Source organism: Sesamum indicum, linkage group LG9 (genome assembly GCF_026168435.1).
Source record: "Sesamum indicum cultivar Baizhima isolate 11 linkage group LG9, ASM2616843v1, whole genome shotgun sequence".
NCBI lineage: Eukaryota > Viridiplantae > Streptophyta > Magnoliopsida > Lamiales > Pedaliaceae > Sesamum > Sesamum indicum.
This window is the reverse complement of record NC_142665.1, coordinates 5,155,690-5,280,025: the sequence shown is the minus strand read 5'-3', so window position 1 is coordinate 5,280,025 and position 124,336 is coordinate 5,155,690. Positions and strand designations below refer to the sequence as shown.

The 124,336-nt window shown below is 34.0% G+C and overlaps 8 protein-coding genes and 3 pseudogenes across 25 annotated transcripts; 4 read left to right on the top strand and 7 right to left on the bottom strand.

The window, feature by feature from the left end:
- Positions 1–4,635: 4,635 nt before the first annotated feature.
- Positions 4,636–7,195, bottom strand: LOC105170685 (dof zinc finger protein DOF3.2). The gene is made up of 2 exons (XM_011091558.3): positions 6,838–7,195; positions 4,636–5,727 (listed from the first exon to the last, which is right to left on the bottom strand). The coding sequence occupies exons 1-2, from the start codon at positions 6,877–6,879 to the stop codon at positions 4,894–4,896; spliced, it is 876 nt and encodes a 291-aa protein (XP_011089860.1). The 5' UTR covers positions 6,880–7,195; the 3' UTR covers positions 4,636–4,893.
- Positions 7,196–9,884: 2,689 nt separating this feature from the next.
- On the bottom strand, positions 9,885–15,763 carry LOC105170869 (O-fucosyltransferase family protein). The gene is made up of 8 exons (XM_011091791.3): positions 15,144–15,763; positions 14,784–14,952; positions 14,601–14,690; positions 14,213–14,496; positions 13,884–14,142; positions 13,558–13,766; positions 10,485–10,564; positions 9,885–10,051 (listed from the first exon to the last, which is right to left on the bottom strand). The coding sequence occupies exons 1-8, from the start codon at positions 15,761–15,763 to the stop codon at positions 9,885–9,887; spliced, it is 1,878 nt and encodes a 625-aa protein (XP_011090093.2).
- A 4,278-nt stretch (positions 15,764–20,041) lies between these two features.
- Positions 20,042–33,927, top strand: VHA-A1 (vacuolar proton ATPase A1). 3 transcript variants are annotated; one of them, XM_011091556.3, is made up of 18 exons: positions 20,044–20,482; positions 21,315–21,359; positions 23,075–23,197; positions 23,379–23,486; positions 24,494–24,601; positions 24,693–24,866; positions 25,162–25,299; positions 25,773–25,880; positions 25,977–26,084; positions 26,187–26,335; positions 28,254–28,407; positions 29,739–29,899; positions 30,779–30,985; positions 31,057–31,240; positions 31,342–31,425; positions 32,191–32,396; positions 32,482–32,541; positions 33,303–33,927. In XM_011091556.3, exons 1-18 carry the CDS (start codon positions 20,342–20,344, stop codon positions 33,505–33,507), a joined length of 2,463 nt encoding a protein of 820 aa, XP_011089858.1. In that variant the 5' UTR covers positions 20,044–20,341; the 3' UTR covers positions 33,508–33,927. The 3 variants fall into 3 exon arrangements, with proteins under 3 accessions (XP_011089859.1, XP_020552381.1, XP_011089858.1); XM_020696722.2 differs by lacking the exon at positions 31,342–31,425 and having other exon boundaries at positions 20,043–20,482; positions 31,057–31,101; positions 32,193–32,396; XM_011091557.3 differs by lacking the exons at positions 32,482–32,541; positions 33,303–33,927 and having other exon boundaries at positions 20,042–20,482; positions 32,193–32,383.
- A 1,167-nt stretch (positions 33,928–35,094) lies between these two features.
- On the bottom strand, positions 35,095–37,896 carry LOC148786837 (G-type lectin S-receptor-like serine/threonine-protein kinase LECRK3; annotated as a pseudogene).
- A 1,652-nt stretch (positions 37,897–39,548) lies between these two features.
- On the top strand, positions 39,549–49,124 carry LOC105170683 (uncharacterized). Its single transcript, XM_088884337.1, is given in 13 exon segments — positions 39,549–39,837; positions 40,781–40,984; positions 41,082–41,326; positions 41,412–41,496; positions 41,586–41,747; positions 42,004–42,119; positions 42,286–42,558; positions 42,654–42,896; positions 42,984–44,878; positions 44,986–45,094; positions 46,838–46,918; positions 48,561–48,632; positions 48,635–49,124. Coding segments are annotated over 13 exon segments (3,621 nt in total). The 5' UTR covers positions 39,549–39,776; the 3' UTR covers positions 48,710–49,124.
- Positions 49,125–58,139: 9,015 nt separating this feature from the next.
- LOC105170866 (protein NRT1/ PTR FAMILY 2.7-like) lies at positions 58,140–61,496 on the bottom strand (annotated as a pseudogene). The gene is made up of 4 exons (XR_016067452.1): positions 61,325–61,496; positions 61,011–61,227; positions 60,523–60,922; positions 58,140–59,169 (listed from the first exon to the last, which is right to left on the bottom strand). The product of XR_016067452.1 is annotated as a protein NRT1/ PTR FAMILY 2.7-like (transcript).
- A 3,424-nt stretch (positions 61,497–64,920) lies between these two features.
- LOC105170865 (protein NRT1/ PTR FAMILY 2.7-like) lies at positions 64,921–68,151 on the top strand (annotated as a pseudogene). The gene is made up of 4 exons (XR_016067315.1): positions 64,921–65,251; positions 65,356–65,571; positions 65,662–66,202; positions 67,137–68,151. The product of XR_016067315.1 is annotated as a protein NRT1/ PTR FAMILY 2.7-like (transcript).
- Positions 68,152–69,636: 1,485 nt separating this feature from the next.
- On the bottom strand, positions 69,637–72,876 carry LOC105170682 (L-ascorbate peroxidase 1, cytosolic). Its single transcript, XM_011091553.3, has 10 exons — positions 72,719–72,876; positions 72,340–72,470; positions 71,362–71,536; positions 71,205–71,270; positions 70,712–70,760; positions 70,481–70,566; positions 70,309–70,388; positions 70,096–70,198; positions 69,948–70,006; positions 69,637–69,839 (listed from the first exon to the last, which is right to left on the bottom strand). Exons 2-10 carry the CDS (start codon positions 72,456–72,458, stop codon positions 69,824–69,826), a joined length of 753 nt encoding a protein of 250 aa, XP_011089855.1. The 5' UTR covers positions 72,459–72,470; positions 72,719–72,876; the 3' UTR covers positions 69,637–69,823.
- An 8,723-nt stretch (positions 72,877–81,599) lies between these two features.
- LOC105170680 (uncharacterized) lies at positions 81,600–92,734 on the top strand. Of its 4 annotated transcripts, none has more exons than XM_020696619.2 (14): positions 81,600–81,757; positions 82,388–82,486; positions 83,489–83,616; positions 83,700–83,853; positions 83,945–84,054; positions 85,340–85,423; positions 85,498–85,546; positions 85,658–85,749; positions 86,619–86,757; positions 87,115–87,194; positions 87,269–88,632; positions 90,954–91,064; positions 91,158–91,998; positions 92,255–92,734. In XM_020696619.2, exons 2-13 carry the CDS (start codon positions 82,394–82,396, stop codon positions 91,724–91,726), a joined length of 2,973 nt encoding a protein of 990 aa, XP_020552278.1. In that variant the 5' UTR covers positions 81,600–81,757; positions 82,388–82,393; the 3' UTR covers positions 91,727–91,998; positions 92,255–92,734. The 4 variants fall into 4 exon arrangements, with proteins under 4 accessions (XP_020552278.1, XP_011089853.1, XP_020552277.1 ...); XM_011091551.3 differs by having other exon boundaries at positions 86,613–86,757; XM_020696618.2 differs by lacking the exon at positions 81,600–81,757 and having other exon boundaries at positions 82,369–82,486; positions 86,613–86,757.
- A 1,815-nt stretch (positions 92,735–94,549) lies between these two features.
- Positions 94,550–99,342, bottom strand: LOC105170679 (APETALA2-like protein 3). 3 transcript variants are annotated; one of them, XM_088885246.1, is made up of 10 exons: positions 98,400–99,342; positions 98,246–98,303; positions 98,134–98,164; positions 97,962–98,047; positions 97,094–97,239; positions 96,835–96,879; positions 96,645–96,748; positions 96,219–96,340; positions 96,021–96,128; positions 94,550–95,205 (listed from the first exon to the last, which is right to left on the bottom strand). In XM_088885246.1, the coding sequence occupies exons 1-10, from the start codon at positions 98,930–98,932 to the stop codon at positions 94,936–94,938; spliced, it is 1,503 nt and encodes a 500-aa protein (XP_088741372.1). In that variant the 5' UTR covers positions 98,933–99,342; the 3' UTR covers positions 94,550–94,935. The 3 variants fall into 3 exon arrangements, with proteins under 3 accessions (XP_088741372.1, XP_011089852.1, XP_020552605.1); XM_011091550.3 differs by having other exon boundaries at positions 97,962–98,049; positions 98,278–98,303; XM_020696946.2 differs by lacking the exon at positions 96,835–96,879 and having other exon boundaries at positions 97,962–98,049; positions 98,278–98,303.
- A 14,447-nt stretch (positions 99,343–113,789) lies between these two features.
- RAD51B (DNA repair (Rad51) family protein) lies at positions 113,790–123,705 on the bottom strand. 9 transcript variants are annotated; one of them, XM_088885148.1, is made up of 13 exons: positions 123,372–123,704; positions 122,899–123,012; positions 122,647–122,799; positions 120,410–120,513; positions 120,272–120,335; positions 120,062–120,117; positions 118,960–119,040; positions 117,437–117,496; positions 117,267–117,358; positions 116,711–116,830; positions 115,647–115,790; positions 114,405–114,454; positions 113,790–114,281 (listed from the first exon to the last, which is right to left on the bottom strand). In XM_088885148.1, the coding sequence occupies exons 1-12, from the start codon at positions 123,453–123,455 to the stop codon at positions 114,426–114,428; spliced, it is 1,101 nt and encodes a 366-aa protein (XP_088741274.1). In that variant the 5' UTR covers positions 123,456–123,704; the 3' UTR covers positions 113,790–114,281; positions 114,405–114,425. The 9 variants fall into 9 exon arrangements, 6 of the variants coding, with proteins under 6 accessions (XP_088741274.1, XP_020552213.1, XP_011089849.1 ...); XM_020696554.2 differs by having other exon boundaries at positions 113,790–114,227; XM_011091547.3 differs by having other exon boundaries at positions 113,790–114,230; positions 123,372–123,703.
- Positions 123,706–124,336: the final 631 nt, after the last annotated feature.

Below are 124,336 nucleotides of genomic sequence, written 5' to 3'. Positions count from 1 at the left end.
CTATTAAAAAGATATGGATTGGGTTTTGATTGAGTCTTCTACCAATGAATACCCATGGGTCTATGTACCCTATTTTACCCAATATATATATATATATATATATATATTTTCAATTCAATTGGATAATTATTTATAAAATCGATCTACATTCAAAATGAACAAATTTAAAAAACTTAAGACTCCATAACCTTATTTATCATGTAACTCTTTAACCGTATATATTTTTTAAATATTAAATAATTAATTATATAGATATATTATCATATTGGGTATATTTTTCAATATTTTGATAGGCGATAATTGCTTGTTTGAAAACTTGAAGTGATAAAATTAAATTTTAAAGTTTTATAATATTAAATTTGATTGCTATTAAATATATAGATTTAATATTTTCATTAGATTATTTTTTAAATGGTATAATAAATAATATAATATTTAAAAAATTCTATCGAAAAAGAGTTATTTATGAATTAGTCTCAATAATTTGAATTTATTGATAAATTATGGGTGAAAATGAAAATAAAGAGAAAGAAATTTAATTTAATTAGTATGATTTGCAGAAAAATTGAATAAAAAAAAAAAAAAAACCAAGCCTCTGCCTAACCCTATACAAAAATCAGGTCTTGATTTGGTCTAGAGACCTATGAATTTTGAGTTGAATTAAATGAATTGGATAGAATCTATATATAAATTAATTTATTTGAACCTTATTTGGGCCTGAACCAAAGCCTGGGTAGGATTACCCATTGATAGGCCGATCACTATTAAAAGGTACAAGAAAGCAACAACATATAGTTCAAACACATGCACTACTCATGTTAATGATCTTGCAAAGGATCTTGGTCAGGGATAAAAGATATTGGGCTTTATAAGCACATTAGCTCCGCAATTAATATGGAGCGTGTATTTATATCATCAGCCTCCCAAGACGAGGGATTTGAAGAGAATACATGTCCTTGCAACGCTGTCAATGTCTCTATTGTGTGAGGTTTTGTTCATTATAATTTTATATGAGCTTCATAATTGTATATGAAAATACAGACTTATGTGAGCGAAGTAGCTAATTCTTTGTTGACATAAATTGAAGATAATTGACCCTCAAAAATCAAGCAGTATTGAGCTGAATAATGAGCAGTATTTAGATATGGAAAATGCTAATAAAGAAATGAATTAGAATAGAGTTTATCTTCACTGAATCCTATGCACACAGCACCAAATGAATATATACTTCCCCAACTAAAAATCTCACCTATGCTCACTATGTCTGATGAGCCAAAATTTTAGATTATTCATTGACTTGTTTTTCTATTTTTTTTTTTATGAATTTTCTAAGTTATTCGTGTAAGTATGAAATCTCCCATGCCTTGGCCCTTGCCACTAACTAATTTTATGTCGAAGTAAAATTATAAAATTAGTTCTCTATATATGGAGTTGGTAAAACTAATCTCGATTTGTAATTTTGATCTTTTATGTTTTAAATTTATAACAATTTTAGTCCTTTCAATCAAGAGTGATCGAAAATTGAAAAATCAAATTAGGATTTAGGGGTTCGTCCAAATGAATCTCATTTATGCAACAGCATGCTATGTGCGTGGATGTTGATGCGGCGTAGTCAAATTAAAATATTTTTATTTATTAAGTATTTAAGAAAATATAATTTAGTAATAAATGTTAATTTATTATTTTAAATAATACTTAATTTATATTATTAATTAAAATAAAAAATCATAAAAGTTTTAAAAAAGAAAAAGAAAACCAGAAAAATAAACCTCATCCCTTTCAGCCCTGTAGCTGCACCACCATCGCCGCCGCTTAGTTCCCTCCCTCTCCTGCCTCCCATCGCCATTAGCCCTTAACCTCGCCTCCACCAGCCCAGCCCCCTCCTTTGCCCATGGCTAACCCCTTGCCTTCTCTGCCTCCCACCGTCGTCAACCTTTAACCTAGAACTCTTTCCTTCCTCTTCCTGATTCGACGCCGTCCGATCTATCCATCATTTGCGACCACAACACATCGGCTCCAGTCTTCCGCGAGTCGATTGCACCGAAGCCCATCCATTTTTATCCACTATCCGACCAATTCTCTTCATTTTTATTTCCTTCACTTTTTCTTCGCCGCCCACTGTATTTTCGTCGTATCTCCGCCCCCAACAATCATCTCTTTGTTGGACCACCACCCTTTGTTCTTTGGCGGACCACCACCCGTTTGCCTCCCTACGATGCACATTTCCCTCCGAGCATATTCCATCAGCGGCACCATCCACATGATGGCATTCTTATCAGTCAACTTCCCCCATTTCTTCTTTGCATGTAATCCACATGTGGCTCATTTTGTGCCTATTAGGCCAACTTAGCATTCAAGTAGGATGCCACGTAATTAATTCAAGTCCAATTAGCAATCAAAACTCTAAACTCTAATTTGGTTCAGCTAAAATCTGATAATTTTTTATCGAAAGGACTAAAATTATTGTTGAATTGAATTTTACAGGAATAAAATTATCAATTCAATACTTACATGAATAATTTTGTCACCCATATACATACAGGACTGATTTTGTAATTTTATCTTTACGTATATATCTAACAAGCTAGATTAAAACATAGAGATGACAAATAAGTAAGTAATAATTTAACTTTAACTTATTAAAGATGGAATTTTAGACCTATTTAAAAAAAAAAATTGAAATGCATTCGATCTCTGTTCCATTACATAATTTCAGCTTCTGAAACCAAAAATTGCCGTTCTAAGATTTTATATTTAGTTTCAAAAAACAGAAACGGGTGAGATAAGATGTCAGAGAAGCAGAGGCGAAATCTTTAGATCCTAATGTTATTTTTGCAGAAATATTCATCCGTTGCTAAATTTGTCTATGGTTTAAAAACTTATTAATAATTTAAATAAAAATTGGTTTCCATCTCCAAAAAACAAGACATGCTTCAATCACGCCCAAATCTCCTGTAGGATTGGGTCTGAATCACAATTAGCGTCAGGCAAATCTATCCCGAAGTTGCTGCTCATGCTCACTGAGATTCCAAGTTTGAAGTAGTGAACACGCGACTCATTATTATTTAATTATTTGCTCAAAGATTCCATCACCTTTTCATAATCACAATTTAAGATCTGCCTCAATAAAGAAACTATATACCTATATCATCATATAATCAAGATTTAATGATTTGAAATTAAGATCTATTACCACTTCATTCCGAATTTAAGTTGGAAGCTCTTAGTGTAAAAGAATTTGTTTTCTACAATTAATTAGTTTCCTGCGGAACTACAAAAATTATGAAAATTAAAAACATACAAGACCGATATTACTATTCGAGTAAGTTACAGGACTAAAATATCAAATTATTATAATCGCAGAACTAAAAATGCAATTAAACTATTACTGGAGAAAGAAATATAAAGGGGATCTTTGAAAACGTTATATTAAGTGTTTATAAATATCTCAAGTTAGTTGAATAAAGCCGAAAGCTAGACATTGAGTTGGAGATGCTTTTTGCCATCTTGATATTTTGTCAAACCCGAGTTTACTTAATAAGAGTACTTATCATGTGATTGGTCAGTTTTACTTGACGATATATCCATTAGTAGTCACATGTGAGAAAAAAATTACTTTTTTTCTGTAATAGACTTTCATTTCCAATCATCTATTAATTTTCCTATTGAAATTAATGAAAAAATAGAAAAATATTCAAAATGTCTTTTTTGCTTTCGTTCGTGGGAGGGTATGCTCTGGAATTTCCGATTTATCTAAATTAAAGTAAAAGGAGATGGATACTCAAAGAGAATGAAAAAAAAAACTAATAAAAGTATGTATATCGAATTGAAATATTAGTATATATAAAAATTACAACAGTCTAGAAATATCTTTGTTTTTCTCAGTCTCATGAATAAGATCTAAGAATAACATTAGTTAATAAAAAGGCGGGAGGGGGGGCTTTAATCCAAAGATCAGTTCAGCCTATATACAATCACAAAAAATAGTTTAATATTTTTTTAAATTTAATGATAAGTACAACTATGTCCTTTAAATTTGATATAATTTTGAATACCCCTCATTTTGAAAATTACAAATACTCCCCTCAAATGAAAAATAATTATATAGTCTCTAGATAGTAAGGTAAAGACTTGTTGATTTTTTTTTTATTTAAAATATAAGTCTGAAAAAAATGTAAAAAACTTTTGAGGGTGACCAAAGTAAATAATACATAAGTCATATTAGTTTATAAAAATATTTTAGAAAATTTTGAAAATATATAAGAATATAATTCATAATTTAAAAAAGCAATTTGGTTGTTCACCAACAAAACTTGAATGAGAATCGGACAGAAACTACGAAATGAACTTCTCATTAAATGGATATTAAAATAAGAGTGTGATTTATAATTTTTTGAAAAACGAAAAAGTATTAATTTATAATTTGGCAAAGGTAGGGGATTTCTTTTGGTCGATGGCTTCTTTGAATAGGCAAACAAGATCCCAAAGCACACTCTGCACTTCTTAGTCAAAATATATATAGTTGGAAACTTGAGGAAGAGAACAAACATGGGCTTATAGTTTCTCATGAACAAATTAATCATAAAGTGAAAAACAAACAAAGACACCAAAAGAAGAGGTAATGTTTCAAGTGGATCAAAGCAATAAATTGGAGTAAGTTTCTTAGTTATATATGACATGAGAACCAAAATTCTCAAGTATCAACGCCGGCCCCTCTCTTCTAGTGGAAAATTCACATATTACATTTACTCTGCACCAAATATCAAAGGATACGAGTCACTCCACGTCAACGTGACATGACTTAATTCTAAGTACTTTGAAACTCCCAAATACCAACATGTAAGAATTTTTGTAGACAAAGATGCTTTAATTATAAGTGAAACACATTGTCTTTTACATGAGAGGGCTATTGAGAAGTCCATGCAAATTAGATGAGCCAATTCCACTCCAGCTGCTAAGTCTGTTGGAATCAAGTTCCCCATGCATGTTTCCATCCCCACCAACACTCTGCCATGGGAATCCCCAAAACCCTATGCTGCTACTTTCACCTTCCCTACCGCTACTGCACATTTCTTGCTTCACTGCTGTGGATGTGTTCGTTAAATCCTCGAGTCCCAGTAATCCCATTCCTCCGTTTTCCAACCCGAGGTTGATCCCATCCCCAACTCCGTAGTTGTACATATTGTGAAGCCCTCTTGGGGTTTGATCAAGAAATCCTACCCTCAATGCATCAAAATTCCCAAGAACATCGGTCCTAGGCATTGGAAAATCATGCTCATCGAATCCCAATTGCCCGGCTGTTTGTTTTTGAAGCCTGGCTATTGCAAGGCTGAGGTCGTTGGCCGAATCGTAAGAGAAAGGAGCGAAAGGCGGCGGAACGTTGGGGCTGGGAATTGTTAACGGCATTGGTTGATGATCATGGTTTCTCTTTGAAGAAGAGGAAGAAGATGTGGATGACGATGAGGAGGAGGAGGACCTCTTGTTGTTCTTCCTGCAGCCTCCTCCAACCGGGACATTCCTCAAGGTTCCACCTTTGGTCCAGTACCTTCTGCATGATTTGCAGAAGTACCTCGGCTGAGAGAGGCTGTAGTTGTTGTAGTAGCAGAATTTGGTGTTGGTGGAGTCACATCTTGGGCATTTGAGGGCTTGTTCAGCTGGCCTTGGCTTCTTCTCTTGCTGTGGCTTTGTGCACACGAACATGCTTTCTAGTGTTTGGGAGCCCATTTCCTGAACAAATTTGAGAAGATAATCTCATGAGCTTGAGAAAGGCGTAAGTAACGTATCAGTATTGAACGACCAACTCATCTAAAAACTTAAATTGTTATAAAGGTGAATGTTGAGGTTGAATGACGGCCTCGTCTAAAAGCTTAATATGTTTAAAGAAAAATCATTTAATATTTGATATGCTCCCCAAGCGCTAGCAGTATTCTTTTCTTGTCAAGCCTTGCACATGAAACTCCTTTTTTCGTAAACGGGTTGTGGCAAGAATACTAAACGGTAAGGATTTTGATGTTTCAGAAATGTTCTGGATTTTGCTGATGCACTCAAAGACTATGTGAATTAAACTTTGGATGTACTTTTGGCACAAAATTAATCTAATTAATTAACCTAAGTTCCTCATGAATAACAAATTAAAATTACAAGATCAGGTGTAGATGATGACATGAATTACAAATATTGAACAAGAAAGGCCTGTGTTAATACAAATTGTATATTGGACACCATTAATTCATCCAGTAATTAAGTCAAGAATTAATAAGTAGACCTTTCTCTACATCAGCCTCAAAATTCCAACACCTTTTCTCTATCTTGCAAGGCTAGATATATTAACTACTCAATTGAACTTTGATTTACAGAATTTGCATCCAATATAATTAATAAAGTCGCATTCTTGAAAAAACAATCTTAATGCAGAGAACTCATGTAACACAAGTAAACCCCAAATTAAAGACTACAAATCTGAACTCTAAAATTAGTACTACATATATTAGTAAAATAATGATCAACTGAAACTCAAGCAATCCCTTATTTTTCTTTAATTATGATATCTTGGACCATAAAATTAAGTATTACTCAAGCTGAAAAAAGAAAACCCACTTGATCTAGCTACCTTCTTTCAATTTTTTCTTTAATAAAGCCGTCTGTATCTAAGGGGAGGCTTGAATTTATTTACCTTCATGAAACCCATAAATCCATCTCTACAAACTCAAAATCATTCCGAAAAGGTGAAAGAGAAAACCAAAAGAAACAAGAACAATCATTTTCCCTAACCCTTTAAACTCAAATAGATAGAGATCGTATATAGAATACCAAGATGTTATGAATATTCATTCCCACCTGGAAATTATGGGGTTGTGCAGGTGAAGTATCCATAGGCATGCAATGCTAATTGATCTCTTGTGATCACCTCAGCCTCAAAGATTTTTCAACTCAACTCAGCTCCTACTACTGCAAGTTAAGAGCTAGAGAGAAGTGAAGATGAAGAGAAGTACTAATAAATGTACTGTTCTCCTGGTGGAAATTAGTATGTGACAATCATGCAAAGTTTCTCTGTGTATATATATATACACACACACATACTGCAAGGACAGCAACCAGCCTATACATACATATACATATAAAGAGAGAAGCCAAGGTGGGCTTGTCGATATGGGGAGAGAGAGAGAGAGTAATGATTTACAAGGTGGTAATGGGGATGTGTGTCAGTATGTCTATGTGGGGCCTTAGATGAAAGCAATCTCATTCAATTCAGGTGATGAGGGGGGGAGAGAGGGAGAGAGAGAAGACAAGGTGGATCTTCCTTCGTTTCAGATTCCGATGAGTTCCTTCGGTGGGTCCCACTAGCGTGGGAAAGCATTACGTGGACCCCCCACAAGACGCTGCCCTCCTAACGCCTTTAGGTGGGGCCCTCTGCGCGTTTTTGCTTTAATTCCTCGCGGGCGCAATTTCCAAATACTCGTCACCTGCTTTGCCAAATATTCAAGCAGCGCGTGAATGAATGACGTGGATTTAATGTTTATTATTTAAAATTTTATTACATATTTTTCTAAAAAAATTAGTTTTATATCATTATGGGTATTAATTTCAAGTACAACTAAATGTACGCGGCCTCCCTAAATCTCATAACTACACTAAAAGATAAGAACATAGACATATAAACAATTTATTTTTCAATTCTCATCTAAATAATACTCTTATCCTGTGGCAGAGAAAGTCATGATTAGAAATGATAATGGGTCTTAGACTAAATTTGAGATCTGATCTATTAAGAACTTAAATTGAGACATGTTACTCTCGAGTTTGGATCTGACGGATTGAACCTAGTGAACCTATTTAAAAATTCAAAAATATTAAAAATATAACACTATCATAAAATTATAAATATGAAAAATAATATTATTGAAAGGGATTTTCTTTTTAAAATTTATATGTGCATATTTAAATCATTATTTTAATTTTAAAAAAAATATTAATTTTATGCATAGTGTGTAACTACAAATCAAATATACAATATGTAAAACAAATAAAATTAAAGGACCGTTAGAGTTAGGTTGGAGTGTATAACAGCAAGACTAGGACAGGCCTGTGTGCCGAACCCCTTAGTCATGACATAATAATAAAAAGAGGAACGTCTAATGTTAATTATTGATCAAATATAAAAATCAATATTATCATCATATATTAATTATTGAACGATTTTTAATGAACAGAAAGTCATATTTTACTATCTATTTATATATGTCTATTTCATAATTATTTGATTTCGTGACGTTTTCAATCATTCTACTTCTAACTCGAGTTTTTCAAGGAAAGTTGCTGGAGAGTGTAAAACCATGAGTTTCATTCTTATTCATAAAAGGCAGTAATTAATGTCCTAGCAAGATTGATCCTTTTTACTTATTTATTTGGATTCTGCACAACCATAATTACCACACTAATTATGAGGGAATCATGTGTGTATGAATTATTCATATTTTTCAGAGAATTACACGTACATCCATCATAAACATCAACGTTATTTATACAAATCATCCCTATTTTTTGAAAAATTACATATATACTTTTTAAAAATATCAATATCATTTTATAAAAACTATCCATATTTTTTTACTGTCATAGATGATTTCTGTTTTTAAATAAAAAATAATTTATTATCAATAGAACATAAATTAAGGGTGAAAATAAAATCATCCCTTATCAAAAGGAAAAACACACACTACTTATAGCCAAAAAAAAAAAAAAAAAGAAAAGGTAGATACCTAGTTGAAAATAAAAGAAGGCTAATATGTAGGTAGCCAGTTGGAGGAGAGACATTAATCCTTTCATCACTTTATTTTTGTCCCCTTCTTTCTTCTCATTCCAAAATCCAACTCATTGTACTAATCAATCATTACTTCAATTTTCCTTATCCATTTACGGAAAATTTTATTCTTTGTCTTATAATTCATATTTTGTACTATTTTAGTCCCATTACATATTAATTATTGAAAATAATTTTATAATTTTAAAAACTTCTCACTTTTTATTTTTTCTGTTAGAAAATTGATGAAAAAAACCATGCAAAGTTACGTGTTTTTCTATAATTCGAGAAAATAACGATCATATACCTTCATATAGTTTTATCTATTTCATATCTAATGAAAATTGAGAGAATGACTGAAAATAAACCTTTTTTTTTTTTTACAAATTATGGGATTATGTTAAAAATTTTGTAAGCAATAATATTGAAAGTGATTATAAATTATGAAATAAAAATTATAATTTCTCAATATATATATATATATAATAAAGGAGTAATTACACTCTCTTGTTATGAATTTGGTGTAATTCATGGTGTTTGTCTCTATATAATACATAAGTTTCTCTATTAGTAAAAAAAAAAAAATTCAGAAAAAGGTTATATTAACACTCAATTGGCTTATGACTGATTTATTATAGGTCAAATAAATTTTTATAACCAAAATACTCTCATACGTCTTTACGTGTTAATGTATATGAAGAGTATATCTTCATTGTTATAAGAGTAGAATTTAGTCCAAAAAATTATTCGAACTGCAATAAATCAGTAATCAGTCAATAGAGGGTAAATATTAATTCTCAATCAATTTTTTTTTTATCAATGTTAGCAAATTCAGTAAATCTTGACTAACGTAGGAATTTATTTGTTAAACGAAAGTAATTTCAAGAGTATTATATGTAATTTTTCAATATATAAAATTTATGTATAGTTATATCAAACTTAAAATATATATATATAATTTTCCGTCTAATAAATCTAGAAACACATGCAAGCCATAAGAATCTCACACCCAACACACACTAAGAAAGAAAAAGAATTGTTGGGAAACAATTATTAATGGTTGTGTTTTTGCAACTCCTACGATTTAGGGAGCAAGATTCGATATGTTGTACGGTGCGAAAATCAATGTTGCCCCCAACAAATATTCTAACCTGTCATCGTCTGTCAACTTGTCACATTTCACCACCAAATAATCATTCTTCTCACCACATCCCACCCCATCGCTCAATCCCTTTCTCCATCTTCCAAATTCTTTTAAATACATTATCCAAATGAATTACAATTAGAAAATACAAATTATATATATGTTTTAGTGACAATTTTATATGTAATTTTTATTAATAATAATTATATAATTATAAGATAAAAGTTGTTATCACTTAATATATACTTTTAGTGATAATTTTAAAATTGACACTTAATATTTTGTGACTGATATCATATTTTCTTGTAGTGATTTTTTAAGGATATACATAAATTTTTTAAAAAATAAAGATAATTATATAATACGTTTATGATAAATGTAAGCGTGGTTTTTTTCTTAAATATAAATAATTTATATAAATAAATAATAGATTATGAAATGTATGGTGTAATGATCCCTTACAATAATGAATAAATTGGGGGTGAAAGGTTGGCAGAGATAATTTGGTGGGCCCATAAATGTAAAACAGTGGGACCATACTATCATAGTGCAAATCAGGACCAGTCAACAAATATTGTTGACTGGTCAATAAAAATGAAATATGATGAGACAAAGTGGAAATAGAGATGGGAAACTGTGCCAAACTACAGTGCCATGTTTGGTTGCATCTCTGAAGCAATTGTGCCCCAAACCTTTTCTCACCCGATCATAATTCCAAATTCTTAAGTTCTTTTTAGAAAAAATGCATCAATAATTCTTGAAATTGAATTAATTACACAAATATTTTTATTTTATTTTTGATAAATTTACAATTACGTCCTTTGAGATAGTGCCGATATAAATTACCTCAAAAATTATCTATGTAAATTCTTGCCCCTAGTGAGATACCATTAAATTGATGTAGTTATTTTAATATTTATTTTTCTGAATAACTAGTAGTTTTATTAATATTTTTTATTTTTGTTTAGTTATAAGAAGTAACATTATTGGAGTACATAATATTTCTAATGAATAATTACACTCCTCTTCTCTAAAATTTTGTATAATTACACGTAAATTCTATATGATTTGGAAAATTACATCTAGCATCCCCGGAGTTTGTTTTTGTCTAAAAAATAAATACATCCATTAATCAAAATACACTGGATTTGTTGATATTAATAAAGTATTGAATTAGAATTGATATTTACCTGTAATTGACTTAAAACTGACTTATTATAGGTTAAACAATTCTTTTCAGACAAAACTATTTTTATAACGGTGAAGATATACCCCCTCACATGCATTAACGTGTGAAGATGTATAAGGGTAATTTAATTATAAAATAATTTATTTGACTTGTTATAAGTTAGTAATAAGTGAATCGAGTGTAAATATAATTATTTTTATCCAAATTTTTTTATTAATATCAGCAAATTCGATGGATTTTGACTAATAAGAGACTAATTTGTTAGACGGAAGCAAACCTTATAAGTGCTAGATATAATTTTTCAAACTACATGAGATCTCTGTGTAATTACGTCAAACTTCAGAGGAGGAGAGTGTACTTATCCCTGTTTCTAATAGTTGGTAAGTTATTCAAATAGATGAGGGTTTTTTTTTGTCCAATTTTATATCTGATTATTAGAATATTTATCCATTTTAATTAAATTTCGTAAAAAACTTAACAATTTGGACCGTAGTGAGATCTATTTAAAAGATGAGGGGTGATTACAATACATTTAAAATTTGAGTGACTAAAGTTGGATGAGAAGTTGAAATGGTCTAATTAAGAGATATTATTGTCCATATTACGTAATATATAATTACTGATAATATATTAATATTGTCAGATGATTATTTTTTTGGGTTAATATATTCGTATTTAATTTAAGTTTGATAGCGTGATCAGTGAGCAATGAGCTTTATTGTTTTTTGGCTTAAAATACAATTGGCTAAATAATAAAAAATATTTACTTTAAGCATAGTTTAGTGTTATGGTATGTATTGTCAAAGGAATATGCAAAACTTCATCACAGATCAAACTACTTTAGAATGTTACCCATTTCCTTCACATGTGATTGACTTATGATAGTGGGAGTTGTGTAAGTTCACACACAGAGGATCCATTTCCAGTGCTTTATAGTCACGTTAGAAAAAGAATTGAGTTTTCGTTATAATATAAATATTCACGATTTTAATATTGTGATAAATTATTATTATTAACTATGGTCGAACAAAATTTAAATTTTAAACATCCCAAAATAATTTTATATTTTTCATCGGACTTATCATTCATTCTTAATATCCACTTTCAAAGAAATTATTGTATATCATTATTTTTTGTTTTTACCAAATCTAGATTTATATAATTTAAATTAAATGTAATGTTTGTTTGCATGTACAATAGAGTGTTCTGGAAAGTAGAGAATAATACCTCGAGAATTCGTTTGAGAATCGGGGCGAGGAGAAGGTGGAGGGATAAGGCGAGTAATTGGGTAGGCAAGATGGGACCCAGGGTAAGCAAGTGGTCGGCGTAGTGGACCCAGAGGATGAAACCCAATCAGGAAAAGTTTACGTGGCACGCGGAATACGGCTGGCTGACGAATATTTCAGTTTTACGAGGAAAGAACACTGTCCAAATCAATCCCTTAGTGGGTGGGCCCCCCTGTTTGTTTATACACTTATCTCCCTTGTGAAGGAAAGTATCTAAAATTCGTTTTTCTTTATATTTCTTTTTTAATTTTGAAATATTTGTTTGCAAGAATATGAAAATGATACATATTATTTACGTATGGAAATAAAATTGTGATTAAGTACTTGTAAACCAATAATGCCTTAACAGATTGAGATCATATGAACAAATTTAAAGTGGATTCGAGTTGTATGAAATATGTGTGTATCTATCTTACTTTTATATGACTATTTGTATCATCTTATATGAATTAGTCTAATTTATTTATCATTGTTAGTCATATTAACATATGTATTACTCATAGTATCGAAAAAAAATAATTTTAATTTTTTTATTATTATTAGTAAAAAAAAAAAAAATTTTCTTTAAGTTTTAAAATTTATTTTGATTAATTCCATGAAAAGTTGATTAGGTACATGGTGGGAATAAAATTGCCTTCTGTTTACGTAGAAGAAAGATGACAATATGTTTGGATGGGCGGATCAAAATTTAAGAATTTAATATTTAATAAAATGAATATTAATAAAAATAAGGATTGAATATTAGTAATTGGCATGTTACATGAGTGATGCCAACTCCCACTCCCATATTTCATTTTCTTTAAACAAATTCTAATCTAAAGTCCAATCACAAGCCACCCATTAGAATAACGGCCCAAATTGGCCGGGCCGTTTCAAGTGTACAAGAAATCAAACTATCAACTTCAACACAAAGGGGAATACGACTACTTATGCATAAGACAATGAGTTTTCTTTTCTAAATCAGTTGTTGTATAAATAAGTTCCTTTTAATTTCATGTATTTTAGTTATATATGGATTCCTTTTTCTGCAGGTAAAAAAGAATTTACTCTTTAATGTTCTGAGGATTATGTGTACAACCAAAAGGGTATTCGGCTAATGAACTGATTCCTGAAATATTCACAACAAAAATCTCAGTGTTTGCACATACACTCAGGCACTGGATAGGCTAACACATCTCTGTCTAACTTCTTCTTCCTCCACTCCGGTTGCCCCTTTGAATACTTATGCAGCTTCTGGATCGTGCGTCTGAATTTCTCGTCTGATACCGATGTGTTTTCTAGCAACGGAACTATCATCCGTTTGTTTGGCTTTATGTACTTCCTATGTCCTACGTATGCACGATGACCCTGCAAAACCACACTATAAAGTCGGTCTTTTTCTTTATAAGTCTGCACATACATTGAATATGCTTCAATTGCTAGTATAATATGCTTCGTCGTGGTGTATAGCCTAGAGACGTATACCTGCATAGCTCGGCCCATGTTGCCTCCATGGGAAGGCAGAAAAACATCACTGCTTAGAGACACGATGTAGTCGATGGCCGCTAGGACGGAAGGTCTGTTCAAGTAAGGCGTCAGCTCCCCTTGTCGTGCTAACGTCTTTTTCGTTGCTATGTTTGGGAACTCATGCACAAGTGGTTGTATTGCGCAGCTGCCCCCAAATGGTTCTCCTCCGGCTACATATATACGAGCATTGCTAGGTGCTCCTAAACCCCTCAGGAGTCTGCACATCAAAACTATTGCTCATTTCTTCAGCAAAAACACACAAAAGTGAAGTAAAGTATACAGCTCACCTTGCCACTTCTCTTGCACTGAGAGGACAGAATCCTGCAAGTCTTCGTGCAGATTTCGTCATGTTAAGTTTAGCAGTTAAGAAATCGGGATTAGACTCCCGATCCTTGTCTATGATTTCGTCGTATTCAGGTCCTAAACCTGTGGTACATCCTGTTCTGATCCACACATCCTTCTCTATCCTTAGATGGAGAGCAATGTAAGGACCTTCAATCCACATTCTCCTTGCAATCTGATTGCCAAGGTTCTGGATTGGAGAGGTGAATCTCAAAGCATGAAATGCCACCTACAAGAAGAGACAAAGGTCGTGAGGGCAGTGAGTTCTGTCTTAATAATGATATCTCAGACCACTGTACAATAGATCGTGAAGTTTGTTATCTGCTACATTACCTTACACCGTAGCTTCTGAAGATCGGGAGGAAGATTCTTGGAGAGCCTAGAATCAAGCCCTTTTAGTATAAGAAAACCTTCTTCGTTTAGCTGCATTGGTAAGTGTAATCCCAGCATAAATCATACACAGCGACTACGAATGAAGACATACAAAGGGTTTGACTGCTGGAATCATTTTCTTACTTGGTGAAAGTATCTAGCACGAATCCAAACCGGTGATACATGAAATGGGATTTGATTTTCAATTGACTGCATTGAAACCAAATGAGTAGAGGGGAGGGACGATACGACTCGAACATCAGCTTGTAAAGTCTTCTTGAAATGTTCCAAATCGAATATATCTGAGAATTCACTGCAAAAGTAAAGCATTCACAGTTTTATACATTACAAAAGTGGAAGACTTAAAGAACCATAAAATCTGTATATCATTGTGCAATACACTTGCACATAGTCAACGATGATTCAGACAAATGAAAGGAAATCCATTGTATAGATCAAACAAGAGAAACCAAAAAACAGCAAAGAAACTAAAATCATTTCTACCTTTCATCTCCCCATATGCGATTAACCTGTAAAACAGGAACAACCAGAGCAGCTTCAAGAATTCTTGCTATGACAACAGCATCAACAATCTGATTCCTCTGCTGATTCAGTCCTCCAGAAACCACCATAACCAAGAACCTCCGTTTCTCCTTGGAAATTCTAGCCGATGCTTTTCGATAAGCAAGGCTGAAATCCAAGCACGGCCGGTACCCTTCACCATCCGGCTGCTGCCAGAACTCCTTCTCCTCTGCAGAAAGATTGAGATTTGCACCCACCCCATGAGCAGGCAATGGCACCATCACACTGCTCGACAAAGTGGGCTCATCGTTTCTCGGGTAACCTTTCGAGATTGAGGAAAGAGAGGCCAGCAGGATGGGAGATAACGGCGATGAAGGTGAGATTGGAGGGCATGGCATCGAGTTGTGAGGAATGCCATAGAAAGTGAGGACGCAAATTCCCAAGAAAGAGGAGAGTGTTAAGAGGGAGAGAAGGAAGAGGAGAGTGGGATTAGGAGACTGGTTTCTTGAGCTCTTCATTGGAGAAACCGCTAGAAAATGAAGGAAAAATGATGGGTGCGGAGTGATGCACGAGTTCTTGAAGTATCTTGCTGATTTCGCCATGGAAACTGCTTCGAATTTCAGTGGTTCCTGCTGATGTGAATGGGGTTCTCTGAGGGTCTCTCTGATTCTTGAGCTTCGGTGAATTTTCAGACCATTCTTGTGGATTAATGGCTGGGTTGAGTTAAAGGGTGAAATTTCAGTTTGTAAATGAGAGGGGAAAGGGCAGAAGGGAGATAACAGAATCTGTTGAATTCGACAAAATTCTACGTTTACCCTTGTTTTTTGCTAGTATTTACATCATCATAAGCGCACAGAGAGAGTACTGAGAGGGTAATATTGTCATCATAGTTAGTTCGTAATTCTGTTGTTTGCGCGGCAAGAGAGGACCTGTCATTGGCCCAGAACTTTATGACTGCAAAAATGCCATTTTAATGTTGATCACTTTATTATTTTATTTCGTCTTAGTAAATTATATAGTTAGAATGGAAATAAATTATGGGGAATAACAATAATCACACTTCATTTTTTTTAAAGAACACTTAGAATTTTCAATTTTACCCCTCTCTCTCAAAAAACCTTATGAATACAAAATATAAAAAAAAAAAAAAAAGAAAAAAGATTACCAAGGTCGTCATGTGTAGTGGCTTTCTTGTTTTTTTTTTTCTTTTTATTATTGCATTTCATGGTTTTTAAGTCATTGATTGGAGATCTTAATGATCTGAATGGTGGTGGACTCTTCACTATTCTTTTTTCTTGTGAAATTTCTTTTTTTTTTTTTTTTTTGGAAAAACTGAGGAGGAAGACGATATGTCTGTTGCTGGGGATTTCAATTAAGGGAAAAGCAGTGTAGTTGTTGGGCATTTTAGAATTTTAGTATTGACTATCTATATAATCGATTTTCACAAATCACAAGGGTAATTTTGGAAATTGATGTATAACTTCCATCCATTATCCTACAATGTAAAAATACTCCTCTTGTATGATTTACAAATCAGCCTAGTAAATCATCTTTTACTTCATTTGATAAATCTTGTTTATTTCTCCTATCTTGCATTTTTACCCAAAAATGGGCCCAATTTACCACTTTTTCCATCTGTAAAACTAAACGACCTCTAATTATACATTATGTCCAATAATGCAATTAAAGTTATATTTATGGATTACTACAATTGTGTAATTACTGTTGTTAGTGATGTTATGTATTGTTATTGCTTTGTAATTATTATTATTGTGATTGTATATGGATCGATACTATTATGTTATTGTTTAGCAATTATGTAATGATTTCTTTTACTATTTAATATGCAAAAAAATGACGTTGGGTGAGTATGTTGATTTTGATGTTTGGTAAGGGGTGGGATTGTGTGGGTACCTAAAGTTAGGTATGTAGGAGGGACAAGAATGTGGTTCCCTAATATTGATACGGAGAGGTTATTATACTAATTTAATATATATATATACTAAGACTGGTGAGAAAGGGTTCAACATTCAAATGTAGTATTGTCCTCTTGGACAAAACTTTAGATAATGGGATTAAAAAATTTGCATGGGAATGATGACATCAGGGAGTTGTATAGGGGATACAAGAGATTGGGCGTAGTCCCTATTTGCGTTGAAGAACAACAATAGTGTCCTCTGTTAGTTGTTGAAACTCAAGGCAATAAAATATCCATTCACTACTCTTCATGGATAGTATTTCTAACTTGAATACTGGAATTCCAAAAAATGATATAGATTTAGCTAACTTAAACGTCCTATAATCCAAACTTGAATAAATTCTGCCGATATCAACACCCAAAATCCTAATATTGACATAAACTCTCATAATATTGCGTTCAACTTTAGACTTTCACCACATCATAATATAGATTCGCCATATTAATCTTCTTAACCCTGAAAGTTCACTAGACGATCAAAACAATCTTGAGGGTAGTGAATGTAGTGAGGAAGTTGGTGCTGAAGTGAATGCGAAGAGGCTAATTAGGATGAAAAGACTCACACGTTTGATGGTGGTGAGGATGAGGTGGGCCAGAGGGGTGATGGTTTGAAGGGCGAGCAAAGATGGTTTGAAGGGCCAGAGGGTTTGTATACGGATGCATATGCCTCCATAGTACATGTCACAAGATATTTCAAGTCACTCATTCTCAAATCAGCAACCTGATGTAGAATTTCTAAACCATGCTGATGTTTGAAAAGTCATCGAGAAAATTTTAGTTTAGTATTATTTTTGTGGATGTTCCATCTACTTGCTACACAAGTTGAACCAATTCTAACTCAATTGATGCAACATGTAGAGATTGTTAATCATATGTTGTATATAATAACAATATATATCATATTCAAGTATTCATTCTTAATCATAGTAATTATCTAATGTCTATTTTCTATATACAACATACATATTCCTACGGAACAGGATACAGAACCTACAACAACTATTGAACCAAGAAGGTCTTCATAGATGCTCCCACATCCTCTGTCAAACAAAACCCAAAAGGACTAAAAGATTAATAAAAGAAAGTTAAAGTCCAATGCAGAGATCATGATCTCAAGTTTGAATACACATGATTCAATGGGATGGAGATCTGGCGAGGAGTTTCCAATAATAGACCCTCGCCAAGGAAATAAATGATTATTTGAAAAAAAAAGAAAGTTTGTAAAGTATCCATGAAGTCAGTATATATTACATGTCACAACTAAAAACCCAATGAAGGAGAGAACAATACATAAAATTCAAGATAATGATAGTTGGAATGGTTTAGGTGCAAGACTTAGGGCTCTTTTACTTTGTATGATGGAATTAAAACGAGATAGATAATTTTATCATTTTGATTATGCCTTTATTACAATTAATGACTTGCCAACCACATTAATATCGAACTTGGATAAATCTAAACAAAAAATAAACCTTAATTGGATATCAAAGTAAATCCTTTTAAGTAAAGGAGGCTTTAGGAAAAGAATCAAACAAAGCACCTGAAAATGCCTAATCGGCATAGAAAAAGCTGAAATTGATAGAAATGATAGTGGATATTATGTAATACCCCTTTAAGTTAGAAGGCTACACAAAAGGTTCCTATGCGCTTTGGACACAATAAACGTATATCAATTAGATTCACTTTGCATTCTATATGGCAAATCTAACGCATTACGAGTTGATTGCAATAAATTAAGAAAATGAACTAAGTCAGATGAGTCTAACGCCTTATTTATCTGGGTGGATTGAGCGTTATATCCGACTATTTACTTTTAATTTTTCAAGCTCATAATAAAATAATTTGATTCGATACTAAATTTACCATTTTAGAATTGGAACGAATAACAGTTCTTTGTTGGCCCACTGCCTAGGAAATAATTGCATTTTTTAACCAAAATTTGTGATGGTTTTGGTCCAAATTGTTTCAGAAGTAGAGAAATGTCATAAATGCTTGACCAATAATAAATTCATATTTGACAATGATGTTGACTATGCCATCACTTCCACTTCCCTTTTTATCTCTTTCTTCCAAGCTAGGGGTCTCACTTGTGCAATAAGGTAAAGAAAAATCTGATCTTCATGCGATTTTGTCCTATTTGTGGGCAGTGGGCACTTTAGTGAAAATAAACTTTGTCCCAATTTATTTCATGCTAAGTAAACATCTGATTATATTACCAAACATTTTAACATTTATTTTATCATCCAATGTAAGTGTAATATAATGTTATCATATCCATAAATTTCATAGAATTTATCACATATTAATCCCATCAAATAATATAAACGGGGTTTAATAAATATTCCCGACTAAAGTTTATGTTAAGCCACTCTATTAAGGCCAAGAAAATAGTAGTTGGCCCCAAAAATTATAAACAACTCGTTTGAAGCCGAAAAGGTACCACTTTACTAGGAAAGAATCATAAACAATTTCGGTAAGATAAAAAAAAAAAATTATTGTTGGTTCTGAAGTTTTATTAAATTTAGACTTAAATTTGGACAAAAAATACAGGATCTTTCACTAAAACATGTTGCAAATCAATTCTAAGAAATAGATCAATTTAAAGATAAATTCAAAAAATAGAACTAATTCGAACTTTTAAAATTAATTCTTAAGCCACGTCAAATATAATTGATAAAAATATAAAAAAGAAGTTACTATAATAATAAGAGATTACAAGAACTTGTCTCACGATACTTTTACAAAGCATAGAAAAACGTGTTTATGAAAAATATTCATTTTTCTTCAACTTGCATTTAAAAAGTAAATAAAAATAAAAATATCAGAAGAATTGTACGCCTGTTAGCTGTCCCATAGTATGAAAATTCCCGTAGAATCCCATTCCACGTTTTCTTTAACGGAAAAAAGGGCCGTCAGCGTAGCGTGAACAGTATTTCAGTGTTCCTTCCATTGTACCCTTTCTCCACTCCCAAATAAAACCGAAAAGAAAACGACTCCAAAAATTTCCCCATGGCAGTTGCCACCACCACTGCCATACGTACATACATATCCATATACGTATAACTGAAAGCCTACCGGCTACTCTCTCGCTCTTCCTGTGTTGCGTCACTGTGATCGACTTCAGATCTGAAGAGGAGGTGAGAGCTATTGATTTTGATCCGAATAGTATCGAATAAGGGCGCGTTTTGGGGGTGGATGGAAAATGAAGTACATAGACAATTTGCCGAGCATGGATCTGATGCGGTCAGAGAAGATGATGTTCGCGCAGCTCATTATCCCAGTCGAGTCGGCTCACCGCGCCATATCTTATCTCGGCGAACTCGGTCTCCTCCAATTCCGAGACGTATGCTCAGATCTCTCTTTTGCGACTCCTTTTCGTTTTTGTCAAATTTTCACTTGCAATGTTGATCATTATATATCCTCCTCTTTATTATGGGTCGAATTTAGTTTTCGTAAGGGAGTGAAGACCTAAAAAAGAGTATTTGAATGCTGGGGAAATGCTGTAATATGGTGATCGAGTGGAAATATGAATCTAGCTTGACACTGATGTTGCCTCACTGATTGGGATCGGGTTCTTCATTAATTGAGTTTTGCCTTTGACAGTTTGCTGTGAATTCCGTCTGTTTATCAGTAATTAAGGTATTAAGTGCATAAAATTAGTTGCACAGGAATTAATGATCCTTTTTGTAGACTTCAAGTGTATTCATTTGTTTTCTCCATTGATTGTGAGAATGTGTTTGTAGCTGATTCAGAGAGATACGTTCTGAAATCACATAATTAATTTTTTTTTCTTGTTCCAACTATCTTTTAGTTTGGTTAACAGTTTCATTAATAATATAGAATATGGATAACTGGTGTTCTTGGGGGTATTTTATTGGGACATGTGTGAAAGAGAAAACTGTAATGCCTAGAACAAAGGATAAGTCATTTAGTGTTCTATTCTGGCCAGCATTTAAGAGGCTTTGCACTAAAGTTGTGAATGATGATGTTGTTATTTGCGTTAAGATCTTTATTGTTTAGGAGATGCTATTGGGGAACCCCTAGGGACATGCTTCTGCAAGTTTTACTTCTAAATTATTTGATAGAAGTCCTCTCCGTGCTTATGTTTGATTTTGTTTATCCTGTATTCTGCTTGTTCTCACGGATGCACTCAACTATCTTATTGTTACTGGCAGCTGAATGATGATAAAAGCCCTTTCCAGAGGACATTTGTTAATCAGGTATTTTTCATGAACTGCTATTGGATGTTGAGATTTAAAAGATATCTTTGCTTATTCTATTCCCTAGATTTTGAGTGTTACACATAAGCTAAGTTGTTTAAGCAATGGCAATCTATCTCCCTAAATCGGTTACTTAATTTCTTTCTCCATGTCACAGCACATGAGATGATTGGACTTTATGGTCAATTGGACCATTTACCAAGACTGATTGCTTAATGAAAATAATGTTAAAATATGCCAAAAATATTGGTGATGTATATTGTTTTTAGAACTAGAAAATCAAATATGCCTCTGAAATATATTGCTACAATTTTAAGAATAGTTGTTTAATCACAAGATCAAGCATAATGTTAATAATTTCAAGTATTATTGCTTGGCGTTGGCAGGAGATTATTTTGTAATTCAATTGCAATATTTATTCATGTGGAATGCTGAATGAGATGCATGTTTGTTTACCCTTTATGCTATTCTAATGCCTGTAGTTATGGAAACTTTTCTGGTAATGTTTTCATCATTGTTGGTTATCCTGGAACTATTAAGATCTGCCTATTCTCCCCCACCAATTATGGCATAAATTCCTGTCTCTGTCTTTCTCTTTTCTTAAGTTTACTTATGTACCATCTAAAGGTATTTGGAGATAACAAAAACTTACATAGTCAAAGACTAGTTCCTCATCACTGTCATAATCTGGAGCAGCTTCTGCTCCCTGCAAGGTTATCTTAGGCAGCTCCTATCGTCTAGTCTGGTTGGCTAATTTTGTTGGCTCCTATCTTTTGGCAGCCTTTGAGTTAGAGCCAGCAAGTCTTTTCTATATGGAATTGAATTTATTCCTGACTGTTCAGAAGTTGATAGTTTACTCCGAAATACTGGCTTCAGTATCGACGAATAGGCAAGAGAGCACCATCTCATGAAGCAAAGGAAGTAAGCGGATTACACCTAAGTGATATATATGAGGAGCCATCTAGGAATAACACTTAACTTTACAGATAGAGCTATGTTGCTGTGTTCATTTTTTGGACGGTGGGGATTGTGGTCTATTAAATTGAATGTACTGTTCTGGAAGTTTTACTATGTTCTTTTTACGGACAGTGGGGATCATGGCCTATTAAAGTGCATGTACTGCCTGGAAGTTGTTTGCAGGATAGTACATAAACTGTTAAGAGGTTAGACATGCTGATGCATATTAGTTCAAAATAATGTGTAAGTAGTGATCTTGTTGAAAGCCATTTGCAGTAAGGTTTCAGATGAATTCAATATTGTATTTTAAACTTTCTGGTTTACATTTCCTATATGGAATAGGAAAAACATGTTTCTGGTTTATTCACTTTCAGTCACATGGATTGTGTGGATTTTTTATAAATGTATTGTCTTTGTTACTAGTGAGGGTTAATAGGTGACATTTCTCCTGTAAGACGTCAGTGCTTGTATTATCCTTGTTTTACAAGCATGCTGCAGATTCCTCTACATTTATTCCTTTTCCAAACAAGAAAATTGAATCAAACAAAATTAACAGAAACTGTTCCCAAGGCCCCATTATTTCTTTATCTACTGGAAGCAGAACTGCAGAACTGAACTGCTCGTGTACGGTGTATGCACAAATCTTCACTAGGCCACTTGTCTGTCACTTTTCCTCTTATTTGGTTGTAGGAAGTGACTGTCTTCTGCTACTCTTCTCCTTGGTTGTTATAATTCTGTTTTTGGTAAAATGTGGTCAGGTTAAAAGATGTGCTGAGATGTCGAGAAAACTACGATTTTTCAAAGATCAGATACATAAAGCTGGCCTTATGCCATCTCCTCATCCAGTTTCACAACCGGATATTGAATTAGAAGAACTGGAGGTCCGTTTCTTTCTTTCTTCGTTTTCTCCTTCTCATTCATAATACTACTATTACTACCCCTACTATTATAATCATTATGCTTGATGTGCTTGCAATTAATACATCTCTGTAAGAAAAGATACCTTTTCTCTATCCTTCCATGCAATTAATTCAGACTAATTTGCTCTCTTTTTGATTTTAGATTCGACTTGCAGAGCATGAGCACGAACTTATTGAAATGAATGGTAACAGTGAGAAACTGCAGCAAACATATAATGAGCTGCTTGAGTTCAAGATGGTTCTGCAGAAGGTACACTATCAAACTATTGATCATCTTCTTCTTTCTCAAAATAGAGCATTTTCAAAATAAAAGCTGTCAACCTTTTAACTGTAAAGGTATAAGAATACATAAATGTATCAAATGTCAATTGATTATTATCAAGTTGTTATCTTTTGAGTAAATGATCATTGACAGACTTTTGAAACAGTTGTGATATTTAGCTATTACATGTATTCTGTTTTTTTTTTCTTTTTAAAATCTAGAAATTCCTGACCAATAATAAATAGGTTCCATAATTTGGAAGATCTAATAAGGGGCATCACAAGTTTTTCTCACTTAATGCTTACTCATGGTACAGTTTGTTGAACAACAAAAGTAAAAAATGAGCATTGTATAGAATACAAGAAAGCAGTCATTCACACAGCTTAAAAAAAGATTTTTTTCTTCTTCATTCATGCATCTAATAAGACAATTAGTCTTCTTGTGCATATACACAGACAACAAGTAAATAATTGCACAAAAATCGGAGACAAAAGAATAGTCATTCACAGGCAACAAAGAAATGAGCAAAAATGGAAGAGAAGACGTACATGGTTCAATTGATTGGCCTGGGTCAAATGGCAAGATCAAATAGGAAAAGAATAAAGCATTAGTCTTGATGTCGGAGCAGCAGTAAATAGTGACATCAGATTATTCAACTAATCCTATTAATTTTTTTGGGAGGGTTGGGGTCGGGTGGGGGCACAGCACTTTTTTCTTTTATTAATTTAACCGACTTTTGAGTATGTAGATTCATGTTGAAAATGATGTAATATTGGGTATGCCTGATCTGCAAGGTGAATATATGACAGTCTTATTTTGGGAACTAAAACTGTGATGAATGCAGTGTGCTGGTTGCATTAATTTGACGCCCAAGAAAACATCAACTTGGACTCTTAGGAATACATGAAGTGGAATTACTGCAATAGTCTCATTATCAAATCTACACTATCATAAGTGATATAATGACATGTGAGCATTTTAATGGGCGATTTCAGGCAGGTGACTTCCTTGTGCCGGGTGAGAGTCATTCAGAAGAGACGGAATTAGATGAAAATGTCTATACAAACAATGATTATTCAGATACAGTATCACTGCTTGAACAGGTAATGTGCATATGATCCTTTTAGGTGTATTACTTTAATGCTTTGGGGATTATTGCCCGATGCTGTATTTATGTAGATTGTCTAACTGCAGGAGATGCAACCTGGGCCCTCAAACCAATCTGGTGTAAAATTTATAAGTGGCATCATTTGTAAATCCAAAGTTCTGAGATTTGAGAGAATGTTATTTCGAGCTACAAGGGGCAATATGCTGTTTAATCAGGCACCAGCTGGTGATCGGATCTTGGATCGTGCATCAAATGAAATGGTCATTGTTTCCCCCAATTCTCTATCCAGAGAAAATTCACTTTCCTATTTGAGTGCCAAAGCTCAACCATTTAAAATTTCTAAAGAAACTATGATACCAATTCAGAAATGAAAAGAATTGATCTCTGTTTTCCATCTTAAAAACGTCTGTTTCTTTTTTAAACTGGTTTTGGTTTATTTCTTTTCGCATGACTTTTACTTTTAAATTACAGGATATTGCCTGGTTTTGGATCGTCCTTACTGATGACCAGCCGCAAAATATTTTGAATAATTGATGTCAACCTTTGCACCTGCAGGTTCAGAAAACAGTTTTTGTGGTATTCTTCTCAGGCGAGCAGGCAAGAAAAAAGATCCTGAAAATTTGTGAAGCATTTGGTGCAAACTGCTATCCAATTCCTGAAGACACAACCAAACGGAGGCAAATAACTAGAGAAGTATGTTGCTGAATAGATTACTCTTGTATGTTGTGACATCTTGAAAGTTCCAGGATCATGGGTGCTCTCAGTTGCACACACTGTTGTTGTGATAAGAAATGCAAAAATTTGGTTAATCTTTATTTTCCATTTAATGAACATGTTGATTTATGATGATATACATGAGAGTTGTGGGTTGGTTAAGAATGCGTAAATATCTGCAACATGGTTTGATCCTTGTGAGTCAACATACAACATGATCTCAAGATTAATAATAGTTCTGCAAGTAACCCCTTATGAACTTACTACTTGATAACCATTGTATCTTATTTAGTACTCTGAATCCATATATTTCTATGGGATCTACCAGTTCAATCTATTAAAGCCTATTGTGAAGTTGTGCATGCCCTCAAATTCTCACCAGTTTGCTGCTTGTATACAGGTTTATTTTGGTAAATAAAAGTAGATATGTGCTTATTACTCTCTATTTTCAGGTTTTGTCACGCTTGTCTGAGTTGGAAACAACGTTAGACGCTGGCCTACATCATCGGGATGCAGCTCTGACATCTATCGGATTTCAGCTTACAAAGTGGATGAATATGGTAGGGCCAAATTGTTGGATTTTTCTTCTTATGAAACTCCAGGTGACTTTAGCAAGTCTAGAAACTCAAGTCCATTCCCATAACTGCTCTTTCTAGGTGAGAAGGGAAAAGGCCATCTATGACACGCTAAATATGCTGAATTTTGATGTCACCAAGAAGTGTCTGGTTGGTGAGGGTTGGTGTCCAGTATTTGCTAAAACTAAGGTATTTTTCTACTGAATTTTGTTAAATATTTTTTGGGAAAAACCTAATGTAACTGCCATTTTATATAATTAAGCTGAAAGGATAAATTCCCTAATACTGCAGATTCAAGAAGCTCTGCAACGTGCAACTTTTGATAGTAATTCACAAATGGGTATAATATTTCATGTGATGGATTCAGTCGAACCGCCTCCAACATACTTCAGAACAAACCATTTTACAAATGCATATCAAGAAATTGTTGATGCATATGGGTGAGTCAATGCACAATCATACTTCTTTGGACATGATTCCTTTTACTGTTATTCTCTTCAATATAGCAAGTATAATGTATTTATCCACAAGAAAAATTGTCGATAGGTCATCCATCAAATCCTGCTGCTGTGTCATCCTCATGCGCTTGCATTTAAGGCACAAAAAACAGTCAAACATACTGTTAGCTTTGCTTGAGTTTATGCTGAAAGCAAATGATTTTTATTAATATGTGCATTTGTTGTTATTACTTATGTATTTCTTCCCCTACTTTCTAGATCCTTTGTCTAAATGACATACATGCAGAAACTTATTTTCCATGAACAAAGTTTTCTTGATTTTCCTTTGGAATTAGTGGATATCAGGAAACTTGTCAGGATTTGTCATGCTCCTAGATCTGAAATTACTTCGTCCAGTTACCATATTCAATTTATGTTGTCTTGCCACTTGCTGTCATTTGCTTGATCGCTGGCTGTATAACACTTGTTTGTTTTATGTTCACTCAATAAAAAAGCTGAAAGGAATGAAGGAGAATCAAAAGTGCATTCTTAAAAATCTGTATCGTGCCATGATGTTCTATTAACCTATGCCCCTTTGTTCTCAAAGAACCCTATAAAAGAGTTTCTAAATTTCACAGAAATAATTTATGAAAGAAAATGCATTGGTTAGTTCTTGATATTAAATATTGCAGATCGGGGACTATATTCTGTCAAACAAGGTGGAATGTGGGATTATTTAACCTGGAATATGTTGATAGAATGGGTAAGAGGTGCAACTAAAGAACTATTTGTGGGAGCCTCCAGATTCCTCAATATTGTTATACAGCCAAAATACATTTCCTTTCAGTAGCTTCCTTAGTTATGTCTGAGGAATCTTCTACTAAGTTTATGAGGTGTTTCTATTATGGCTTGGAAGTTACTTCAAGTGAAACTTGAAAATGGAAAGAAGCATCAACTTTGGTTTGATCACGGGCATCCAGTTGGTTTGTTTTATGTGATTTCCTTCTTAGTAAGAAGACAGTTGGCTTCACCTGGAGGTGGTTAGCTGGTTTCTATATCAGCTGAAGGATCCTTGTTTCCCTTGGTGCAAAATGGAATCAAGTAGTGAACAGGCTTATTTGGCTTCTTCCTAGCATGGATTTTGAAAGTATGTGCTATGAAATTATTGCTGTTTCTTAATGCCTGTTGTAGAAAAAGACCACATGGTTTTCTGAATACAGAGATACATTCTGGAGCACTTCAGGGACAGATCCCAGCAGGGACATATGCATAGTATTGGGCAGTGTTTCCGGGAACTCAACAAAAGTAGCCTTAATATTTTAAACTTCTCTAAAGATTTCTTGTCTGCTAGGTGTTGAGACCCGTGTATAGTTGGCACAGTGGAACTGAAACGTGCATTGCTTAGTGGAGGTCTGGAATGATTGGAGAAATTGTTCTCTTTAATGGTTGGGATACCCACATATTCTTGTTTGCCATAAGGCTTGTTTGGTATTTGGTTTTCATTTTCTGAAGAAAACAAAACTATTAAGCATGATATGTTCAAGATAATTAATTAGACAAGTTACTATTTATTTAACATTTGAAATGGACATATCCTATACATGCCTTGATGGTGCCCCCAACTTTAGACAATAGACTACTGACAAGACATGCTTGGCAAACTTGCAATTGAGGTTACACAAGCTCTTAAGAGAATTGAATATTGATAAAGTTCAAGCATTAATGGTGTGATATTGATGTTATTTTGAGTTGATATATGCTATTTCGCTGATGTCAAATACATTCACTTTCAAGCAATTTTTCTTTTTTTTGAAGAAGTCAACAGTTTGCAAATGATGATTTGTGCTGTGCATCTCTGTCTGCATGCAAATGCTTAGCTGAGACATGCGAGGTACTGACTTCTTTCTTTTTTTCTGGTCAGTGTCGCTAAATACCAGGAGGCAAATCCTGCAGTTTATACCATTGTTACATTTCCATTTCTTTTTGCTGTGATGTTTGGGGATTGGGGTCATGGCATATGCTTGCTGTTGGGAGCTTTAATCCTCATAGCCCGTGAGAAAAGGCTTGGTTCACAGGTATGTCATGGCATTGTTCATGTATCTTCAAAGGATTTGGTTTCCGTTTAAACACAACTATACAATAATTTGTCGGTCCAATTTTATTACCCCTAGTTACCCTTTTGATGGATCTCAAATTTTGTTCTTCTGCTGTGTGCAGTCTCTGCCTTGATTCATTGATCTGTTGATGATTGATGTTGTTTTAGACAGATTGTTATTCTTTATTTGGATTGTGAAGTAGCTGAGGTGGGTACATTATTCAAGCAAGACCATTTCCTTTGGGCTCCTATTCTTGAGCATGTCATGTAGTCAATTAATTGTTTTAGAACATGCATAGGCAGTGGCTGGACCTAAAAAGTGATAAATGGTTCACTATGCTTATGATTCATTGTAGCTTTTGTTGTTGACAATAGTGTGGAGGAAACTTAGAATTCATTTGCTGGATTATTTCCTGGATAACAAACTTTCTTGCATGACAAAAGTGATGAACATATATGAGGGCACGTAGCCTGGAATACAATTCAACAGGCTGCTATAGCTTTACATATTTTCATGAAGTAGATGTAAAGAGTGCCTGTATCTGTCGAAGAGTTGGAAACATAGATCAACTTTCAACCATATTTCATTTACAATCAGTGGTGAGGAACCTACAAAAATATACATCGGCTGTTTGGTGACACCTTAATGACTGAATTTTGTACAGAGTTGTGCATGTAAATAAAGCTTATGAAGTTTCCTATCTAGCAAGGAACACAAAAAAAATGCAATTTTCTTGTTAACAAGAGCTAAATTGTCATGTGGTAGAAACAAATAGATTTATCAACCCCATGAAACAGCACAAAATGCACTCAAAACTAGATTCTGTTCCAATCTCTGTGGAGTGTGAAAATTCCATGGAAGGTATACAACATTTCGTAGTTCTGTTGCAGTGTAAAGGCACATGCTTAGGTGCCTCAAAAGTAAGTTGTTGGAGTAGCTGAGTGAAAAAAGAAAAGTACTGAAAAAGCCAAATACACTTATGAAGGATAAGCAATATAACAAGTCACTTCATTATGATTGGGATTTGATCACTGTTAATTAACTTGATATTGCCTAGGTGAGAGTTGATATATATTAACTCTAATAGAGAAGGGAAAGGTCTTCCTTGCGAAAATTTGAAAGAGTAGGTGAAGTAATTAGGAAAACTAACCTATTTCATGTTTTATCAATAAACTTTATGATGGTGATGCGTCAATTTCATGGACGTAAGTTTATATGTATTTGTATAAATATATATTTATATAATATGTGCTGCTTGGTTATGTTTATGTTAGTTATTTTACCTCCATTTAAATGTTTGTTCTGATCAGAAACTTGGCAGCTTCATGGAGATGCTATTCGGTGGCCGATATGTCCTCCTTATGATGTCTCTCTTTTCAATTTACTGTGGCTTGATATACAATGAATTCTTTTCCGTTCCTTTTCACATATTTGGTACCTCTGCCTACAAATGCCGAGATGCTACCTGCAGGTATGGAGTACCCATCTTTTTGTCATTGAGATACGTCTGTTCTTTGTTATATTTCCAGTTAAATTTGCAGTCTTATCTATTCTTCCTCTTCATGTTCTGCCTCCAAGGTCAGAGAAAAAATGACAATGAAAAAGAAAACTGGGGGGAAATAGTTGCATCAGGAAAGAATCAAGACTTAGAGATTTTAAAAGAAGGGTAGGGCCCTAAAAAGAAAACTAAAATACGGTTCCTAGGTCATAAAACAGAAGGCTAAGTGTGAAGTAGTTGTGATTGAATTTGGCTTCATGGACCAACAAATAGGGTCCATTAAGATGCCTTAAGTTACACTTAATAGTTTTTGAATTAGGATATGACCACCACAGCATGTGTGTATACTATTATCATTATTTTTTCCAAAATTTATTATCTATCGAGCATTTAGCTTACGTGTGACTGAAGTTGTTCATGTTCTATGAGATTGTGAAGTTTGTACCAAAATAAAGCATTGAATGATCATAGGCCATGTACGAGAAATTTGATGTGCATGCATTATTATATTCTTGGGATCTAAGTAACCAGGAGTGGATGAAATTAGCAACTGAAGCTTGTTAAACCCTGAGAATTCAACCGCCTGACTTCTTTGTTTGCCAGATCTCAATTTTTTTTTTTTTGGTGGAGTAAAAATTTATGATAGATCTCATTTGACCATGTTAATCAATGCTGATCTCCCATTAGCTTTCTATATTTCTGTGGTTCCCATTTGGTTTTTCCACATTTGAATATCACTATATCTCTGATTTGTGCATCTTTTCTTCTTTCTGATATATTATAATAATCATGTTTCTTCTTTTACTTGCATAAAAATTATGGATGTTGCTCTCTCTCTCTCTGTTTTAACAGTGATGCTCGTTCAGTTGGTTTAGTCAAATATAGAGATACATACCCATTTGGTGTAGATCCAAGTTGGCGTGGAAGTCGTTCCGAGCTGCCTTTCTTGAATTCTCTGAAGATGAAAATGTCGATTTTATTTGGTGTGGCTCAGATGAATCTTGGAATTGTACTAAGTTATTTCAATGCACGCTACTTCAGCAGCTCACTTGATATTAAGTATGTTCTCTGTCTTCTTTGCTCAACTCTCTAAGTTTTTATAGAGGCTTATTGTTTTGCTTTCTTACCAGGTATCAGTTTGTGCCACAGATGATCTTCCTTAACAGCCTTTTTGGGTATCTTTCTCTTCTCATTATTATTAAATGGTGTACTGGTTCTCAAGCAGACCTCTATCATGTGATGATTTACATGTTCCTAAGTCCATTTGAAGGTTTGGGTGAAAATAAGCTGTTCTGGGGTCAGAGTGTACTTCAGGCATGATTACCGTTGAATCTTGTGTAATTCTTCTATTATGCAAGTGCATAACTAAAATAGCGCACATTTAAACCAAAGTTGATTAGTAATAAATTTTACAGGTTATATTGTTGCTCTTAGCTGTTATTGCTGTCCCATGGATGCTCTTTCCCAAACCTTTTATTTTAAAGAGACTTCATACTGAGGTATTGTATGTACCATATATTTCTGTTCTTTTCCTTCAAACTGCTTTTCTTTTCTTTCATCTTATCCATCATCATAGGAAAGGATGGAAAATCTTTCTGCTTGAATCTGCCACATTCTTTCCCTTTGTGCTTCAAAAATATGTTTTCTCTTCTTTTATTCAGAACATTTACTGTTGAGGAATTTCCTCCCCATCTTTTTCACTGATATGGTTGTACATAATGCTTTTTGCAATAAAACCGGAGTGCCTTCTACTTTATCTCAAGAAAGCTATCAACTTGAAGTGCTTAGTTGGCCTTGTTTTCCTCGTGATTGTTAGCTGAAACAAGATCAGAAATAGGTATATCTGTGTATGCTGTTTTAATTTGGCTTATATGATTGGGTTCTTTAGAAACATTAGGAACAAAATTTGAAGTGAGTAATGTCCAATCTATTTGCCATTTTTATATAACTTTTTCTCCTCCTCGAAATATGCAGCCCATAGTTTGTTTTGGCACTAAATATATGATGACAGACACTGTACGATATGCATGTTCATTGATAGATTATGATGTTTTAGCATCACTATCCAACCATATGATGTTACAATTTTCCTGAAAGTAGCAACTTGATATTGAGTAAAGATTTCAATCTTGTAGTATTAGAGCTGTGTTTGGTAGTGTAGAGTCTATATTCATGAATGGCCACTTAAAAGAGTTAGATTAGTTTTTGCAATCTTGCAAACCTTGGATCAGGATTAACTTTGCATTTTCTTGTGCATATCTAAGAGATTTCAAGGCCGGGCATATGGAATTCTTGGGACCTCTGACATATATAATGATGAGGAGCCTGATTCTGCACGACATCCTCACGAATCGCACAATGAGGAGTTTAACTTCAGTGAGGTCTTTGTGCATCAAATGATACATTCTATTGAGTTTGTATTGGGTGCAGTTTCTAATACTGCATCATATCTCCGGCTGTGGGCTTTGAGGTATAGCAGTTTCAACATGCTGTTCTACAAATTTTTTATTCTTGGATTAGCTTCATCTTGTAACTGTTTTCGTTTCTTATCACAGTTTGGCCCACTCAGAGCTATCAACTGTTTTCTATGAAAAAGTTCTCCTTCTTGCCTGGGGGTAAGTTTTTGCAAAGCATGCACTCTATGCAATCGATGCCCTTTGAATTTTACAGGCTTTAATTTGAATATTCTTTTAGATGCACAAGGACTACTAGAGAAAAATAAAATTGGTTTTCAGAAAACTCCTATTGCAGTTTTTCCGGTCATAATTTCGAGCATAGAGTTCTCCTAAGTTCATGTATTTGTGGTGATTTTTAATAATTTTCTCCTTTTCTCCCGCCTTGTTTGCTGAATGATGATTTAGTGTGAAATTGAACAAAAAGCTATTTTTAACCTTGGATTTGGGTGGGAGAAACTTTACAAACTTAATGTATGTGAGCAGTTAGTCAATATCTGATGAATGTACAACCAGAGGTATTAGACATAGCCTGACAGATGACTTAACATGTTAACTTGATGGGCACTGTGACAGGATGAAACTACAGTTTCATATCTCTTGGAGGAAAATTGGGGGCAATTAGATGGTGGGTTTGAGTGAAAGATGCTGTTTAGGATGCCTGACAGAATCACATTCGTGATAAACTCTCTTCTGTTTGCTAGTATATAAAGGGTGTTCACATTTAGTCCGAAAAGAAAATTATTAATTGACAAGGCATTCTAATAAATGGTCAGTCCAAGAAGGGTGAGAATTTGACGATGAAAATGAGATGCGCATTCTTGCTGAGTGCGAACATGCTTCAGGCTCCAGTACAATGCTCAATATCAAGGTTGCCTTTTAATTGGTTGAATATTTTACTCTGCTTCATGCCAATAATGCAGGTATGACAATTTTATCATTCGTTTAGTGGGTCTGGCAGTTTTCTCTTTTGCAACAGCATTTATACTACTCATGATGGAGACTCTTAGTGCTTTCCTCCATGCCTTGCGGCTTCACTGGGTGGAGTTTCAGAACAAGTTCTACAGTGGCGATGGATATAAGTTCAGACCATTTTCATTTGCCTCATTAACTGATGATGACGACTAGCAATCTTTTCACGTCCATTTCTCTTTTGAGGTATTTGGAGGAAGTAGCAGGAAGAAGAAAAATTTTGCAGAGCCAATGGGACCATATAGTGGACCGCTAAGAGTCTTAGTTCTCAGTCTTTAACATGATACTAGTGGATTAGACTTGTAACTATAAGTCCTGACTCAACATTCGTTAGATGCAAAGGCGAGTTCATTGAGAGAGCTTGTAACTATTTTTGTCCTACATCCTTTCCTCCCTCATGCAAATAGGAATTAGGGATTCAGAAGCTGTAAAGAGAGACCTTTTCTTTTACGTACATACATTCTCTACCTTTTTAGTTCTTTCCAGGGAGCTACATTTATATAACCTTTATACAGAATGTGTACACGATTCTTTTTGTAATAATGTATCAAAGTCCGGCCGGTACATGATTTTCCAGATTATAGCATGTTGGCAAGAGAGTTATGTAGCGTCACTTGATCATAACTCTGGTTGTGTTATTTAACGAGGTTTTAGGTTGCAGGGCTCTTAGTTCATCTTGTTCTTCCCCGTTGTCTGTTTTTTGACATTGTTCTTTTACAGTTCAGTATTACATGTATCTGAATCTGCTTCTCTTGAGAATTCTCGTTTACTTTCAAGCATAGGCTAAGAGGCTACAGGGCATTACTGCAAATGGCGGATGATTGATATGGGTGGATTGGTTAAATGTCTGTTAGGGTCAATGTACAGGCCGTTATATCAAGTTAATATCTGAAATTTATTCATATTTTTGCATTTTTATTATCTTAATATATTTTCTTATTTAATTTTTATTATGACATAATTATGACATCATTGGTTATACCTCAATTCAACCAATATTCATGACTCAATTATTTTGACTCAGTTATTTTTTCAGTTCAATTACCGATTTTAATTTTAGAACATTGATTGAAAGCGACTCAAATTTAGAGGTCTAATTGCTATAATAAAATTTTTCAGGGAAGTAATTTGATATTTTAGTAATTTGTTCTTTATCAGTTCCTTTCTCTCCATAAACAAATTCGACAATAGAAACCCTAAGTTTGATTAGCAGTTAGTCTTTTCAAATATAAGGAGGGGTATTTTCATCTTTCACCCTTCACACCAACGTTTAGTTCGTGTAGGAAGGCAGTGTGCTATATTGTTTAATTCACATAGGGTAATTTATGTTTTTATTTAACATAGGGGTGTAATTTGTTTTTTATCAGTAACACATGTGGTATTTTGCTGTTAACCCTTTAAAAATATATAATCCTCATGTGAGTGGCAATGGTATTAATCATATAGTTGGGCTATTCTTTCCAGCTGAGATTTTCCTACAACTTTATGTGAATTCATGAGACTCAAATTGGGCATCTTGTGTTGTATTTTCTTAGAAATCAAATAAACACGTAACTGTATCTCGTTCTTCAACTAAAGTTGAATATTTCAACATGGGTTAGACCGTCTAGATTATTAGCTATTTCTTGTGGAGTTCATTTGTATGACAATAAAGCAGTCGTCTACATAATTGAGAATCCAATATTTCACGTTATAACTAAACATCTGACTATATTCATATACATATATATAGAGAGAGAGAGATTGTCATCACGTTTGTGCATGAATTATATAACCAGAGGTTTAGCCTATGTTTGTTTTTGTGTTTTGGCCCATCTTAGAGATGGGCCAAAACACAAAATCAAGTTTGGATTTGTAACTTGCACACCTCCGCTAGGTGTGCAAGTTGAATTTTAAACTTTTTATTATTTTCTCTCCACTTCTTTTCACTCTTCTTTCATCTGTCTCCACTTATTATTGTTGTTCCACGACACATTTCAGGGAAGCGCGTAAAATATCATGATGATGATGAAGCAAAAAGCAGAGGAGTCGGAGGGTCGGAAACTTGGGCAACCCCCTCAAGCATCTGTAAGACTCTTCGCATGGATGGCCTTAGAGAAGGATTTTCTTGAATGCACCAAATCCCCACCATCACTAGTCTCGCCACACCCTTCATGTCATTCCTAGCTTCCTCGTCATCTCCACCAGCATCTCTAGCTTCTCTTGGCTGTAGCACTCATAAATCCAATCAACCAACCCCTCCTCTTCATCATCCTCCATACCAAATTTCACACTTGACATGCAACAAACTATTTCAAGCAGCATCACACCAAAGCTATAGACATCCACTTTTGCTGTGATCGATGCTTTCCTAAACCACTCGGGTGCAAAGTACCCGACCGTCCCCCTAACATGCGTCCGTGCAACACGACTCTGCTCGGATAGTAGAAGTTTAGCCAATCCAAAGTCGGAGATTTTTGGGACGAGGTATTCGTCCAAGAGTATGTTTTGAGGCTTGACATCACAGTGTATGATCTGAGTGCTGCATTCTTCGTGCAAGTAAGCTAGATCTCTAGCGATACCGCACGCGATTTGCAGTCGTTGGTTCCACCGAGGCCTTGATATGCCGAAGAGAAGGCTAGCTAGAGAGCCGTTGCTCATGTGCTCGTACACTAGAAGTCGGTTATTTCCCTCATCACAATAACCAACAAGGTTTACTAAGTTCTTGTGGTGAGTCTGTCCAATCGCATTAACTTCAGTTGTGAACTCATTTTCGCCCTCGTTGACAGCCATATGCAATCACTTGATCGCAATATATCTCATGGGGTTAGACGGATTAGCGCCCTTATAAACAGTGCCAAAGGAGCCTCGGCCTAGTTGCTGCTTGAAGCTTCCGGTTGCCTCCTCGAGCTCTTTGTATGCGTACCTTCTTATCCCATTTAACGTTGAAGCTGGCTGCAAATTCAGCATCTTCTTGTGGTATACGAAGAAACTGGCGACCGATATAGCTACTAACAGAAGAAAGTTAAAGAACACAGAGCTGCCAAGAAGTACTGATATGGCAAGAACTAAAGTAGACTGATCTGTGCTTTTAGGACACGAGGTCGTCTCATTGTTCCGTGGAATCAAAGCGATCCCATTCACAGAGGCGGATTGTATTCCATTGGAAAGGGGGAACCTCTTCTTCCAACATTGGTCTTTCCCATTATAGATAGCAGCCGCACAAAAACAGTCACGGAGGCAGAATTCTTTACACATCTCCTTATCTACTTGAGGTCCTGTTTGGAGCTCATAGTCATTAAAGGGCCAATTAGTGTTGTTTAATTCCGTAAATCAACAAAGTCAGCATTCAGTTCCCATCCCTTCTGGTGGCAGCTTGGTAACTGAAAGTTCGGTTTGCAGCCTTGACTCATATCGAGTGGATCCACATGAGAGTATCCTTCTGGACACAAGCAATTAGGCCTTCCATTCGAATTCACACAATAACTATTATATCCACACGCTCCGCTTCCTAATTCTCCCAAGACTGCACTACACATATCTTCTGGAGTCGTCTGAATGACAGACCAAGCCGGTGAGTGCCTTCTGGCATCAGGAGTATAGTTTCCTCTCGGATGATTATAGTGCCTCAAAGCTCCATCATAATCAATCCTGGCCATATCCTGCCTGGGTCCCAAGTCCCTTTTGGTGACATTGAATATGTTTCTGTTTCTATCTTCTATGTAAATCAAACCAGCCTCATCAAAAACAAGCTCAGAGTCAGCATCAGGACGATTCGTCCCACTGGCCCAATAAGCTTTGGCTACAGCTTCACTTGGTAAGAACACAGGGAAAAGCACAAGATTTCCCGTCAAGTTGCATCCGGAGCTGGAGCTTCCCGTCTGTGTAATTAGTATCAGATCGACGCGAGAACAATCTTCCATCCTTGTTTAGCCTCTGACCAGGCAAGATTGTGTCAGTAGGCAATCTGAAGCTCTCCCATATATAAGTAGATGCTCTATTAATCAGCACAAAGTTGCCTGAATCAAGCATGGCTGCACATGCTATCCTTTCACTCCCTGTCTCAGCCATCCATATTTGCTGGCCCTGAGAGTTGTAGAGAATAAGCCGCCCTTCATCTGTGAGTTGGATTCTTGATCCTTCTTGAACTGGATGGTCATTCAAAGACCAAACTATGTTGGTTTGGGTATCTGATTGTAGCATATGGCTAACAAGAAGAGATCTTGATTGGTAGACAGGGAACGTAGGAGGGGCTGAAATCCAAATGCAAAATCACCTGCAGGGAAAATCCATGCCCCGCTATTCCCTCCTGCACCTGTAGTTAAAACTGACCTAAGTTTATGCTACAATGGGACTGGCTTACTGCAACTATGGCTGACAAAAGAGGAAACACTAAGCTGAGTAAACATAAGCGGAACTGTTTAGCTCGAAAGGCCATATCTAAAGCTCAAACTTAAGTACATACACATAAACCACAATGAATTGCATTCTATGATCTGCTTCTACTATTTAAAGGGAGACTGCTTCATATGGTTTTGGACAAGTCTGTCTCATTGGAAAAGTATGTTCATTAAGTATTAACACGTAAATATGGTTGGTAAGTATTTGATTATTCTTTCATCATTTTCTGTGCTGATTTTCATTGTCTTAGTTATCATGATTGGAATTGAGGTTATAGGACTTACAGATTTTTATTTCACTTGAAAGGTCTTTGCTATCTGTTCTGGATGAAAATTTCAAGTCTCGTGCTTCTTGACTACTTGCAATAGTAAATGCATCACTGACTAATTCCGCCTGCACTTTGCATCCCTGAAATATGCCTAAAGTCTGTGCCCCTAAAATATGCCTATAGTCAATATTTTGAAAATTGAACCGATGATTCAACTGGATAAATTATGGGAAAATTGGAACGACTAGTCCGATAGAAATGAAAATATCGATTGACTTGAAACATGTTATATACATGTATGTATATTTGTAGCATGTCAATATGTTATATATCAATAATTAAATAAATATAATTCATAAGAATAATTTATAACAATGATACAATTTTATAAATGAATGATATTTATAACAATTTAATAATAAAAACTAGCAAACCAATTGGAGGAAGCAAATCAAATCGAAATTCAAACTAGCAAAAATTTGAAATTTTAAACCCCCCAAACTAGTAATGTATAGTTTGTTTAAATAATTATTCATAAACCACTTGTCTATTTATTTCATTACCTTATCTTTTTGTAGAATATATTTTATTTCACTACACTATCCATTTTTTTTTTAAAAAAAATCAAAATCGATTTTGACTAGTTATCAGACAGATCAAACAACCAGTCCACACCAATTTTGATTAAGGGTGGTTCTTAAACTAGAATCGAACTAAGGATCTGGACAGCTCCTGATTGAACCGGTCAGTCCAATCCAATTTTAAAAACATTGCTTACAATCGTATTCACCTCCTAAAGTAGAAAAGTTAACAATTGTCCATAATTTAGAGTAAAAATTCCCTTTTCACTTATCTACCTAAAGTATGGTCTAGCATAAAATTGGCTCATAAACTATTTTTAGTATTTTTCAATTTTAATTCCAAACTTTCATTTAAAAACGATTTTAAAATCATAATTCTTTTTTTAAATTATATGATGTCGAATAATTATCGAAATGTGTAAAAGCTCAATATATGCAACTTCTATTAAATAATTAATTAACAACATTATTGTTAAATACTATGGAATATATAGAATTTAATTTTAATCTTTTTCATAAAAAGATTAAACGTATAAATATTATTCTTTTTGTATTTTACACTAGCACGTCGTTCCTACGTGCATATAATAAATAATTTTTTACTTTTTAAAATATATTATAATTAAGAGAAATATATAAATTAATACATTATATTAATAAAAAGAAATAAAAATCAATAATTTATCAATTAATGTAAATTTTAAAAAGTTGAATAAGTTAGTTATTCTATCATGATGGACATTTTTTACTTTATAAAAAATTGATGCGATATTATTATTAACCGTCATTTATGAGTGTAGAAAAACTTTTTTTATATTAGTATAAATATATAAAAAAATATTAATATAACCATGTCATTAACCATCATTTGTAAATATAAAATAATTTTTTTTTGTTAATATTAATATAGATACACATTGAGCGTAATTTTCATACTGTTCAAATTAAGAGTAACGGTTTGGAATAGGCAGCGAACTTCCACGGCGACTACCATCACGCGCTCCCCCCCGGTTATATTCCCGCTCGCCCCATTTTGAAAAAATCAATCACGCTTTCAGATTTCAGACGACAGCAGATCAAAATCTGAAACTCTATCAGTGTTTCACTGTAAAGGTGGATTATCGACACTGTTTTTATGAGTCGTCTTTTTAATATATCAATTCGCTTCATCGATACGCGATTGGAAGAGGGGAAAGATGCGATCTGTTTTGAAAAATCGAACCGCCGTCAGCTCCAATGCTCGTGCTTCATCCGCCGGTCAGATTTTTTTATTTTGCTTTATTGCTTTTCTTCTAGTTGCTTTTTTCACTTTTGAGGGGCTTGAGGAGACTAATTCCGATGTAATAGTAGCTTCGAGCTATTAGGGTTTCGGTATCTCGGTTTCGTTTCAGTTAGTGGGTAGTGTTATGTGTGCTGCATTGGTATGCAATCTGGATTTGTAAGGAGATCCAATTCGATTAAGTTTGTTACGGCAGTGAGAAATTTGATTGTTACTTAGGTCTTGAAAGAAAACTTTCAAGTTCCGGATATGTAAGTGTGCGCAAAGATGATGTTCGTAATCCTGTTACTATACTAAAGACAAAAGACTGACTTTTCACGGGATTGGAATTTGTATGCAGACGCGCCTCAATGTTAACTGATATGAACTTCTTCTTACTGCAAATTGGTTGGACTGTTCGTGATAATTACACTTAAATATGCTCCTGCACTGGAAAGATGATTTAGCTAATGGTTATAATATATTCACTCAATGCAGGATCAATTTCTTTTCTAAATTGATTTCAAAAGCTGGAAATTTTAAGGCAGTAATTTTTTTTTCTGTTTTGTCTTCTTGACCAAAGAGTAGAGTGTTAAAGACTTCATCTTGTGAGAAATGGTAGGGCTTTGGGGCTATCAGAGTAAGTAAATCATTTGGGAATCACTGATAGGCTTTGGCATGCAACTGCTTTTCACAATGGTTTTTGCCTAAAAGCACTTTAGATACAGTTATAAAGCTTCATATGCTACTAATAATTGAAACATTTAAAATATATCTACAGATGAGTTAGTCAATTCTCAATTGATTTGCCTCAACTTGATATAGGTCAGTGGAAATCTATATGGATATCTCACAATAAAGGAAAAACGAGAAAACAAAAGAATGCAAATGAATATCATAGTTTAATTTGTTAATCAGAATTATTACTCTTCTATCTTGCAGAGGCTTCAGAGAATTTTCCGGAGTTAGCAAGTCCTTGTTGTCCATCTAATGAAGGTAGCTGCTTCAAAGAGAATATCAATATAAACAAATCTGAAATCCCAAAGCTTACTTTGGAGCCACTACAGATGAAAAGGAAGAAAAAGGGAGCCGGATATAATTTGCGGAAAAGCCTAGCATGGGATCGAGCCTTTTTCACTGAAGAAGGTTACCACTTTTATGATATAGGACGAATGTTGTCTCTTAAAGTATAGCAGGTATTAGCAGTTAGTTATTAAGTATGGCTGATTGGTTCTCTCTGCAGGTGTATTGGATCCCCTAGAACTCTCTGTCATTACTGGTGCCTCTTGTAGAGAAGTATTGCCTTTCACTGATGAAGATACTCCTGGTCGTTCCCAGGTCCCTGTTAAACGCAAGGATGTGCAAAATCTTAAAAAAAACCTATTAAATAATCTGCAAACTAAAGATTTTGATAAAGATCAGAAGAAGGATTGGTCATCACCAAAGTTTGATTCATCTTCCTCTAACTTTATGACATCAACTTCTCTGGTGAGTTTCACTGGGTCACATTCCTCTTTTGAGTGGGAGAGGGTAGTTGGCGAATTAGTCTGTCTTATGTTTTATGATCTTTCAGACTTCAGACAAAGTTCCAACTGGTCTTGGTAGCAAATCCAGGCCAGGATGTGCTGACTGTCCTCGACCTTTACCACCATCATCATATCCTTCATGCTGAGTTAGACATTTCCTAATTTTTATTCATTCCGCATTAAATTTTTAAAGTGCAATGACCCTTAACAATTCCGTACATTAAAGAGGCCTGCAAATGTAAATGTCGGCAAAGCTGCAGGCAAGGAGTTAAAGCTGCCAAAAGTTCCTGGTTTAAAGTCAGACATTAGCCCAATTTGTGCAACAACAGAGAGTACTATACTGAGAGTGAACTGTGCGAATTACAACCAGATTACTGAACCAGGTAACTGCTGGTGATGGTTATTAGATTATGCATGTCACCTGCGTTTATGTTATTCATGTTAAAAGAGTTAGGTGGTTCAGTTTGACCTGCGTTTATGTTATTCATGTTAAAAGAGTTAGGTGGTTCAGTTTGTTGTCCTAGCAGGTTACATCTGATGCTTCAGACATTTGGACATTTTGTTCAGTGTGCCATACCATTGGTATATTCTTGGTAGAATGATGGTTCATATAGTCTCACTTATGTTACTTCTATTCAGGTTTTAATGACCAGAGCAATGAAGGATCAATCAGCTCCTATAAAAGTCTCAAGAACACCCAAAATGCATCAAAAGCTAATTCAGTGCGTTCAGCCCTTTATTCGGATAGAAATTCAGTAAGTACCTAACTGCTCTTCTAAGAGCCAGTGACGTTAAAAGTGTTCTAGCTGGTTGCAACGTACGTATTTAAGTCAAATCAGCAGACAACTTAACAGCACAATTTACCCTTCAGTTAGTACCAAAATTACATCTGTAGCAGTTTATTGAATGTGGAGTTTACAGGGCAACTCATCATTCAGAAGACATTCATCTGTGAGTATGCATTCTCTGCTGGTTGACAAAGCCAATCATTCAGTTTCAAAGATGATTCCAGACCATATGACTCCAGTCAGGCTGGTGAATTCATCTCAGAGCCAACATGAGCCGACAACTTCTACAGCTCCTTTTCCTCAGAATGCTCATCTTAGTTGTAGGACTATGCATACTTCACAGAATCAAAATATGAAACCATCAGGTTTGAGAATGCCATCACCATCTTTGTCATTTTTCAGTCAGGTATCACGATGTTGATTATGACATAGAGGTTTATAAGTAGAATATAGAAGTCTCTATGTTTCTTTACTAATGTTAATTCTCTGATACTTATGCAGCCTAAATCTTCGGTCTTCCGCAACTCGTCATTGAGAGATACTGATTTTTCTAGGGCTCAAAGACCTGGAAGTTTGATTTTGCTAGACAACTTGAGAAGAACACCCAAGACAGATAATAAAGTTCCAGAGAGCACAATTAGTAATAGTAAGACCATAAGCTCGAGAATGGAATGTTTAATGTCATCTCATGGCACTGCTGTTGATTTAATTAAACCGGAGTTGGAGGGAAATGATATGCAGAAGGTGGGTGTGAAGGTCCTTCATTATTTTTTAATTCTGCCAACATGTAGTAAGCTTTTTTTAAGACAATATTTATGTTTTGATGGACAGATTCAAGATATTCAGGAGAAACATGGAAGCAAAAGAATTTCTCATGAGGAAGCAGACATGCAGAAGATTGACACTGAAATGCCCTCACAAAGTGGAAGTTGCGAACAAGTAATGGATGGCAATTTTATTAAGAAGGCCATTGATCATTATCCAGGAAAAGGTGAATCATGTGGAAGTGGATGCAGAAATCCACAATTAATTTCAGAAACGAATTACTCTATTCTTGAATCTAAAACATGTGCAACTGATGAACCACCTAAAGAAAAAAAGAGAAGCAATTCCTTGGTCTTGAATCATGATGCTACTAATGGAACAAAATGTGAGGATGCACTTGATCATAGGCAGTGGAACTCTTTGACAATGCCGAGTGATGGGGAAGAATCCTCTAAGCCAGATTGTCAAGAACTTCACGGGGAGCAAACTGACCCCTTCAACTATTCTCTTTGTGGGATTGATAGGAGAACTGATAAAGATAATAATGTTTTGAAGACAAAGCAAAGAGCCAGTGATCAACTTGGTGTGTCCCAGCAGAATGAAAGTTGGTGCAGTAGAAGTGCAAGCACTGAAGCTTTAGAACCCAGTCGAGCCGAGGATGAAAATACGTATTTTAGGTCCAAGCATCTACCTGCAGATCTTTTAAAAGAAGCTGCTTTTATAGAGGTACCAGCTGATAATTTACTTGTGGGACTGAACCATATTCAGGTTGCTGCATGTGCTTCAACTATTGGAAGTTGTAAGAATGACGTCAATTTAATTTCAGAGGTTGATGATGACAGTGAACAATCTGCGGAACATTTGGTGGTTCAAAATATTAGTCTTAATGTTGAAACGGAGTCACAGAGAAATGTCGAGAATACAAGTGATAGATTGCTGTGTGAGAAACAAATATGTTGTAAGAAGTCCCAGCAAGAAAAGAATGATGATAAGCCTCTACTTGAAGTTCCAGACAGAAAAGATGAAAACGGAGCGATGGACACTAAGATGGCAAGCTCTCTGTCTCCTGGTAAAATGCATGATTCCAACTTCGGTAAAGAGAAATTGCTTGAACAACCTCTTATAAGCACAGAGCTCGATTCTATGGATAATTTATTCTCATCTGAAAGCGACAACAATTTAATCAATATGACTTTCAATCCGGATGGCGAACAGAAGGGCAATGCTAATGTGTTAACGAACGGTCCTTCTAATGAAAGCGTATCTAACAGTCTTCATGACGAAACCTGGAGAGCGGAGATTACCTGTTGCAGTTCATTTCCTGAAAGTGGGATTCATGAAGTGTTGCAGAAGAATACTTTTGGAAAGGTGACAATGGCTGGGCCAATTATACAAGTTGGTTCTGCAAACGATTGGTTTAGCTCCACAATGTCATTCAAGGAAAGCAAATCTGATATTGATAGCCTCAGATATATACGAGACGCAGCGACTGTGCTGGTGCAGTCACCAGAAAGCAGCACGTTGAACAAAAGCTGCTTTACAAAATCAGAAAGCATGGCATTGCCTATTGCAGAATTTGTAATTGAAAATACAGTGGGTTCTAATGACGGATTGCAATCTGAGAATTATTTGCAGAACGAAACCCTTACTGATGTGTCCTATGAAGATAATGCATTGGGGACTAAGGAAGATTCTGGTACAGGACAAATGGAAATATACTCGAGCACATCGAGAAGCTCCAGTATTTCTGCACAGGAATCAGTTTTAGAACATGAAAGTTGCAATACTGCATATGGAACTGAGGGTCGATCACATGTTGCGGATGCAATAACTGATCCTTCAAAAGTCGAAACTTTTTCTGATGTCACTAAAAGTGAAGTTTTTGATGACCCGAATAGTTCTTCCAATCGTCTTCACCCTAAGTTGGACCAGGGCAATGTTAAAGCTGCATCACCGCCAAAGTAATCATTAATTAACGCATCCTTTCCTCTTGGTTAATTTTGTATTTCCCTGTAATGTTTTTCTGAATCCAAATTTTTGGGCTCCATCCTATTTCTTATCTTCACAGCAATAAAGATGAGGATGGTCTTAAGGAGAAAAGTTGCTCACTCATTCTTCCACAAAATGCTATTCCATTTTCTGATGAATGGTTGGCTGCCATGGAAGCTGCTGGAGTGGTAAGTTCATGCCTTAGCTTTACGATGTGGCTCAAATTAAACATAATTATAACTCTTTTTTTCTCTTTCAGATGGAGGAAACTGCATTTAGATAATCATTATCTGGGGCATGATGCTAATTGAAAATTTTTGGAATCTTGGCTTTCTATTATATGTCAGAATGTCTCACTCTTAACAAATATTTGTCTGGGACCTGCACCTGGTATATGTATTAAGAAATGAAACACATGTTGGTAGGCTGTGGATGCTAAGATAAGTTGGTTTGACCTTTTGACATTGTTTGTCATCAACTTGACAACTTCCATCATCCCTTCCTTTTCTTAGTTTTCTCATCTGTATTATAGACGTATCCTTTTCCTTGTATATATAGTTTTTCCTTTTCCAGTCAATGATTTGAATAAATGAATTCTATAATCAGTAAGTTTTTTTTTTGCATGAGGTTTCAAATTTAACCAACTTATAAATGCATGACCAAGAAAAGAATTACAACTGTCCTCGTAAGAAAGTTTCTCCTTTCTGACTTATAAATTGTATTGTTTGGAGGTCAATCAGACTTCAAAATTAGTTTACGTGAAGTAAGCTAGTCTTGGTCCCTCGGATGGGTAGGACAAAATCAGTAACGAACATGTTATGGATGTACTTGCTGTCAACTCAATGAGTAGATGATATGGGAATAATTCACACAAGTATACATTGAGTGAAAATCATGAAACTTCTAACTGTTTGATTAGCCATTGTGTGCAACCGAATATCACATTCTCGAATTATTATTCAATCTTTTTACAAATAGAAATGTTGTACTTACCAAATTTACTATGCATTTCACAAAGTAATAAACAAAGTTTAATCTATCTGAATAATCTTTTATCATGTTTATATTTGAATGTTGGACCTCTGCCCGTAAAAGATGTCTAGATGGATCTTCTAATACACTTAGTTTATATTTGGATTGAGGAATTTGGAGCTAAGGATTTCGAATCCACAATGACAAATCCTTTAGTACTTATATAGATAGTTTCATACTTCAAAGGATTTCAAATCCTTGATCCCCTATTTTGGATTATATGTTGTGGCATTGTAATGGATTTTAAATCCATTTTAATATAGAGGCATTTGAAACTGTTTCGCCAAGTCCTCCATTCAAATATAAGTCCTTCCATCCAAATGTAGCATAAGAAAATTCAAGTTTCAATTGACCATTCTTTTGAAGAGCTGATCTTACACAAATTTAAAAGTAAATTGATTTTTCAATTGATAATATTGTAATATAGCTGAAAAAGAATTTGATTTTGCATTTCTATGCACGAGGATTGCATAATTGCTAGTTTTAATTTGTATTGTCAATGTGTAAGCCACTGGAATAATGGGATTATAAAAATGCCAGACTTAACTCATCAGATATAAATGTAGTTTAGGTCTATCTACCAAACCATTTGAGACTGAGTCCTAGGAAGTTCTTATACTGAATTTTCTTGCATGATTGCAATTGGCTAATTTTAGTTTCTTGAGATTTTTATACTGTTTATTGTATATTTAAACTGGCATGTGATGATGTAACATGAACTAGCAAGATGCAGATGTATTAAAATTTGTTAGACATTAGATATCATTAACACTCTTCAATGCAACTGCTCACATTCATTTATTTCTATGTGTTTATTGGTTTACTGTTGTCCATTCTGTTTGATTTCATCATTAGACATCTTTTGTTTAATTGATTGAACTACTTGGAACTATTGACAGGATATCCTCACCAGGAAGAGTGGGGCAGTGCAAAACTCACCCCCTGATAAATCTCTACCGGAGCCAAGCCCATGGTCACCGGTATGCTCTTGAGTTATATCTCTTCTCTGACTATTATATATGACCTTTGCTACGTAATAGTATATGTCGCATTTATGCACATAGACATATTACCAAATCTAAGGCAGGGCAAATCACAAGTTTGAGACATCACAATGATCTTTGAAGTTGACTGTCCTTGTTTAGTTTCTATATGTAAAATGTGGCATGACATGTGGCAGATAAGCAAGATGAAAAGCTATCTTGGGATTGGGAACGTGGATACTTATAGTCTTGAGAGAATTAGAAGTTAATTAGTTTGTATTCCTTACATCCCATTCACATTGACCTTTTCTTTCCTTGTCAGCATCTTGGTTAACCTTTTAGCTTCTCATTCCTTCACATTCGTCTCTTTCAATTTTATGTAAAAGGTTTTCCTCCTTCTCATCATAATTTGTTTTGCTAGCTGTCCAAGTTATGAGTTATGTCTTGTTCCATTGTGGCCTTTTATCAGCACAAAGCTGCTTTTTCCTTGCTATTCTTACATAAGTTCAACTGCCGTGGACTTGACATGCTCTGTTTGTTAACACTGGCCATCACTCTGCAAGCAAAATAAGTTATTGTTGTTATGACTGTCTTTAGCCTGTCAAAAATTTCATGCCTGCAGTGGTTTTTTCTTTCACATGTGGTAATTTTACCTAGATTTCCCTTCTTGGAACCCTCTTTCCATTGTGTTAAACTCAGAATTGTCAAAAATGCCCAGAAAACAAGCATAGGTCAAGCAAGGGCATTGTCTGCTAGGTCTTCTAGCCAACGTGCTATGATAAGTTCAAGACTAGAAGAATAAATAAATGCATAATGATAAAAAAAAATTCTATGTGAGATCTACAAAGTTTCTTTCTTCCTCCTTTTCTTTTCTCCTTTTTGTATTAATTTTTCCATCTCTACTACATCACACTGTTGAATTTTTTTGGGCTTATAATTTATGTGATTTTAAGAACCATTCAACAGCAATATAACACTTCGAATAATGGAAACTGTACAAGTGCTAAATATAAGCTTCTAAAGATATCTTTACTTAATACTGTAAAATAAAGTTCAAAAGATGTAACCTTGTCAAGCATCATTGCATAGGCGACCCCTTGCTTAAAATGAGTGGAGATGCTTGTTGTTCATGCATGCAAATGTCTCTGAAAACTTCAATTAGATAATTTAGATTTAGATTTGAGATGGTCTAGGAATTTTGCTGGATTTATACTTGTAGCTGGACACTAATTTCACTAGTTATCATTATCCCTGGGCTGATACACATGGGTTGGACTGTGTAGCTATTTGCTAAAAAAGGAAATACACATCAAGCAAGGTAAAAATTTGAAAGATAACAATGCTTTCTGTCAAAGGTAAATTAGTCAGTTCACTTTTATATTTAGACATGCCCCTCCCTAGTTGTGAAAATCTTGGATTTCCATAGCAATTTAACAATGCATACGGCTCTGCGTGGACTTTAGCTCTTCCAGGAAGAGCTAATTAATCAATTAGCAGCCTTGGAAGCTTCTTCCAGTACACCAATTGAATAATGTGCAAGAAATCAAATTAAGATAGCAATTAAGAAAGTCATACAATATTTCCTTTCTCCACACTTCTGTTTTTTATTTTTCGTGAATTGCATGTTATGACTTTTCAGGTCAAAAGGAAAAACAATCAGATCGGACCATTTGACTGTACGAAATTCACCAATATTCCTCCCTCTGACTCTAGCTAAATCACAAGGTTTGCCAGAAATTCATTGTTTTAATTGTAACTCTCGTTACTAATTCAGAATCATTGCAGTAAAGTCGGTTTGCAGTTTTCCTTTTTCACGAATAATAAGTCTTTTGTACTCAATACTTCAATTGGATTTGAGATGTTATACCCTCTCTGGCAAACGCTTGCACTTGGTTTGCCGCATTGCTTCATTCCACTCAGAAACTCAGAAGGTTAGGAAATTTCTCCTTTGTCATATAATCTTGACACTTGCTGTTGTACAATTCTGTTATTTTTGGCTAAGTTCGCGGACATTTTACCAAATGTTGTGGAGCTTAAAGCTGTTTAAATGTCATCATCTGCTGCTGCTATGATATGTGGTTATCTCTTGGTTTTGTTTAGGGAATTGCTCATGCCAAGAGCATTTCTGCTGATAGATCATTTCTTAGTTGTTGAAACTTTTTTTATCTCAATGCTAAAATAAAGAATGCTTATGTGCATACAAGATGGATGGATAAACTCAGTGCTCTGTACAAAGAAATCATAATACATTGTTTACCCTCTCATATGTTATATTTTCAGGCAACTATTGTGTTGGTTTCTATAGTAGATTTTTTTTTTTTTAACAAGTTTTGTATAAGATAATCATTCATGGAGTTACTCCACAAAAGGCATACACAACTGAAGTTTACTTGCTTTTTTATTAAATTAGTTGCCATAGAATAAATAATATTTTACGTTTTAAATTATATTATGAATATATATATATAAACCAACACATCATATTTTTAAAGAAAAAGAAAGAAAGAAAGAAAGCAACAAAGAAAAAAAAATTAACTTAAAGATATTATCGACATAATAATAAAATTAGTGTTGCAATATTATGATCATTATTTGTGAGGGAAAGGTCTTCTTTTATGTATTAGTATAGATAAATGCAAGAAAATGATAGTTAACATAATGTGTAGGAGGTGTTTATTGAAAATATTTTATTAAATTTTAAATAATAGGGAATTTATAAACTCCTTAAAGCCAATGAGTTGCAATTTTTCCCCGCTTCTTATTCCTTCTCTTTTTCCTTGGACCTCCAGTAGGAATAGATAGACAAAAGGCTTAGGATAATTATATTAATACTTTTTAGGGTTATGTCTAATGATAAAAATATTTTCTATTGTTGTGAAGTTACTAGTATACAATTTGAGAGTGTGTTATTATAATATTTTTTAGGGATAAAAAGTAAATATATTTGTATAATTAAATTTAATATTAGAAAGTGTGATGTAACATAGGAAAGGCTTAAGAAGTCATCATGAAATGTGTATAGTCTGAAACCATGTAAATCATAATTGTGGAACAAGTCAATACCATGATTAATCAGTTGAATACTACCAAAAACCATATCAATAGTTAAACAAAATTCCGTGGGCTAATGTCTGTTGAACCAAGAATCATGCTTCATATTTATCAAAGCTCTTTATTATTATTATTATTATTATTATATAATATAAACAGAAAATCCTTTTACCAATATATAAATGCATGTGGTCTGAATTACAACTAACCCACAGTGGAATGACTTGCATAAAGACAAAAAAATATATGAAACCCGATTTTTCATTGTCCTCACCTCACACTCCTACTCATATTTACTATATTCCACTAATTAAAAATTCAAATAAAATCTATAAAATAACACCAAAAACAGTTCTTGTAGTTCATATATATATATATATATATATGACTGATAGGATTTAAAAAAAGTAATGAAACCTACATTATGATAAACTAATAATAATATCAATTTCATCTCAAAATGATTGGAATATTGAAATATCATTTTCAATTCTCTATATATATCAAAATTTCTACATAATTTTACTTTTCACAGAAAATTGACATATATATGGTAATACTAATATTATAACCAAATACGGCTGCAATTCTTTTATATATTTCTCACTTGTTTTATACTTAATCTCTTAGTATATAAAGGGAAATATTGCAGGCCAATGTATATGAGATATATTTATAAAATAAATCTCTTCAATTATGTTACTATCTAATATTTTTAAAATTGTTCCACTTCCAAGAGCTTGGATTGAATTGATATATTTCTTCGTCCAAGCTCTCACCTCCTCTCTCGGATCGTTTAAATCCCCAGGGACTGGTATGGAATCTTGAATTGCTGTGTTGCCATTATCTTCTTCAATGTTTAGCCATGCTGTATTTTCACATAGTCTCATATTATTATTATATGGTGGAACGAGAGCATATTCCACTTAATTGTAATTATAACAATTAATTATTATTTCTAAGGATTATCCATCATTTTGTGGGACAATAAACTTTCCTTATTCCATAATTGTTGTTGAGAAATCATTATGACAGATGATGAATATGTGCATAAACTATTAAGAAAAAGAGAAAAAAAGTAAAATTAGTGCAAGACACAAGGTCCACATGGTCTGAACAATCTTTCTACAAGCACGCTTGCCCAAAATCAATCAGTTTCATATAACTAATTGTAATAAGGCTGTCTGTAAGCTATTGATATTAGGGCACATGTAAAATATTATAAAATAATAATAAGTTTAAAATTTAGAGTAAAATGTAAAGCAAACTCTACACTCCAACAATTGTTCCAATCACCGGTAGAAGACAAGAGCTGAGAAGCAAACAACAGTAGCATCCATTTGGAGTTGTTGGGTACGAAACCCGTAGTGGTATCACTTAATCAACAAGCCCTAACCAACTATTACACTTGATGTGGAGTACGAAACTCCTTAAAATTACAAACTGAGATTACAAAGGTAAAGAACAGTACACGAAGTAAATAATAGAGATAAGTGAATAATAAAACCCGTGATATTGATGGCGGCTCAGGAACATTCAGATTCAGCAGAAGCAACAGTCACGGGTCACCGAAACTCCGGACTCACAGACACTCGGCCCTGGTTGCACCTCACACCACGGGTGGTTCACACAGACAACCCACCCCACGGCCGTTCCCACAGAAATACTAACGGGTCACACACCTCACAACCGTTCACTTAGAATCGGACCAAGAAACCTCACCAAACAGCCGTTCACACAGAATCGGGAAGGGTAGGAGTATTTCACAGTGAAGTGCTCGGCTATCTCACCCCGGTCACCCGAGAATACACGGCCCCTATTTATAAGGAGAAATGGAGCCGTTGGTACACGCGGGTTTTGGGGTGGCTTTCCTTTAGCCATGAGTTTGGCTAAGGAAAGCCACCACCATTAACGGTGGTGGAAATGGTAACAAAGATCGGCCATAGAAGGCAACAAGAAGAGGGAGAGGGAGGAGATTCATCCGCAGCGGCGCAAGTGGGTGAGAAGAGAGAGATAGTTGACTTTAGGGTGAGTAAGTGTGTTTACCTGGGTCGGGTCCATGGGCTCGGGTTATGGGTCGGGTGAGGGCCATCCGAGTGGGCCGAGAGTCTTAGTGAGCCGAGTCGTTGGGCCTACCGAGTTTGGGTCATGGGCCACATAAATACCAACAATCTCCACCTTGGACCAAGACCCATCAGAAAGATGGAAATGGTCATGGAGTCTTTAGCTGAATCTGTTTGTTTCATCATCGCCTAAAAAAAAAGTTCTCCGTGGATGTACCTGCATTTTGAGACAACTCGGAAGCTTATGTTAGTCAGGGAATAAATGCAATATTTTTAAGCATGTATGAAATTTTTCAAGAGGAAGACTTTTGGTACCCATATCTGCAGGATTGTCCTCGGATTTAATTTTCTCCAATTTAATTACCTCTTTACTGACGATATCTCGTATGAAGTGATACCTCACATCTATGTGTTTCGTCCGATCATGAAATACGGGATTTTTGCACAATTGTATTGAAGATTGACTATCAGAGTATACCGTGAGCTTGTTATTGGAGAAACCAATTTCCTTTATGAGGCCATCCAACCATATAGCCTCTTTGAATGCTTCCGTGGTAGCAATGTATTCTGCCTCAGTGGTGGAGAGAGCAACTATGTGTTGCAGTTGGGATTTCCAACTTATGCACGAACCACAGAATGTAAAGATATAAGATGTGGTAGATTTTCTGCTATCCCTATCATTTGCATAATTGGAGTCAACAAAGCCAACAAGTTGAGTGTTTTCACTCCTTTTTGAAAAACGTATGCCTATGTTTTCAGAGCCATGCAGGTATTTCAAAAGCCACTTAAGGGCCTCCCAATGAGGAGGACCCGGATTTGACATGTATCTACTTAAGCAGCTAATAGCGTATGCAATGTCAGGTCTTGTACAAACCATGAGAAACATGATGGATCCTATCACATTAGAGTAGGGAACTTTTTCCATTTTAGCTTTTTCAATATCACTATGAGGACTCTGATTTTTACTGAGTTGAAAGTGGGCAGCAAGAGGCACAGAGGTAGGCTTGGATGTTTCCATTGAAAACCTTTTTAGAATGGATAGGATATAAGACTTTTGGCTTAGTAGGATAAAAGACTCATGTCTAACAATGTTCATACCAAGAATGCGTTTTGCATCACCTAAGTCTTTTATTTCAAAGGTTTTGTGTAAATCAGTTTGCAGTTTATTAATGAGATGCAGGCTAGGACTAGCAATGAGCATGTCATCCACATATAGAACAAGAAAAATAGGAGTGCTATCAACATGCTTGAAGTATAAACAATGATCATATCGGCTTCTTTTAAAATCTAGTGAGAGCATGAAGGAATCAAATTTCTTGTTCCATTGTCTAGGGGATTGCTTCAAGCCATACAGAGATTTATTGAGAAGGCACACATAATCAGATTTGATTTTATCAATAAATCCAACAGGTTGATTCATGTAGATATGCTCATCTAAATCACCATGTAAGAAAGCAGTTTTAACATCCATTTGTTTCAGATTCCAATTGTAGTGTGCAGTGAGAGCAAGAATGATACGGACAGTGGTGTACTTCACAACGGGAGAAAAAATCTCATTGTAATCTAAGCCTTCCTTTTGAGTAAACCCTTTTGCTACTAGTCTAGCTTTGTACTTAATGGGGTTTTCTTGTTTAATCTTAAAAAGCCATTTGCAATCAACTACGGATGAGTTTTTGGGCCTAGGAACTAGTGTCCATGTGTTGTTTTGTTTTAACGAGTTCATCTCTTCTTTCATGGCACTAAGCCATTTTTCTGATTTCATAGCTTCCTCAACATTTGTGGGTTCAGATAGTTCTATGTTCAAAGCAGTGTCAAAATCTCTAAGTTTGGTAGGTATCCTAGTTTCTCTTCTAGCTCGATCTCTAGTGAGTTGGTAGTCATTAAGGGGGTTTTCTATAGTTGTGGTCTCATTTTCAGTGGTTACTACCTCATTTTCGTTTGTTTGTTCAGCTATATTTTCATTATTCCCTTCCCCCTCTTGGTTATCCCCTAAGTGATTCTCCACCTTATTAAGAGTAGGTTCTTTTTCTCTAAGTTGAGTTTTATCAAGGCAAGGAAACTCATTCTCGTTAAAAGTGACATCCCTACTTATAAGTACTTTAAAACCTGGTTGGCTACGAACCCAAAGTCTATACCCTTTTGTTCCCTCAGGATAACCAATAAATACACACTTAACAGATCTAGGTTCTAATTTGTCTATGTTTTGATGAACAAACGCAGAACATCCAAAAGTACGAAGGTAAGAGATATCAGGTTTTCTACCATTCCACACAAAATCAGGAGTTTTACCAGATAACGGCACAGATGGAGACAAGTTTATCAAATGAGTAGCAGTAAGTATAGCTTCACCCCAAAAAGATTTAGGCAATCCAGAACTAATAAGCATGCATCTAACTTTATCAAGCAGGGTTCGATTCATGCGTTCAGCTACACCGTTTTGTTGTGGGGTATAGGGGTTAGTTCTATGCCTCCTTATACCAAAATTGTCACAAAGATTAGAAAAATCTTTATTGCAGAATTCAAGGCCATTATCAGTCCGAAGGGCTTTTACTTTCTTTCCAGTTTGATTTTCAACAAGAGATTTCCATTTTGTAAATTTCTCAAAAACTTCGGACTTGTGTTTCATAAGAAAGACAAACACCTTCCTAGAGTAATTATCAATGATAGACAGGAAATAACGGTTACCCCCATGTGTAGGCACACTAGATGGACCCCAAACATCGGCATGAACATAATCTAAAATGCATGAAGACATGGAAGGGAGTGATTGAGATGGAGTTGGAAAGTGTACTTTATGATGTTTTCCCAAGACACAATCATCACAGAAATCCAAATTTTCAATTTTGTCATTCAAAATTCCATCCTTTTTCAAAAAACCAAGACCTTTTAGACTCATATGCCCAAGTCGTTTATGCCATAATGCAGTCATATCACATTCATTCACAGAAGCAGTCAAGGAATCATATGTAACTGAGCATAGATAGAGATTTCGTTTCTTTTCAGCTTTAAACACAATAAGGGACCCTTTCATGATTTTCATGAGGCCTTTGCCCCACCTACCTTCTAGACCATCCTCTTCTAAGGCAGCACAAGATATCAAGTTGTGACTCAAATCAGGAACATACCTTACATTTTTCAGAGTTAGTTTATAACCTTCTTTGAAATTTAACGAGATGTCACCAAGACCCAAAATTTCACATTTCTTTTCATTAGCCATAGAAACAAAACCAGATTTTTCATAGCGAAAGTTTGAAAAGACTTCTTTAACAGGGCTCATATGGAAAGTACACCCAGAATCAATAAGCCATTCAAATTTGTTCACAGAGAGCACAGAATTTGCTTCATAGACCATGAAGACTTCACCATTTTCATCAGAGACATTATTCACTTTCTCTTGTTCATCAAAGTTTCTGTCCCTATTGTCACGTTTGGGTTTTCTACAATCTTTGATGTAATGACCCTTAATGCCACAGTTATAGCAACGTCTTTCCTTTGTTTTATCATCTCTAGATCTGGATTTACTATGGCTGTTTCTACTTTTACCCCTGCTGTGACTTCTACCTCTATTTTTAAAGCCATTGTTCCTGACATTTGGTCTACTTCTAGCAAGATTTACCTCATGATTATTCTGACTAGGTCTAGCAATTTTTAGGTCCATTTCTTTGCTTTTAAGACCATTAACCACAGTATCTAGGTTGATGCTATCTCTACCATACTTAATAGCAGCTTTCACGTCAGAATAGGATTCAGGAATTGCATTCAAGAGCACAATAGGAGTGTAATCATCAATGTTTTCATCACCAGTAAGTTTAATGTCTTGTATCAACTTGGTAAACTCATCAAGATTTTCATCAATATTTTTGGAAAGATCCAATTTATAACGAAAAAACTTTTCCAAGAGAAAAAGCTTACTGGGTAAAGAAGTTTCAGTATATAAATCCTCCAATTTTCTCCAAAGCTCTTTAGAGGTTTTTTGTTTTCCCACTTTTCTAAGGACATTATCGGAAAGGTTTAAAATAATGGACGAGTAGGCAAACTCGTCATTTTCCAATTGTTTTTCTTCAGAAACATTTTCAGTGTATTTTCCGTCAATAGCTTTAAACACCTTTTGTTGTATTAAAATGCCTTTCATTTTCTGTTGCCAGATAGAGAAATCAGTTTTTCCGTCAAACGGTTGTAAACTATATCCGGCCATTTTGAAAGTAGAGGTCACGGTTTTTAAGGGAAAAAACAAAGGTTGTGGTTTTAAGTAAAATCTTTCGAAAAAAACAGTTGATCAAGAAGATAATGCACTCAGAATCAGAATAACACCACAGAGGCAGAAATGTATCAGACAATAACAGTACTAATTCTGAGTTGCCAAAATATCAACAATGTTCACAGGTTAAGAAAGAAGTCACAGATCACAATTTTAGGATAATAGATCAAGGTATAAGCAAAATTGCAGATCAAGACAATGAACCCGTATAATGATAAGCGCAGCAGTTATCACAGTCAATTTCAGCAAATCACAAAGAGAAGGAGAAATGAACACGGCCAAGGTCTTTCCAGCCTAACGCCCAGTCCAGATACCCGACGACCTCAGGGGTCCGGCCAGGAGGGTCGTTAAGGGGATAAGCACCTCGGTTATTGACAGTAATATAATGCTGAAAAATAAAATAAAGCAGTAAATGGAGGAGGGGTTCAAGCGTGTTACCTTCACCACGGCGCGGATAGGATCGGAACAGTGCTCTGATACCACTGTTGGGTACGAAACCCGTAGTGGTATCACTTAATCAACAAGCCCTAACCAACTATTACACTTGATGTGGAGTACGAAACTCCTTAAAATTACAAACTGAGATTACAAAGGTAAAGAACAGTACACGAAGTAAATAATAGAGATAAGTGAATAATAAAACCCGTGATATTGATGGCGGCTCAGGAACATTCAGATTCAGCAGAAGCAACAGTCACGGGTCACCGAAACTCCGGACTCACAGACACTCGGCCCTGGTTGCACCTCACACCACGGGTGGTTCACACAGACAACCCACCCCACGGCCGTTCCCACAGAAATACTAACGGGTCACACACCTCACAACCGTTCACTTAGAATCGGACCAAGAAACCTCACCAAACAGCCGTTCACACAGAATCGGGAAGGGTAGGAGTATTTCACAGTGAAGTGCTCGGCTATCTCACCCCGGTCACCCGAGAATACACGGCCCCTATTTATAAGGAGAAATGGAGCCGTTGGTACACGCGGGTTTTGGGGTGGCTTTCCTTTAGCCATGAGTTTGGCTAAGGAAAGCCACCACCATTAACGGTGGTGGAAATGGTAACAAAGATCGGCCATAGAAGGCAACAAGAAGAGGGAGAGGGAGGAGATTCATCCGCAGCGGCGCAAGTGGGTGAGAAGAGAGAGATAGTTGACTTTAGGGTGAGTAAGTGTGTTTACCTGGGTCGGGTCCATGGGCTCGGGTTATGGGTCGGGTGAGGGCCATCCGAGTGGGCCGAGAGTCTTAGTGAGCCGAGTCGTTGGGCCTACCGAGTTTGGGTCATGGGCCACATAAATACCAACAGGAGTGAAATGATAGCATATGTAAGAATAAGTGCACAACCATCATATGACTCTAGGAAGTGTGTTGGGGGGACAAATATACAATCAATCATTCAATTGCAATATGCAGTTTTAGGCTTTAGGTTGAGCTGTTCAGTTCTTCAAATTTGGGCTGCAATACTATTCATGCACATGCCGCCACGCCCCTTTGCATTCCATTCATTACAACACTCTGATTTTATTTCAATTGGTTTTTGTCTTTTGCTGTCTTTTAGAACTTCAGTTGTATCTCGTTCCACTGAAGGAAAAAACAACAGTACTGATGTTTTGTCATGATTATTAATATGACCAAAAGGAAAAGAATCGCACTTTAGTACTCACTGTTTTTATCGATAAAACCAAAACATTAGCTATTACTAAATTATGCTAAATATTTTTATTACAGTTAAAATCATGATAATATTGACTAATTGCAGTCAAAATGTGGTCGTGATTACCCATCTGATTCCTACTTACCATCATCTGGTTGTTGATACATTATCAAAGGTGGATCACATTTACATGGAATTAAAGCATTAGTTTCTTTATTCAAAACTGATGATCATAGATGAGTACGTAACATCACGAAACCTACAACATTATAGCATCATTCATGATTCAGAAACACTCTGATGATCCGCCTCCTCCTCAACTTGAACAAAATTCTTGTACTTATACAACCAAGAACACAAAACATAATAACCAAAGTTGAAAACCCCAATCACTACCACAACCCAATACACATTGTCTACCCTCCCACCATCATCAATATCATCAGGCAACCACTTCGTCACTCTTCTCACAAACCCAACCACCGCACTGCTCAAGTAAAACGCCATTCCAACCAGCATTGCCACCATTGCAGTCGCCATGCTCTTCAGACTAGTCGGAAACTCTTGATAATACAGCGCCACTTGCCCTGGAAAATGAAATGCCGCTCCAATACCAACAATCACAAGTTGTGGAACCAACCACATCACCGACATCAGCCCGTGGTGGGACATTCTGGCATTCCGCCTTTTCGACTCCACAATGGCCGAAACTGCCATGCCGGCGATGTTCAACACGTGGCCGACTCCTATCTGCTGCAATGGGGTTGGGCTCTTGCCGGCCACTTTCTTCCACATGGGCCAAAGAAAGCGATCAAATAGAGTGAGGGAAACTGCAATGGAGATCAATGAGAAGACTACCATGGAGCCTGCCGGGATTTGGAGGCGGTGGCCGAGGTGGCGGTTGGTGGTTAGAGCTTGGAGAACAGTGAGGCTGGCTTCAATTCCTATTGGGGTGGCTAAGAGAATGCTGCTTGACCATAATGGGAGGATTCTGATAAGAGTTTTGAGGTCTTCTACTTGTTGGACAGTGCATAGTTTCCAGGGTTTCGAATTGGAGCCGTTTGGGAGGATGTCTCCTTCAGTCTTGAGTGCTGCTCGATTCAGTATTCTGCACATATATATATATATATATATATATATATATACATATGATGACAAGAATAAAACTGATTGATCGCATTGCATGCACCCCAATGTTTATACCAAGAATATTATATGGAGCTAATAATCAATGCAAGTGATGAAAGATATTAGCCCTAAACGTGAATGAATATGATGTGGTTAGGGACTCGGCAAAGGATATCACGGAAAAATACATTTGGCACACAATTACTTCCCAAGTACTGGTAGAAAGAGAATTTTTTAGAAGAGAGTGTGTTATGAGTGGTTTTTTTCAATGAATAGTTAGCTTATTTTAAAAAATAATATACAGGTATTTATAGTAGTATTGAGAGTTTTAAAATGTGGTAGGATGTATGTGTTTATTGTGTGTTTTACATGTATATAGAAAATTATAAATAAATGAATACTACAAACATATACACTAGAATAGATCTTCTCCAGCAAGCTCTGATTGCTTACAATAAAAGATTAAATGATTAATTGTAATGGTTAAAATAAATAATTGTAGTAATAATTATTGACTACAGAGTCATATACGTTAGTTATGATTTTTACTAGTGGAGCTAAAACATTTGTCATGATTAAGAGCCATGACAAAAAATATTTTTCATAATGGATAAGTTAAATTTTTATATTGATTTTATCTAACAATAATTAATAAGTTATTTACCATGATTTTTAATCATAGCCGTTAAAACAATAGGCAATAATAATTTTTTTTTTCTAGTGGTAAAAGGGTTGAGCTGGTGGCTTCTGTATAATAAATTGTTGTTGCTTTGCATATTGTTGCCCCATTTATTTATATCCCATAAATTGAAATTATTTGTTAAAATGATAGAAGTACTTTAGATATTGCACTAAGATGCGAAAAACAAATAAACCCCATTACAACATAATAATAAGATGACAGAATCATAATAGACATCTAACCATATTCATAAATAAATTAATATCCTTACTTTTTAATAAATCTAGCACCAAGATTTGTCGGTCCAAAATGCTAAAATTACAATTAAAGAAATAATTATTAATTATTTAATGGATGGCAATACATATATATATATATATATATGCAAATTTTTTGTCAAAAAAAATATGTTCATTGCCTTCAATTCCAGATTTAAATTATTGTCATCTTTTCTATTTCGACCTGGAGGGATTTGAAAATCTGGGGGGCGCATCCATCCAATGAATCAAGTTGCAATGATGAATTGGTATAGTTGCTAATTAAGTTATTGATCAGATGCTGTAATGCAGAGCAGAACAAGTATGCATAAGCCTAAAAGGCAGCAGAATGATGATAGATGCGTCCAAGAACTGACCCAAACCTGCTGAATTTGTAATAACAAGTTTAATCCTCTACACATCATGAAAAATTATCTGATCAAGAATGGATTTTTACCGGAAGCTTTTTGTGAGCGCTCCAGCGGCCGCTCCTTTAACTCCATCGACATCTCCCCTGTGGTTTGTCATGATAATAAAACCGACTGCCAACCAAGAATACGGCTAATCCCACCACGTTACAAGCTATGCATATACCGTATCCCCAAACCCAGCCCAAATTATCTTCGACATAGACAATGCCTGTGGCGGAGATTAAAGAAGCAACATACAAGGTGAAGAAGTACAAATTAAAGTAAGTGGCTTGGTGCTTGAGTTTATTGAACTGGTTGGCTCCGAATGTTGCCAGGGTGTAACGTGTGCCGCCTAGCCCGATGGAGACAAGAGCCAATGCTGCAAACAAAACCGCATATTGGATTCTTGATGGGGTGGCACAAACACTTGAGCCTGTTTCACAATCAGGAGGCCTCAAGCCGTCAAGTGTAACAGTTAGCACCAAAAGAATTAGGCCCTGTGCTTTTCAAAAGGCAATAACTCTGGTCACATAAAAAGTATAGGGACAACTTTATACGTATGTGTATGTGAATGTGTATGTGTACCAGAAAAGATATGAGAGAGGAGATCCAGATGACAGTGAAACAGCCGAGAAATGAATCAGCAAGAATGGCAGCTAAGACAGGGAAGAGTTGGAGCAGCCACAGGCAACATTGAAGACTTGGGCAGCATTGATGCTCTTGATGTTGAATTCTTGGATCAAGAATACTATTAGGTTGTTCAACCACCCGCCTGCGGCGAGTGTCATTCCGGCAACGCTTGCTGCTTCCAATGCACCAAAATTAGTACTGCAGCATGTTACTGTCATAGAAAGTTGCCTTTTGTGTGTGATTGTGTGAGAAGAGTAGGGAGCACTGACCTAAGATTAAGGGGGCGGTGATGCAACCGCCACCTAGTCGCGGGTCTACAGTGGGTGGTGGCGGTGCTTCTCCATCGCCGGAGAGTGAAGTGTTTCCACCAGCATGCAAAGCAGCCATATATATATGTTCTTGTACTGTTGAGGCTTCCTCCTGGTGCTTTTGTAATGGGCTAACCAGTTGGAATACTCTCTTATAAATGTTCGATTTTATAGGCATTCCGTGTATATAAAGTCAAATATAAAATCAATAATAGTTTAAAAGGATAATTATATTTACGCTCATTATTTATGATCTATTTATATAAATTATTTATATTTTTGTGTAATTATATGAACTATTTCTGACAGTCAAAACTCAGAGATAGTTTGTGTAATGATTTGGACGTTTGTGGTGATATGTGTAATTTTTCAAAAAAAAATAGGGCTAATGTATTTAAATGATGTTGATGTTTTCATGGTACCAAGTGACATATAAAATTTTCATGGGCTTAATTGCATTTACTGTCCCGTGTATTAAAGGATGACAAAAAAAAGATCCTAAATATAGAAGTGGCAAGTGGCAACAAGTACCTTGTAATTATTATTATTATTATTATTTTTGAAATTATAGGACTCCGGCCATCGAATTTTTAAAGGTGGCCAAAATTTGCTTATGTGAACAAAATTAGGAGGTTCTTTTTGGGCCTTTGCTGACTGAGCATTTTTTTTAAAACTCAACTGCCACCTAAGCATTTAAGTGAAAAAAAAAAAAAAAAAACTTCTTCCAAATAAGCAATGATGTGCAAAAAAAATAAAACACCTTTTTATTTGAATTTTTTACTGATTGGACTTTTTTTTTGTTTCTCATCTACCACATAAACAATTACATGAAAAAAAAAATGTCCAATTCTATACAATAAAATTTTAAATTTATATTATATACTAGCTGTTGTGGCACGACGTCTCTAAATAAGTATAAATAATTTTACACACTTTAAAATGTATCATAAATTTAAAATTATATACATAAAATATAAATACTTAAAATTATAAAAATTAAATTATAATATTATAGATAATTCATAAAAATTAAAATTATTATTTTATATAATACAAATTTAATTAAAAAAACTTACACCCTAAGTCCACCCCCCCTCCCCCCCCCCCCCCCCCCCTCAATCCCTGCCTCCATGCTGCTGCCTCGGAGGGGGGCGAGGCCCCCACAGCTTGGGCAACAATTGTCCACTGGGAGATGTTGCATCGCCGCCTCTCTCCTGGGGCCGGAGACGCTATCCCCCCTCTCTGCTGAATCGTCGCCCCCTTATGTGAGGGGACGACAGCAATATCGGTGGCAGACGGGGGATGGATTGGGTTAGGGGATGGATTGAAATTCATAATACCATCATAATTTTGTCCACATAAACAAATTTCGGTCACTTTAAGAATTCGATGGCCGGGGTTTTATAATTAAAAATTTAATTTCGAGGTACCTTTTATTACCCTCTATATTTAGAGTTCTTGTTTTGTCACCCCTGATATACGGTACAGTAAATGCAATTAAATCAATTTTCATGTGCAATTATTCCATTGAGGATTAATATTTGATGGTTTAATATCAATTTTAATAAATTTTTTTATTGTAAATTCATATTATGTTTTATATACATAATATGCAATTATTAAATAAAATAAACGATATAACACGAATCTCAATAAAAAAATCAACTCAATTTCGAGCTACTTTTTCAGGGAATGGTATTATTATTTTATCAAGTAAATCATAATTTCAAATACTGACAAATGTAATAATTAATGAATATACTAATTATTAATATAAAATATAAAAAATTAGTCAATAATTACTATTAAAGTAGAGTAATAATTAATTGTTAATAAGATATGAACTCATGACCTTTTATTTATGGGACCCCAACTAAACTAAGCCTCATCAATATAAATAATATGATTAATGCAAAAGTAAAACGTCTTAATTATGATCAAAATATTTAAATTGCCTTTGTACTCAACCATATTAACTGCGTATGATCACCAGATAATTAAGGTAGATTTTGGTGCAATTTAAAAAGCGTTGGTGAGACGTAATTCGAAATAAGCAAAATCGTTGATTTCATATAATTATATGTTTTGAGCCTTAAGTTCCACGATTTCTACTTTATTTATCTTTCATCATAACTAATCAATGCTATAATGATGAGGATGAAAAATATCATGGCTGCCTGTGTGTGTGTATATATATATATATATATATATATATATACGTAAGGTGCAATCTGTTTACTGCAAAACATATGTTATGAATCCGAGGAATTTTGATTAAAAGCTAAATATTGTGTCTCCTATGTTTTAATTTCACTGGATTTTTGAGTAGCTAATAATTTTGAAATAATTGTTGCATATTTTTCACTTTTTCTACATTAATATGACTGGCGATGTCAAATTAGTCTTTTTTTTCCTTTTCTTTCTTTCCTCAATTTTACCGCAAGCATTTTCATTTCACATTAAAGATAAAAACTAATTAATTCTATTTAAGACGGGAGCAAAAGAATTAAATCCCTCTAATAAGTGTGATTTCTTGAAGATTTGAATCATATCCATTCATAAAAATCTGTTGTAAATTTTAATTCGCTTATTATTGGACCAACAACTTGTTAGCAGTGGAATCACACATGAATACCTTTTAGACAGGAACGAAATTAAATACTTTGCCAACACGATGTGTATTTCTAATCGAGAATTTTAATTCAAGTAATTGTAAATTTTAGGCTACTAATACTAATATGTGTACTCTACATAGAAAAGTATATTTGTAATCGAGAATTTTGAATAACAAAAAAAAAATATTTCATTACTTTATAATTTGATACTTGTTAATTATAGTTTTGTGTTTAGTTTTAGACATTTTTCCTTGAAAAAGCTATCTTATGGATATGAGTAAGGGTTATGAACGTAAAGAATGGGAGTTTTCCAGCACAAACTCTTAATAGGTATTTGGATTTTGCTGAAAAGTTGTCATTTTATACTATATTTTGATATTTACTACTTCAATTATATTAAACGTCTACCGAAATTATGGCCGATACCTCTACTTTTAAGGATGATTGTATATATACGCATGTAATTTGAATAAACCTCAAGAAGATTTGCGTAATCAATGATGAAGAGGAAAAAAAAACAATCATTTTTATCAAGAACGTTAGTATGTTTTAACTGTATTACTGGAGGAAATAGATATGTAAAAAAATTCAAACTTGAAACCTTACTCGAGAGTGTGATAACTATCATAATCTATATCATGTTGGATCTAAAAAAAATTATTTGAGTTGCGTGTCATCGATTCTTTTTCAAGTATATTGTACCCTAATCTTTCCTAAGTTAATTTGGGATCGTTTAATAACAACTTATTAATCCTATCATAATTGAACATGTAATATGATGAAAATAGCACTCAAGAATATTAATCATACAATGCAAAGATTCTTTCAATGTCATAATTAATTGGAAGAAATTATTTTCACAAAATATGATCAACTCCCACTTACAACATAAATTGCACAAGGAACAGGAATAGTTTAATGAACAACTTTTGAGTTTAGAAGGCCCATCATCAAACAGTAGCAACATATTCTTATTCAATATTTTGTATTAATTCAAGAATTAAATAATCTCATAATATGAAGTACTGTTTGCCTTTGGTCATGGAAATGTATGACTAATATGAAAAGCTTGGCTTTTAAGTAAGAGGATCCTAACCAAGCTAGCAGCATGTTGTTTAAGCACTAGCTACAAGGGGCTTCAGCAGCACAAGAACATATATGGCTGCTTTGCATGCTGGTGGAATCACTTCAGCCTCCGGCGATGGAGAAGCACCGCCACCACCCACCGCAGGCCGGCGACGAAGCGGCTGGATCACCACTCCATTCATCATAGGTGTCTGATCTCTACTTTACACCACACACACACGAGGGAAGTTTTACTTATGTGTTGTATCATAGTAATATGGTGCAATTTTGATTTTAGTGTATTTGATGCAGCAAGTGTCGCCGGACTGACACTCGCTGGAGGCGGGTGGATGAACAATCTTATAGTGTTCTTGATCCAAGAATTCAACATCAAGAGCATCAATGCTGCCCAAATCAACAATGTTGCCTTTGGCTGCTCCAACTTTTTCCGTCTTAGCTGCCATTCTTGCTGATTCATTCCTGGGCTGTTTCTCCGTCATCTGGATCTCATCTCTCGTCTCTTTTCTGGTACATTATTTATATATATATAATAAAAAAAGTGAAGATACATCCTTATGTTTCTCTGTGACCAAAGTTATTGCCTTTTGAAAAGCACAGGGCCTAATTCTTCTGGAGCTAACTGTGACCGTTGATGGCTTGAGGCCTCCTGATTGTGAAACTGGCTCAAGTTTTTGTGCCAGCCCATCAAGAATCCAATACGCGATTTTGTTTGTAGCTTTGGCTCTTGTCTCCATGGGGCTAGGCGGCACACGCTTCACCCTAACAACAATCGGAGCCAACCAGTTCGATAGACTCAAGCACCAGACCACTTATTTTAATCTGTACTTCTTCACCTTGTATGTTTCTTCTTTTATCTCCGCCACAGGCATTGTGTATGTCAAAGACAATTTGAGCTGGGCTTGGGGCTACGGTATATGCATAGCTGGAAACGTGATGGGATCAGCCGTATTCTTGGCTGGGAGTCGGTTTTACTATCACTACAAGCCACAGGAGAGTCCATTTACGAGCTTGGCACGTGTGGTTGTTGCCTGTGTTAGGAAAAGGAACGCTGGGATCTCGTCTGAAAGAGCAGATTATTATGTGGAGATGCTGATGGAGTTAAAGGAGACGTTGAAGAGGCACCAATAAAAAGCATCCGGTAAAAATTCATTTTTTGATCAGATAATCTTTCATGGTAGTCTAGAGAATTAGTCTTATTTACTCAATGAACTTATTACAAGCTCAGTATTTTTTTCCTTGGGATCATCTCCATTCTTGGATGCATCTATCATCATTTTGCTGCTTTTTCGCTTATGCATAATTGTTTTGCTCTGCATTACAGCATCTAATCAATCATTTAGTGAGCATCTATACCGATTCTTTGCAACTTTATTCTCAGATGTGATCAGGTTCTCTCTATATATCTTGTGTTATGAGAAAGTTGGAATTCGAATAACGAATAATACAACCGGAGGCTTAATTTATCAATTGCTGATGGTCCACTTTTGGTGTTATCCGATCTTTTCTTCATGAATGGTGAAAAGGGATAAGATTGTTTTGGAATGGAATACTGATTTAACAACTTAAAAAGAATCTCCAAAAATTTCTGCAGACAACAAAATGCACTTTCTATGTTCTGAAATCCAATAGGCATCTTTTTTGTATTATTCTTGTCAACTCCAGCTCGTTGCAGGTTGTAAACACTGTACATGGAGTCGAGCTTTAAGCGTTAGAATTGGCTTTCTCATTCAACATGGAACCTGCAGCGGTCGTATACTAGTCTATCTGAAGCAAGTTCAAATAAACTAGTCTTATACTGAGCTCAATCTTTTACTAGTTAAGAATGAATACGACCTTAAACAAGCAGAGCATAGAAGAAAAGGTCCAAATAGCTTGAGAAGATCTATTTATTCAACTTTGTGGCTCATTATTTCCATCACTTGCATTGATCTTTTAGTCAAATTATACATGTATTAATGCCAGCATATATTAGTTTTGGCCTAAATATCAAGCAAAATAAACATTGGAGGTCAAACAGGAATATGATAAATCACTTCTCTCCTTCAATTTCTTCTTATGATATACATGTGCAGGATACTGAATCGAGCAGCACTCAAGACTGAAGGAGACGTCCTGCCGAACGGCTCGATTTCAAAACCGTGGAAAACTATGCACTGTCCAACAAGTAGAAGACCTCAAAACTCTTATCAGAATCCTCCCATTATGGTCAAGCAGCATTCTCGTATCCACCCCAATTGGAATTCAAGGCAGCCTCACAGTTCTCCAAGCTCTAACCACCCACCGCCACCTCAGCCACCGTTTCCAAATCCCAGCAGGCTCCATGATCGTCTTCACATTGATCTCCACTGCAATTTCCCTCACTCTATTTGATCACTTTCTTTGGCCCATGTGGAATAGAGTGGCAGGCAAGAACCCTACATCGTTGCAGCAAATAGGCATCGGCCACGCGTTCAACATCGCCAGCATGGCGGTTTCAGCCATCGTCGAGTCGAAAAGGTGGGCTGCTGCCACAGCCCACCACCTCCAAGGTGGGCCGATGTCAGTGTTGTGGTTGGTTCCGCAACTGGTAATTGTAGGTATCGGAGAGGCATTTCATTTTGCGGGGCAAGTGGCACTGTACTATCAAGAGTTTCCGACTTGTCTGAAGAGCATGGCCACTGCTATGGTGGCAATGCAGATTGGTGTGGCCTATTACTTGAGCACTGCTGTGGTTGACTTTGTTAGAAGAGTGACAGAGTGGTTGCCTGATGATATTGATGACGGGAGGGTAGACAATGTGCATTGGTTGCTGGTGGTGATTGGGGTTCTCAACTTTGGTTATTATCTGGTGTGTTCTTGGTTGTATAAGTACAAAAATGTTCATCATCAGGGTGTTTCTGTGTCATGAATAAAGTTGATCATCAACTATACGTAAAAAGATATTGAGTGCTGGTTTTGTGTTTTGTAGGGTTATTTAAGTTGTGATAATGGAGATGATTTTGTACTTAAATCTATCCTCCTTGGAGGTTTATATGAAGTTGCAAGTATAAAGAAGTTGTGGAAGGGATTCTGGTTTTGGAAGAAATTGATCATCAACTCTGAAAGATAGTGTTTGGCTTGACTCTTTGTAGGGTTACTCATGCATAACTTACACTATAATAAAAAATAATATTAAAGATAAAATATTAAACGGTAATTTTTAAAGTTGTTATTAAAAATACATTTAATAACAATGATTTTGATAATTGATCATGTCAGTATAAAGATGGCAATTTTAATTTTATATGATTCATTTCGACAATTTTATCTTACAACTTTATAAATTTTGTATATTAAGAACAAAAATTGTCATGATTTGCTAAAATGGTTGGTCTTCTTGTGGGATGCCCAGCTAGTAAAACACCGCAAGTGCAAGTCCAGCAGTCGTGTTCTTACATGTGTCCATATTGATCAGTTGGCTTGATTTACCACCCCTAATCGAAACACAACAGTAACTGACAAAAGGGATATAAGATTTCCTTGTCTGAGGCCCCCCATACGGTGTGAGAAAACCAAAGACAGTGTTCACAAGTAGAAAAAAATGGTAACGTATTGAGTTGATGCGTCATTTAAGGTGGCAAAATATTGTTGGAATGTCAAGTGAACTGGTTAAACCACGAGCAATTGATCGTGGGCATGAACTACAGAACTAGCACGGTTTCACCAGCAAGTCTATGTTGGAGTGCATATCATCTTTTGCTCCTTGGACTTCATCCACTTTTGCTTGCTGATTTTTCTTTATTCTGTTTCAACTATTTGATCAACTTTGAAAAAATGATACCTTAAATATGGTCGCATATACTTATAATTAAATCAAGAAACTTAATTTAGTATCCTTGGTTGATTATCATCATCACATAACTAATAATTGCATATTCCGTTGTGGTAAGAGAGATCCTCCCTAAATTTATGTGGCTTACGATGATGAATTTTATTCAAGATAAAAACTACATCTATTTGCAAGAACTCTTTTATTATTTCATAGATTAAAAATAAATTCCTCAAATAAAGAATAATTATAAAATAATTATTATTATTTTATCTTTAGTGAATTCTTTTTTAACAAAAAATATTTTTTTAAAAAAATTAATAAATTAAATAATTTATAAAGCATGCTGCGAATAAAATATTTTTAAAATTTTATATATAATATATAAAATTATAATTTATAATCTAGATGAACAGTAAAATTCACCACATCAACTTGTTGAATTGTTTCCATGTTTGACTGATTGAAAGCCGAATTTAGTAGTCATATCGGTTTTGGCTGAAAATGGTATATGGTGTATGGAAAAGTAAACCAGTAACAACCCCAATTAGGAAAACATCTGGCAAATAATTTTATTTAGTTTGGCGAGTATTACTTTATGTAAATTTTATAGATAATTAAATGACAAGTGTGGTGGGTACCATAGATTTAGTACTTTGAGAAAGACCTATACCAAAGATCGATATTTCAGTAAAGATGGACGCAAATTGCCCCAAGTCACTGGAAAGGATGAGCTCAATCTCATATCATGTGAGACAGGGAGGGGGGGGGCATTTTTTGGCAAATTTATTTTCCGGGAAAGTGATGACCATATATCATTGACTGCCAACAACAATGTCAAAAACCAACACATCCATCAAAAGAAGCACAAAACAGATCAACAGATCCGCCGAGTTTTGTAAGAATTAGAACATAAATTCTCAGAAATAGGCCAGGCCATCACTCCTCACTTCATGTGCACCACCCGCTACCTTACGCATCAGCAAAACTGCAAAAGTGTAGTATAGAAACATATAAGTGAAATCCTCATACACAAATACTAATAGAAACGTGGTTGCCATCATCAGCAGACCGAGCAAAGATTCAAGCGCCTTACCCCAACTCAGAGAGCTTCAAGTGAGCCTCTGCATAGTCCGCGAAGAAGGCATCCTCATCCTAAAACACAAAACACGACCATTAGTTCATACAGAAGCAGCTCACGAAATACAGTCGGCACACACGCAGAGTGGAGGGGGTCTACTAACCGCAGCATATTTCTCAACAAACGGGCGGAAGGCTGGGTCAGAAAGGAGAGCCTTGTCTGATGGCAATTGCAGAAGCCCTTCTTTCTCTCCACTTAGAAGCTCCCTGTTCACAATCAATACAATCAGAAGACTGCAGCAGCAGATGAGGCGAAGTAGTAATATAGAAGCACCAGTATTTCCAACAAGAAAATATGAGGTCATATATGTCTTTACTTGAAGTAAGAGTTGTCAAAGATGAGAGGGTTTGCAGTCCATGGTCCCTCAAATCCAGAACGTTCCTTGTGGCATCTTCCCTGCACGATAAAGCAGAAAATTATATAAGAGTTACCAGCATGAAACTTTTCCTATCTAGGAAAGGAAGAACAAAAAAATAGCTAATACACACCAAGGTGTGGCCACCAGAAAGCGCAACAATATCCTGGTCGGTCAGACCCATTTGTTTCACAAAAACATCCCTCAGGTGGTCAGATCCTGTAATAATGGATAAAGGTAAGACTCAGGAAACCCTTGCCATTTATAAGCACAAGGAATGTAACCTAACAAATTTGCTCAAGGTTATCTCATGTTTCTACCTAATTATCACAAAATTGCCAAATATAGAACGTTTTGAACTTACCCTTGGTAGCATCAGGCAAGCGACCCTCAACAGGTGGCTCCTCCTTGTCCTGAGATTTCAAATCGTGAACCCACTCAACAATCAAGCAAATAGTATCTTGCCGCAAGGACCATGAACAAGGAGTGCTTGTAATAAATTGCAGAATACCATAACACAAACAATGCCAACAATTTCAAACGATAATGAACCTCTTATCTTTCAACAGAATTAGACAAGCAACTGATGCCGAAAGCAGGACAATCCCGATATATACATTAATGAAACCCAGAGTTCTTTAATGAACCTATGTGCCGTAGAGACGTAGGGATCACACTTCAACTTTCAAAAAATAGAGTTAAAGAAAGAATAACATCAAAAAGAACAACCATACAGCATTAACAAGTAATTTCAGTTTTTTGTTATCAGCTAACATCATACCATCACACGAAATAGAATGTCTAAACATGTACTAAAGGATGCACCCACTAATTCAAGATGAAGAAATTTCACTAACCGGCCTTCCTGGGTGGAATGGAACTTCAGGTCCTCCAGTAACTTCAACAGCAACAACTCCAGCCAACTAAAGTCAATGAAAGACATGAATTGTTCAATTTTCTAACAACTAATGTTATGAGCTAAATTCAAATATATACAGCATTAAGAGAAACTACCTGATAGAAGTCAGCATGAGTAAGAGTGGGGAATTGATCCCTGATGGGTTGCAAGAGCCTGAGAGCAATGTCAAGACCATTGTTAGCAGCATGCCCCTGCTCAGCCTTGAATCTCATGGTACCAAAAGGACCACCAGTCTTGCTGCACTGCTCGAACGTACCAGCAGAGTGCCAACTACAATCACAGAGCACCAAAGTTGGATTATAAAAGAATAGATTACAAACACTTGGACACTGGGCATAATCGCAAAAGTTACATTGAGTTGAAGAGCTTGGAAATGTTAGGCTAGCACACGCTCACATGATGCCATCTATCAATCTCGTGTAACGAACAACAATAGTTTCACACCATTAAATTAAATGTTCTGCTTAAGCTTTTACAGCCCAGCAAATACTTATTTCTGGGATTTGTAATACAATCACATTTGTATTACTCCCGGAAACCAAAAAAACCAAAAAGACAAAAAACCAAAAAACAAACAATTAAACTCCAAGTGATCCAGTTATCTACTCCAATGCTTTTTATTTTGTGTAACTTATATTTTTCTCTCTTTTTTTTTTTTCTCTACAACTTCGGAGTCTCTGCCTTCTATCATCAAACTTGCCATGACCATCTTTTCTTCTGTTTTATATTTGTTTTGATTTGTTCAAGTAAATTGTAATTTAATTATTAACATCAATAAGAAAAATCAATAAATATCTTCAAAATAGAAAATTTAAGTCAAAAAACAAATATTCATAGTTTTTAATTAATTATGCACACTACCATGCATATTAGTTCCAATAATAAATCAGTCAAGGATTCCTTACTTTCCAGAAAATAAGTATAACAAACCTAAATTTCCTAAAATCCTAAATCGATTTATGGCAGAAAGTCAAAACCATAAAATGACAAAATTACTAAGTATCATACATCTAAATCTAAATCTAGAAAATATTGATCAAAAACAATACGAAAAAATTAGTACAAAAACATACGCAAGGCGGAGCATGATAGGAGCGCAGTTCTTCTCAGCGATCAAACCCCTGAGCTTCTTCTTGCATTTGTCAACGGCCTTCAGGTACTCCTCACTCACGGTTGGATAGTTCTTCACCATTTTCACCGTTACCTACAATCATAGTCATTGCATCAACACAAAAACAAGAAAATCAAACACATTCTCACAGAAACAACCACTTCAACGACAGAAATGAAAGAATCTGATCTCCTCCACCATCAGAAACACATAAAGAAACTGCAATAAATCACACACACGCACACAAAGTCAACGATGACAAGATAGCTCAAATCGACACCGATCGGGAGTAAAATCCAAAAAAACACAGTTATGATCGAGGAAATATTGAGTCCACTGACCCGAAAATACACAGAGAGACGAAACGCTTAATCCCTAGAAATGTGAGTGTGGAGGGCACAAGCAGTGAGCTGGAGATGTAGGGGAAAAGGGAGCGATATATATAGATACAGGAGGGGGAAGTTTCTAGAATATTAAATTGCAACCCTGGGATGATGATGATCGTGAGGATGGTGTTGCGTTTGGGGAGGACGGCTGAGATTGGTCCGAATTGACGGTTGGCGATCTAGTGGTAGGTGAGGAATTGAGAAAAATGAGTGATGTTGAGGTGGAACAGGGCGAAGCCATGAAGATGGACTTTTTGGTCGTATTATTTTTGGATTGTAATGACGAAAATGTCCTTTTGCCTTTTTCCTAGGGATTAAGGAGTTTCTATCCTGTGTGGCATGTTCCCTGCTCAAAATGGTAGAGGTTGTGCCTGGCATGAACTTTTGATCGTAGACTAATAATATGGAGTACATTACACGTGTACTTAAAGTTGTTTAAAATAAGATATATAATCTTTTGTTCAATTTTTTATGGATAAGAAATACCTAAAACTATAATTTAATTCAAAAACTTAATTTATAAATAATAATAGTAATAATTTATACACAAAAGGAGAAGATCAATTTTCAGAAAAATTAAAAATGAAAATGAATTCAAATTATATTGAAACCCGTCAACGATTAGGACGAGATTTGAAGCCATAAATGAATTTTGGGACGGGTCTTGGTGTTTTGTACCAAATATATTTCAAAAATTTAATTATTTTTAATTATTATTTTATATGAAGTATATTTATACATTTATTAGAAAAATGTGCATGTTTTAGTTATACTTACATATAATATTAAATAATAATATTTTTATAGATTAAAAAAATAACAGAATAAGTATTAATTCTAATGCATATACGAATAATATATATTTCAAAAGCTTTTATATTTTAAAATCACGCACATATAAACTCATAAAAAAATTTAATAATATTACTGGGACGTATTTATAAAGTATTAAAATTTTAAAAAATACATTTACTTTTAAACATTTTGAAAATCCTAAATTTGGTTGACTTTACCGGATCTAACCCATAGGATCCGGAGGCCTAAGGATCAGGTCCTGCATTTTGAGGAACACATTCTAAAAATAGGGGATGTAAGCGGGTGCAGGGGATGAAGAGAGGGGGAGAGGGTAAGATAGGGAAGCGGAATTAAGCGTTGAAAGGGGAAGTGTGAACGCAAGGAATTAGACGGAGATTCCATGGGGCAATTCCAATAATCGAGCGTATGCAAATAGAAAAATGATCAAATGGACGGGAAGCATCGTGCAACTGCGGACCCACCAGCCAGTCCCCCATACATTTGATTTGTACGACGTCTGCAGAATGTGAAGGCAGCATATGCCCCAGCCCCTCCCCCACCCAGGGGGGCGATCATCATTTTTTTAAAATAATAAATTTATTTTTATAATTTATAATAATTCCTATAATATAATTGTTTTCAACTCATTTTTAAAGCCGTGTAAGACTAAAAACCCCCTAAAAAATATCCAATTGGCATGTCATGTCATTTTTCCTGTCAAAAATTAAAATTTCGGCCACTGAAAGATAAATTTCATCAATTTTCAAACTTAATGGAGTTATAAAAAATGGGCATAATTATCAAATTAAAATTATTATTGAACATATTTAATGGACTAAAAACATAAGTTTTTCTATAGAAAATTAATTTTATATAATATAGATATAACATATGTATGTTTTAATAGGTCCAGGTTGACCATGAGGGGCATTTTATTCGTTGTCCCTAAAAAAATAGACTCAAGTTGACTATGAGGCAACGTGAGTCATTATTCATAATATAGGGGTAATTTTTATATTTAAATTTTCATAGGATTTTTTGTTGATATTTCCATATCACAAGTGGGTTACAATGACTTAACCTTTTTAAATTATATTGACAATCTTATATTAATTATAAATGAAAAGCTTTAGCTAATTATAATTTTTAAGGCCTTTGCAATTTAGCAAGATGTATTTTCAGGATAAAATCATGATACTGATATAAAGTCAAAACGAATAATACATCTCATCAAGTCATAAGCTGTGTTTTTTTCAAAAAATTGATAATTTGATTGGTTTTTATTTTTTGCTCAAGTAAACTGAAACCCATGGAATATCGATTTAAAAAAAATACATATTGCATTATAGTTTTATAAATATATATATATATATAATAAGCTTGATTTTATCTAGTTTTAAATATAATAAACTAACATGAAAATTACTAAATCTGTTTAAATTTACTAATTTTATTTAGTTGCAAATTTAACTGAGATTACTTTTTTAAATTTAATTACTAATTTCATTCAATTTTAAATCGATTAGTTTGGAACAACACCGAATCGAGCAGAAAAAATTTTGAGTTTTACCGAACCAAGGTATTCAGTACGTCATTTCGGCGTATGCTTAAATTCGATTCGGTTAACTGAAATGAACACCCTTAATGAAAAGGAGACATTAGGATTTATAATCCAAAATCAAACTCATCATCTACAGTTGATGTGGGATGTTTGTCTGTGTCAATTTCTATTTACCTACTAAAATCTTTCATTTACAGTGTTAAAATATGTCTATCATAAAATTTTTCTATGAGATTTTTGTAGTAATTTTTAATTTTAAATAGATTTTTTATTTAAAATTTATCATTTTATTATAAATACGCATAAACTATATTTGACTAACATAAACTATTTATGAAAAAAATACACATAAAAATGTATAAGTTTTGATATAGTCATCCGTATCATACATATAATTTACAAAATTTCATGTTATATTAGAATTATATAGTTCATATTCAATTACATGAATATACATTTAAAATACATCATTTCATTACTAAAAAAAATATGAAATTAATATATTTTACAATACAACACAAGTCTAATATATTTATAAGCATTTAGATATAAAACAACAACAACAACAAAAAGGGGTATTTTAAATGTTCAAACAATTATGACCTTACAAATTTTATACAAAGGACATAATAGTTTCTAAACTATTATCATATATCTGATTTTTTTTTTATTGCCTTTTTAATAGAGAGGAACACTTGATTTTTATTTTCTTTTTAAATAAAAACGATGAACTGTTATTAATTAAAATAAATCGATTACAATTACAATTATTCTTGTCAACATTAATATTAAGAAAGACTAATACAATAATTAAATCCTACTTAACAATACCTACTATTATAGGAGATAACAACACCTACTATGCAGTAAGCAATATCGCACGCACATGGCGTAGTTCGAAACCATAATTTTTAGGATCATGGGGTTTTAATTTCGCCAATTGAATTAAATCTCGTTGATCGAGACGCTTTATTCTTGAAAATAGCAAAAAACAAATAGAATTGGCAAAATGTAGGGCCCGCGTCACCAAAAAATGCACAATACATTGGAACTAAAAAAAAAAGACATATGGCAAATTACAGGGCATTATTGTGATTATGAATTTATGCTTTTAAAAGAAATAATAAAATAATTACATAGTACATCATGAGGATTATTATAACTCATCAACAACTCCACTAACAATCAACTTTTTAACAATTTATAAAAAAACAAAGTATTAAAATAGACGTCCGTGCAGTGTATTAGAGATACAAATAGTTGAAATTTGAAGGGGACATTAATGATTGATCCAGCCCCAATTAAATTATCCATAAGATCGGATGATTTAATAAAATTTATCAAGTATTGACTTTTACATATTAATTGGTGAAAATTAATAAGAATATTGTCCAAAATAGTGTGCTGTACTTATTTTGAATTGGGCAGCATTGAGTAATTCAACCCCCGTTTCTCGGTTGGATTACTTATTTAACTCAATCCCACATTTTTCCTAATCAAGAATGTATAAAACATGTGATACAGGTGTTTTATAAGTTCAATGAGTAAATTGAAATCTACCTACATGTGATATAAAAAATGGATAAATAGCCCCCTTATAAAAAATAAAATAATAATTTACTCACTTTAATGTTTAAAAAAAGTGCAAAATGCCCCCTGGACACTAGTGGTGTTGCGCACGCTCGAATATTCTTTTTTTAATCTTTATGTTACAATTATTGGATCTGATATAATATAAATCAACAATTTATATTCTATCTATAGTAATCTACAGTCGAGATCATATGTTACTTAATCTATGATCAATCCCTTATCTCTTCAAATCAATGATTGAAATTTATTCTCATATATTTATTTATATATAAAATTTATAAAAATATGAAAACATACAAATAATAAAAAAAAAATGGTCATCTTCCTCACGCATACCACCCCCTGTTCTGCCATCGCCCCCACCTCTTCCCCCGCCCCTGCCCCCGCTTTCACCTCCCGCCTCCACCACTGCCTCCCTCTGCCTCTATCTCCCCGCCTGCGACTCCACCTCCATCTCCCCGTCTGCGCTTGCGCCTCTATTTCCCCCTGCCTCTCCCTCCGCCTGTGTTGCCACCCTCTTTTTTTTTATGTAATTCTTTTAATTTATTTCTAAATTATGTATATATGTATATCTATATATGTGTACGTATATTATATGTATCATTTATTATATAAATCTATTTTTGTAAATTTATTTTTATAATTTGATTAAACTTGAGCCATTAATCTGACTCGAATGGATGTGAATCATTGAGATATATATCAAGTATAGATCATTGATTTAATCAGAAAAGATATATACTATCGATTTGTTTAGTAGATCTGAATCGCTTATGTATATATATATATATAACAAGATCTAACAATTAATGATCGAAGGTATAACAGTCATTTTATAGCAAAAAATAAAGCAAAATCGCACCCAATGTGCATGTTGCATACCTCCTCAGTTAAGGGGGCGTTTTGCACATTTTCTTAAAATTGAGGGAGGTTAAATTAGTGTTATTTTTTTCACAAAGGGATTATTTATCCATTTCCTGTATCACAGGTGGATACATTGCACAGCTGAAACTTGTTTCCGTCTGACAAATAAGTCCCTCAATTGGTATAAAGATTATCTGGAAAATTACTTCATCACATGCATTAACGCATGAAAATGTATAAGAGTTATTCGGTTATAAAAAAAATTATCTGACCTGCAATAAGTATAGTTATTTATTGTTAATATCAATAAATTTAATAAATTTTGACCAACGAAAGTATTTATTAATAGATGCAAGCAAACATCAGGTGTGCTAAATATAAATTTTCAAATTACAAAAAATTTAAGTATATCTACACCAAATTTTAGGAGCTCGGGTGTGATTATTCATCTTAAATATTATAATATATAGTTTTGAATTGTGTGTAGATTACAACTTTTAGTCATGAGTTGTGGTGTGACCCCACAATCACATCAGCATCACATTGACGATAACATTTGGGAGTACGTCAAAACCGGCGCACTCGATCAACCTCACCTTAGTTATTAGTATTTTTTTTTTTTGCTGATCAATCATATGCTGGCTAACCCCGCCTTAGTTATTATTGAGTGTGGAGTAGTGAGTAGCCTCATCTTCATACTCGTCCCTGATTGGACCAAGCTTCGGAACACCATGTTGCCGCGTGTGCTCCCCCACACACGACGGCGCGATAATATGAATCCGCATGTGATTGTAACCCATGAATTTTTATAATATGATAACATTTGTTCATTATAAAGTTTATAATCTCTCTCTGTTTAACATACTAAATACTGAAATATTATTATTATTTGTATTTTTTTATGTATATATATATATATATGTGTGTGTTTATCAATTATCTTAATGTAACTATTTTTGTATCTTACTTGGCAAAAATAATTTTTTTTTATCATTTTTAATACTTATTCTTTTTTTAATTTTTAATACAAACCATTCGTATTATCAAAAGAAATTCAGTAAATATTAAAACTAAATCGATTAATTTGGTTTAGTATTTTGTATATCATTTTGACCTATCAAGTTTTGATTTATCAAAATTTAATTTGATTTAATTTATTGAATAAATATTCTTAGCATCAAGTATGCTAATGATCTGGACGTTAAAAGATCGTTCATTCTAATTAGATTTAGCCACGTTAAATTAATTAAATTTCAATTTGCAAATATTGATGTACTTATGAATGAGTCTATTTAAACTATAACATAAGTGTAATATATTCATTATAATTAAATTTTGTTAGACCGAAACCCAATTTAAACTAAATTTTTGTAAACCAAATATAGATTTTTAATATAATTATTATTCACTAAAAACTAAAAATAGTTGAAGGATTTATGGGTGAGCTTATAATTTTTTTAAAAAATATTTCGTATGATATTTGAAAATTTATAAGATATTAAATATATACATATATATATGTTTTAAATGGGCTTATAAGATTAAAAAATAAAGGTTGAGAGCTTATAAACACCTTAGAAGAAATAAGAGGTTCTCAACTTATTTTTATAATTTTAACATAGTTTTTATCTTAATAATTATAATAAATTATAATGAACTCATCTGAAATTTGATATAATTATGAAAATTCCCTTGTTGTTTAAGAAATTATAAATTTTTTCTAATATTTGATGAAATTTTGTAATTTTTGAAAGAAATCTGAAATTTTCAACTTTGCCCTTTCTGTATTTTTTAAATATATATATATAAAACACTAGGATGAGGTGAATAAAAAAATGTAAAGAAAAATATCTGCTTAGTCCATAAAAAAATATATTATAATTCATAGTTTCAATGACATTTTGGTCAATTCATCGCAAAAAAATAGATGAGAACTTAGAGAAAACTAACGCGTTGTACTAATTATTAGACAGTCGTTGAAATCAATATGGGTATTAGTAACTTTTCAAACAACAAGGGGATATTTATAATTATAGCAAACATCACGAGAGCTTGTTGTAATTTATTCAAATAATTAAAATAATCATATCAACATCTTATAAGCTTTATAATTTTATTTTATCCAAACACTTCAGGAACTTATTTCTAAAATAAAAATCTAATTTATTATAACCTCAAAAAAAATATTCCCTATGTTTGGTTTTATATTTTTGTATTTTCATAGACAAGATAAAACACACTCAATGTTTGTTTTTTTTTTACACCTTATTTGTGTGTTTTTTTATTTTTCAACTTTCTATATATAATATATATATACACACTTATATATATAATATAAAAGAGACATGATTTTATAATGAACAGTAATTTTTATCTCTAAAAACTACAATATTAAATATATAATATTTACATATACACATATTTATATATAAAAATATATAAATGAGATATGATTTGACAACGAACAATGTTCTTGTCTCTCAAATCCAAATATAAACCTACACTATTTATTTTAAAATATTTTAAATTACCTCAAAACACAAATCCAAACATATCATTTATCTCCAACACACATTTATTTATCTTTTATCTTTCTCTCTCTGTTTTGAAAATACCAAACAAAATACGCAAAATACAAATTCAAACATTGATTAATTTTGAGCTCCGATTCAGAGGTTAAATCAGTATCGGGATTGGGCCCAGAGTTGAAATCTAATGGATTTAAGAATATGGACTTCCGGGCCCATAGCTCGTCTAGGCCCAACACAGGTAATGGAGCTCTCAACACAAGAGATTCCGTGTATAGAAACACAAAATTCTCAATTCAAAAACAACCTTTGAATGAGGCTAAGGGGCAAATGCAGCACAGTTTTCCCATTTCTGGCTTAATTAGACTTTAAATTAATTAAAATTAGTTGTCATGACACGTTGTTTTTATATATATATAATAAATAATTTTTTATATTTTAAAATATATTATAAATAAAAATAAATTATATAAATCAATATCATTAGAAAGAAAGAAAAAAACGAAATATAATTTATTAGTTAATATGAATACATTAATTATTTTATCAATTGAAGGGCATTTTGACTTTATAAAAAATTAGTACAACGACATTAATCGTTATGTGTGAGTACAAATTCGCTTTTTTTTTTCTATATTAGTATAGATAAGAGAATTTTTTACAACTAATTATTTCATCATTGAATACTATATTTTGTAATTGAAATATTTTGAAGAACAAGCAATCAAGAGATAGCATGTGACGCTCACATGTCACGTATAATGTGGGATGCAAAATCAAATTTAACAAAACAATCTAAATTTTTACGTAAAAAAGTAATCAATATTTTAAAATTAAGAGTGTATATAGTTAGATTGGATTATTTTTAAACTAAATTTTTTAATTAAATCTAATAAGTATGAATTGTTGCGAAATTAAATGAAATTGTATAACTATTTAGTCGAATTGAACATTTGGCTATGTTCAACTTATTCAGTGGTCAAAATTAATTTGTGGTTTCGCCAATCGTATATCATATATGGCAGGAGAAGAGTAATAGGATGTTTCATGATAAAATAACAATATCAGACGATCTAACTAGGAGAATAATCGAACAAATCAGAAGAAAGATCGTAGACTAGAATATTTGTTATACGTTCCAAAGGTCTGTATTCGATTTTAATTCAATAAGCATATAATATAGGAGCTTAGTTTGTACATTATTCTCTTATTTATTAATGCAAATTACATTTTTTCAAAGGAAAAAAAATCAATATAGTATATGATTTGACCTAGAATTCTATTGGTGGTACATCCATATCAATCACATAAAGTAAAGAGAAGGAACCAAAATTAGGGCTTGAAATCTACCCTAAATTATCGAAATTGGATTTCCTACTACTTTTAGTCGGAGCTCCGTCAAAGCACCTTCATTTGACGTCTGCGGCACAAGGTCCCGAACCCGGAACCTAACCCGAGTCGGAAGTATAGCCCGACCCAAGTGGCCACAGCGTAAAGACACCCTCAATCGAACCCAACCCTTTCACTTTTCTCACTCTAATTCTCTCTCTGAATTCTCAGTCTTTGTGGCTCTCTTTCTCTCTCTATATCTGTATCTATATCTCTATATCGCTATTCGTTTCATACTCCTCTATCTCGATCCAATCATTCGCTGTAAGTTCCCGCATCTCCAATCTCAATTCTCGGTTTAGATCCCTAAATTTATTGGAGCGACAGCGAAATCAATTTCGTTCAATCATTCTGAATGTTTTTTTTTCGGATTCGTTGGTCGGTTTGAGTCCAATTGATGCTATTTAATGTTCTTTTTGGATTGGATTTTAATTTGGACTGTTAGTATGTGGAGCTCAATTTTGTTTGATTTTATGTACTGGATTTGGCTTGAATTTTTTAATTGGTTTTCATTAGTTGGATTATTCAAGGTTTACTGGTCGACGGGGGCTTGTCATTAGGAAAGTTTTCAAGACTTTTTCGGATAAAGGTTTTTAGGGTTTGACTTTGGATCGGGGAGGTGGAAAGTGTGTTTTATTCCAAAGTTAAGTTTGTCTTGTGGATTCTGCTTTTATGTTTTTGAATTATGATTTTTTTCTCTTTTCTTTTACTAAATCTTTAATCTTGGTTGTGTTGATTTATTGTTCTGCTGGATGTGGATTGAGCTCTTCATTCGTTGTTGCATGATATTATCTTTAGTTTAATCTACTACCTATTTTAAATTATTGTTTGAATGTGAAAATATTTGTGTTTTAATTGCATCGATATCTGCTTCTTATGTGTTATTTTCTAAAGGCAACAATGAGTGATGAAGGAGAGAAGACTTGCCCCCTCTGTGCTGAAGAGATGGATTTGACTGATCAGCAGTTGAAGCCTTGCAAATGTGGTTACGAGGTGTCTAACTATTCCAAGTGAATTCATTGTTTATAACTGTGAAAACTTTGGTTTCTTGTCGTCTCTGAGCAATGCCTATTACTTATGTTTTTCTTTTCCTATTTTGATGATTATTGGAATTTGATTACTATTTTACTAATATTTGAGCCTGGTAAAATCGAGTGCCTGGATTATTAGATTTCCTTAAAACCGTTAGAGGATCATAGTTATAAATGGTGCACTATGACACATGGCACAAAAGCGAGCGCGGAGCATCATTTTCAAAAAATGATGCTGGGCTCTCACCTTGCGCAGCCATGGCGCCTTTTTTGGTGCGCCAGGCACGTCATGGTGTGCCTGGATGAAGCCCAACCTTTTAATGCTGGGCTTTCTATACAATATAAAAAGAAAAAGAAAAAACATGCTGAAGATGTCTACAAATTTGCTTTTTTCTTGAAACCTTTGGCTAAAAGTTTGAAAACATAATCTTGAACATGCTGATTTTGGTAAATGGTATAAACATATAAATTATTTATGCAAAATGTGCCATGCTTCAAAAAAGCGCTCTCCGTGTTGTGCTCTGTCTGCCATGGCTCCAGAGCAACGTTGTGCCATGATGCGTCATGCACCTTTAACAACTATGGGGAGGAGTGAACTAAGAGATGCCGGGAGAAAGAGCTAGGAAGGGAAGTCTTTTGCTTTTACATGCTTAGGCCAGAAGATTCCTTCCCTTTCTGCATGGCTTGCAGCATTGGACTCATCATTGTGGCTGTCGCATGTACCTCTTCACCTGGCACGTCATAATTAATTTGCGTATCAACTTATTGATATTAAGCTGAGAATCTTTTATGTTCAATGTTTAGAAGTGCGCATTTCAGTAACGTGATTCATATGATTTGATATGCTTGATTCCAGAAGATATTAGTATCCATATGATATCCAGGGAATTTCATGTTGTACTTCCTTGTATGTAAATTTTTCTGCTTATATGGATATGTGAACGTTTACAAACCTTTCTTGTAGATTTGTGTTTGGTGCTGGCATCACATTATGGATATGGCTGAGAAAGATGAGACAGAAGGGCGTTGTCCAGCATGTCGCACTCCTTATAACAAGGAAAAGATTGTTGGAACAACGGCAAGTTGTGAAAGGTAACTAATATGTGGTGTTAAGTGGATACATGTCAGGGAAGGAGGCTATATTCTTTGCTCTAATTATGATCGATTTTTAACAGGCTGGTTTCAGAGATGAATGTGGAGAAAAAACTAAAATCACAGAAGGGAAAAAACAAAACGTCAGAAGGAAGAAAGCAACTTGCCAGTGTACGAGTTATCCAGAGGAATCTTGTTTATGTTGTGGGCTTGCCACTTAATTTTGCAGATGAGGATGTGAGTGCTTCTACTTTCTTTTGCGCTTATCCTTCCCCCCTTATCTTTTTTCTTGTCTTGTTACGGACTTATTGTTGATTTTTGTCTGCAGCTTCTTCAGCGTAGAGATTATTTTGGTCAGTATGGAAAGGTGCTGAAAGTTTCTATCTCGCGCACAGCAGCTGGTGCTATACAACAATTTGCAAATAGCACATGCAGTGTGTAAGTTGGTATTTCTTGCTAAAAAAGTTTGTATTATGATACTAGAGGATTGCTTGTTTTAAGTCCTGTGCGATTTCATTTATATTATGACTTGGATTTCATGTGTGCTTGTATTATTGTTGTTAAAGGCACCATGGCACAAAAGTGTCAGGAGTCATGTCACATGACATGCCTTATGCAAGCGAGGCACATAATCTGCAATAGATTATTGTATAGTAGCTTTCGACAAAAATAATACACAAATAAACGAATATAAAAGATTCGAAAAAGAGAACTTGGTTTGCACAAACCTCAGTGATTATTTAATTACATTTAATACTTATTTCTTATATTGATCAATAACTTGGCAATTTCAACACTTATTTAATCAAGTTGAACATTGATCTCAGCTAATTAAGATCTTTTATTTGCAGTGAATTTGGTCAATATGTCCACAACAACCTCACATATGTTAGAAATAATTTCAATAGTTTAAGCAAACATAAATATTTTGTTACTAATTTGATAATTAAAATCTTAAAATTGGCTAGAAACTTATGAGAAGTAGAAAAAAGAGAGAACAGAAGGGACTCGTAAAAGATTGGCAAGAACAGAGAAGGAAAAGAATAAAGAAAAGGGAAGGAGAAAGAAAATCAAAACAAAAGAAATTAGAAGATGAGAAACAAAACTGAGCAAAAAGAAGTGGGAGGCATATGTGCCTGAGAGGAACACTGAATTTGCTGTTGCAAAGGATTATGCTTTCTTCCCCCCTCTCTTAGCAAAAGATCCAACTGATCGTCTCTCTTCAAGAAGGTCGCCACGGTTGTACCATCGTGCCTTGGAAAAAGGCACAAGGTGAAGCCAGGCATCGGCCGTAAGCAAGGCTAGTGCCAATATTGAAGAATGGTGTTGGCCTTGCGCCATTTGCCATTTTCCCCATGGTCACGGTGAGTGCCATTGATAACTATGGCTCCTGTTACGTACTTTATCCAATTTATAATGTAGCAGGACCTAGTGCCTCGGTTAGGGGTTGTCAGATAATTGAAGAATATGAATATATGATTTATTTAAAGTGAAACATGCTTATTATTTTCTTTTTTGATTACGACTTCATGTTAAACTTGGATGGTTACGATTGCTTATGTGTTACATTTTCTGAAGTATTGATACCATACCTTACATCTTCATTCTTGTGCAGAGTGCTATATTATATATGATGGTAAATATGTTATTCATTAATTAGCAATTATTTATCTTTTGCTCATTTCTGATTATTGTTATTTGTATTACTGATTTTTTTGAATAGATACATTACATATTCAAAGGAGGAGGAAGCTGTTCGTTGTATTCAGTCGGTGCATGGATTTGTTTTGGATGGTAAAACTTTGAGGTGAGTGTTATCCTGCATTTGTGTACTATGACCTCTTTTGTGATATCAAATGGTTTTTGAAAAGCTTGTTGCAGGGCATGCTTTGGGACTACAAAATACTGTCATGCATGGCTGAGGAATGTGGTATGACTATTATACATTATAAATGACTGTCCCTATTACACATGCTCGGAATTTGCACAGCATATTTGTCTATCATAGTGTTTCCTAATAAAGGATTTCCCCTTGCGCCAGCCTTGCAGCAATCCCGATTGTCTATATTTACATGAGATTGGTTCACAAGAGGACAGTTTTACTAAGGACGAGATAATATCCGCTTACACAAGGTATCTATATCAGGAAATGTTCAATTATATGTTTTCCTTTTCCATCATGTATTTCTATATCAGGAGCATTCAGTTATATGTCTCCCTTCTCTTCCATATGTTGATTTTCGCATTTTTCACATTTTGTCCACCTAAACATGCATATAGCACACCACTCTTTTCCTATTTTGGTTAAAATGTGAGTCGTGAATGTCTCTATACTTAGATAGGCAGACCTCAAGTTTTCAGGAGCTAGTTTCATCATATCATGGGATTGTTATTCTTATGCGGATGGTATCTACCCTCCTAACCGGTATTGAATCATTTTACAATTTAATCTGAGAACACCCGTGGTATGCCTCCTCTTTGATTTTCTGGATTCAGGGCCACCTTCTCTACTTAAAAATTTCCTTTATTCTCCTACAAAAGACTTTCCTTCATTGTAGTGCCTGTTTCTGTCCCCAGTAATGGCATTTTATTTTCATGTTCGGAGATGGTAAGTGAAGGTCTGCAGAACCCTTGCTCCCAATTGGGGTTGGGGGGGGGGGGGTTTGGGTGGTGGGGCTTGAGAAATTGTACTGTTTTTGGAGGCAGGGGCAATCCTGCCTATACATCAGAAACATTCTTTGATTGCCTATGTATCCTGTGGTGCTGATTCTTTTGGGGGTGGGGTGTTATATGTGCAAGCATCTTAAGCTGCAGTTTTCATGACGTCTTTTTAGCAGCTAATCTGTGTTCTTCAGAGGTAGGGTGATGTCGGAACCCGTTATGATCCTATTATGCAATAGTTAATATATTTCCTTTTTCTTTGGGTCTGAAATACTTTTTAAATCTTCTATAATTGTTTCTCAAGTATCTGATCCACTTATATAATGGTTGGAAAGGAGTAGAGTTCAACAAATTACTGGTTCCTCAAATAGTACACAACGGCGTTCAGGAAATGTGTTACCTCCACCAGCTGATGAATACTGCAATAACACCTCCGCTTCTTCAGGGAAACCTATAACTAAAACTGCTGTAAATACAAATGTAAGATTTTCTTGTTTCTTGCCTTAAACCCCCAGATCACTTGTCTTTTCCAACTAATGGTGGTTCCTCGCCAAGTTTTCTTTTATATTCAGTTTTCTGCTTTTTGTAACAGTTGCATTTCTCATGAATATGCTGCACTGAGCTCCTTAGTCCTCTGCTTAAATCAGTTAGAGATATTGGTGTTACGTTCTCCTAGGAAAATATCTGTGATGCAATTGATGTGTGATGATTGTGTTATTTGGCAGCTCATTCTGCCATATTGTGGTCTGGTTTGGCAATTGCCGCATAAATTGCTGCTGCTGGTATACCCCACACCTTTTTCTCTTTCTAATATAATTTCTATTACCTGGTAAGCAGAATACGGTGCTCAGTGCAAGAGTTTCTCCACCAAATAGCAGCTCTGGTAGATCTGCTGCTCTTCCTGCTGGAGCCTCATGGTGTGCTATCATCCGGCTGTAATTTATTCTAATTGTATTGGCTGCTCTTTCTGACTGTTGATTGTCTTGATCAGGGGAACTCGTGCTTCCAATAATCATCCTTTAGTTACAAGTGTGCAATGTTCCAATGGACCACTTAAACAGAAACCAGGCGTGTCTAGTGGAGCAGTTGCTTGTTCTACTGCAGTTGCAAACCCAATTCAGCTTTCCTCGATCCATAGTGATACTGGGAAGATGAGGGTTTCAAATGAAGAAAGCCCCACTTCTCAAAGTAAAACGAAAGCAGAAACCTTAGAACCAGGGAAGAAAGAATCAAGCACAGACAGGAGAGTTATTGTTTCAGAGAGTTCCGTTGCATCTGTACAGCCTGTGACTTTGCCGATAAGTAGACATCCCCATAGCCAACCTACAACCAATGCGCCACCTATTAGTGCAGATATTATTGATTCTTCCTTAATGCTTACTGTACATGCTTCAGACAAAGATTATACTGATGCTACAGAAGGGAATGTGGAGAATATATGTTCTGATATCTCCTCAATGAGCATTCATGAAAACCAAGTTTTACAGGATTCTAATGTTGGGCAGATGAGAGAACCAGTTACATCTCAGACAGCTGGAACAGCTGCAAGTACAACAGAGGACGCCACAGATGTCCAGTCTGATTTTAGATTGGGAGCACCAACTCACGTAACCCAAGTTGATATGCATGAAATAGATGATGATTTGTTGTCTTTTAATAACCAAAGGCTCAAGGATCCTGAGGTTGTTAGCAACAGAATAGCAAATTTTGGTCATGAGTTTCATCTGTCAACGCATTCTAATGTCAAGTCTCATCAGTTCAATGGTGCTGATGATTTGGACATGCAGGTTCTAGATAGAACTAGTAATTTGATGGCTTCAAAATCTAATGTTCCTGCTCGACATCCTGAGAGTGTGCTCAAGAGCCCTCTGGCTATTGATGTTGAACATGCTAATTTGTTTCCTAGTAAACTTCTAGGGAGATGTGAGGGTGACGTAGCTAGTGGTGGTTTAGATATGGGAGAGAGCAGCATAATATCCAATATTTTGTCTATGGACTTTGAATCATGGGATGAGTCATTAACTTCCCCTCAGAACCTGGCTAAGTTTTTAGGTGAAACTGATAAGCAACAAGGTTCCTTTGGAGTACCAGTCTCCCGGAAAAGTCAGAATAGCAGTCAATCAAGGTTTTCTTTTGCTAGAGAGGAACCGACAAGCCAAAAATCTGATTTTGGACAATCTATTGATTACTTTGATAAAGGCTTTCACCAGCGTCCTTTTAGCCATGATTTCTCTAACAGCAATCCCTTGCATATTGAGCAGCTTGTTAGCCGCAATGGTTTTCCTGTTTCTAATGGCACTGAATCAGAGAGCTTTGCAAGCAGTCATTCTCATATCTCCAATAACAAGCTCTCCCGTAAGTTATCGCTTATTCATATTTATGAATAAATATCTCTTTTCATTTTGTTTGGACATTTGAAATGTGTGACCTTATAATTCTTTTTTTCCTTTACACTCCAACTTATGATATGAATAATGTGGGTATCCATTGATCATATCACTAAAACTTCCAATGGGTAATGAGTTCTATGCCCCTCCGCAGAGTTGCTCCCTGAGAGTAGTCATGGGGCATTATCTTCAGAATCACTTATATACATTTGCTTTCTGTTTCCATGGTTTGGGAATATAAAGGTCTTTGTAAATTAATTTAAGAAACATAGCATATTATGTGTTTGTGTATTGTCTATGGATACATTTGATCTATGAGATGTGCCATTAGACTGGTTTTCATCATATTATCAGAATCCATACCTCGTATATATTCTCACTTCTTTATGGGCTTGGGTTGGGGGGAAGGATGTCTGGATGTATTGTGTCCTTTTCTCATGTGCATCAGTAATTCACTGTTGACAGTCAATGAAGAAAGCATTCTAGTTTCATTATTGTTTATGTCATGGTCATCTGTCAAGTTAGGCAAACATGGATGGTAGATAGGGTGTTAAAAGAGCCTACTTCAGCAAGCTTGTAGATGGTTGTACCTTGGTTGATAAAATTGGCAAACCTAAAGACAAGCACTCAGGTCTTTGTTGCTGGAGTCATACTTTAGTGAGCCTTTTCATTTGGGGCCAAGCTCATCTTAATCCATGTAAAACTTTTCCTAACAAAGTTGGCTAGTATGGTTAACTGATTGTTTCTCGTCTCATTCACTGACCCAACACAGAGCTTCAACATGTCATGCTTGGCTCACCTTTGATGTCAATCATGATTGAATGAGCCTTTTGTCAGTTGAATCTGAGCCAAGTAGAAGTGTCTTGATTTTTAACTTATTGCTTTTAGCTCAATGTCGCCTGGCTCTCTGTGATAAGGTCCGAAGGAGCTAGTACAAGGCTTTCTATAGCCTGCACTGAGATACCAAGGCCTAATAACAAAATTGTAGTTAGATCTCAGTGTGGTAAATATCTATGCATACTTATGTACGGTCAAACTTTAGTGTTGCTTGGTAGTTTAGATAGGTTTAACAGTAGATTAGTATTTAGTCAAAATGAACTATAATGAAGAGAAACTGGGAAAACAATTGCAAATTGTATGCTTAGTAACTCAACAAGTCCAATGAAGTATACGTGTTGCTGGTCTCTTCCTTTTTCTGGAAATCATTCTGTCTATCCAATTGCGTTTACCTTAAAATGCAGATTCTAAAAGATGTTCATTTATGTATTTCTATTTCTTTCTATTATCTATATATTGTATGTATGCTAAAGATGCCATCTTGCTTGGACTTTCAGGAAAATTGTTCTACATTTTATATATTGAGGAAAATGTCTAGATTATAATGTGGGCGGCTAAAATCAAGCTGTGTTTGCTAGACTCATTCATATGGTGGAGTCAGTGAGGATTTTTTGTGATAATTCCTGTTAAAAAATTCTAATTTATGCTTCTACAGTATAATCAACTAAAGGAAGACAAGCAGTCTTGTTTGATTTGACTTCATTAAGGTGCATCAGTGTTGCTTTAATTTCATGTTGAAGACTGAAGCTACAGCTTGTTCTTGTTGGGTTCTTTCTATGTGTATGGTTGTTTTAACTGCGTAATGCTTTAGCAGTTAGCATCCTCCCAAGTGTGTTGACGCTGGTTACGGATGTTTGGGATAGAACCAGAGGTGGATAAAAGATCTATATCTTGGAGAATAGGGAGTTGGTCCATAAATTTCTGGCGTATTGTCTTGGATGATGCTCATTGCGGATGTTTGAGATAGAACTAGAGGTGGATGGAGATTTTCTATCTTGGAGAATTGGGACTCATCTTTGAGCTCCAAAAATTTCTGGCACCTTTGAGATAGTAGTTGTGAATTAATATTAATTTACTCTTTTCCAACATGTAATGGATAGGGAAAATTGTGTGATTAACTGCTTATCCATTAGCTGGGCAGGAGTACTTTTTGTTTTCCTTGTCTGCTAAGGTGTTAATGGGAATTGGTTTGATGTTAACTTGCATTTCCATTTATCTTGATATCATGGAAATGTAATTATGATGCATGGTCAGTTCCCTGATTGGGGCAGTATTGGAGCTTTTCTTCTTAGATATACTTTAGGTCATCACTCTTTTAATTGCTATTGCCAGTTTTGTAAAAAGCAAATCTAGATGCCGCCTCTTTTCTTTTGGCTTCCTTTTTTATTACTTAATTGTTTATTTATTTATTTATCATCTCCTGAAGCTCGGGTTTCCTATGTCTTTGAACAGTTTCTCGATCTCAGATTTCTGCTCCTCCAGGATTTTCTGTGCCTAGTAGGGCAGTACCCCCCGGCTTCACTTCTCATGAAAGGACAGAGCAAATCTTGGACACAGTTTCTGGTTAGCTCTCTATGCTGAGCTCAGTTGAGGTTTCATATTTATGTTAAAACTGAATAAGTTTTTTGAAAATCAGTTATATTCTGTACTTTTCAGGAAATCAGATGCTTGATGCTTCCTCTGTGTTAAGAAATCACTATCATTCACCTTCAGGTGGTAATCCCATTAGTAATGGTGATATTGAGTTTATGGATCCTGCAATATTGGCAGTTGGCAAAGGGACGCTTCCAGTTGGCATCAACAGCGCAGGTGTAGACTTCAGGTCAAGCTACTCTCCGCAATTGAGTACATACGGAGATGCGAGATTCCAATCATTTTTACAAAGGTCTCTTCCTCCACATCAGAATCAAAGATTTACTGACCTGGGGGACAGCTTTTCCCCCCTTAGTGATGCTTATGGAATTCCGTCCAGGGTCATGGAGCAAACTCTAGCCAATAATCTTTCTCCATTTTCTCAGTTCACCGTGCCTCAGTCTAGGAATGGAATAACTTCTAATGGACAATGGGATGGGTGGAATGAGGTCCAAGGTGGAAATAACTTGGGTATGGCAGAACTGCTCCGCACTGAGAGATTGGGATTTAACAAGTTCTACAGTGGTTATGAAGAATCCAAGATCCGAATGCCCAGTTCAGGCAATATATACAATGGAAACTATGGGATTTAATATGAAGTGTCTCATTCGATGTGGTTGGTGATGACCATAAGTGGTGAAATAGGATGTTTGTGTGTGACTTTGACAAGCCTGAATTAAGGATTCAATTGTTGGCACTCTAAAGATCGAAGAACTGGCTCTTTCTTCACATTATTGAGTGACCAATAATTTTTCAGAATGTTCCTGTTTGAGGATATGAGGGTGAGTCTGATTAGTCTGACATGGCTGCTTTCATGTTGGTGAAGGATTAAACCTTCTCAAATGTGGAGTCCGGAAACCAACAGGTAAACTTTGACTCACTTCTTTTCCTATCAAGTGATATACATTGGTGAATGTTATTGAATTTTGAGTTAGGATTGTAGCAAGGAGTCGTAGGAAAAGAGTCCAGAAGAGGCAAAGATGGTGCTGCCATGTTTAAAATTGGAATTTAGAAAGCTGGAGAAGGAGGTCGCAATGGAAGAATGAATACAGCACTGCGTTTACCTCTGTTCATGTTTCCTTTTATTTGAATTTATAATCATATGGTGATCATATTTGCAGGTGAAAGGAGCTTGAGATGAGAATGAGGGTCAATGTGATATGGCTATGCAACGAAATACTGTACATGGTAACACCCATCAATTTCCAGTGTGTTGTTTTGGTAGGAGGGGAGAGAATGGAGATGAATGATTGGAGATAAAGGATGATGCTTTTAGTATACTGGCTAACATGTATCATTAGATTGGCAGCAGCCAGCAGTAATTGATGTTTTGTAATTGCTAAAAACATTCATTCTTATGTAAAGTAGTGGATTAAGAGAGAGAAGAGAAAAAAAAGGTAGTGGAAGCACTTCTTTTTCCCGTTATCGAGGTACAAAAATGAGTTGCAAACTTATATTAGCAATAAGGTGGTTGACTGATATATAATAACGAGAGAGAGAGAGAGAGAGTGTGTGTGTGTGTGTGTGTGATAATGCAGCTGCTGGTGAAAAAAGATATTCATCTGTTTCTCTGTATAAATTATCCTTTGTCTAGTGACTAATTACATGTATTATATAAAGCAAAAAGGAAAAGTTCTACATATTCTGTTAATCTCATCATACTCTAATAAAGAAGTGAATGTATGAGAAAAATAAAAGGTACAAATTGGCTTTTACCAGAATGTGTGTGCTTAAAGTAAAAGGGAGTAAAATATAAAGAATTTTCAAGGTAAACAAACATTCTCTTTTTAATTTTTATCTGGTAAATGTTTAATTTTTTACACGCCCTTTTTGGTGCATGCATGTCTATATTAATTTTTTTGGTCATACGTTGACACTTTCTAAATTTAGTCTAAATAATATAAACGTCTTCTCATAAAATTCCAATTATACTTTTGGAATTTATAGTTGTAGATACAATTATATTCTTTATTCAAAGGCAAAATTTAGAAATATTATATTGACAGCCCCTTATGGGGTGTAGTTGTAACTTTATAAAAAATAAAAAATATTTGTATAATTTGATTTAATATCAAGGGGTGTGTTAAAGTAATTTGGCCTTTTTTTTTTTTTTAATTTGGGAAAGAATATACGAAGTTATACTTCAATTATTCTGGATTATATACGCTGGATGCGTGTATAATACATAAAATATGAAAAGTATGAATAAGTTTAAAATGTCTACGTGTCTTAACTTTTCAAAATGTATTGGTTCCATCACGAATTATAAAAACATATCTTAAAATAAAAAAAGTGTTTTTAATTGGGTTATTATATGAATATAATCTTTCAAACCCCTTAAACTTTAAATTTTTAGATCCATCTCAAAGGTTAGGGTTTGGGGTCGGGATTTGAGGCTGGGTGGGGCAGATTCTCAATCCGATTATTGCTGAATTAGGGTGGATCCTAAATGTAAATAGAGCAAATTTAGAGTCCCGTTCAATGTAAACAAGTCCTTTTTACTTACATTAGTCTTTTTTAATAATTAATAATGATAAATGAATTATAATAATTCGATATATCAATATAACTAATAATAATAGATAATATAAAGTGATATAAATATTCATATTTTTAATAAGATTGAAAATCATAATCTTCAACTTGTTAATAAAATTTTAATTTTAATCTGAAGGACTATATTAAGACATTGTGGATTGTATGTTAGTAGCTCCCAAAAGAAAAACAGGCTACTGCACAAAAGTAGTAAAGTACAATTGTACTACGTAGAATTTAGAATTTTCCCAAGAACCGAAGACCGGCGATAGCCCGTACTCTTTTGAGGCTGAAAAGTGAAAACGATTGATTTATCCTTAATTTAGATACATACCGGATCTACCCTTCAACAGTAATACCTCAGTTCGCCTCCTACATGTATTTCACTTTATCTTCTTTACAAATAATAATAATAATAATAACTAGTAATATAAAAGCATAATATTTATTTATTTGATTATAATTACATATTTATTATATATGAAATAAGAAAAATATTAATTAAGATATCTATATTTATTAAGTAGTATCTATGGATTTCTTAGAATAAATATTGAATAAAAGTAAACATATTATAGTTATCTTTCTTATTTCTTTATTGTCGACAATCGTTACTTTAAAGTAGTGCAACATTATCAAGCAATCTGTGGTATCTTACTTAATGTTTGGCCCCAAATTTCATTTTAATTTAAAACAACAAAAAAAGATCAATTTATAATCAAAATATTGTGAGAAACATTTTTGAAATATTACATGTAAAATTCACAAAAAGTCTAGCGAATTGAAGTATAAAACATACCAAACTTCAAGTGTGCAATTATACTTTTCAATTTTTAACATGAATGTATTTATGGTTGGGCCAAACCTCACTGATGCAGATATGATTTAACCTATTTATAATCTTTTATAACCTGAATTAAACACATTTTTTGAAATTACATTTAGTAAATTCACATAATAAATGTGAATACAGAGAGACAATAAGGCCCTCCAATGTTGTCTAAATCCCAACACACTTAAGCAGAGTCTGTGAAGAGATTTCCTAATAACAGCAACAATTCCTAGAATTCAATATGAAATTTTAGAAGACTTTTTGCCTCTTCATAACTGAATCCTCCTCCAAAATCACTACCAATAAATACCAATTTTCTGTATACATCATCAAAAAGAAAAAGAAGAACTTCTCCCGCCAAGAAAAGAATAACCAAATATAAAATAGAAAAGAATAATTCCTGCTTCGACGTATCCCATTTAAGCCGACGGTGCTTTAAGGGTGTGGGAAGGAGGGTGTGATATGATGAGAGTAATACTGAGAAGCGTTTATGGACGCATGGGGGTACGAGGACAAGAAGCGGAGATTGAGGGCCGTCGTCTGATATGAAGAATCAGAGTTAGTAGCCGTTGATGAGAATCCTGATGATGCTGCAGTGGACAACGTTGCGTTTGGGATAGCACGAGCCCTGTCGTGCATTTGCCATGCCCAGTTACCCACTTCTTGTCCAGAAACCAAACCGGTTCTTTGCTGGCTGGTCCTTTCCTGCCAAATTCATGTAATAGTCTTAGACGAACGGTTGAATTTTCATGTCCGATGAAAAATATTAATATTTCAAAATTCAAACAATAGTACAATAGTAAAGGGGTGATTGCAATTGTTTAAGTGTTTATCAAAATTTTGATGAAACCAAGTTCAAAAGGAATGTTTTTTATTTTCAAGTTATGACCTTGAACTGTTTAAATTAAGTTTATTTAATAAAAAACTACAAGTTTCTCCTACCAACGTACGAGCCCAAACACTCTTAACTTCTTTTCACTTTTAGTTTCACACATTCCCAACTTTCACTGCTAAATTTATAATTTTCTCTATAATTAATTCACACTACAAACGCAAAAAGTAGCAAACGTCCCCTAAAATAGCACGTGTTTCAATTAATCATATATATGAACATGAAATCCATATGCGACCAGAGTCTCTTTGTTAAGTTTTGTCCAAAGTCTAATACCGCAGTTTAAATGTTCCAAACATCATTTCTTTTTCACATAGCATTCCAATAAGAAATTATGTCAATACCTAAATTTGAAATAGATTGGATGGAGGAGATGGTCCATTTGGCAACTAAAACTACATCCATTAAGCCAAACGAATGAAGTTTGTCTTCTTCTATTGTAAATTAGTATTGCACTTCACACGGTCGTGAATGCGTATAACATTCACGATTCCCATATATTTAAGCAAATATTTTATACACATTATGTATATATGTACAGTGCAATATGTTACGAAATATACTGATTTGTGACACAAGATCTAAAGTGAATAAAAAGAAACAAAAAGACAACGAGATGCTTGTTTACCTCATAGTTGGGAACAAATTTATCATTTACACCGGTCAACAACCTAGGATGTTCCAATGCTACCGGAGGTCCGTTGAGTGGTGGATTACCAGAATTTTGCATATGTAGCTGCAAAAAGCAAAGAGAGATTGACTTATCAGCATCCCATTTGCAGAGAAATGACAGATGATGGAGATAAAACCCCCCAACATCTTTTACCTTCAACATTCTTGAGTTTTGAACGTTGTAAGGCGGGAACTGAAAAGACCCCAGGTTTTCACTCTCCTTAGGAGAAGAGGTCGACATCCCCAAATTCAAATCAAGATCATCTCGGCTACCAGCTGCTTTGACAGCATAAAAAATTCAAACTTCTTTCTTAGTTACCAAACACAAAAAAATATGCACGAAATGCAACAAATCCTCCTGTGAAACTACTAATATGCAAAAGTTCCAAAAGGGCAATGCGACCACTGTGCAGGAGGCCCTGAGCTACTTTTCTCAAAGTTGGGGGGTCGTGCTGCCTCTTTTTTCTTGTTTGGAGGGTTTTGTGCCTATTAGTGTTTTTACTGGGAATAAAATGCAGTTAACCCACTGCGCAAAAGTAGGGAGAAAAAAGACGGGCGAAAAGTATAGCACGAATATTACCTTCATTCCCAGGTTTCGGGATCATCTCCCCGTCATACGTGCTGGGCTCAAAGTTGGTGACGGCGTCCCTCCCGTTACACTTGATGGCTGCCTTATCATACGCCCTAATTTTCAAGAAAACATCAAACTCTTGAGGTCGGGATATTATCAGTCAGTAAGATGATAGTGTAAAATCATGATGGTTTAGGACCTTGCAGCCTCTACTTCAGTGTCGAATAGCCCAAGATACATATACCTGCAGCGAATCGCAATCCTCACTAAGACAATTCAACATTTTCTGGGCTAATCTACACTTGAAATTCTCAGCTAAACATCGAATACAAATTATTCCATTTCCCATTAATCCCAACTCATAAATGTAGCACCCTTCACTAGTAAGCATTTGACATCTATGGGCAGAAACAAAGCGCATATCACACAATAGTACCGAGAAGAGTGGAGTTGCTTACTTCTTTCCAAGGAACTGCCCCATTCGAGCCTCCCAACGACCGCACTTGTGGAGCGTCACTCCTCTGTATTTCGAGCTCCCTCTCGAGAATCCGGTGCTCTGCCGACGCAATATATGCACAAATTCCTCCTTCGTCAGATTCTTGGTCTGCATTCATCAACACCAGCAAACATTAACTTTGTGAATATCCATTTCTTTCATCAAATTAAGGTCAATACTGTTAGGAACTGCATTCAGTCAAATTATAACTCTGTGCAGAAAATAATCGTAAACCACAAGATTTACATAATTCGGAAGAATTCTATGAATAAAAAGTCACACATCAACTACTTATACCCGTACAACATTGTAATATAATTTTATCCCGGTCAAATCATTTTTCCTGGGGACAGTTCCACATTCCAAAAACATAACACTATGTTTGGATTCATATTTTTGCATTTTTCAAGATAAGATAAAATATATCCATTATTTATTTTGTATTTTTATACCTTATCTATGTGTTTTTTAATTTTTCAACTTTCTATATATATAATATATATACTTATATATATTATATAAAAAAGACATGATTTGACAACAAACAGCGATTTTTATCTAAAAAAAATACAATGTTAAACATACAATATTTATATATATACATATTTATATCAATGAACAGTGATTTTTGTCTCCCAAATCCCAACATCAAACCTACACCACTTATTTTAAAATATTTTAAATTATCTCAAAATACAAATCTATGTATACCATTTATCTCCAAGAGACACTTACTTATCTCTATTTTCTCTTTCTATTTCCAAAATACAAATCCAAACATTAGGATATATTCTGTCTACATACTGTTTGCATACATAGGCTTTTCTCACCTGTTTCATGTCCTCCTCATAGTCACTGAGGTTGAAGTTAATATCAGCATCAACACCCCGGAATTTTATTGCAGCTCTATCGTACGCTCTGATGCATAAATTTTATCAAATTAAATAGGTTAAAAAAGGAGAATGAAATTTGATTAAAAAAAGGGGAAGTAGAAGAATTCACCTAGCTGCAGCAAGAGCAGTGTCAAATCCACCTAAATAGAGACCAATACCAAAACCCATCAATAGCAACCCAAGAAAATATTGGGAAAAAATGGAAAATTAAATGAAAATACTCTGAATATTGATAGGCTGATTGTACTCGTACCCAAATAGACTTGTTTACCACAGTCCCTGATCAAATTCAAGTTAAGGTAAGTAGAGTTTCAATGGAAAGAAATAAAAGAAAATTATATATATATATATATATATATATAAGTATTTTTATACCATATATGGGACTCCCACCGGCCGGTTCTTCTGTAGAAAGTAACTCCTCTGTACTGGGAGCTTCTCGACCTGGGTCCTCGGCGGCTCTTCCTCGCTTGCACTTGTTGTACCTCCTGCTTCTGTTGTTGCACCGCCGTCGTCGGCAGGCCATGATCGAACCGGAGATTCGCTGGTTCAGTGATCTGCCTCCCAAGATTCAACTCGCCGAGTCGGCTCACCGGAAACAGCTCCCGAGTCACCAGACGCGACTCGGCCAAAGTCAACCCGCTATCGCCCTTGTCGACCGGATCATCGTTCCCGGAATTGCTGGTGTTGGCGAGGATGTCGAAGTTGAATGTGAAGGCGGCGCTGTCGCCGCCGCCGTGGATGGGGGAGGCGGCGCGTGTGGAGCACGTGTCGTCGTTGCTGGAGCTGGTCTCCCCGGTGCCGTTCACCACCGACGAAAGCGACGTCTCCGGAGACTGTCCCTCCGAGTGATCCGTCTTCAACATCGCCTTCCCATTGCAATCTACGCTCAGATTGAGATCAAACATCTTGGATTATCAACCGTAATTTCCCCGCACCCCGTAAATATAAATATCCGCGTGGTTCTTGTGTACTGTCCGCAGTGCGTGTACTATGTGTAGAAATGAAGCGGGCGGAAGAAGCTCATACTCAGCATTAGATTAAAGGGTCTTCAACTTTTGAAGCAACTAAGCTGATGACACGAATTTGGAGTTGCGTTTAATAATCTGAAAGGTGAAAAAGCTCAAGGGATCAACAAAACAACACGCTCAAGCTCTTCTCCGGGCCTTCAATATTTATAGTATTCTTTACTCACACACAAATACACACATATATGTATATATAAATGTAGAGAGAGAGAGAGAGAAGAGTGTAGTGATTTGCATTGTGAAGAGGAATCATGAATCAGGGACGACTACAGTGTTAATGGAGATAGGACGACGTTTGGAGGAACATATTTTTCCCAACACTCCGCTTCTTTTTGTTGGTTGGTTGGAGAGATGGGCAACTGGAATTGTCGGTTTTTCCTTCTGTTTTTTTTTTTTTTTTTAAATATATAAATTTATTACTATTATTGTTATTTATTTATTTTCTTGATTCTGTCAATAATATTTGTTTTTAGTATTTTCACGAGGATTTACGTTATTGATATGATGCTCTTCTTCTCTCCAAATTTCCTTCTTCGATGGATGCCTTTATTTTCATAAAATAAAAAAATCAATTCATCATATTGGCTCATAAAAATATTTTAGAAAATTTTAAGAAATATTTAAAATTATAATTTATAACTCAAAAAAATATTTTGATCAATTCACCATAATAATTAAATAAAAATTAAAAAAATGAGCTCATTATTAGATGAACGTTAAAATTAGGAGAATATTTACAATTTTCCAACAGTGGTCAAGTAATTGTAATTCATCCTATATTTTTTTTCTAAAAATAATTTTATTAATTGATTGTTATAAATTACTAATATATCAAATATGATGATTTATTTAATCACTTCAGCTAAAAAGGGCAATTGGAAATCTTGAACAAAGAAAAAAAAAAAAAAGCAATAATAGGACAAAAAGAAAATGGTGATTGGTGGGTCTCCTAACGTAGGACTTTCCGTCGGTAACCTTAATATGAGCTGTCTCTCTTTTTTATTATTTTTCCATTTTTAGCCTCGCCCCATAAAATGAAAGAGGCGATCATGATTTTTATCTCATTTTTGTATTATATATTGGTGTCACATCAATCAACGATTAATTTAAAAAAATTAAAATTTAAAAATATAATTAAATTACAATATAAATAGTTATTTATTTTGAATCTTACCTTAATAACATAACAACAATATTATAGGGTATATTATATTAACAATCCTTAAAATTAAATTTAATTACATAAATATTCTGTCTTTTACAAAATTATAAATATCTCTCGTAAAGTTGTAGTTATAATTACAAGTATTTTTTCTACTCAATGGCAAAATTTATACAAAAGCCCCTTGAGTACATTGCACTAACACCCCTTCAGGGGTGTATCTATAGTTTTATAAAGAAAATGGTTGTTAATATAATTGAGCCTAATTTCAAAGGATGTCTTTGAATTTATCCAATACTATACTTATTATTAATTAGTTTAGCCCTGATCAGACCCAGTCATGGACTAAGATTTTTCGAATGTCAATCTGATGCAATGCAGTTAGCCTTTGAAACTTTAGATATACATTATTGGAAAATAATTAAGACAAATTAAAATATAAAATTTAATTAATAAATTTATTTCTACTATATTAAGTATAATAAATGGTTAGTTATGATGTGTGGTACATTACTAGCTTGTGATACGTGAAAAATGATTGACGGCATCTAGTCACCATCCGGCCTTGTCCAGTCAATCGAATAAGTGTCAATAATTGAAGTAATCTGGCCTTGGTTGAAATAATGTGTCATTTGAAGGAAATTATGTGTTCCATTATGATATAAATGTAACTATTAAATTTGTAAATACATAACATTCTACAAACATCTTCTATGTCTATTCAATCACACATTTATGACATTATAAATACCCCAAAAAAAACCCATCAATTTCCAAAATGCAAAATTTCGAAGCAGTTTAGAAAATTAGTATTTTGTCTTTTATTCAAAAAGTACCAAAATATATTTGAATTTGATATTTTTTAAAAAATTCATAATGCTACTATCTTGAAAATATCAGGTTGTTGCGACTTTTTGTCAATACACAATTATAGCAATATATTCGATTTTTACCTACATATTAATTATTCTCCACTAAGGTGGCTTTTGTTATAGATAAGTTTATTGAAGAGTAAGGACAAATATGAATTGATTAAAATGCTAAATGATGAAATATATGAATAAATAAAGAAAAAGTTTGTCCCACGTACACTACACCTCACCACTTTGTTAATTTACTCATCAATTAACGACATTTCTTCATTAAAATAATAATAATAATAAATAAAAGAAATCATAAATGTGTGAAGCTTCCTCATAAAAAAACCTTATCCCTAATTTGTTCTCCTCCCTAATCAAATTTGGAATGTTTCCACAATAATATATTACTTTAATTTTTATATATTTTTTCAAAAAAACGTGCGCACTATTAGAAATATGACTATTCGTACATAACAAAAAATTCAAAAAATATCGTGATGGATAGTAATTAAAAAAGGTGCGAAAATTCAAAATTACCATTTGTTTCAGCAGACGATGTCAAAATATTAATTATAAATAAAAATCATGGCAGACGCTTTGAACATAACTAAAAGCTATAATAAATACTACAGTAATCAAAATTTCAGTTTTCACTTCGATTTATTTGAGGGATCATAGTTTTTAAATTGTATCAATGTGAGGATTAATTTCTTTCTTTTTTTTTTTTTTTTGGTGGTATAGATTTTTGGCAAAAAGAGAAGTTAATGCTTTTGTGTATAAGCAAATTAGGGAAAAAAAAAAAAAAACATGTAGAAGATTCCTTTTTCTAAGTAATTTACAAAGGTGGTAATGAAATGAAAGGGCAAAAAGAGGAGACAGAGCATCTTTGGAATGTTGATTCATTGAGATAAGGTATATCTATATCTATATATATATGAAATTAAATTAAATCAAAATAAAAAAAGTTTTATAGAAATGACATCTGTCTATTCATCCCCTTCCATTGTAATAACTTTCCTTTTTTACTCAATAAAATTTATTCATTCAATTTTGTTTAAGCATAATCACCTTTCTCGTATCCAACACTTCGGTCCTGTAGATGTTACATTCCATGTTTATGTAAATTGCTTCTAATTCAATTAGAATGTTTTTTTTTCCCCCCCAGTGAATTACTGTATATTCACCGCGACCAAACAAAATCAATATTATCAATAACTTGCAATAATTTTACCAATAATCAAAATAATTGTCATAATTTTTAGTTGTAGCTAAAGTTTGATATTTCTATGAACGTTGCGGCGTCATAATTCTTTATTATAAACATGGTTGTTAATCATAACAAAAAATCATATTTCTTTTAATAAAATTATCATAACTGATCAAAAATTATTATTAAAATACAAACAAACAACTACTATCAGAGTACAACCAAACAACCCACAAATTGAAAGAATTTGAATCCATAAATCTCAACTTCACTCATTACTAAATTGGACACTTTATTTATTTATTATAAGCTTTCATATTATACTCATTACCATAATTATATTACTCTTTGAGATTAGACTATAAATATTTTTAAATTTTTGTGAAATTATGAATACACTCTCTAAATGGGTGTTAGTGTAATGTGCTGTAAGGGGTATTCTCATAAAATTTTGCCACGACATAGGACATGCACTTATAATTAGAATTTAGAACTACAATCATAAGTAGTGTATTTATAATTTTGTAAAGGCCAGTAAATATTTATATAATTAGGTCTAACCTCGTATGACGTCAAATGTCAATATAATTTATCTTATTTATTAATTGCTCTCTTTCAACATTTTGATAATCAACCCACAAATTTTACAGACAAACTCTTCATTTTAACAAAAAAAAAAAAAAGAAATATATATAAGAGAAAACAAGATGAAGTAAAAATAATGAAATGATGGTAGAAAATTGGAAGGCATGCGGTAGAATAAAGGATAAAATACAATGAGTTCTTTTGAAATTTGTCATAATTATAAATATTTTTTTATTATTTAAAAAATTATAAATATTCCTTAAAATTAACAGTCGTTCAATAAATATCTTTGGAGACAATTCGTTGTACAAGGACACTTGTTAGACGATCATTAATTTTAAAAAATATTTATAATTATAACAAAATTTCAAGAGAACTCATTGTAATTTACGTTAGAATAAATACAACCCTATCTCGTATATTAAAATTTAATGATGCATAATTGAGAATGTGCACATCCCTAACCACCCTAGATTTTTTTAGGTACGTACCCGCACTACCTATTGTTCTAATCATGTACTTGTACTTTATTGTTCCACGTAACACAAATAATTATTTCCCTATGTATATGTATATATGCCACGCCAACAATTTTCTATATGTTATATTGTAATTGACTAATATTATTCCTAGCGTAAAGATATCATAGTTTAGAAAAGAGTTTATTGTGGTTTAACATAAAGTGTTGATTGATATTTATCCTTTTTTTAATGATCATCTCGTTTAAAAAGTAAAACTGTAAATTAAAAAAATTATTTAATATTTGATATATTTAACACGCTCTGTAATGTCTAGAAAGTTTTTTTATTTTTTTTTTATTTTTATTACAAGTCTTATATGTGGAACTCTTTTTCTTTTCATAAATGTGTTGCAGTGAGATTCAGGTTTAGAAAATCTTACTAGACCTGATTCTAATACTATATTAAACAATCAATTCAGCAATATTTGCAATAGCTTAAACTAATAAGCATGTATCAACTTATGGCTGCAAATAATTAGATTGAAACGTAGTGCTTTTTATTTACAACTTCTAATTCAAAACGACTTATATTAATTTGATTTAAGCCAAAAACTATAACCAATTTCTGTAATTTATTGATAAATTATGAATATTAATTGTTTTCTCAAATAGCCAAACTTCAATTTTTTTTTCATTTTTCAAATAACTCCAACTTTAACTTACAACTTAGAAGCTATTAGGAACTCCCCATTCATCTAAACGTTTAAGCTGTTAAAGAGTAAAATTATATAATAGTTAATATCTCTGATACAATGACTAGTCACATCATTCAATTCAACATACGGAAAATTAATTAACTAAGTACATAAATAATTATACCGAAACACATACACCAAAAGACAATAAACTACAAATTACTCTGAAAATAAATAAATCCAAATTCCCACATATACGAGACTCAAACCCAAAACCTTTATTAAAAATCAACAGCTTTAGGTAGATTTCTAATTTTGTTTAAATATATGTACTATTTATTAAGTGTGGGGGATTATGATAATATATTGACTAAAATACTCTCGTCATACATATTCTTACACAGATGACCATTTTTTTAAATGTTTTTTGACCGATAATATTATATTCATGCATATAAAAGATTAATAAAGAATATTTGAGAAGTTATTAGTTTTGATCAGTACTTTATTTTTATTTTTTTTCTCTTCCGTACAAATAAATAAATATAATAAAATTTAAATTATATAAATGCATCGAGTGTTGCTTCAATACCTAGTATTATTATTGTTGTTGGCAAAGTTGCGTGATGGGTTGGCAATAAGAAGGGTTAGCTAATTACCGTCTCTAAGCAAAATAATTATAACCTCCTAATTAACTCACTTAGAGATTAATTACTTACTAATTTGGTAGCGGGCTAATGGAATTATGATTTCTAAGGTGTCCTAATCATATATAATGCATTTTGCTCAAGTAATTAATGAAGAATATATACATTCAGATTTGATCGTTAATGCTAATTAATTCATGTGATTACTTTAACTAAAGACTAATAATAACGAATAAATACTCATTTCATTTTATCTATTTTTTTGGCGCAAATATTACTGCAAAAGAAGAGAATATTAGTGACATTATAAAATTAAGTTATGATAATTATAGTTTTAATTTAATTATCTATAATATATATAATTGAATAGGATGGTTTTAGCATTTTACACATTGATATGTTATTTTTATTTATAATTTAAAATGTGTTAATTTATTTATTTTTTTCACTTGTAATGTTCGAATAACTACCTCTCACTTGCCCATCGTCCCATCATCCATATTCTTCATATTTGAATTTTCTTTTATCAATTTCGTTCCTATATTTTATTTAATTGCATTATCATAAAGTTTATTATTTTAATAAAAAATATTTTTTTATTATATATATATATTGTATTTGCGCACACATAGAGTGTGAGTTTCTCACTAGTATATTTTAATTATCAAAGAAGACACATGTCAATCTCATATCAATGCGACACCAAAATATAATAGAAGATCTCACCACTCAATAACACGCTTACATCAATATCATAATTCAAGAATCCACACACTTTTGCTCAGATTGGGGTCATTACCCATAAAGACCATCCGAAGTAACTATGATCCATGAAGCTCAGATCATATTGATGTGACTGATTCAAGTGGACTTCAACTATAGATAATCTAATCCTACAAATATTAGGCATACATTTTTTTCCTGCATTATTGTACTATCATTGTTCTTATGCGAACCTGTCTGACTTAAACATCATAAATATATAATTGATGTCTATTTGGTATTCTGATTGTCTTGTAATCTACGGACACTCTTCAAAATTCGTACGTTAAAAGTAAATTATAAAATATTGGGCGAGGCTGAGAACTCAAAAATCAAAATAATTTCCACGAATGTAATAATCATGGTTTGTGAAAATTGAAACAGCATGTGATTCACGAGGAAATCAAAATATAACTTTAATCCATCTTTTGTTGATATTAATCCAAAGCCACCCTCTTACTTTTCCAGCCTGAATAGATTTTTGATAGCCGACAACTTCCATCTTTTTCGAGCAATCAAATAAACTCTCTCTTCCTGTTCCCATTCCCAACCAACACAGATATTATCGGACAGGCGATACTTTAGTGGACCACCCCCACCTTTTGCTTAAAAAGCACGAGTTTAATACAAAACCTCAGAGCTCTGCTAACACCCCAAATAAAATAAAGCAGTATTTGCTGGGAGCAAAGTTGGCCACGTTGCCAAAGTCGCAATTCTTGACTTTTCCTCGGATTTCTTGACCTATAAAATCTTCTGCTCAGATCTTCAAGGAAATCATCAAAACCCTAGCCAGCATAGGAGGAAACATTGAATCTCATTGTGTTTAATTAAAGTCGTGTTTATAATTATTTATTTTACTACCACCAAGCCAAGTGTTCCTTTTTTTTTTTTTTTCACTTTTTTTCTTTTTCTTTTTCTTTTAAAATTTATTTATTTATTACATTGGTCTTCATAATAATAATCATTACCAAAAAGAAAAGTTTGAAAGTGAGAAGAAACATGATGTCTTCTTGAATTGTATTGAAATAAAGTGAGACAATGAAATGTCATGTGATGTGAAGTTACATGTAAAACTATGCTTTTGGGAGGAAACTGGGATTATAATTTTGTCTAAAATTAATAATAATTACCTATTTTCATATCTCATATTTTAAAAAAATATATTTCCTATATTATAAATAACAATGTCCAAAAAAATTATGATAAATGAAAAATTATCTATCATAATCAAACAAAATCAATACGAGAACTTATTCTAAATTTATTAGTTTTAATTTGTCACTCATTTTAGAGTATAATTTAAAACTAATAAATTTAAAATAAACTACCATTTCAATGTCAGTTTGGGCAAGAATTTTTATTAAGTTAATTAATTTTCTCAATACGTTCTGAACAATATCGAATTTTCATGGCAATCGTGCACCAACGATAATAAATATAATTAATTGAGCATCATAATGAGACCTAATTCATAGACCAAGATTTGTTTAAATCAGTAGGAGGCGGCAACTGTAAATGAATCCACCTACAAAAGTTTCTTAAACCTAGTTTTAAGTCTCTTTGCACAAATCACGAAACCCTAATCAACTTAAATTATGTGGAGAGAAGTAAAATTGAAGACTATTACGTATCCACCTTTTTCCCTAATCCTGTAATAATGTCTTATTTGTGAATAAAACATCTCTCATTATTTGTTTTCGTAGTTCAGTAAAAAGCACTTCGTTTGTGTGGACCCCACCACCACACAATTTCGAATTTTGACATTATAACAGAAAATTCTAACTCAGATCGTTGCTCGATTAAATACAAAATAATCATATAGCAATTGTTTCGTGATTAGTTTGGTTCAACCAATCTTAATCAGGACAAGAATTTTCAGCTATGACCGTGCTTCTCTGTCTCTGTCTGCTAATTATAATTAAGTAATCTTAATTAAAATCTCTAATTATGTTTGAGTTAACGTCATCTTTGTCGAAGCCTATGAAAGTATCAAGCTGCAGTTGGATATGTGTATTATTAAAATTAGAAAATAAAAAAGTCTATTATAGTTTAAAATAACCCCCCAACCCCCTACCCTTCAACCCCACACCCACAAATAAAATAATAATAATAATAAATTAATAGGAAGACGTAAGTGTGAATTTTCAGCAAACTAGTGGCAATTAATGGGTTCGATATGCATATAAGCATGTATCTTCGACTGCGTAAATTAGGTATAGATGGATTCGGATTGGAGGGCTTCATCGATTATTCCATGCTGTAGATCGAACACGTTTTGAAATAGTGACAATTTTTATTATTAATAATTATATCATGACAATAAAATTATTATCACTTAAATATATAGTTTTAATGATAATTTTAAGATTCATACTTTTAATATTTTATCATTAGTATGGTCTTTTGTTGTGGTCCATTTCCGATATCATGAGCCTTAGAACCTAAAACCATCAATATAACTGAGATTGTAAACGTACTTGTGATCAAGTGAGAATTTTTCGATATTTAAATTAATTTGTGTAAAAGGTCAAAAGAATAGGACCAAAAAATAGGCATGTAGCAATGAAATATAGCTAGTTGCCTATACGGTAGCCCATGGATGAGACGAGGGAAGACATTTATAATAAGAGATATGATCACATAAACGATCATGTACGGCACTATATATCAATAACTCGGAGAGTTAATGTAGAGATGTCCATAATTGATATAAAAAAATCGAGTCAAAATCAAAATTGAATTAAAAATATTGATTCAATTTTCTTTTTCTTTTCGAAAGTTCGATATTTGATGCGATTTCAGTTTACAAAACCATATCGACACTGAAAATATTAATTAACTAATTTATTTATTTAATTTAATATACTTATTTCTTTTGAAAATGCGAGTTATGATGAAGCGTAAAGATAAATATTATAAATTATAAAGAGGATGGGTGTGTGATTTTGGGTAGGTATCTACATCATGCTCTTCAGTACTTGTGTTTGTAGCAAAATCATTAGCAATTTTGTCAAATTTGATGATTATTTATATGTGTTTATATATAGGTTTAGTTAATTGTTGAATAATGTTTTCCTTAAATTTCAAGAAGATGACTTTTATTTATATGATCAAAGAATGATTAGTTCCAATTTGGAAAAAACTAAGATAGATTAATTGATTATTAATTTCATTTAATTTATAATTTTTTAATAATATTTTATATATTATTTCTAAACTTATGGGTAATTACAAGTATTTGGCAGGAAATCAAGAAGTGGAACATATATATATATATATATATATATATTGGAAAAAATAAAAGATTAGAAATTTATAGTATTCTTATTATTAACATTTTATGAACTGCATAAATTTATTTTTATATAAAATGATCATATTTTTTCTATCGATAATATTCTATTAATATACATTTAAAATTAATAATATACATCAATAATTATTTATTTTAATAAAAAAATAAATTATACACATAAATCGAGTACATTTTGATATATAATATTATATATATTAGGGCGGCTTCCTCTTAAGGTAATCCTCCAACGTTAAATACCTTTTGAACTACTTACATTTACTTTCCAAATCCCGTAACATAAGATCCGTCTCACGTCATCCCCCACCAACCGTATCTTCCCTTGGATCACATCCTCCACCCAATCCTCACCTGCCACCTACACCTTTTCCCCACCAGCCTTTCAAGATCTACTGTTGACAGGTACCGTTACACGTTGATCCTCCCTATCCAACGGCTTTGATTCTCACTGTATGTTGCCTGCGTATCAGGTAATCATTAGAAGCAGCCAGAAGTGTGTGCTCCTGTTTAATTACTTGTCTGAAAGGGAAATCCTTAGATATTTGGCTCCCACAATACGCTCTGATACTTTCTATGTTGTTGTCAAATGTTCTAGATTTTGGATTGACCAATTCATGAAAATGTTAATTTTTTTTTATCATTGTACGGCGATTAATGTCTCGCAATATTAAGTATTTTAATATGTCTTGATAGAAAAAAAAAATTTATATTTAGAAACATCTCAAGTTTTTCGTACAACGTGCCAACATCATCATCATCCTCTTAGTGAAGGATTTGACGAGCAAACGATTTTGTTCCCACAAATTGCGCATATTGGATGCAAGCCAACAACATCGTTCTTCAAGGGTTTGGGACGCATGTATAACATCGTTCCCACGGTTGGGACGGACAAAGGGTCTTGTTTTCACAGACTGGGGCTATATGAGACGTCTTTCAGTGCAATTGATGCTTCATTACGCGTGATATTATATGGTTTCACAAGAGTTTTACGAGTCTGTCATTGAAGAAACGCCTTAATAAGAAGGTGATTTCAAAAATTATAAACAACTCAAATTTATTGTCTGCAACCAATATGTTTGTAAGTATGATATTCATTTTGGAATTAAGATAATAGATGCACAATTTTGTACAATTGATTTGATTTATGAATACTAATGTTGTATGTTTAACTAACAACCATAAAGGGCTTTTCTAAGATTTGACTTTGCTAAAATTTCATGCTTTTATTGGTTACCCTCTATAGGAAAAACAGTCATTACATTTGTATCAAAAATTGGAACATTAATCAGGCTAAAATGTATTTAATTTCCTAGCTAATATTAAATCCCAATTAAAGGACATTTTAGTACTTAGCTTGTTCAATAAAGTTATCTGAAATATATAAATATAAATAACTAAAGTAGTTGATGGTGGGAAAATATTTCCCCAACCTTAGACAAACTAAAATACACCAAAATATTTCTTTATAAATACATGTAAGCAAATATTCCAAAATTTTTTCGTTTAATATCCTTATGATAAGTACAAAAACAATCTAAAATTTGGAGAGATCGTCTCATCTTCTATCAAGGCAAGAAGATGGATTGAAATTTTCATTTCAAATCATGATGCATCATCTATTTTATTTAATATATATATATATATTTACGTTATACGTACAAGAATCATTATTTTTTTTTTTGTAAAAAAAAGTAATAAATATGTGTTTATAATATTAATTTAAAATAAAAAGATGCTATAAAATTTGAACAAGTAGAGTAGTACAGGTTATAAAAGATGTGCGTATTTTAAGGAAAGTACCAAGTGGTTGGGGGATGAGGTAGGTAGAGTGTGTCGGCAGAGAGGGGGTTGGGGTTGTACGAGGAATGCACCTGGAGAGACGTGGATTGATTCACTGCCTCTCTCTTCCCTTTCTTTCTAGTCAACCATTCCTTCTACTCTATAATGATCCATCATAACCTACTCTTTTTCTTTTTTTAATTAATACTTACATAATTATGTTATATTTTAATAAAGCATACTTATATATTTTAATTTAATTAATATATTAAATTTATATAATTAAAGACAATGAAATAAATTATAATAAATTCATTCATAATGAGATACACTTTTAGTGAGTTTTAGACCCATGATTTCAAACTTATTCATAATCTGCATGTACGTTGAGATTTAAATCAATGACCTCAAACTTGTTCATAAAACCTTATATCTGGCTAATTAAACCCATGACTTTGAGACTTCAGCTTGAATCGTTAAACTAAGACATTGGGAACCTAAATACATCATACTTGTGCAATTTTTTCTTTTTATTTTTATTTTTATTTATATAATTATTTCAAATTTTATTAAAATTGCTTTATTTTTCCACGTCATTGTAGACATCAATTATTTTTGTGCTTTAACTTTTAAAAAAGGATTGGGACCATCAAACTTAAAATTACAAAAATGCTCTTTACACAAATATTATGTTATTTTTAATTATCTATTAAAATGTAATAGATACAACACTCGATGATGTTGCAGATCTATCTTTCGATATAACAAATTTTAGAAATGCTATAATTGATGGCATCTCATTGAAGAAGTATTTGAATAATATATCATAATAAAAAATTATATATATATATATATATACATATGTTTGTTTGAGTGTGATAGACAAATATCCACATCATAATAATCTGCGAAAAAGCTAATAAATTAGTCTTCTACCAAGATATTGATTCGTATGTTTTTTAATTTATTCGTCATTTAGTTTACGTCTTAAATATACATACAATTGAAAAAATAGATATATATTATGATACATTGTTATCCCGTATAAATGAGGGTGTAAATCATAATGTATTGTACCAATAATATAATGGATACAACTCTAAAATATTTAAACAGGATCTGATTATTAATTAATAGGGGACCCACATTCATAAATAAGTGAATTGCATTACCAATATCTATTCTAATTTTGTTTCTTATACATAAAGAAAACAGGCAACATGAAAGGAGGTTGGGAAGTGTTGTTTTTTACGCTAACATTTTAATTTAAGTGGTGAAATTGCCGATTGTTTTGGTAAGAAATTTGTACTTATTAGTGGTAAAAAGCAATGAAGATGCGTAATGGCTAATGGTATAAAGCCTTATTGCATTCACATTTATTAGGGTCAATCCATTTAACCAAAAATCTCATCTCACACAACATCCATTCTATCTAACTAGAGAACACCTTTTGGGCAAATGCAATTATGTATTACTCATTTGAGATTTGGTTTTTTGGGCAAATGTATACTTCAATTAAAGATTCTAATAAAATTTTAAATTTCAAAACACCAAAAACGATTATGCTTGCCGTTTTTCCAATGTAGAGTACATGTATATAATGTCAAAGTTTGATGAGAACAAGATATCACAACTTGCTAATAAAGGAAAGACACATTGCACTATGAAACAAAAGACCTGCAATAATGCACATACCTAAACACTTACGTTGTCATTTCAATATTTTATTGCAAGAGATTATAAAAAGTAACAAAATGTAGAAACTTCGAGGAGATTAAGATGTCAAACAATGAATAAACAAAGCCATCCCAATCCCAATCCCTCAATAGTTGAATCAGAACATGGACCACATTAGTTTAATCCCACCTTTGTCTTTTCTCCACCATTTCGTATCACATGCTTTATGAAAAGCCAAACAAATCCTAGGACAATCAAATATATGCATATTCTTTTACGTTTTCGTCTCATAAAAAGGCCCAGTGCACAAAGCCAACACAAGTGGCTCAGTGGGCAAACCAGATGAATTGCACATGAGGTGCTATGACACAATTGAGCCTCATGACACGAGGCATTGACTACTTTAATTTTCTCACTCTAATTTTGCTACAATTTACAAACCCTTCAAGTTCCTCCTTTGCTACTAATTTAGGAAATATGCAAGCATCATTAGCCCCAAACGGAGTATTTCAGAAGGGGTCAAGGCCCCATTCCTAAAGATGAAAACAAATGATGCAACATACAACGTAGTTGGATCAATGTAGCATAAAATATTGTCCATTTTAACTTTCTCAATCTAACGATTTTGCCATGAAAAGACGCCTTCCTAGGGAGCTTGAGACTTATACCATGCATAAGTCTCTCGTCTCCTATCAATATGGAACGCATACCAGCATGATCCGTATGTTAGTGTGTGCAACTACATAAATATTTGACACATGTATATGTAACTTCTTAGCCTCACCTTTCAAGTTTCCTTGCCATAAACAAGGTACTGTATAGAAGGTTTAGTCTTTATATGACCAAAAAAGTTTCCTTGATTCTAACAGAAAGGCAAACAAAAAGAGTTTTGTGTTTAAATTAACCCTAATGGAGTGTGTACTAAGGTATTCTTTCAAGTGCGTGACCCTACTACTTCATAGAAAGAAGCAATCCCTCATAAATATACTAATGCGCAGCATCATATCTTTGTTCTTTTAAGCAATCTGAGGCTTGAATTCAGGGAATCCATGTGCCTATAGTTTTCATCACCAATTTTCAAGCCAGAAGATTGGTATCAACTAACCTAATATTAGAAAAATAAGCAATGTGTCTGTAGGTGCGTTTGTAGATGCAAATGTAACCAAATCAGCAAATTACATGTATGTATGTACATGCATATACATGCCGTAGAAGAGAAAACGGCATTTGCATCATTTCCAGCAATGGGACAAAACAGACAGCAGAAGCAACAAATTCAGGAGAGCATAAAATAATAAACTTCAGCAACAAAATGAGATTATACATTTTCATGCCAAAGCCTCAGCAAATTGATTAAAAGATGTCGACACAAACAAAAAGAACTTTTTAGTGAAATTAAAATTGTGTAAATTGTGAGATATCATCTTCGTTGGGATGAAATTTGAAACAGCACGAAACAACATCATACAACAAGATTCTCCACAACAAACATAAATGTTTCATAAGGAAAATCATAGAATTTTTAAGAAAACATGAAACACGACAATACAAATAAGCAGGAGAGATGCACAAAGAAGAAGCTGAGAAAAGTAACGAATAAAATTCAGTGAGGAAAAGATTTAACAAAAATAATAGCGTAAATAGTTCATCTTGGTCATCGTTATGTGCCCTACAGTTGGGGTTTCAGCGGCAACACATAAATCACATTAGATTTCCGAATCAAAAGTTTGAGGTACTTCTTGACTACATATCATTCAATTTAAGTCTTTTAACTGCGAGAGTGTGTTATGTCTGCAGATCTAAGGTGCAAGTTCGCTGTAACAATGGTTGCCTTGTGTGTTGCTCAAAACCAAGAAGCAAGCAAACACTGCTGAGAACTGGATTTTCTTTTCCCCCCCTTTTTTCTAAATATTGGCAACCACAGATACATCGTACTTGATATATATACTCAATGTTGGTCTACAGAGAACCTCTGGGATGGTCTGATACTGACATATCTCAACTAACTATGACCATGTGCTCTCAGTCCTGCTGTAAGGGAGAGTAAATGGATTTAGAAAAACCCATTCGGAGAAAGTGCACCTCATGCAAATAAAAAGAAACAAAAGGAAAATGAATGACTACTGAGTCAAAGAGAAATAAAAAATTTACGTAGGATACTGAAATCAAATAACAGACTCCATCACATGGCTTGCTTCATCTTACCATTTTTCTCATTGCAGCACTTCACTCATAATTAATAATGCCAATGTGGCCTGCATTGTGGACATGAATATTGCATTGATTACTGAAGCAGGAAACAACAGGCATAACATATTATTTTCTTAAGAAATATGAGAAAATCACACTAAATGAAATACATGAAGTACATTAACTCATCTCCATATTTACATTCAAATAGAATTTACTTCTGTTAGTGAAAAGTCGATCAAACCTGGATAAGATGCATTAAGTAATTGAAAAATATTTCTATTTTCCACACATTCTAAACTTAATGAATGATACTCGTACTTTTAGGTGAAACAATGCTTCATTTCAGAAATATTTCAGCCAAACCTATCTATTATAACAACATTATTTACAAGCAGTATTTGTTATATAACATTGTTAACTAATTATCTTTAAATTGTGTCATAATTATAAATATATAAAAATATTTGCTGCATAATATAAACATAACAACAAGTACAATATAAATTATAATCATGTTAATGTGACCAGTGCTTTTGCTCCCAAAATAATTCTTTTACATACATAGACTACCCAAACAATTATAAATCCATATATTATTTGTCTCTAACTTTAAACAGAAAGTTTAGGTATATTCGTATGTATTAAATACCAAATATTCCCATGTTGTAACTAACTAATGGAATTAGAGCTTTGTGAGACACATGTCGAACCACTGCCCTACCTCAGAATTAATCATTGTAACTCAGTATACTGCGCTCTCTATCATGCATTTGCAGGGTTAATAGACATGTTGGGAACAATTTTCAGTTTCTGTTTTGGCTATTTTTAAAAATGGTGTTTAAGAAGTGGATAATGTCTTTAGGTTTTTTTTGGGAAAATACTTTTGGTTGATTATATATGTTACATCAAACTTCTTTTCGAGTGAAAAATGTAATATACATATTTTTTTTATTAATACAATGATTTAATATGTATAAAAGAATAATGAAGAACATAAAATAATTCAAATATATGTATATATTTGTACAGTTATGATAAGGATTTTTTTAAATAGAATCTTGTAGAAGATATTTAAAAAATAGGAAAGATATTCAAAGATATATTTTTTTTAAAAACACGTTTTGAACCTTTTGTAGAACAAGTAAAAATCAGAACCCAGACATAGGCAATGTTTATTTTGGTTTGTTTCTCATAATTCTATCATTGTTTCCTGGTAAGTATATACAAAAGCCAAAGAAAGGTTTCAGGTCAAACCTTCCCAGCTGATTGTGTTTGCTTCTGGCCCCATCATTTCCACTCCTTCATCGTCGAGCAATGAAACTCCAGAAGAAGTTATGTTGAAACAAAATCCCATAGATGGAGATATTGAAGATTTTGCTATCTTTATAACCCTTTGTCCTGCAAGCAACGAGACAAATAATCATCAATCATTTGGATCATTGCTAATCCAGATAGTCAATATTTGCACTTGACATAAACAAAAGTTCGGGGCTAAGTTCAGGGATATTAGACCCTTCCCTTTAAAAGTTCCTAGCGCTCGACCATGCATGCTAAACAATGAAAGAGGGAAAAGCGTTGCTCATCTTTCTTTCTTTTAATTAGTGATATTTTGTTTGAGCCACAGCATTCTTGGATAATACATTTCCCTTTAAGAGGATTGGTATGAAACTTCATTCAATCTGCTCACAGCAAAATGTGACTTGGATATTTATGTCCACTAGTTTTTGGGGAATATATGCTTCTAGTCTAACCTCTAGCATTGTAGCTCAAATGAAGTGGCATGTCTTACCTCAACCTTTGTTCTAGATGAAGAAGCACAGGGAAAATGGGTATTGCTGACCGCACTATTGTCGAAACCATGTTTAGACTTGTGATTGGAAAGAAATTGGAACAGAATTCAAAAATTTATATATTCATCATACTTATAGAATAGGAATACTTTTACTCCCATCTAATTACAGAAAACAGAAAAGAATTAGTTCAACCAGTACAATCATTTTTTTCATGTCTTCACTTCTGAAATAGATAGCAAATTTTAACAATAAAGATATTACATATTCGCTTAGTGAGCTGGTAATTAAGTAGCCTCGGTTGGTTCGTGCAGTCATTGGAGCATATCTGAAAACAAGGGAAAAGTATTCCCTGTTATTCCTGTTTATCTAGAAAATAATTTTACACAGGCATAGTCATAAAATAAAAAGGTTAGCTAGATGCAATATACTAGGAAAGGAACATCACTCTTGCAAAGCATTAATTTGCATCAGAAAATCTCAGCTAAGTTTCAGCCTTGGTCACTGCATAGTAGGATGAAAGAAGACCTGATCTAAATTCTAGCACAAGACGAATGGTAACAGCATGAGCCCAGTGAATCCCCAGAGCGGCAACAAGATGAGAATTAAAATTTGGAGGATCTTCTATAGTTTCAGCTCTGCTCTGCTCTGCACTGCACCAGGATTCACTGGTTAAACATTGTTCAGAAGAGAAGGATGGTTGAGGTGTTATTTCCCAAAAAATGTTTGCATTTTACCCAAAGAACGTGTTAGTTATACCATTTTTTGAGATTATCTTTTGAAAATATTTTTCAGAAAACAACCCTATTTTCAAATCTTATGCAATATTTTCCAGAGTATGAACCTCATTTCAGAAAACAGTCTTTATTCTTCATTAAACAAGTAAATTAAACATGTAATCTAAAAGGGAGAAGTCTCAGCCGGCCAACTCAATTATCAAACCCTTCGAACTCCCTCACCTAAACACTTTTGCATTTTCACAAGTGTCTCAAAGGAATCTTTCCAAAACATTTTAGAAAATACTTTCACAAAATGAAAACAAATCCACAGTGGAAACTTTTGGAGTGTAATGACTATATAACACCTTGGAATAAATATCGGGAAGCTTCATCACGACTTTGAGACCGTACTTGATTAGTCACCACTACAGGAATCCGATAACATTCTGCTAGAGATCTGAACATGAAAATGAAAGAATAAATATTGATATGAAGAAAGGGAACAACAAAGCTAAAGTTTCCAAAATGTTCTCACTTTATAAATGAGATATGCCAACCTAATGGGTGATGTTTAGGAGGAGCCAGGCCATATTCTCTGCAAAAAGGAAAACGTTCTTCTTTTGAGAGAGAATGAAACTTAAGATAATATTGTTCAAAATAATCATAAGTTGATACACAAATTCATTGCATTAACTCGAACTTAGGAGGATATACACCACAATGGATTTAATGAGTTGTTTCAAGAATTTTCATCATCTCAATTATACATTCCATCTTCCAAGCGCACTAACGCCCACAGGAGAAAAGTTTCTGTATTGCTTATACACTTTTTAACATAGAAATTAGTGGATGATCAAAGACAATATAATAAATGTACCAAGTATCGACAAATCAATACCTAAGGAGTTAGTAACATGTGCAACTTAAAAATTTTCATTATCTAATAAAAGTAATAACTATAAATAGCATTATGATAATTTTATCCTTAATAACTATATAAAACTCTATCTTCAATGTTTATCATGAAACTGAAAAATCTTGGACAACAAAAGGCACACACATTATGGGCTTGTACTTGCCAGAATCCACTTTCATTGCAAATCTAGGTGACATAATTTTGGCTCTAAGGAGATTGGTTGTTGGCTTTTAATTAGTTTAAATTCCCAAATCATTAATTCCAGGAAATTTCCTTGAGCATCCATTCAATTTTATCATACTCGCTGTAAGTAAAGCACTTACAGCTCTCAAGCTTCAAGCATACACCTTACTTCATGGTTAAAATGGATTTTATCTGTATAACTTAAGAGCAAGTGTTTCAAAGGAGAAACGAGGTTCAGATACAGTTCCTAATATTCCACACTTTTTTATGAATATTAACTTTTCGTATTAATGTTTACAACAAACTAGAAAGATTTTTCTCAAAGACAGACAGCAAGGATAAGAATTTTCTTAGACGAGTAAGAATAAGTGGAGAAAACAATGATCATGGAAGATATAAGTCTCCCCATCTATGTCCTTGAATGAAACAGAAAATCTGAAGACTTATTTGACCACAGTACACTAATAGAGTAACAAAAACAGAATTCGGAACACACCAGAAAACAACTGACCACCCATCTTTACAATGATCTCACTGTAAATACTTATTGAAGGATCAAAGATTATATGGTGCATCCCTCGTATCAATATCTATCAACTAAGTAATTAACACTTGACATCTATCAGATCAGAATACTAAGATATTTACTCAAACATTAATAAAAACAAGACAGATGCACATTTCCTCATTACTTCTGTTTACATGTTGGTATTTGAAATAGCAGAAATTCAGCTGAATATAAAATGTTTCAGATAATAAACCCAGCTGTGTGATTTTGTTCTTCTCTCCCCTTCCAATGCTCACTTGTAGAAATAAGTGTGAAGATATTAAGATGAAAACCTTTATAAACACCAGAATTTAGTTCACCCCGAGTCCTTTGGAGTGATAAATTATTTTCTGAAGTAAGTTTGATTCGCTAACTTCTATGAACGTAAATATAAGAGAGGGAAATAAATCACCCAGAAGCAAGGGCTGCCATGCTGTCAATTATAAGCAGCTTTACATTGTGCTGGAGGAGTGAAACCTTTATATGTTGCAAGCTGTCAACAAAAAGCATAATTCCAAAGTTAGTACCAAACAGGCAAATTATCCTGCTAAGTAGAAGTTTCACAAGCACATGCGAGAACCAAATGTTTTAAAAGAAATAGACATACATTAATTGTTTCTAATCATTTGTCAATGGTTATATAAAGTTTTTTATGCTGAATTCGTTGTTTAATCCTTATAGTTTATTTCTTTACTTTATTCTCATTGAAAAATACTAATAATATATATATATATAAATTATTTTTGCAAATTAGTGTCTTGTGCACACGTGCCAGGGCTCCAAGACCCGATTGCGCCATGACCTTTAACAACTATGTTAAGGTCATAAAATTTGTTGGCTTCAACATTGAAATTGAAAAATGCAATTCAATTTAGTCAGTATTACGATTATACTTGCTTTTATATTATATATTAACACGCAGCAAGTCACATCCATATGGTGTCTTTCAGTTTGCTAAGGCCTGTCCGCCACTAAAAATTTGGTGGATTTAACTAAGGGCAAGCAGGATAACTTCTAATGATTTTAGCTAAAAGACCAAAAGTAGAACCCTATTTATAATGTATTTTCATTATCGAAATGCATAGAACTCTATTCAACTTAGGTCATGCATTTAGTAGAAATATATAATAGATAATTCACATCCCTAGCCCATCCTTAATTCCTCATCTTGGTAGGAGGGATCAACTGACCAATTTGAAAAGAAAGGATCAATAGCTACACAAGCTTTTGCCAACTTCAAGATGATAGAATATCAAATACAAGGACCTAGAACTTTGACTACTGAAGAACTAAATCAATGAGATTCTCATTCTCCCTTTGTCATATTATGTGTAAAGTCACAAAATCTACCATCATACTCTTATAGAGAGCGAGTTCCCAAGCAGAAGAGAGAGACTTCTAGGTAAAACCCTCCCACTTATCCAGATCTGCATTCAGGCATTTTATTTCCCACTCCAATCATGTTATAAGTATAGCCAGTATTTAGGAAAGCAACATATAGATGGATCTTTTACCTCTCAGTGAACTCAGACAATGAGGCTGGCTGCAAAACTAGAATCCTTCCTGCCATCTGCAACAAAATGAACAAACAAATAAATAAAGTGAACTCACTCTTACTACCTTTGTCTGCTATATAAAGATGTAATTAATATGGTTAAGAAAGATAATACAATCTCACATACATCCAACAAAAGAAGATGAAGGAAGCACATTATATTGCATACCTCTTGAGCCAAGCCTTCCATGTGAAATATTTCTGGGAAACTACTAAGGCCCATTTCTATCATCCTAAAAGGAGATTTAACCACAATTAAAATTGAGCAAGTCTGGGCTGATTTAGTACCACAATTACTTGGTAATACCTTTTTGAACTAAATTTGGATTCCACATCAACATATATTACACGGCCACCTAAACCTCCATAAGAAGTAGGCAAGGATGCCAGTAAAGCAAGCTTCAGGCAAAACTACAAGTTCAAAATAAGTAAGACAAGATTAGTCAAACAAATTGGGCTACCACCACCAACCATCGTAGTGCAAGAGTAAGCTACAACTTATAGCACTCAGCAGCCCAGTGATAAACTCGTAAAAAAAGCAACAGATTCTTGTAAGTATGTCAATTATCACATGAAATGTTTGCCATCACAACTATAAATCGTTTCCACTTGCTTAAAAGAAGAAATTACATCTCAAACAAAAAATCAGAATCTTTAGAAAGAAAAAAGGATACTGAAGAAATTGAAGCAAATAAAGCAACCAAATGGTATTAATGTGGATCTAACCAAACAATAAATGGTGCAAATAGTCAGGTATATGTCTGCTCTAAAGAATACCTTAGGAGGCAATTTGGAAAATGCCTTATGAAGTGTAAACATATGAACAATAAGAATAAGGTTTTTCTCCCTTTGCAGCATATGCATTGAATCTTCCCTTAAGGGAGCAAAAGGAACACACAACACTTTCTAATATCCTTGTTTAGGTGTTCACCTCAAATGCTGACTAAAATTAACTTCATATTTCCATATTCCTAGATCCTACCACAAGGCACTGCATCATCCTGAGTGGAAGTTGGCAATGGATGAGATGTGCTCTATCTCTCGAGGGACTTGGGAACTTGTACCACTCCAACTAATGCAGATGTGGTTTCTTGTTGGTGGGTGTCCACTTTCAGGTAGCGCGTTCATGGGATTATTGACCAGTAGAACGCCCAACTGGTTGTTAAGAATTTTATGGAGACTTATGGTGTTGACTATCTTGAAATATACTGTCTTATTGCTCAATGATATCTTGAGCTCTGGTACTGATGCTGAGAGTATAGAGGAGACTGGGCATATCATCAGCAACATTTTGTGATGAAAGGCATAGGACTTGTTAGATATTTCCAGCGCATTAAGAATGCCCATAGCAAACATGGGGTCTCTTTATCCAAAGGAAGTACATGCTCTTGATTTACATCAAGAAACTAGCTTACGTGGCACTAAACTCGTTGATACTCCATAGATTTCAATTCTGAGCCTTGGGAAAATACTGGTGTTTACTTAGAGACAAAACAAAGAACTAAATGGCTAGTAGGAAAGTTGATTATTTGTTAATTACAAGGCCCCGTATATATTTTATGCTACAAAAGTAGTTAGTCAATTTACGGATAAACCACAACTTATTCAGTGGGAAGTTGACCTTAAGATACTGAAATACAATAAGGCTGCTTCTATTAAAGTTTTGTTGTTTAAGAAGCATGGCTATTTGAAGAGAGGCTTGTTCAGATGTTGATTACACTGGGTCTAGAAATGACACAAGATCTAAATCTTGATATTGCATCTATGTTGGAAACAAAAAGTGGTAACTTAGCATCGGAAAAAGCAAAGTGTTGCTACTTGATTCAGGGCAGAAGTGGAATATAGCTATGTGTCACACTGCTAGTGGGATAATTTGGCTAATATTTACTAGAAGAACTAGGTCTTTCTCCCATAATAAGCTATTACCTATATACTGTGGCAATCAAGCATTCATTCACCAAAGCTTAAGGAACTAAAGCAATTTAGAGTCTTTGTAGCAAGCTAAACATGGTTGATATATGTGTTACAACTTGAGAAGAAGCATTGAAAGAATATTAGCAGATTCTTAGTATATTTTATATATGTATTCCTTTATTATTTTTTTTTTTAATGTTCAGTAGGTAGATCATTATATCTTTACCATCATTATACTCAATACTTGGTCCTCTTTCCCTAGCTAGGGTGATTCAATAGTACATATAGTTTTTTGATCTTCCAACAACCGCCATCACGGGGAACAATGTGAAATAAGCTGGTCAGTAGTCACCAAGAACCAAAAACCATTTAACGATACAAGAATCTTAATGACTTATTCCAATTTCTTGCCAGCCTAAGGAAACATATTAACATAATTATACTAGCTATGACGCTCTAGTGAGATTTAGCCTGATAATTCCAACCAAAGAAGTTGATGATTTTCATATAATAAATTTATTACGCTCATGCAGACACAATAATACAGGACCTGATACGATAAAAGGAACTAACCCCTGTTCACAATTCAAACACTTGAATATCTATTGCAAATACATTGTCCAAAGCTACCTGTGTTTTGCCAATTCCAGCAGGACCAACCAACTCTGTCACAACACCAAATGGAATTCCACCAAAGAGGGCAGCATCAAGTCCTTTTAAGCGCGTCGGGAGATGGCCTGCCAGGTACTCATTCTGGTTTCGTTGCTCCAGCAACGACAAAGCCTAATATCAGAGTCCAAACAATCATCAACAAATTTTGACAAGACAGGTACATCTGTACATCCGTAAGCCAAGTGGACAAACTATCATCCATGGAATTACCGTCTGATAGGGTGGGCATGAAATTTCACTAATGTGTGCCACTGCCCTTGTTACTTCTTCCAACCCAACATCCAACACCTCCATCAACTCAAACTCACTTAGTGATAATGCATCCTACAAGCATACACAAGTTCAACCAACAGCATGCCAAACTTACGGGATTGAGTTTACTAGTTCTAGAGATCGTACGGAAAAACTCGTGTGAGTTAGAAAAGTTATAATTAGGATCAAGCAATCACTCAACAAGTACTTTCAGAGGCAACACAATCCTGGTTCCAAGATTTAATCGACCCAATCAAATGTCAGAATTCGGCCACAAGAAAAGTGATGTTAAATCAAAAGCAAACACACAACCCAGAAACAAAAACATGGACGTCTAGAGCTTCAATAAATTGCTAAAAAAGAAACTCAAAAACCATCAGATCAGAAACATCTTCTTGCACAAACACAGCAGCCGCAACAGCACGCGGTACCTTGGCGGTGACGATATTTCGAGCAATAAAAACGTTAGCCATCGATCTAGGGAGACCCATTTCACTGATCAGCTTGTTCGCCATTCCAGAAACTTTTCTAGCAGCTCTCTCAATTCTGCCCTCTTTTATTTGCTGTACTCTGGGTAATACTTACTTCACTCCCCCGCTTTCCCGCCAAAAAGACCATCAAACTACGGGCCGCAAGACCACTGTCACTCTTGAACTTGGAGTGAGAGACAAAGTAGAAAGGAACCGCCATGATCGATCGACGTTCCAACTCTGCACGCGAAGATTGAGCAGCACGTGGGCCATTAGGACAGTTCACCAAAGCCCACTTTGCTCTATGATGTTGGCCCAAACACCGCGAATATTCTTTTTACAATAATTATCAACTATAATTTATATCATTTAAAAATCAAATTAATAAAGACTAATTAATCGTAAAAGATATATAAAATACAAAAAACGTGAACTGAAATTTCATGAAAATAAATTATAATAAAAATATAAAAGTACCTCTAATTTTAGCATGTACCAAAAAAAAAAATACATATATATTTTTGCGGTGTCAATTCTCTCGTAGAATTCAATTTTACTACAACCAAATACAATATTTGCTATAAATTATTAAATCACAATTTAAAAATTATTATTAAAAATATATTTTAGATGACGATATTTCTGACCTTATAATAATATAATTATCAATGATGAAAATTATACATTATATTATTATAACAATGGTTAATAACACATTTATAATGTCAACTTGATAACAATATAAATATAATGATAATTATATTTATTGTCATATCATTACCAAAAATATGTCGTTAGTTATTTATAAGGACAACATATACATAATTCATTTATGTTGATAATTATTTCTGATGGCAACATTTATGTAAATATTGTCACTGTTATAATTATGAATATCATTTTAATGACAAAATAAAAATCTTATC

Excerpts from the sequence above, each read along its gene's own strand:
- LOC105170685 (XM_011091558.3), bottom strand. The coding sequence starts at position 6,879 with ATGCCTATGGATACTTCACCTGCACAACCCCATAATTTCCAG. Across the intron at positions 5,728-6,837 it reads CACAACCCCATAATTTCCAG|GAAATGGGCTCCCAAACACT; the intron begins GTGGGAATGAAT and ends AAATTTGTTCAG.
- LOC105170869 (XM_011091791.3), bottom strand. The coding sequence starts at position 15,763 with ATGGCGAAATCAGCAAGATACTTCAAGAACTCGTGCATCACTCCGCAC. Across the intron at positions 10,565-13,557 it reads GTGCCTGAGTGTATGTGCAA|TTCCACTTTGTCTCATCATA; the intron begins ACACTGAGATTT and ends TCCCATCTCTAT. Across the intron at positions 10,052-10,484 it reads TCCTGATTTGCACTATGATA|AATTTGGAAGATGGAGAAAG; the intron begins GTATGGTCCCAC and ends TGTATTTAAAAG.
- VHA-A1 (XM_011091556.3), top strand. The coding sequence starts at position 20,342 with ATGAAGTACATAGACAATTTGCCGAGCATGGATCTGATGCGGTCAGAG. Across the intron at positions 23,487-24,493 it reads TCAAGATGGTTCTGCAGAAG|GCAGGTGACTTCCTTGTGCC; the intron begins GTACACTATCAA and ends GGGCGATTTCAG. Across the intron at positions 25,881-25,976 it reads TTACAAAGTGGATGAATATG|GTGAGAAGGGAAAAGGCCAT; the intron begins GTAGGGCCAAAT and ends TGCTCTTTCTAG.
- LOC105170682 (XM_011091553.3), bottom strand. The coding sequence starts at position 72,458 with ATGGTGAAGAACTATCCAACCGTGAGTGAGGAGTACCTGAAGGCCGTT. Across the intron at positions 70,389-70,480 it reads TTTCTGGTGGCCACACCTTG|GGAAGATGCCACAAGGAACG; the intron begins GTGTGTATTAGC and ends TTTATCGTGCAG. Across the intron at positions 70,007-70,095 it reads TTGTTGAGAAATATGCTGCG|GATGAGGATGCCTTCTTCGC; the intron begins GTTAGTAGACCC and ends TTTGTGTTTTAG.
- LOC105170680 (XM_020696618.2), top strand. The coding sequence starts at position 82,370 with ATGTGTTATTTTCTAAAGGCAACAATGAGTGATGAAGGAGAGAAGACT. Across the intron at positions 87,195-87,268 it reads CTTCCTGCTGGAGCCTCATG|GGGAACTCGTGCTTCCAATA; the intron begins GTGTGCTATCAT and ends TGTCTTGATCAG. Across the intron at positions 88,633-90,953 it reads CTCCAATAACAAGCTCTCCC|TTTCTCGATCTCAGATTTCT; the intron begins GTAAGTTATCGC and ends GTCTTTGAACAG.
- LOC105170679 (XM_088885246.1), bottom strand. The coding sequence starts at position 98,932 with ATGTTTGATCTCAATCTGAGCGTAGATTGCAATGGGAAGGCGATGTTG. Across the intron at positions 98,304-98,399 it reads CGGTGGGAGTCCCATATATG|GGACTGTGGTAAACAAGTCT; the intron begins GTATAAAAATAC and ends GAATTTGATCAG. Across the intron at positions 96,749-96,834 it reads ACTGAAGTAGAGGCTGCAAG|GGCGTATGATAAGGCAGCCA; the intron begins GTCCTAAACCAT and ends CTTGAAAATTAG.
- RAD51B (XM_088885148.1), bottom strand. The coding sequence starts at position 123,455 with ATGGCGAACAAGCTGATCAGTGAAATGGGTCTCCCTAGATCGATGGCT. Across the intron at positions 123,013-123,371 it reads GAAATATCGTCACCGCCAAG|GATGCATTATCACTAAGTGA; the intron begins GTACCGCGTGCT and ends GTATGCTTGTAG. Across the intron at positions 115,791-116,710 it reads TGTGCTAGAATTTAGATCAG|GACAAAGGGTTATAAAGATA; the intron begins GTCTTCTTTCAT and ends CGTTGCTTGCAG.